Source organism: Numenius arquata, chromosome 2, assembly GCF_964106895.1.
Source record: "Numenius arquata chromosome 2, bNumArq3.hap1.1, whole genome shotgun sequence".
Classification (NCBI taxonomy): domain Eukaryota; kingdom Metazoa; phylum Chordata; class Aves; order Charadriiformes; family Scolopacidae; genus Numenius; species Numenius arquata.
Window position 1 is genome coordinate 132,843,097 of NC_133577.1, and position 141,176 is coordinate 132,984,272.

General features: G+C 49.2%; 3 protein-coding genes across 6 annotated transcripts; 1 reads left to right on the plus strand and 2 right to left on the minus strand.

The window, feature by feature from the left end:
* Positions 1-3,633: 3,633 nt before the first annotated feature.
* Positions 3,634-26,753, minus strand: LOC141476552 (hematopoietic lineage cell-specific protein-like). 3 transcript variants are annotated; one of them, XM_074165248.1, is made up of 15 exons: positions 26,599-26,753; positions 23,678-23,761; positions 21,912-21,985; positions 21,021-21,150; positions 19,689-19,799; positions 19,046-19,100; positions 15,750-15,860; positions 15,133-15,243; positions 14,458-14,513; positions 11,495-11,564; positions 11,115-11,251; positions 10,337-10,447; positions 9,540-9,849; positions 7,894-7,965; positions 3,634-7,163 (listed from the first exon to the last, which is right to left on the minus strand). In XM_074165248.1, the coding sequence occupies exons 2-15, from the start codon at positions 23,759-23,761 to the stop codon at positions 7,030-7,032; spliced, it is 1,566 nt and encodes a 521-aa protein (XP_074021349.1). In that variant the 5' UTR covers positions 26,599-26,753; the 3' UTR covers positions 3,634-7,029. The 3 variants fall into 3 exon arrangements, with proteins under 3 accessions (XP_074021349.1, XP_074021340.1, XP_074021357.1); XM_074165239.1 differs by having other exon boundaries at positions 9,540-9,852; positions 26,599-26,657; XM_074165256.1 differs by lacking the exon at positions 26,599-26,753 and having other exon boundaries at positions 9,540-9,852; positions 10,337-10,444.
* Positions 26,754-29,458: 2,705 nt separating this feature from the next.
* Positions 29,459-74,104, minus strand: GOLGB1 (golgin B1). Of its 2 annotated transcripts, XM_074165632.1 has the most exons (24): positions 74,033-74,104; positions 70,204-70,341; positions 68,268-68,364; positions 67,519-67,671; positions 66,616-66,768; positions 62,423-62,575; positions 61,018-61,140; positions 60,467-60,580; positions 59,166-59,577; positions 58,421-58,482; positions 58,019-58,118; positions 54,862-54,935; positions 52,087-52,177; positions 51,361-51,428; positions 45,477-50,503; positions 41,222-43,172; positions 39,470-39,648; positions 38,042-38,207; positions 36,766-36,897; positions 35,234-35,392; positions 35,035-35,132; positions 34,223-34,357; positions 31,933-32,038; positions 29,459-31,014 (listed from the first exon to the last, which is right to left on the minus strand). In XM_074165632.1, the coding sequence occupies exons 3-24, from the start codon at positions 68,355-68,357 to the stop codon at positions 30,880-30,882; spliced, it is 9,681 nt and encodes a 3,226-aa protein (XP_074021733.1). In that variant the 5' UTR covers positions 68,358-68,364; positions 70,204-70,341; positions 74,033-74,104; the 3' UTR covers positions 29,459-30,879. The 2 variants fall into 2 exon arrangements, with proteins under 2 accessions (XP_074021733.1, XP_074021744.1); XM_074165643.1 differs by lacking the exons at positions 58,019-58,118; positions 58,421-58,482; positions 70,204-70,341; positions 74,033-74,104 and having other exon boundaries at positions 62,423-62,582; positions 66,617-66,768; positions 67,519-67,664; positions 68,264-68,357.
* A 3,393-nt stretch (positions 74,105-77,497) lies between these two features.
* Positions 77,498-84,137, plus strand: LOC141476849 (guanylyl cyclase-activating protein 1-like). Its single transcript, XM_074165656.1, has 4 exons — positions 77,498-77,695; positions 80,390-80,539; positions 82,547-82,637; positions 84,010-84,137. The coding sequence occupies exons 1-4, from the start codon at positions 77,498-77,500 to the stop codon at positions 84,135-84,137; spliced, it is 567 nt and encodes a 188-aa protein (XP_074021757.1).
* The last annotated feature ends 57,039 nt before the right edge of the window (positions 84,138-141,176 follow it).

The following is a 141,176-nucleotide window of genomic DNA, read 5'->3' on the forward strand; positions in this document are numbered from 1 at the left end:
AAGCATTACTGCAAAATCTTCCTTCGTGATGTACATATGAATGAAATCAGGATCAGTTCCTCGAAGTTGCTGGCATTGCAATGGACCTGTAGAAATTAATCTTACAAACATCTCAAGCAAAGTAGTTACAGTTTTTGAAAATGAATGAGGAAGAAAAATCCATTCTAGTACAAATAGCTGTTGTTCCTTTTCATCCTATTGGCCAATAAGCACGTACAGTTGGAAAGAATTAGGGATTAAAAACAGACGGACAGGTAAATTTAAATCATACCTGGACACAAAGGCTGTATTAACCATGTTTGCCACAATCTGCAATGCTTGCGAAGCTTCCCCTGTAATCGACCTTCTCAGGTGCAATCTGAAGTCTGTAGTGTTCCATGACTAATTTCACCTGAGCAAACGCAGATTGTAACTGAGACTCATCAGGCTCAGCAATTAAAATGTCATCCATATAATGATAAAACAGCAGGGTAGGAAATTGTGTTTTTACTGGTTTCAAAGCAGAATAAACAACAAATTGACAAATGGACTATTTTTCATGCCTTGAGGAAGTACCACCCAATGATATCTTTCCATAGGCCCTTCATTGTTAATAGAAGGCATGGAGAAGGCAAAATGTGGACAATCATCAGGATGTAGAAAAACTGTAAAGAAACAATCCTTTAAATCAATGACAAGAAGATTCCAAGATTGCAGTATCATCATAGAATTTGTCAGTCCCGGTTTCAGTGCCCCCATTGGAGCTATAACAGCATTAACTGCCCGTAGATCCTGCAATAATTGCCATCTGCCCGATTTCTTAGGTATTACAAAAATTGGAGTATTCCATGGGCTTGTAGAATGGACAATATGTCCTAACTGCAATTGTTCTGCAACCAGCTCTCATGCTCGCTCCAACCGCACACCTCTGAGGGGCCACTGATCAACCCAAACAGGGGTAGGGGTTAACCACATAAGTTTGAGCCGTGGTTGGACATCAGGGACCCCAGTCAAAAATGTGTCATTAAAAGCAAACCCCATTGTGAAATCAAGTCACAGCCCCATAATGTACAGGGTACTGGTAGAATGTACAGTTTCAATTTAGCTATTTTCCCATCCAGTCCTTCAACCAGTAGGGATTGTAGCGATTGTTGAGGAAGCTGAGTTCCTCCCACCCCAGTAATTAAAGCAGCCGTGTCCACAACAGGCCATTCAGACAGTCAGTCAGACTTACGGATGATAGAAATGTCTGCTCCAGTATCCACCAACCCTGAGAATTCTTTACCATTAAGTCAACAAGTAAGAAAGGGTTGTTGGGTTGTGATCCGCTGAGTCCAATAAATCTGTGGGGCACCTGTATTCCTGAAACCTCCAATTCCACGGATCGGTGCCGATGCAGCAGTGTCGTCTGTTAAGGGAGACAAACTTGGGAGAGGTATTAATTGAGCAATGCGTTCACCTGTTGGTATGGTACAGGGAGGATTCGGAGTCCGTACCATGATTTTAATTTCTCCCCGATAGTCACTATCAATAATCCCAGGTAAAACAAACACACCCATCTTTGTAGTAGAAGACCATCCCAGTAACAAAGCATGTCTGTTAAAAGGCAACGGCCCTTGCAGTCCCGTCGATATCAGGTGCACAGAAGTATCATTTACGTTTGTTGTGGCGAAGTTGCCACGTCCAACCCGGCACTCCCGGGGGTGGCACGACGGGGGGTGATGCCTGCATTGCTTGTCCATTCCCCTGCTGTGGTGCTAATTGCAGCGTCTGGCCTTGGGCCCTGTTGGGATTGTGTGAGGCACCGGACCGCGTGCCCCTCCTGGCGTTTCCCGACCGTGGAGAGAGTAAGGGATTACCACTTTTATCAAATTTAGAGCGACATTGATTGTTCCAATGATAACCTTTTTGGCACTGAGGACATAATTGATTCGAGGTCTTATCCTTTTCTCCCCTTTGTTTTGGGCAATCCTTTCTCATGTGTCCGTCCTGCCCACACAAAAAACATTTAATAGCAGCACGAGCCACAGTTAGTTGTTGAGCCAATGCCGTCGCTAACATCTCAGCTTTGTGCTCTTCCATTCCTATATGTTGACATGCTCTAATAAATTCATTCAAAGTGGTGGCCTTGCCACGTGTAGGGTCTAAAGCCCTGCGGCAATCAGCATTGGCATTTTCCACTGCTAACTGCATTAATAAAAGTTCAGCAGCTGCTGGAAGTTCAATCTGCCGAGACATAGCTGTTTGCAAGCGGTCTATGAATTCTATGTAAGGCTCTTGCGCTCCCTGGTGGATACTCGCAAATGACAGTTCTGTACGTTTACCATCGGGAACTCGTTTTAGGGCGAGAGTAGCCACTTGTTGGAAAACTAATCTGTCCATTTGAATTTGAGCTGCGATAGTCGCATATTGCCCTTCCCCCATCAAGTGATCAGCCCCAACAGCATGCCCAGCTGTCAAATTTTCTATTGCTTGGGCAGCGACCAAGTCACAATATTCTGTTAACCAGATGGAATATTGTTCTGCCGTTAACATCAACTTTAACACAGATTTCCAATCTGCAGGAACCATAACATACGACTCCGATAGCGCTTCCAGAAAATTAATAGTAAAAGAGGCTTGTAAACCAATTTCCTTATCAGATTTTCGTAACTCTTTGATAAATTCATATGTCAGTGTCTCATAGTGAGGAGCCTCTCGGGGTCTATAGATGACCGGCATAGCTTGAAGCATTGAAATATCGCCCTCTTGCAAAGCCCTTTTTCTACATGCATCCACAAAATCCCTTCTTGCATTACTGTGAGAATCATTGGGAGGCATGACTAGAGAAGGAGCATAAAGCTCCTGGACGCGTAATGGAGGCACGACTAATAGTCCTTTGTCTAGTATCTTGTAAAATCCGTTCTGCGGTTGGCACAGAAGGCACCATAGCTTTAACAGGAGTTAAGGGCGGGTACAAATCAGGCTCTTGATCAGGGTCAATAGGACCTGGATCGAAGGGATCCTCAGGTATCGGTGGGCCTGAGTCATTGGCTGCTTCTACTGTAGCTTCTAACTGTAGCATCTAACGGCGATTGCAGCTGCTGAATCACAGATACGCTCAGCATCAGGGTCTGGGTCCTCTAAAGTTAATAAATCAGCCGGTGGAGGCAGAAAAGCTGAGTTAGAAACGGCTTTATCGGTAGGGAGGAATGTTCTTAACGCCGTATATATGACATGCCATGTTATGATATTATCAGGCTTAACATCATGATCAGTAATTAGTCGCGCTTGCAAACATTCTCCCACTTTCTGCCAGTCAGAAGGATCATAAGACCCGTTGGGGGGTACCACGGACAATGATCCTGAATCCATACTAAAAGCTGTACAAGCCTAAGGGGCTGTAACTTTAATCCTTGTTCCTTAACGATTCTCATTAAAAGCTCTTTATGTATCTGCTGCATTTTCGTCGCAGACTGCCCCATTATAATAACTTCCCCGGCTGCTTGCTGTGCTAACCTTATATTGTGCAGCGATGAGTATAGGAGCTCCTTGGTGATCGCCTTCCGTTTGGCTCACGGGGGACGCCACCAGTCCTTGATCACCGTTGTGCTGAGTCTTTAATCCTGTTCGGGTGCCATTTGTGGCATATGAGGAAATCACGGGCTCGCGGATCGTGCAGTAAGCGAATCTACTTTATTGCTACACAGAGAAATTTATATACGCTGAGACACAAAACCCACTCCCCTAGTAATGCCCAATCATGGACTTTTACAAATATTTTTTACATTCTACTGATCTTATCACAATAACAGGTATTCTGCTACCAAGACAAGTTTCAGTTCCCAGGCTTTGTTCTGTTTTTTGTCAGGATGAGCTTCAGGATGTGAAACTCGAGTTTCTCATTCCTCCCCTGCTCTCAAGGTCACTACTGGCACACACTGTTGCTCCAGATGCCGCGCATAGTGCACATAAATCTTAGCTGTGCGAGTGAACTTTAACTGAACCCACATGGTGTTGCTTGCAACCTCACCAGAAACGCTTGCTTTGATTTATAGCCATAAAAAAAATATGGCTATAAACGACCGCAAAAATGCGGTCGTTTTGAGTGGCATGGCTGTGGGCGATAGTGGCCGAAGGCTGGGTGGTGACGTGGCCACTGCCTCAGCTTAACCTCACAGGGGATCTGCAACTGCATCCGAGCCCAAGTGATTGCATGGGCATTGGGGCAACCCCATGGCTGGCCAAACCTGCAGGCAGGTAGACACGGGCCAGCAGTGCCTGATGCCATGGCAGAAGCCACCAGAGAAGGGTCTGTGCAGAGAAAGAAGCCACAGCGGCGTTTCGGCAGCTCTGCCACAGAGGGGCACGATGGCTGGAAGGGGCCACAACTCAGTTACCAAGAGATATCCAGCAAAATCCAGTCTGTTCCCAAAGAAACTCACTGGAGGGTAAACGGGCCCATGAGGCATAACAGCTTGTCGGGAATAGTTTGCCAGTTCTTGGTGTGTATTCTTCAGGGAAAAAAAAGTGTGTCTGTAACCCATGTGTTGGGACGGCCTGTTGCTCTTACCCAAACAGGTCGCAAACCTCTCAGCCAGCTCTACTTGCTATACACCCTTCTTGACTGTAAAAAATTACTGAGGCACACCTAGTTCAGAGTCTGACTAGGACACTTTGCCTACAATGAGGCCCGTTCTGAAGAGACCCTTGGAAAGGAACATCAGGAAATAAAGGGTGAACTGCACAAGGAAAAAAATACTGGGAAAGTTATTTCAGAGAAAAAAAAACCCACACATAAAAACACCCAAACCTAACCAATCAATCAAAAACTCAAACCAAAAACCTCCAGAAATTTTACATTAAAATTGATAATTTCAAATCTGAATCACAATGTGGCTTTCCCATGAATGACAGACCCAGACTGTGATTTTTCTCAGTACCAAACACTGAGCAGGGGTGCTGTACTACTCAAGAGGTAGAACAGTCTTGTTCAAGTGCAGGATGGTCCAGAACCCACCCATGAGCCGCACCAAACCCTAAAGGTGTCACAGAGGGACCCCCTGCACCCTGGCTGTTGGCTGCAGCACCACACTGGGGTGTGCTCATGTGTCCTCGTGCCCCCGATTTATTCCTATTGCAATGGCACCTGCACACCACAAAGGAACAACAATCAACTCCTACAGCGGCACATTGAGCATCTAGCCTGGGATATGCTGGTTCAAGGCAGGGCTTCTGTTTGCACTGGATTATTACTGAAAAATTTACATTAATTTTTTTACTGAAAAATTTACATTAATTTACATTAAAAGTAAAAAAAAAAAATTCCCTCTTGTCCTGCTTCCCACCTGCTCAGCCTTTTCCCATCTTTGATGAAGGAGGGTTAGAATCAGGGGCCCTTTTCCCTGTGCGAGGAACAGCGCCTACAACAGACACAGGGGACCTGGGCTGTCACAGAATAACCAGGATGCAGTTTTAGGCCAGAACAGAAGCAGTTTATTACTGCAGCTCTGAGGGAGAGCACAGCCCAGCAGTGACAGACATTGATGACCCGTGATAACTGGGTCATCAATAACATTGATAACATTGATAACTGTGCCCAAATGGGGCAGTTACTGCGTTTATACACCTTTAGGTCATGCAACTCATTCTTCATCAAACTGTGTCAGATAAGCAGGATGTTGTAAATAAGGATAGCATTCTTCAGATAAGGAGGTTCTAGCCAGCACACCCATTAACAAATAATTCACTCCTTTGTTAATTGAACTGGTGAGACCACTACCTGCAAATATTTCTTAACTTGTGAGTCCTGCAAAGGCCTGTGAGGTGTTAACTATTTCACTGCCACGCTGGAGAGCCCTGGCTTCAGCAGAGGGACTCAAACCCAACAGCAGAGAAGAGGCTGAGCCAAACACAGGACAGAGAACCTGCCTTTGGCACCGACTGCAAAATGGAACAGAGCCCTCTGGCCAGAGACAAGCTGGGGGACTATTCTTCTCACCCACCTGCATGTGCCTACTTATCTATACTGTCAAAGCAGTTAACAGGAAAAAGGGAGTGCTCTTAAAAACATTCTACTGCCTGTATCAAGCAGCACTTGTTCTGATTGATTTGCTGGATTGAAAGGATTTCCCAAGCAGAACATTGCTCTGATGGGCTGTCTGGATGAGGACCAAGACAGTGATTAATGTACTTGTTAAGTGAAGCCTTTTAGTATTTTTCTCTTGCTCCAAGACAGATTTTCCAGAATAATTTTTCTCAGAAAATAATGTAATTTTTACACTTCCTTTTTCATGGTTTACCCCAGAAATTACATGTCCCAACACTGTTCTTGACTCATAGTGAAAAACCAAGCAAGTAATCTCCTACCTTAGCAAGTTCATCCTACATTTGCATTGTGCCAGCACACACTTCTCTGTGCTCTGAGTGGAGCAGCTCATTACAGCCCAGCTTGTGCCTGTGCGCAGGACAAGTCAGCAGCATTCACTGTGATAGCCAATGTTCCCAGGCCCCAGCCCCGGAACCTGCCCAGATAGACCAGGTTTGTGTTCTTAGCCCCATGCTGCAAACAGGGTTCATCGTGCAAGTGGAAACCCTTCTGGGGAACAGAAGCAAGTTTGGCCTTCACTGTGCTCTTTTCATTGACCCCTGAGAAGGATGAGATTCAGGGCCATGACAACTTAAAAAGGTCCCATAGCTCATGTCCCTTCTGCCTGGACTGGATTAGAATTTGTGTTTCTTTTCTGTGAATTGCTCTGTTTGGAACAGGAATGGACACACTTCTCCTGAAAGCTTGCTGCTTGATGTGTGGGACAGCCTAGGTAGAATAGACATCTTATATCGCACTCATATGCTCTTAAACCACCCCACTTTTCCCATCTGGAAGTAGATGGGAACCAAAGTCCTCTTGGGCACAGGCCAGAATGTTCCCTCAGACACTGCCAGTTTGCTCCTTGGTATTTCTTGCATGTAGACTCACCAGGCCAAGCCAAATTAAGCTAATAAAGTAAAAGGCTGAAGCAGAGACAGGCAAAAGTTTGGAAGGAAGCATCTTGTACAACGCTGGTTTCACTACAGAAGCTTCACGTAATTTGCTGGAAAGAGGCCCACTTTGCCCCGGCACTGCCCCCGCCACCAGCCTTCATCCACCATCTCGATGTGTGTGATTGTGTCATCAGGATCAAAAGAAATCTCATCATCACCATCTGCAAAAATTGTTCAGAAGAGATAGTCACAATGCAAAGATAACCCCAGAGAGAGCTGTTTTTACACCCCTGCTCCCACCCCAGGAGGAGAATACAGAACATTCTGATAACCCTGATAATAACATTCTGATTGGGACTGTTTAGTATGAGGAAGAGGAGGCTGAGGGGAGACCTCATCACTCTCTACAACTACTTGAAAGGACACTGTAGAGAGGTTGGTGCTGGTTTCTTTGCACAGGTAACTAATGACAGAACGAGAGGGAAAGGCTTCAAGCTCCAACAGGGTAGGTTTAGACTGAACATTAGGAAAGAATTTTTCACAGAAAGAGTGGTCGGGCATTGGAATAGGCTGCCCAGGGAGGTGGTTGAGTCACCATCCCTGGATGTGTTTAAGAGACGTTTAGATGTGGTGTTGGGGGATATGGTATAGGGGAGAACTTTGTAGAGTAGGGTAGATGGTTGGACTCGATGATCCCAAGGGTCTCTTCCAACCTGGACGATTCTATGATTCTATGAACCCTCAGAGGCCATCTCATCCAACCCCCATCAAACAGCACAGAGAAAGCAGAGGAGAAGATGAAGCTTCTGTGTTCCCAAGCCAGGTCTCATTCTGCCTTCCAAGAGGAAGAAATTTAAACTACCAACTGAGGGTGTAAGCCACCCCCCTCCCTGTCACACCGCCCCAGCCAGCTCCCAGCACCTCTCCCCACCGCCTGGATGGCAGACCCACCTCCTTGGTAATCATAGAGAGCCACTGCACAGGTTCCAGTGTGCTCCACCTCATAAACATTGGCCGTTTCCCCTGCAGAAGACAAGACAGGCAGATGAGGAAGAGGCTGAAAGCAGCCATATGGATCTGGTCAGTGCCACCCTCCACCCAGGTGCCAGCCTTGGGGTGATCCACATCCAAACCCTACCAACAGGGAGAGCTGTGCCATGGCTAAAAGCAAGGTATGACTTATCTCCCCTTCTGCAAGGAGAGAGGCAAGGTTCTGGCGCTTTATGTTCCTCTCCCAAGAAAAAGGCTGGACTTAACTCCAGCCTACTGAACCTACTGAGGTTCAGTAAGGCCAAGTGCAGGTCCTGCACTTTGGTCACAACAACCCCATGCAGCGCTACAGGCTTAGGGAAGAGTGGCTGGAAAGCTGCCTGGCAGAAAAGGATCTGAGGGGGTGTTGGTCGACTGTTGGCTGAACATGAGCCAGCAGTGTGCCCAGGTGGCCAAGAAGGCCACCAGCGTCCTGGCCTGTGTCAGGAACAGTGTCGTGAGTAGGACTCGAGAGGTGATCGTCCCCCAGTACTGGGCACTGGTGAGGCCCCATCTTGAGTACTGTGTCCAGTTTTGGGCCCCTTACCACAAAAAAGATATTGAGGTGCTGGAGTGGGTCCAGAGAAGGGCAACGAAGCTGGTGAGGGGTCTGGAGCACAAGTCTTATGAGGAGAGGCTGAGGGAGCTGGGGTTGTTCAGCCTGGAGAAAAGGAGGCTGAGGGGGGACCTTATTGCTCTCTACAACTACCTGAAAGGAGGGTGTAGAGAGGCGGGGGTAGGTCTCTTCTCCCAAGTCACAGGTGACAGGACTAGAGGAAAGGGTCTCAAGTTGAGCCAGGGGAGGTTCAGGTTGGATATTAGGAAGAATTTTTACACTGAAAGGGTTATCAAGCATTGGAATAGACTGCCCAGGGAAGTGGTTGAGGCACTATCCCTGGAGCTGTTCAAAAGACAGGTTGACATGGTGCTGGGGGACACCGTTTAATGGTGGTTGGGTTTTTTTTTATCAGAGTTAGACTGATGGTTGGACTAGATGATCTTGAAGGTCCCTTCCAACCTAGATGATTCTATGATTCTATAACTCCAGCCTCTCCACTTATCATCTCCAGTATCAGCGAAGCTGTGGCAGAAACAGCAACAGCAGCCCATGCAGTTCGCTTATGTGCTTGGAGGAAGACCACCCTGCACTGCCCACCCCAGGAGACACCACCAGGTCAGGTCTCATGAGCACCAGCCATTTAAGCAACAGGCCGAATTAAGAGGGTACCTCCAGGCCTCAGTGCAGCCGCTTGCCAAGATAGAGTGCACCAAGAGCATCTGTTCAGCTCCAGCTTCTCCAGAGCCCAGGGCAGCTCTCTGGTCCTCCTGCCCAAGTCCTGCTCCAGCAGAGATATTTGCTGGTGGGCCAGCATCCCAAGCAGCTGATCTCACACCTTGGAGCCAAGCAAGGCAGTGGGAGACAACCAAGTCTCCATCATCAGGGCTGTTAGTCTGACCAGAGCAGGTTTCAGGATACAAATTCCCTCTTGAGTCCATCCTATACATCCAGTGAGGTGAGCGGACAGATACAAGCTCCCCAAGACACAGACTCTTCCACCAGTACTCACCCAAGTGGGGCTGGCTCTGGCTGGGCTCCTCAGGAAGGATGTTCTCATAGTCATCATCTCCATCTTCGCCATGGTCATAGATGGCATCTGGTTTTCCCAAGGGTGCTGGCAGCTCCTCATAGTCAGCACCTCCACTGGTACCGTCACAGTAGTCAGAGGGCTCTGGCAGCTCCTCATAGTCTCCACCGACATCCAAAGTTTCACTGTAGATGGGCTGATCCTGGCTGGGGATCTTGCACAGCTCTTCGCCCAGATCTGCTGGCCTTGGTGGCAAAGTGGGTGGTGCTTGCTCATCCTCCCTTTTTGCCACCTGCTGTGAAGTGAGGAAGTTGCAGGAAAGTCACCTGGGAAAGCTGTAGACAGCTCTCCCACGACCACACAGCACCAACCCAAGGGAGCCTGCTCCACTGCAGGTGCCTTTTGAGCTACCACAACACAAATGGAGCACCACCCTCCACACAAGGGGGAAACAGCTCAGCCACGAGGTCTGTGCTGAACTGGCACCTGGGACTGCTGTGAAGACCCTCATGGCTCACGTATTTGAACCTTTGTCACATGCTTAGCTCCATCTCGCTGCACTGACCCACTCTAAGAGTCCATCCCATGGCGTAAGGTGCTGTGTAGCCATGCCTCATCACCATCCCAATGTTTCCCCCCTCACTCCTTCCAACCCCTCTCCCATGCTGTGGCTGCACCCCACTTCTCCCTGCAGCTCTGCCTGCAAAGCACAAACCCCTCTCGGGTGCGATCCCCTCCGCCTGCGCCCCTTCCTGGCTGTTCCCAGCCCACCATGGTACCTGCACTCCTTGTGACACAGCCCACTCTCGGTCAGCGCCCCCAGGCACCCCGGCCGGCAGGGCTGCAGAGGTTGCCTCTGTCTGGTCCTTCTCCCTCTGTGGGATTTCCTGCTGGAGAAAAGTCATTAAATCCCCTCAATCCCCTTGAATGAGCAATGCCCATTCCCATTCCCAACACAGCAACTCCGAAAATTTTCCTCCAGTTGAGCTCTGTTCCAGCTCACAGAGCAACTCTCAGTTTTCCTCCGGCTGGGATCAGCTCCCATAAACCTGCCCCTGCCCTAGGGATGGGACACCAGCAGTCCTGTAACAACCATGGGGTCTGCAGAAAGTAGCCTCACAGAGGGTGTGTATCAGGGAGTGCTTTGTTGGTGAAACCTTATCTGCATGTTGAATGCAGAAACAGCACAATGTAGGAGGAGTAAACATGAGGGTTTGGGTGCAATCTCCAGCTGGAAAAGCCTGAATGTAGACTGCTGTGTTGGTGACACTGGGTAGGTGGGATGGCACTGTGTTGGCCAGGCAGTAGAGGCAAGAAGGAGCCTAGGGCAAAGCACAGGGGATCATGGCTGGCTGCAGGCACCTCCTGGTCTGTGTGCCAAAAGGGAAAATCCAGTGACAGCCGCAAAGTTCAATGGCAGCCCCCAGCAGCTGCAGGGAAGCAGTTTAGGCAAGAGATTACTGTAAAGAGATCAGGTAGACGCACAGAGCTGCATGACCCTGAGGAAAAGCCTGCTTTGCAAGCCTCGGAGGATATGGCGAGACGGCCATGGCTCACCTTCCGCCGCGCCGCCTGGCACTCCCGGGCCTGCCGCCTCACCCGCTCCTCCTCGGCCTGCCTTCTGCTCTCCTCCTCCGCTGACTTAGCCATGTTCTCAAATCGTGACCGCAGGCTGCTGGTGCCACTGGAAGCTCCTGTGGAGAAGACAGCCGACCAAGCTTGCACAATGGCTCCCTTCCATCACCTCAGGCATCCAGGAGAGACCCAGACCTCTTTCTCTCCCAGAGAAACTTCCAGTTCAGCCACCTTTTCCTGCCCCTCAACGCAGGTGAGATCCACATCCCACCACAGGACATGCCCGCCCATGTGCTGCCACAGCAGGACCACGAGGCCCACAGCTTCCCACCCAGCCCAGGGCCGGTATCCCCTTGTCTCACCTGCCTCCACTGGCCTCGTTTTCTCATAGGAGGGGGTGGGAGCTGCCATCTCACTGAAGCCAGCAGCGCTCTGCAAGAGGAAGGGAATGAGGTGCCCAGCTCATCAGGCAAGGCCAGTGCCGGGATCCCCTGCTGGGTTTGGCCACCAGTGACTTGCAAGCTTTGTTCCCAGCTGTGTCTGTCTGTCCTCATCTGTACCATCACCTGAGGCCTGTGGAGGCTGCTGGCTGTGGCCGTGCTCTCCTGACACCTCTCCGCACTGTGGCAGTGCCCACCATCCTCCAGCCAAAGGCCAGGGCTGCTCCCATCAGAGGGGTGGGCTCGGAGGGCCAAAAAGGCTGCGTGAAGCCAAGCAGAGGAGGCTGCAGAGCGGAAAGACAACTGCTGCGTGGGACAGCAAGGCTGGGCACTCAAGGCAGAAGCACTTGCTGGTAACATGGCAAAGAGCTGGGTGGATGTCTGGCATCTACCCCTTCCTGAAGGACCCAACGCATCCGTCCCCTGCGCTCCCGGCGCGGTGAGGCATGGAAGCACTTCCCTGTTGGAAGCAGAGCTGCAGCTGCCTAACCAAGAAAAAAGGCATCCCTTCAGCGGGTTGCTGCCTGCGGTACATGTACGTAGTAGCACAGGCTGGAGAACACCAAAGTGAAAACACATGTGAACATCCGAGAATCGCTAGCTTCGTGAGGTGTGAAGAGATGCCTAAAGTGGTAACAGCATCGATGGGGCGTTTGCAGCAAAAAGAAGGTGAGATAGAGAGGGTTAATCTACTTTCATGAGAAAACTATTTCACACAAAAAGGAAACTGCAGGTAGGACCCAGCTTTGAGACTAACACAGGACGATTTAGGGTTCTATCCACAGGTGTCACCAACGGGCTGGGTGACCAAGTTCCTACACAGTGGAGCTCAGAGGGCAGCTCTGCTCTCCCTAAAGAAAACACCTGAGCAGGCAAACAGCACCGCAGGCTCAGAACTGGGTCTACACAGCAGAGACCACTGGACACTACCACTACCACAGCAGAGACCTGGACATGTTTATATGGCAGCACTTAAACTTAGGAGTCTTAGTGTGAGAGCTGAATCCTACATGTAGTGTTCAAACCTTTGTCAAAGGGGAGTTAAGATTGCCTGGTGGTATACCACGCTCTGCTCTGGAGCAATGAATTCAGCACTACTCCAGTGCCCAAAAACCAGGCAATCCAGAACTTAGGTACTTGCTCAAATATCCTTATTTTTACCATCTTTGATTATGCTTCAATATTCTCAAAATGCACAAATTCATGTTCCACTTCGAGCTGATCAAGAACTGCTTATCCCTTCTGCATCCTGCTCCTCAAATGACCCACGGTGCAGACTTCTGCACAACTGCTCATCTGATTTTCCCTGGTTTTTTCCCCCACATTCATGATGCCTTGCCCTTTGACAATGCACCTCCATGTGCTGCTGTTAAATTCACAGACCACACTGATCTCTTCCGTGAGCAGGACACCATTCCCACCCTGCTACTGGCCCGGCCTACACATGCCGCATGGAAAGGAACATGCTCTGTTGTTATGTGTTTATGTCCTTCCTTGGCTCAGGGCCCTGCAGAAAGGTCCTCATCTGCCTCCTCCCGCTCCCGAGTATGGCAATGTCAGTGCTGTACCAGGCACAACAGTACCATGCCCAACAACAGAAAAAGCGTGGTTCAGGGAAGGTACCCTCCCTTCCTCTTGCAAATGCCCCAAAGCCCCATCACCATCCAGGAATCTCTTTTCAGTTATCCCCATCCACGCAGATCATCATGCACTGGCAAGAACCCTTTTCCTGAAGAAGCTTGCAGGGTGGCCTGCCGAAGCACCATGTCAATCCAAATGCCATGTTGACTGTAGACGAGCCTTCGTCTGGTTTCAGCCCAGACAGAAAACTGGAACCAGCAAACTGGATGCCCCCTTCTCTTGGGATTGCTCCCAATCCCATCACTGCTGGGTGATGTTGAGGTTTGCAGGCACATGATTAGGCCCTGCCCTGAGATTTAGCTAACTGACCAGACCACAAGAAACTCCCGGACAGGACAGAAAAACCTGCAGAAGGTAACAAATAACGGAGAAGCTGATGGGTTACAGACAGTGCCATGAGGAATGGCCAGATTCCACCATAGTTAAAGGGGAGTCACCAGGAGCTAAGGGCCAGTCACTCATACGGGGAAGTCTGCAGGATGGCTACCTGAGGGACCAAAGATTCAAGCCACCTTTGGGAAGCCTTGTTTATATGTGGGTGTGAGAGCTCCTAACAAACCTCATGCCTTAAGGAACAGCAGCTACAGCAATACCACCTTCACGCAGGAGGTAGTAAATGCAAGAAATACTCTGTACGTCTACTGCTCTCTGCACAACCATCACCCACCAGTCAGTGCAGGGGACATGACACCAGATGGGCCTTCAGTCTGATCCAGCACCTCTCCTGTGTGAGAGGCAGTTCCTGCACAGTGCAATCTCCCCTGGACTCTCAGAGTTCTCATGAGGCTGCACTCACAAAATTTCGTCTCCAAGGAGCCATCCCTGTGTTGGTACACATGAGGTCTGCAGGAGTGATGGAAACCAGCCAGACAGGACACTCCCAGTATCTCAGTGGTACTAGATACCCAGGAGGGCACACAGTCTGATGCCCTTAGAATGTTCTTCCCTGGCTGTGCTATTAAATCCCACCCCAAGAGAAAGAAGGAGTATGACTGTTCAGTCTGGGAGTGGAATGATTCAAAAGCAGCTGTGAACAGAAAAACCTTTTTCTTCCTCGCATTACGGTCTCCCCAGGCTGTGTTCCTCTGCACCTTCTGGTATTCACATTCGGCCGGTTCTCCCACCCTCGCAATAGCTGTGCACAGAGCTGTGGGACCTCGTCTCCATTGGGGACGTCTCCTCTCTTGCACCAGTGCAGAGAGCAGTGATGAGCAGGAGGCAATTGCAGCAGCATGTGGTCTTACCTTATCTACTCTGTCCTTCTGGACCCCGTAACGGCCTCCAAATCCCTTGGCATAGTCTGTATGGAAAAAATGAGGATGTTTTATATTTTATATTCTGTTCGTACCTCTGACTTCAGTATGCTGTGACCAGTAAAATGAGTTAGCTTTGTCTGCATCTTATCACATATGGAACTAGATAGAGATAACATATGGAAAATGCTCTGCACAGGAGCTTTTAAGACTAATCCTTCATTCCTTTCAGCGAAGCGCACAGGGGTTCGGTGCTGTGTTCTGGCAAATCTGCTTCCAAGGCACTGGTGCCATTTGAGTGCAAAGTGGCCTGTTTGCTGAAGTTAAACATTTAGTCGAGCGATTGCTGGAACCTGCTTTGCCTCATTCCCACATGTTCACTTCTTGAATTATGGGGAATGTACCCCACAGAGAAAGTACAGCAGAGCCTGGGAAGCCTGACTGAGGGACTTCCATTCAACGTCCCCCACGGATCCAAGCATGCACCTACTCTGGCAGAGTTTACCCTCACGCTTTGGGGGTTCACAGTGTCCCAGCTGCCCCACATCACGCTGCACACATTTGGTTTTCAGCAGCTGGATCTCTGTCAAGTACGAACCACCAGCTCTAGGTCTGTGTGTGCCCCAAAGAAACTGTGCTGCCACCTCTCTGGCAGCATTGTCCTACCTGTCTGGGATGCATGGGGCTGCACATCCTCCTGATGGTCCCAGCCAAGGGCACTCTTGTCCTGACGATCCCTCTGGACGCCAAACTTCCCACCAAAGCCCACAGAATAGTCTTCAGCCATATCACAGAAAAGAACAGACAAGGGAGGGAAAGAGCAAAGTGGCAGCACTGTGAGCTCAGGCTGTTCTCACAGGGCCAATGGTTTTCCCTGCCCAGGACTCAGAGGAAGACACATAGCAAGGCCAGATTTTCCCACTGGTGGCTGCAGCACCAGTCTCCTCCCTGAGACATGTCACCTGCTATTAGCGCCTGTCCAGGCTTCCCCTGCACCCTTCCTTTGGTGACAAACTGCTCAGGAGATCCCCATGTCCATAGAAATCTGCCGCTCCTCTTTGTTTACCCTGAACTTTTTCCAGCAGTCACGCACCGTGCAATGGCTTTTCTCATCTGTCCCATTCCCTTGCTGCAAGAGGTGGGCACCCGACCGCTCCCCGCAGCTTCTCCATCATTCATGCGGCATGTTGCAAAACCCAAGCATGGTGCCCCCCAGTCCCAGGGGACATAGTCCCAAGCTCCGGTCCCAACGCTGCCCACTGTGCTGGGCTCCCTGAGCTCACCTTTCTGAGAGTCGTGCTTCTCCGCCTGGCTCTTGTAGTCGAATCCCACTGCTGCTTTGTCCACCTTGTCCCTCTCCACGCCGTAACGGCCACCAAAGCCCTTGGAGTAATCTGAGGAGGTAACATGGAGTGAAATGCTGCCCCCAGCATGAGGCTGGTGAGGGGAGGGGGTAAGGATGGGGAGCAGTCCTGGGGGGGAGCATCAGGGACGATGGAAAACACTAGAAAACACAAGGGGTTTGGAGGGGACAGAATGGATGGCAAGGAGCACCATGAGGGCCACTGAGGATGAGGATGTGCACAGGGCAAGCGTGGGTCATGGCAGCAAGAGGGTCTGAGGGCCACAGGCAGCAGGAGTGGGCAAGGAAGAAAAGTGACGTGCCAAGGGCAGCCAGGGAGGCAGTGGGAGCTCAGCCACCCACAGGCACAAAGCCAAGACCTGGGCACCGAGGGCCTGGGCATCCACCCACTCACAGAATCACAGAATCTTAGTGGTTGGAAGGGACCTTTGAGATCATCGAGTCCAACCACATTAAAAAAAAGAAAAAAAACACACACACAAACCCACACAAAAACAAAACAAAACAAAAACCCCAACAACAACAAAAAAAAAAAACCCTACACCAGAAAGAAAAAAAAAAAAAAAAAAAAAAAGCACCCACCAACTAAACCCCACACCCATAATCTCACACACAACACCCCACCACAAACCAACAATCCTGGGCACTAGAGCATGCCCTAAAGAGCCATGTCTACACGTTTCTTAAATACCTCCAGGGATGGTGACTCCACCACCTCCCTGGGCAGGCCGTTCCAGTGCTTGACCACTCTTTCAGTAAAGTAATTCTTCCTAATATCCAATTTAAACCTCCCCTGCCGCAGCTTCATACCATTTCCTCTGGTCCTGTCATTATTCCCTTGGGAGAAGAGGCCAACCCCCGCCTCTCTACAGTTTCCTTTCAGGGAGTTGTAGAGGGCAATGAGGTCCCCCCTCAGCCTCCTCTTTTCCAAACTAAACATGCCCAGTTCCCTCAGCCTCTCCTCATAGGACTTGTTCTCCAGACCCCTCACCAGCTTGGTGGCTCTCCTCTGGACACGCTCCAGCACTTCAATGTCTTTCCTGTAGCGAGGGGCCCAAAACTGAACACAGTACTCGAGGTGAGGCCTCACCAGTGCCCAGTACAGAGGCACGATGACTTCCCTGCTCCTGCTGGCCACGCTATTCCTGACACAGGCCAGGATGCCGTTGGCCTTCTTGGCCACCTGGGCACACTGCTGGCTCATGTTTAGCCGGCTGTCCACTAACACTCCCAGGTCCTTTTCTGCCGGGCAGCTCCAGCCACTCAGCCCCAAGCCTGTAGCGTTGCTTGGGGTTGTTGTGACCAAAATGCAGGACCCGGCACTTGGCCTTATTAAACCTCATCCCATTGGCCTTGGCCCATTGATCCAACCTGTCCAGATCCCTCTGTAAAGCCTCCCGACCCTCAAGCAGATCAACACTCCCACCTAGTTTGGTGTCATCTGCAAACTTACTGAGGGTGCATTCAATCCCCTTGTCTAGATCATCAATGAAGATGATGACTCGCGCCTCCCCAGGGTAAAGATTTCAACCCATGCTCTGCCAGCCTCTGAAAAGGTCTGTGAATGAGTGTACTGAGCCCTTGAAAGTACAGAAGTTTGGCAAACTCTTGTTGTACAGCTTGAATTTTCTGTAATGGAATCTCAGAGTCTACAAGGAAACCCCTGACTCTGGAGGCTGCAGCAAAGGCTGAACCCCACGTTTCTGGAGACAGGCTCCAGCTCTGCCCCCAGACTGTCACTCAACCATTATGTGACAGAGGCACAGCACATCTTCCTTACACCTCCCCTTTTCCCATTGTCTAAACGAGTAATAACTACTATTAACTACTTCAACTGCACTCAGTTATTCTGTAGGGACTACCTGGTTATTACTGGCTGATGTACTAAGAAATTTCAGCCTTTATCCGAGCTGCTGGCTGGGTAGAGACACCTTCCTTTCAGAGACCTGCTCTGCCAGCTCTGTTTCCAAATCCTGCCCTTCAGGAGTAAATCACAGTCAGGTGTCTGTTCCCCGACCCTATTCTTACCGGTCTGCATTTCATGGGAATGAGTACGGGCTTCCCCAGCAAATTCAACCTTATCAGCCCATGAAGACTGAGATTGAGAGAAATACGCATGAAAATTTTTTGTATTCAAGAACGGCTCTGTTTCACAGAAGCTCAGTCAATTAAGGATGAATCACTAATTCCTAGAAATTTCTTAAACTTATCCCAATTAAACTATTATTTACACATTAGGCCATTATGAAATGGACCTTGTAGGATGCTGTTTTCAGCAAATATAGATTTTATGACTGTTACCCTGATGCTGGAGTTTCCCATATGGACACATTTTTATGAAAAACAATCCAAACACCTTACCTTATTTCTAACATTTTCATTTTTTCCTGGCTGATTTCTGTGGTTTTTCACAGCCCAATGAATTTCTGTATGTTCAAATCTAGTATATGATCTCTTATACAGGAATATGTTAATGTTGCACAACTGCATGTGATTTTTAACTGCACAACTGTATGCGAATTTAAGATCAACCAAGAATGCCTCAAAAACATCTTCCTTCTTTTATAGTTTCCTCTGAAATAGACATTATTCAGATCTTATTTTCCTGGTAATGCAGTATTCCTCGCATTTATCTGAAACAGTAACAGACCTTGCCCTCTCATCTTCTCTTGGTTGCAGAATGTTTAAAGTTTCTTTAGTTTCAGTTCTTGCAATGTTTTTATGAATACAGCTGTTTGTATGTACATGTGAAGGTTTGGCTGAATCATTTCCAGAATACTGCAGAAGTTTGGGTGCTGCACAGGCTTTTGTTTCCATATCCATTGCTGTGCCTTTTCCTACATGCTGGTTTTCCAGAAATCACTTCTCATGTCCCCCAGTGCCTGGACTCCCTCGGGAGCAGTTGACTGGAAGGACTTTCAGAGGAAAGGGGGCACCATCCATCAGGGGTGCATGTGGGGGTGTCCTCTCTGCTCAGCCATGACGTGGTTTCCGTCAAAGCGAGACGCAGAGACAAGTGGGATGTACAGCAGAAGGGTGGCAACAGAACAGCAGGGAGTGGAGCCATGAGGGCGCCTGACTCGGAACAGGAATGAGAAACAAGTGACAGGAGGGAGATAGCCAAGGGGACTGTGCCACAGCAGACAGCACAGGACATTGGGAGCAGAGGAGAAGCTGGGCAACATGTCAAGGGGCCACAGGTGCCCATGGACTTGCCTTTCTGGGACGAGTGTTTCTCCACCTCACCCTTGTATTCAAAGCCCAGTGCTGACTGGAACGAGAAGGGGGGGAGTGTCAGTCATCCTTAGGACCAAGCTGGGCCTCACCCTCCCTCCTCCAGGGCTGGGACCCTGCTCCCTGTCTTGTGCTGAACACCAGGCACCAGGACACTCCTCAGCTGGCGCAGGCCAACCCTGCTCGCCATGGGCTCAGGAATGGGCTCTCACAGGAGCCCCTACACTCCCGGCAAGAGGGCCACTATCCTGACCACACACCCCGTCAGCAAGAGAGGCAGCTGGGCAGCATCTGACACCGGGGTGTGCGCCCTGCTGTCCCCATCCACTCCTGCCACTGTGCATGGCACAGCTTGGGGGCTTGGAGATGCAAAACATTACGGCCCCCAAGACAAACAGGGTGCTTTCTGGATAGGAGAGTGCAAGCATGTTAATGCACACCAGAGTTAATCTTCACAAGTGCCCGGCAACTTGTCACCAGCCATTTTCCTGCACAAAGGAGGTGAGGTCCTGCTTCAGTGGAGATCTGGTGGCTGGCATGTCTAACCCTGCACTTGGAAAACGGCAACCACAATCCTCAGCGTAGCCCAGCGTTTTAAGGGCAGCGCTGAGCCTGTCCCACACACCTTGTCAGCGCGGTCCCGCTGGACTCCATACTTGCCCCCAAAGCCCTGGGCGGCGTCTGTCTGCGAGGAGTGCTTCCCGACATCAGCGACGTACTCATGGCCCACTGCGCACTGAGGAGAGAGACAGTGTGACATGAGCACCTGCCGTCAGACCGGCAGGGTGGACACGCACAGCCATCACACCACAGTTCTGCCCCGCCACTGAGGCACTGGTGGCCACCAGGTGACAGGTCCAAGCTGACCATGCTGATGGTGGCAATGGCTTCTGCACAGCCTTTGCCATACTGGCCCTGACCTGGGACCTGTGACGCAGCTCCACGGGCAACCATCCCATAAAGCCTGCCCCCACTGCCAGCTCATCACACAAACCGTGGGATGCTCAATACCCGCTGCTCCCAAACGCCAGTGGAGTGGGGGATAATCATGTGGGGAAACCGAGGAGAAAAGTGCGTTTGGGCAAGCACAACTGAAACCCCACGGCAGCAGGTCTGGCACTCGCTCCCTGTTCTCTGTGTCAGAGGGAGGGTCAGCAGAACTGGCTGATGTCACCCCTTACGGCCACCATGGGCCGGGGCAGGGGCCTGCCGCTCCCTGCAGGAGGTGGTGTGGCCAGGAACTCCTCTCACTCCTCGGGAGAAAGGCAAGAGGATGGATGCATCCTGGTGAGACTGGATGAAGGCCGAGGAGCTGCTCAACAAGAGCACCCTTGCTCTGCTCCGGCAGAAGGCTCTGAGCCCAGCTGCTCCATCTCGACCTCCTGGAAATGTCTGGTTTCCACCCTGCCATGCTGGTACCGTGCACACCCACAGTGACCCACAGACTGAATACTACTGCAACCTCATCATCTCACTTCTGAAAAAAAAAAGAAATATTAATGCTGAAAGGTACGGGAAGGAGCTTGATAATGATTATCAGAAAACATAAAACAAATTTGACATGAGAACAGAGAACATGAACTAGGGCTTCATCCTGGGGAGATCTGTCAGAAATCTGTAATGCAGACTGTGAGGAAGGAACTATTATTCATTAGTTCTCCAAGGGCAGCAGGGAGGCACCTAATTTAATTGTTATGCAGTAGGTTTGAAAGAAGCCACAGACAGCCCTTCTTCACAGCTAAGGGGAGTGTTGCAAGGAAGTTGTAGAGACAAATTATACAAATAGGTTCAAACAGATCCTGGAGACAGGATGTAGCTAAACACGTGTGAATCTGCACAGCCATGCCAGCTCTCTGTTCTCTGCCTTCAGGGTCAGGCCAGGAAACAGGGATGCTCTTCTCTTTAGGAGGAAAAGACTTTTCCACTGGGGCCCAAGGAAGCCCTCTACAACCGTTACCTTATCCATTCGGTCCCTCTCTGTTCCAAATTTCCCCCCGTAGCCATAGGAGGCTTTGGGGCCAGTCTCCAGCTCCTTCTTCTTGATGACCTCATGTTCCTCTGACACCTTGTTCCTCAGCTGGTGGATGCTGGTGAGACAGAGTCGGGGCAGGTCATTGTGTGACTGTGCAGGCCCACACAGCCCAATGGAGCATCCCCGTGCCGCCGAGAGCCCAACACAGAGCGGGACATAAACACGCTGCCAGCTGTACCCACCGCGGGCCCCTCCGGCCCACACACGTGTGACCACCACAACTGTGACAGGGAGATGCCACCCTGGGGGCTGGCGAAGGGCCCCGAGCCGTAGACATCCAGGTGCATCCAGTCCCCACCCCGCAGCCCTCATTCAGGGCTAACCCCTCTCTCCAGCAGGAGCCATTCAGGGCTACCCTTTCCCCGAGCTGCACCAGCCCCGCTGCCGGGCAGGGACGGCTCTGGGCAGGGCAACAGGGCTGCCGACGAGGACGGCCGCTGGCCGGAGGCACCTGGAAGCCCACGCCTGGCAGCACCGCAGCGAATTCCGCCCCCGGCGCAAGGGCAAAGCCTAAGACGCGGGGCCCGGTGGCCGGCGGCGGGGCCCGGACGGGCGGGGAGCGGCCCCAGGCAATCCCCCTCCGCTCCCCGGCCACCCCGCTGCCCCGGCGCCGGGGGTGCACCCGGGAGCGCTCCCCCGCGGCCCGCCCCGCCCCCGCCGCGCACAAGCCCTTATTTGGCCGGTTTCGGCCGGTGCCGCCGCTTCCTCTCGCGGGAGGCGGCCACGGCGACGGCCCGACCGCACCCCGGGCCCCGGACACCCGCAACCCCGGCGGGTCCCGGCCGCTGCACCCCGCGCCCCGCCGGCCCCACTCACTCGATGTGCTCGGCGCGGCCGGAGCCCGCGATGGTCTTGGCTCCCCAGCGCTGCTCCTTCTCGGAGATGTCGTTCTGCGGGGCGAACCGCGGCCGTCAGCCGCCGCCGGGCCCGGGCCCCCCGCCCCGCCCAGCGCGGCGCGGCACCACCGGGCTGGCCCCGGGCGACCGGGCCCGGACGGGAAGGGAGGGGGCGGCCGGGGGTCCCGGATCCCCATCCCCACCCGCCACCGACGCAGGCAGGGGCGGGAGCCCGGGGCCGGCGGGGCTGGGGCTGCGGGGAGCCCCGACCCTCTGCCTCGGGCAGGAGCCAGCGCACGAAGATGCTGTGGAAACGGATTGTTTAAGGAAAATCCCGGGAGAACACGAAGCGTTGGCTCTGTGATTACAGCACGTGCTGTCTTTTTGGAAGGCCTGAATTCAAGCATCAATAAACTCTTTCCTAATATAAGGTAAAGATAAAAATACATATATACAATATACAAATTAAAAAATTAATACAAAGTCTTGTTCTCTTCACACTTAATTTAAATGCTTCCACAAATTGAAGACATTCAGTAAAAAGAAATCATTTTGACAGTATAGATTTTTTTTTTTTTTTTTGGAAGATAATTTGGAGCTTGGAACAGGAGACTTGGCTTTTCTGTCCCAAACTAGAATTTCTTACTGGAAATAACTATGCAAATCTGAACCACAAAAACATAGGACTCTTGTGTAACAGAAAAGACCGTCCATCAAGAAACTCTCTTGGAAAGGAAAGCAAAGCAAAATCTCAGCAGACCGAGGCTGTAAATCGTGGCTGGAGCTCCTCAGCGCCAGGAGGAGCAGGGCTTCTGCTGTGCTGTGTGCTCTGAAGAGGTTTAGAAAAGGGATGAAGAAAAAGATATCAATGTCTTGAGATAGTAAAGAACTGTTTAGGTTAACCAAATACAGGAGACAAAGCAGTGCAGAAAAATCTGGTGACACCAAATCAGCGGGTGATAAAATTGTAAAGGTTAGTGTTATTAAGTACAAAAGTAAAGGATATGGAAAAAAAAAATCCTAGTTATATCTGCACAGTGATGGTTCAAAAATATTTACCATTCCAGGAGGAATACAAAATATGGAATCGTGCAATTATATAGAAGAGTAACAAATACAGAGTTGGCCAAAATGCCAAAGTGTGAGCGACATACTAGGAAAGGAACAGAGAATCAAAATTAAAATCCTGGTACTGTATGGATGCATGGGGTTCCCACAGGCTGAGCCCTTCTATTCTCTCATCATCTCACCTAGAGAATTGACTAGATAGAAAACAAGGGTATTTAGAGGCACAGAGCTGCCTCTGCACAAGGGGACCACAAATAGAGTAGGATTCTTCCATCTGGAAAAAAGACAAATTGAGTGCAATGCTGGAATCCCGTACAATTACAGTGGGAAAGAGAAATTGTAAATCTTTGCTATTTCTTGTAACATAAGTTGTGGGGAGGTCTCGGTGAAGTTACCAGGGAGCAGGTTTAAAAGAAACTAAATAGTCTATACTAAGTGATATAACTTGTAGTCAGATGTGGGGTAGACTGATGCAGGAAGTTCTGGAGACCAAACGCAGATATGGGTCAGAAATGGGTCAGAGACGTGACGTGACCTGACAGGGGCTGGTGGGGCTTGGCTGATCCTGCACAGCCGGCAGTGCTGAGCGCCAGCCCAGGGGACCAGCACATGCCCAGGGCCAGCGAGCCCTCCACACCACCATGGATAACGTTATGGATAACGACAGCAGACACTCACCACAAAATCAGGGTCCGTGTCCCAGTCATCTCCCTGAGCCTCAACCTTCACCGACACGTCGTGTCCCACGACAGCTTTCCACATCTGCACAAGGAGGACACGGCATCACCCAGAGCCCAGCACGAGGGCACCGCTGGCCCCCCGCCATGGCGTGTCAAACCACAGCGGGCATGGCTGCAGGGGACCCTGTTAGGCCACCTCCCTGCTCAGCTCTCTGCCCCTCCAAATTGGCACCCCAAAATAGCTGCTCTTGAGCCCAGCACCTCTTTCAGCAACGCACACAGGGGTTTTCAGTGTAGACCCCAGTCTTCATGCACACTGACTCCACAGGGAAAATGCTACCAGAGCACATCCCTGAAATGTTATCAGTGACTGGTGCTGAAAGGCTTTATGTGGATTCTCACCAATAGCGAGGATTCTATCCTTGAATTTATCAAGCATGAGCTAACAAAAGGAGCTCCTAATCAAGGGAGGCAAGTTTTGTATCATTCTCGAGGAAGTACATCGAGCATAAGGACCTTGAGGATGGTGCTAATCTACACGTTCTGAGAAGTTTAGCCAACCTGGCAGGAAAGTGAAAATTCTGAGTGTCCTAAGCTGAACTACCTTCATTATAACATTAACCATCACGCCCACAGGCCAAGACGACCCTTGCCCGGGTGAAGACCCTTCCCTTGAGCATGCGTGGGAGCTGGAACTTGATGCTGTAATCGTATGTAAATTACTGACCAATCAAATATAGGTGGGAGGTTCTAATATCGTAATGATGTTGTAAAATGTGTGTAAAAGTCACGCGGGGAGTTCCGATGGGTGGACACGTTGGGTGGAGAGATCCCCCATGTCCCCGAATAAAGTAATGCCTGCTCTTTAATACAGATCAAGTGTTCAGGAGTTTTATTCCTGATTTCGGTGACAAATATGCACACTTTATTTTCATGCAAATTAGTGCTCACATCCGACTTCCAGATTCTGCTTTTCCAACATACAATAATTTTCTGTGCTGTGGGAGACTGTTCACTGGTTTAACCTCCCTTCTTCAGTCACAGTCGCAGCACAGCACCAGAGCCGTGGCTTGCTCTGCCACCATGGAGAAACGCTTATTTACCCGAGGGGGGACTTCTCGAGTCTCCTGTTTCCCAACCTTTCAGCCGCTGCCCGGTGCGCTGGGGAAGGTTGAGGGAAAGGCCGTGTGCTGCTCTGGCAGTGCTGGTGCAGGGAGACGTGTGGTCTTTGTGTCTGTCACACGGCAAAATCAGGAAATGGGGCTAAAATGGCAAAGTGTGCAGGGCTGAAAAGGCGGAGGCTGCGGCTCGTTCGGGCCTGAGGAAGTGACAGGCCCAGGATGGGGAAGTTAAAGAAAAGTAATGTGAAACCTAGAACTCCCGCATTTCATTTTCAAGGTGACCGTGAAAAAAAGATGATGAAAAAGCCCCTCCCAAGCAACACAGTTTCCACAAAAGGAGAGGCAGAAGGAAGATGGCACGGTTTGCCTGCCCCTACGCCACAGAGCGATCACCCAGCAGGATCTCACATCCCACTGCCTATCGCTGCCCATGGGGGCAAGGGCTCCCAAATTGTTCTTACTGTCGCCAAAGCAGCTTTTGAGGGGAAAAAAGGGGCAGAAAGACTGAACTGAATGTGCTGCAAAGACCGGGCTGCTGAGCCCCGTTTCACATCACTTAAACATCACATAACCCTGTGGACAGACCAGCAGGAGGGACGGGAACTGCGCTCTGATGGATCCTCGTTTAACACCACGCTTTTATCGTGTCCTTCCCAACAGCACTGACCCCTCTGTCCCACAACCCACACAGTAACCCACAAACTGGTCCCAGCACCCGGGACGGCTGCTTTCTGTGCAAGCAAAGCATTCATGCTGAACAAGTAATTAACTGTACAACACAAAAAGATGTTGCGTGAGTAACCTTCCAGTTCAGTACAGTGCACCCATCAGTCCAGTTTCAAGCTGCGCTTACCAATTATCTAGAGACTCATCACCGTAAAGACAACAAAAACTAAAAGAGCACAGCAGGGATGAGACTTTCTGTTGTTAAACAAAAGCCAGATCGTTAGCTAAGGAGAGGATGTGACCCGAGGCAGATTCACTGTGAAGATCTGGCTTTAGGCCTTCCCCTGGTTGCCACAGGGAAGGGAAAAAAGATTAATAACTAATGTTTTACTCCAGAACACAGCGCACAGCAGGTCTGTGACATCCTCCGCTGTGCTTGCATGCACTGACAGTAATCTTATGAAAACCTGAATATAGCTAATTGCAAATAGAAGCTGGGGAGACAGGAAGGCTCATGTGGACAACGTGGCACAACCGAACAATACCTTTCATCTCTGTATCCCCTCCCTCATTTATTAGAAAAGAAGTTTAAAGTTTGTGGCTCATTTTTGTTAACGATGAAACAGCAGCAATAACTGGTTAGCACAGGGCTGTTCAACAGGGAGCTGGTTTGAAGCTGGCTCAAATGCAGGTGGTGCAGCGTTTTAAATCCTGCTACAAATGGCTCTTGACCACCTGCTCTCTGAAGCCACCCGCCACCCATCATGGGAACCACAACAAACCACAGACTGCAATGACACCACAAGGCTCCAGACGCCTTTTACAATGAGGGATATCAGCCAGAGGAGCAGCTCAACCCTTTAGTCTATCCCCCTTGAAAGCATCCGCTACAGCACAAATATGGGGCTGCTACAGGCAGCACAGTCACCCCGGCAGATTTGGAAACGTGGTTCCTCAGAGCCTCAAACACAAAAGCAACAGCCGTGACCAAAGGAGCACCCGGAGAAGCGAATGCTGAGCGCTATCAACCCGCACATGCCGGGTCAGGAAAGAGTCCTCTCTGCTCACCAAACCCCTACATTTTGTTGTCGTTTCTCACTTTCCACTCCCAAAGCCCACTCAGCTTTCTTACCTTAAAAGCCTCCCCAGCTCCTGCTGGCAAACCGTGCTGCTCTCGCTCAGGCACCTGATGCTGGTGACGGCTTTCGGGCCGCTGTGGGCTCCAAGTTCCTGTTTTAGCTTCAGCGATCTCCACTTCCTGCGTCCCAGCCCCCAGCTGCTCGAGTGGCGAGCACCAGAAGCCGAGCAGGGCGCTGCACTTGTTCCCATGCATGCTGCCGGTCCCTGCACACCACCTCTACTCTGGGGCGCTGACAAGGCGCACACCCAGGGCACAAATTGCTGACTCTATGCGTAGCCCTTGATGGGGCACAATTACATTTCTTAGTGCACAAACGAGATCATGATCTCCATTTCTATCTCTTCCAAAAAATCATTCTGCCATAAAAGTACAAAAAAATCAAAAGGTTGAAGCCCCTGGGCTTGACAATTCAATGAGATCCAAAGGAAGCTACTGCTTACAGAACTTATGAAATTTGGCTCAGTACTCTACAGCACAATTAAAAATATATATAAACACACACAATCACACACACACACATACATGAAAGCTCTTTCAAGACCAAAAAAAACCCCAACAACCAAGTAAACAGCTTGAACTATGAAGACGGAAAGCATGTAGTTAAAGAGTCCTAAGCAATTACAAATCAAACTCTTTGGTACATGGCTTACTGGTGGGAAGTGCACAACGTTGGAATTAGTAGCATGAATCACAATAGTTTGACACTAGATAAACGTCTCAAACCAAAATAACTTCCTTTCTGAATAAGTCAAGTGAAGCAAGAAAAGCTCCGAGAGTGGCCATTTCTATTTGACACAACGGCAAGATGCACAGGACTTGGAATAGAACAGGGTAGAACATTTCAGTTGGAAGGGCCCTACAACGATCATCCTGTCCAACAGCCTGACCAATTCAGGGCTGACCAGAACTTAAAGCATGTTATTAAGGGGATTGTCCAAACGCCTCCTAAACACTGACAGTCTTGGAGCATTGACCACCTCTCCAGGAAGCCTGTGCCAGGATTTGACCACACTCTTGGTAGAGAAAAGCTTCCTCGTGTCCAGTCTGCCCTCCCCTGGTGCAGCTTTGAGCCGTTCCCAGGTGTCCTGTCCCTGGATCCCAGGCAGAAGAGCTCAGCACCTCCCTCTCCACGTCCTTCCTCAGGAAGCTGCAGAGCCATGAGGTGGCTCCTCAGCCACCTCCTCTCCAAACCAGACCAACCCAGAGCCCCCAGCTGCTCCCCAGAGGACATCCCTTCCAGCCCTTCACCAGCCTGGTTGCCCTCCTCTGGACCATTCCAGGACCTTCACGTCCTTCTCCAATGGTGGGTCCCAGAGCTGCACATAGAGCTCCAGGTGAGGCCGCCCCCGTGCTGAGCACAGCAGGACCATCCACTCTCTGGACCGGCCGGTCACAGAATCATCATGGTTGGAAGGGACCTTTGAGATCGAGTCCAACCATACACAAAAAAAACACAAACAAAAAAAAAAAAAAACAAAAAACCACCAAAACAAAACAAAAACCCACAAACAGACACAAACCAACAATCTCGGGCACTAGAGCATGCCCTGAAGTGCCATGTCTACACGTTTCTTAAATACCTCCAGGGATGGCGACTCCACCACCTCCCTGGGCAGGCTGTTCCAGTGCCTGGTCGTGCTGTGTTTGATGCCCCCCAGGATGGTGTTTGCCCCCTTTGGTGCCAGGGAACACTGCTGAGCTCTGCCAACCCCCAGGTCCCTCTCTGCAGGGCTGCTCTCCAGCCGCTCCTCTCCCAGTCCATACTTGTGCCTGGTGTTACTGCCTCCCAGGTATTTGGACTCGTTAAACTTCATGCCACTGATGAGTGTCCAATGCTCCAATCTCTCCCACGGTTATAAAAACCAAAGTTCTGGTGGAGGTACCAGTCCTGGAGCAGGTATCGATGTCTCGGGCACACGTTTTTTCCAATGTCTCTTCCCAGTGGTGGGAGGGTTGAGAAAAACGCTGCCTGTGCTCGCGAGTCTTCTCACATTCTTCCCAGAGCCCCAAGATCTCTTTTGATCAACCTTGGACTTCCTGTTGCAACACCATTAGTACCCACGTGAAAGAGCCGGAGTGGGAAACAGCCCGAAGGCTGTACTGAGCTCGTCAGTCATCGGGCGATGTCCCACATTCGGGCCCCAGGGAGGCAGCAAATTTCCTTGAAAAGAGGGTCTAGTCTGCAAACGGGTACCTCCATCCTGCTCAGGAGGACGTGAGCTATGACCATAACTCATTGCTGTTTCTTCTCAGCGCTGGTCTTCACGCAGCTCTTGTTGCCTGGAGTCGGTTGATTTGACCTCTGTGAGAGTAGGTGCGAAGGTTCCTCCTCTTCTGTCTCATCACACACAGTGTCAGCTATACCCAGAGCCTCACACCTGCTCTGCAGAGGCAGCTGAGAGGGCAAGGAGGAGCAGTAACTGCTCCCACTGCTCCCTGCCCCTCTTAACACCCCCCTCCTGGCACAAACAGACCCTGGGTCCCAGCAGTGGCTGAGCTGGATTGGCCTGTGCACCAGAGGCGGCAGAGCACAGCTCCATCTGTCAGTCTCCTCCTCAGACTCTGCTGCAGACAGATCACAAAACCAGGCAGGGCAGGGCCGTAACATAGAAAAGAAACAAAAAGTTAAAATGTTTGAAAGAGGGAACATCAGCTAAAATGCCACATCTTTCATTAGGTCAAACCACAAAGCTGGCACCCAAATAACATGAAGAAACAGCTTCTGCAATCAACATACAAGGAAGCGTACGCAGAGACCTACAGTCCCATGGTGGTCCTGTAAAAGGTGTGATACAGCAGCACCACACACTCGAGAGATCTCCGACATCGACATGACAACATTATACAAATTCCATCTGAAAAATAATCTTTATTATATATACAGGAGCACATCCCCCAGGAAGCTATAGGCAAAGTATTTGGTCACTGCATTTTACATAGTTGAGGAGGTCCACACAGATAATCAGGGTAGTGCACAAAGGGATATATAGTGCCAACGTTCTGGACCTGCCAGAGATTCAGTTATTTTAGCTACCACAAAAAAATCCATCCATCCTCAAATGGGCTTTGGTCTCTGACAGGGAACTCCACCGGACCTATCTTCCTTCATTCAGCATTCTCCCTTTGGAAGACGGCAGTCTCAACTCCAGGACACACTCAGAGTTCTTTAGAAAACACAGCTTTCCATATGTCCTATGAGATCAAGTCCATTTGTATCAGTTTCCTTTAGATTCAAACAAGTCCAATGACCAGCACTAACGTTCTACAACAGGCTTCTCCTAAAGCAGAGATGGCAGAAGCTTTCAGGACTCTATCCCCTCCCTTGGCGTAGAGGGGACAGTTTATTTCTGGAGCTTCTGCCTTTGATTTGGGCCCACGTACCACATTATGAAGCTCTTCAACGCAGCCTGTACAGGTTTGATCTTGTCACCAGGGCTCAGTGGATGAGAACGCAGGAGCACAGCTGCTCTCATTAAGAGGTACTCAAGCACCATCCACCGTGAGAGGTGCACGAATGCTGTAAGCAGCAAAGGTTATTAACTTAAAGTTTCTTGCTTCCTATTCCTTTTTAATAGCTAAATTACTGACATTATTTTACAGCTTGTTAGGGCAGACATATGACTGGTTTTAAACGGAAGGCTCAGCAGGTCCAGACATGCTGATTTTGGCCTTTCTTCAACAGGAGATGCAACTGAGCAGGAAACACGATTCTGAAATTCAATTCATGTTCCTTAAAGTGTCTACAACTTCCTTAGCATATGCATTTCAAACAGCGCTGAGCCACTGAGCAAATCTAACGGATAGAAGAGAGGGAAGAAGCTTCTCTTTCCTGTATCTAGCTACAAGATTTCCCCAGCCCAACTCACTGATGCAGTTTAAGAGGGAGAAGATCCTGCAGATCCTAGAAGCGCTGAAGTACTGCAGGAACTCAAGAATGTTTTTCTTATTCGCACCACAGCACAATACTATGTAAAATGAGTGGTGCTTCCTTCAGGGACAGGAACAGACGCTGTCCTTGAGGCTTATATAATGAGGACCCTGGCCCAGAAAACGTAGCTCATTTAAAAACACCGAAGGGATGGCAGATGTCCGGGAAGCAGATCCCAGGCCGCTGCATACCTCAACAGCAAAAGACCTGGGTGCAGCTGCTCCATAAGGGCTGATCTGGGAAAAGAAGGCAGCTGGGTGAAGTGCTACCCTGTCAGTAGGGAAGGCAGGCCGCCCAGGGATTACAGAGAGGGCTGTGGCTCAAGAAAAGGCTGTAACTCCTGTTCATAGGTGGCCTGTGAAGCACAGGAAGAGCAGGACATGGAGAGCAAGCAGGTACATGGCCACTAGCAGAGGCAAGTGGGTCCGGGAACGGAAGAGAGAACGTAACAGGCGTCGCAGTCCAAGGATATTCCGAGTCTGGAAAAGCAAAAGAGAGACCAGTCAGTACCAGGAATGGGTATGTCCCCAGCTGCCTGCACCCAGAACTCTCCTGACCATGAAGTTTAAGCTAATGAGCATCAACCTCCCCAAACCCATCCCACTGTCAGATTCAACCTCTAGAGCCAATCCTCAGTGAAATATTCCCCTTCCCCTGCTCTCTGCAGGTTTCATGAACCAGCTCTTTCCAATTCTGCTTGAGAAAGGGCAACAGAATGCAGAACATCTCCCTCCAACATTTGATCTCTACAAATTTCCAGCCCCTCCAAGTGAAATATAAATAAATGGATCAATGGTACTTTTCTCCTGGAGCCTTGAGCTACTGGGAATCCTTATTCACTCTCTGGCCTAGAGGAAGAAATATTATCTATTTGTTGCGTTCTTTCACCCTTACAGCTGAAAGGACTTCTGAAGCTGTTGAACAAGCTGCTGTAGAGTGACCATACTCTACAGAGGCTCTTCCAGGAGCCCTCAGACAATGAAATGTCTACTAAACAAGTTCCAATAGAAAGACAAAACTGACTATTCTAGTAACAATCCCTGCCATGAGCACAGAGTAGCACCCAGTCACGGTTCTTGCTGTAATTCTGCTGATGCTGCTCTTGAGAGCACCACCCCCAAGTCCTGAAGAGACCAGAGGCCAAACCCTTCAGCAGGGCTTCACAGTCAGAAAACGGGACAGGTGACTGCCAGGCTGCAGCAGGGCCACCACCAGAACAACATGTGGCTTCTGGCATTGAAAACAGAGCGAGACCAGAGCAGAAACCTGCACGAACCCGAACAGATTTAAAAGTGACTACAGAAGGCTTGAGCTGCTATAGGTTCACAGTTTTCATTTCACAATTCCTGCATCAGCCAGGGCTCACATCAGTGATAGCTGTGAATGTACATTCTTACTTTGCTGAAACTATTATCTGTGGTGTCAATCAGCAAGGAATGCTCGGGACCTGGAGTCATATCAATGCTGGCATTTAAGGAAGATGTCCACTCACTTGACTGCAACCTGCCACCAAAAACATGAAGTTAAATTCAGTTTCTTATGATGCCCCAAACCCAACATTGTAGACAAGCTTAGGAAAGGACATATTTCTGCAAAAAGTAATGAGCCATTGCAAACAAGCCACGGCCTCACTTGACAAGAACTGGATTCATTTGTACAATGGTAGTGCCTCCTGAACTCAAGCTGAGCAGGGGGACTGGGTGATCCAGCGAGCAGTGGTCCTCCTCCTCCCACCAGGAGGCTGGCGGAACCCTAACAGAGAAGGCACATTGTGTTCTCTAGACAAGTTACACTTACTTGGTGCGGCCACTTCCTGCGCCCACAGCCACAGCAAAAAGTAAAGCTTCCCTACTGCCTGACGTGCAGACCACCATTCCTCTCCAGTAGAGGGAACAATTCAGCTGCCGGCACTGGAGTCCTTCCTTACCCAACTTATATCCCTTTACTTCAAAGCGCATGACTTTTTTGGTGCTGGTTTTTTTCCTTTTGTCTTTCAGGAATCTACAACTCTAACTTAACCAAGGTCTCTGTGTTAATGGGGGGTTTCATGTGAAATTTCATAGTGTGTAACTTGAAAGAAGCCAGGGCAGATGATTTAATTGTGTATTTTAAATTCTGTTAAGTTATTCTGGAAGCCAGCTCTGGTCCCAATAGCGCTGGTTCTTCCTAAATATTCTCTCATGGCAGATATTCCAGATTGGTAAAATACTATTAGAGGATGAAATGCAGAAGCAGTACCGTCAAGTCTCTGGGCCAGCACTAGTGAGTGAAGTGGAATCAGTTGTAGGAGGCTTCCATAGACTTTAATGTTACAGAAGGGACTGCAGCTGTCTGAATTGTGTAGCAATTTCCAGGGGACTTCACCCAGAATCCTTCCACACGGACCAGTATTTTTTGGCTGCACCAGCACGTGTCAGAAGAAAGCCTTTGTTTTCATGTAAGAGACTCCAATAGTGAGGTTTATTTTAACTACTAGGAAACACAGCATGAGTGCCTACAGTCAAGTTATGTGATAAAACCCACTTTTATAGTCAATGAGGAGAAACAGGGATTTCTAACATGCAACTCGCTGCATCCTTATCCTAACATCTAGTCTAGGTCAGCCTCCTTTTCTCTGCTGACTATCGCGGCATCTGTCAAGTAACCTGAGAGACATTGGTATTGGGTATAAATGGCAATGCTTTGGTAACAGGGAGTTGCAAGGAAGAGCCATGAAGTGCCCTGTTCCAGTCTCAACTGGCTCCAGCTGCCAGACAATGGGTGATGCCTCACTGTCTGCCAAAACTCGGAGCAGCACATGGTGCCTCTGCTCAAACGTATTTAACAGCAGGTGTAGCTGCTGGGGGAGGAGGAAATGAATAAGAAACAAGCAGAAGCAGAGAGAAATCGCTGCATACTGACCCTGACCGCCTCCACGGCCCTTTGTCCCACCAAAGGGACTGAGCGTGCTGCAAACAATCAGACTGATGCTGGCAACAGGGGAGGTGTCTGGACTGAAGCTGGGCCTGGCAAAGGCAGTGGGAAGTGTTTGCCCCAAGTGTTTAATTGTTTCTCAATACCCAAATTAAGTAAAAGTTTATGTTAATCGGCAATACATTAAAATTGAGTGACATTCTTCAAGTCAAGACTGTTTTGCCCATGACAGACAGGTGCTTATTGAGGAGACAAATCTCCTGGAAGTATGAAAACTCCTCTTCTGCTTTCACCCAACTCCCAGTCTCCAAACTATATTTTCCAGTAGTCAATTTAACTCATTGAGAAAGCTGGCATCTCATTTCTAGACAGAATTTGTCTCAATGTCTAGTCAGTTGTCTCATTCTATCTTTGTCTACAACTGAAGGATAGATAGCCTGAACATCAGGAAACTCTTTTACTGTGAGGGTGACTGAGCACTGGCACAGGCTGCCCAGGGAGGTTGTGAAGTCTTCAGCCTCGGAGATACTCAAAAGCCATCTGGACATGGTGCTGGGCAACTGGCTCTATGTAGTCCTGATTGAGCAGGAGCATTGGACCACAGGACCTCCAGAGGTCCCTTCCAACCTCAACCGTTCTGTGACAGACACGGTATAGTCATTTCTACGTCCTCAGTGACATTAGACAGAAGGACACAATGAAGTGCAGATGAACACGGAGTGAGGATCACCCCACTTTTATGCTGATACTGCCCATTCGCTCGAGCTCCCTCACCTCCTGATCTGATCCTGTGCCGCAGACAGAGCCTCCTCTACAGCAAGACGACGGTCGCGTTCTTCCTCCAGCTGCTCCTCCAAATACCTCAGATCCTGCTTTGTGCTGCTATGTAAGTGTTCTGTTTCAGACAACCTGTCAGAAAATAACCAAGCATATACCAAAAAATGGCTAATTCATGGACTGTTCCATTTCTGTTGTATTCACTGATGCAGTACATGAACAGACTCCAATTCCCTTCCACTTTACACAGAAGACTTAGTCATCTTTTATTAATATATTTTAATTATTTGGAAAGCAAGAGAGAAGATAAATCCCTTGAAGCTTCTGTGTCACATCAGGAAGGGGTTCCTTGGCTCTGTCATCCATGGCCCCAGCTTCCGAAAATTATTTTGAAAGGGTATGAGGAATCATGTGCTAGATCTTAGCTCCAGAAGGTTACAAGGAAATCGTGTGCTAGGTCTCTATTCCAGACACACTCAGGGCAACAGCCTTGGGGCTATGACCACTAATGCACTTAAGCAGTTACCGATGGACCCAGCCCATCAAATCAAAGATGCTAGGTTGACTGGTGATGGTCAACTGCAATTGCTGCTGCATGTTGTCTCTTTTTTTTTTGAAGTTCTATCCAAAGAGATAACTAATGGCAGCTGTCAAGTGCATGTATCGGTTCCTCCACTTCTGCCAGGTCCTAGCGTAGAACTGAGTTTTTCCAACACTCTTGACAAGTAACAGAAATAGGCTCATCACTAGCCTAAAAGACCTCCATCGGGACTAACATCCCCACCCCTGTTTTCTCAGGCTTTCTTTACCTCAGTTGCAACTCCTGCAGTTCTGGTGTGTAACTGCCTCTCTGAGGCTCATTCTTTTCCTGGGGTGCTCCTGGAGCAGCATCTGTTGCAAACAGCTCCTGAAAGAAAGCACGGATGTATGGCAGATACAACACTGCTCATTGGTGGAGCCACCTGCAATAGACTTTTCCCTCCCTGGCACCACGACGACCACCCTTACCATGCCCTTGTCTGCAGACTGCAGCTCCTGGAGCTGCCTCTCAAGCACCAAGCAGCGGTTCAGAACCTCGTTGTAGTGCTGGTGGCTCTCGCAGATGTTCCGACTGCTACCGCGCAGCTGGAGGGAGAGGGCATTCTTCTCCTCAAAGACCTGAGAGAGCTGAGAAGAGAATACAACTTGTATTTTTGTGAAAGCAAAATTGTTCTTTTTGTAACTGTGGGTAAGATTACTATTGAGAAGCTGCCCAGCGGAAAAGGACCTGGGGGTGTTGGTCAACTGCTGGTTGCATATGAGCCAGCAGCGTGCCCAGGGGCCAAGGAGGTAAACAGCACCCTGGCCTGTATCAGGAACAGTGTGGCCAGCAGGACGGGGACAGTGACCATCCCCTGTACTTGGCACTGGTGAGGCCACCCCTCAAGGGCTGGGTCCAGTTTTGGGCCCCTCACGACAGAAAAGACCTTGAGGGGCTGGAGCGTGTCCAGAGAAGGGCAACGGAGCTGGGGAGGGGTCTGGAGCACAAGTCTTGCTCCAAGCAGCTGAGGGAGCTGGGGGTGTTCAGCCTGGAGAAAAGGAGGCTGAGGGGAGACCTTCTCGCTCTCTACAACTCCCTGAAAGGAGGGTGTAGCCAGGGGGAATGGGTCTCTTCTCCCAGGGAACAGGCGATGGGACAAGAGGAAATGGCCTCAAGTTGCACCAGGGGAGGTTTAGGATGGATATTAGGGTCATTTTACAATAAAGTTACAATTACAGCTTACAATTAAGTTAAAGGGAGTCATAAAGCAGACAGAGCCAAACTGTTTTTGACAGTGGCAGAAAATATAATAAGGGCCCATAGCCACAGACTGTGGCTTGGAAGAGTCAGGCTAGACATTAAGAAAAGCATTTGCATCAGAAGTGTAGAGCAGCATTGGACAAAGGCTCAGAGAGGTTCTGGAATCTGTTTTTTCACCACTCAGCTGGGCAAAGTCATGGCTGACCTAGTCCGAGGCTGGTGACAGTGCTGCTTTCAGCAGCAGCAGGACGTATTAGATCACAGAATCACCTAGGTTGGAAGGGACCTTTAAGATCATCTAGTCCAACCTTAAAAAAAACCACAAAAAAACCAACAAACCACCAACACCAAACCATATTCCCAAGCACCACGTCAACTCATCTTTTGAATATCTCCAGGGATGGTGCCTCAACCACTTCCCTGGGCAGCCCATTCCAAGGCTTGATAACCCTTTCAGTGAAGAAATTTTTCCTAATATCCAACCTGAACCTCTCCCGGCTCAACTTGAGGCCATTTCCTCTTGTCCTATCGCCTGTGACTTGGGAGAAGAGACCTACCCCCGCCTCTCTACAACCTCCTTTCAGGTAGGTTCATCACCAGAAGTCTCTTCTAACTAATATTTCTGATTTTGTGTTACTTCACTAAATGCCCACAAGAACAGAAGGATTCATTCCTGCTCCCTGAGACCTATTCAAGCCTACCCTCTTCCCCACATTCCTCATCCCAGACTGCACAAGCAAATAAAAGACATAATCAGTACCTTGCTGTTTAACTGCTGAATTCTGAGCTCTTTTTGGTGCAGTTCTTTCAGGCTGTCACTTAACTGGGCCTGGAGATGTTTTGTCTCTGTTTCTAGGTTTGAAAAGTCCCCTCTCAGAACTTCTGAAGAAACCTGCCAGAGAAAGAACAATGAAAAATACACTGCACATGTGACAACCCACTCTCCTATTACTCCTCTCCGCTTAGTATTCCAAGGTCAAAGCCCAACATTATTCCTAGGCCTGGAACTTTATCTATTCAAGCAAAACAGCAAATGGGGAATAAATATAAATATGCTAAAAGCCACCTGAAAACCCAAACAATTAGGAAAGATCACTGAACTTGTACATACAATGGGCCCTCCTCAGAAGTTGTCTTAAAGCTGTCCATAATACAGGAAAGGAAAAAAGGCATATGAATGAGAACAAGAAAAACAAAAAACCAAAGCAATGTCCACACTGCTCTCAGTCAACACAGACTAAAAGGTCAGCACTGAAGCATTCTCTGGGAAGGTATCACATGCAGATTGCTCTAGGTTTTTCTTTGCATGTAAGCATGTGTGTGTCAGAGGGAAAAGGGAGATTTCCTCCCTCCTCCACTGACATAAAAGCTTCTTCCTGGAACATCACAGATGTAGGCAGGAGAGTTCTTTCCTTGCTCATAAGGTAATGGTGTTGTACATGCAGCAAGAAAGCATCCCTCCCCAGACCAAGAAAAATACTCAACATATTCCACTCTACTTTTAGGATTGTGATACAGGGAAAAAAGGCAGAAAGTGCAATTTCAATCCTCAGCCTCGTTGGGCTTGAGTCAGGATTGTAGATCCCTGTGACGGTAAAAACAGCAATAAAAATTCAATGGGAAACTTAAAAATTAGAATGTGACATTAAAAGAAAAACTAAACCAGAAAACCTTAGATTCAAACACAGTGCAAGAAGTAATTCTAAATTAGCCAGAAAGACTGACCTGAGAAGTTCTATAGAAGTTCTAAAAGTTCTGCTTAGAAGGACCTGAGGTGCCTAAGAAGCCCTGTCTCTTTTAGTCTCTTTCTTGAAACATCATGAACCATGAACTAAGGGAAGAGCACATCTGGGTATGCCAGAGTTTTCCATAGGTTTTCAATGATCCAGGTTGCATTGGTGGCAGTCCTTGGAAGCCACACAACAGAATCCGACACCACAGTCTACACAAGCTGAATACAAGCAACACACAGTACTTTGGCTGAATTTCAAGCCTCACGTTTCCATGCAATAAAGAACCTGTGCACTACCACCCACCTTCCTTTGGTACCGCTCCTCGACAATCTGAGGCTTGCTGAGGGGAGGTCTTGTTTCTTCCGCAATCCTTTGTAAATGGCTCAGTTGCTTGTCTTTTTCTGCGATGACCATCAGGTACTGCTCCTTTATGCTGCTGTTCTGCTTTTCCCAGGTAGTTTTCTCTTGTCTGCCCAGTACAACACAAAGGAAATGACCAGCATCACTTATGACATCCAGGTATCCAGCTCAGAACAAGCCGAGGATGATTCTATTTCCTATCATTACCCCATGTCAGAAATGAAGTTTGATATCTAAACCAAACCAAAACAACGCACTTAAGTAGAGGAACCTTAAAAGCAGGTTTAAAGAAGCATTCTGTATTTGGCTCAACACTGCAGATTGTTCAATGCTCACTCTTTTAGTATTCCTGCACGTTGTTTTATCTTGCTGTACAGAGAGTTTTGTCGAGCACGTCATTGACAATGCCACTTGTCATCAGAACATTATCACTGCCTCAGTCAAACACGGACCAGAACCATCGCATTGATCCCGACATGCAAACTGGAGGCCTTCGCTTCATTTGCATTGCAGAAGCCAGGCAGGAAATAAATCTCCTTTTCTTTTATCAGGAGATAAATAACATTTGTAAGCTGCTTCAAACTGTACGAGATCTGAAGTGTTAAGTTTGAGGGTCAGACTTGGGGCAGAGAGAGGGGGAAGGAGCACTACAAGTTTTTACATCCCTTTGGACAAAGATAAGCCACGCATCAAGACCCGCTGGTCAAACTTTGCTCTCCAGCAGGGGGTTGGACTAGTTGACCTTTAAAGGTCCCTTCCCACCCAAAGTGTTCTATGATCTTTCCACAAAAACCCCACCCCTTTCACTCCAGGATCAGTGATGGATCTCTGAAGTACCTAAAAGGATTTTTTCCCCATTTTAGAACAGAGCATATTCGTCTTACTAGTTTTAGTCCAGATGGAGATGACAATTTACTAGGCTTGAATTACAAACTTTTTTAAAAATAGAAGACCTAAAGCGAATGAAACAAAGGATTAGACAGTAATATAAAATTATTATTTCCTAAACAATCACATCAGTGGATAATAAAGCTTGGAATGGAGAGCTTTGTAATTATATACATAAGCTCCAATAGAAGAAACAGCCTAAGTTTCCTCTCAAACAGATGAAACTGGCCACCACTGGATGAGGGAAATAAAAATTAAAAGGTCATTGATCTATTTCACACAGGCATTTCCTTTGAGTACATTAGGCTGAAATCCCTCACCCTGAGTCCACGGCAAACGCTGAACAAGGGGAACGTGTGCCTGCTCCTGAACGGGGCAAAGTGATTTAGCGACCCTGGCACAGGTGAGACTAAGGGTCTCAACACTTTGGCTTCTGCCCACATCGCTCTCTGAATGAAAGAAACAGCACATTTGCATTCTCACCTGAGCTGCTGGAGTTCCTGCTGGTACAAAATACTTTCTTGCTTCAGGTGTTCTTGGAGACGGCGCTGCTTATCTGCGTCCTGCTGGTATTCCTGCAGTTGAGCTTTTAAGCGAGAATTTTCAGCTGATTCTACCCCCACCAGTATGTACTGCTGCTGCAGATTCTTCAGCTCTCTTACCTGGAATTAAAGGGAAATAACAGAGCGTATGATAACTGAGCAAGCAGATAGGTTTATTGCTTATACGGGTTTAAGAGCATTTCTGACTGTGGCATCTGGACGAAAATAAGTCACATTCAGATGACAGAGAAACTAGAAACAGAATCAATGACTACAGCAGCCTACTAAAAACTACTCAGAAACCCCCCCTCTGAGAATTCTATTGTTAATGGGTTTTGAGACCTTCCATGAAGATTTGACATGAATTAACAAAAAGATCCCAGACTACAATGTTCATTCCCTTATTTGGAGGAAGACAAAGTGAGACAGAAGAAGCTGGTTAAGAATAACTCCCGAAGTTCATATTTACTGTAAACCAGGGAACTGAGGAACTAAAATCTGTTTAACAGTCTACTCAGACTGGAATTAGAAATAAGTTGTCATTAAACATCCATCACTGTAATCACTTTTTGAGGACAAGATGACGTGATGGACTCTGGAGACAGGGAAGCACTTAGTAAGTCAAGAGATCCCTCTGCTGAGGATCTATCTCAGTATTAGCAGCGCTGCACAGATTTCAACAAAACAGCAGTAGAGGAGACATAAATCCACAAATAACTGAGATATAAAATGGACAAGGAGGAAGATGCATTTAAGACCGTATCACAAAGTCTGTTGTGAATTAACAGAAGGAAAAAACCAAGACAGACTAAGTGACAGCGGAAAATGATTGTAGAAGTCTGTCATCTGACCAGCAACTCTAAAACTTGCAGAGCCGCATTGTGCCAGAGACTGTACAAACACAACAAGCAAGGATGTCAAAATGAAGCTGCAACGCCTTGTATCTGTCTTGAGAATCAGCTGCCAAGAGGAGAAACAGGCCAAAGTCTTTCCTCTAGTCCCTTCTAGAAATGTAAGATAAATCAAATCCACGAGTTTCCACAGATGTGGAGTAAGCAGGTTAATAGGGAACCCACATCTTACTTCTATTGACTCCATATTTAAATCAAACTAATGAAATCACAGCTTCCATATGTCAGAGAAGATAACATAGATGGCACATACTAAATCCATGGGATCTGATGGAGCATGCCCACAAGTGCTAAGATCATTGGGAGGCAACTCGATTACCTTTAAAAGGTCATGGTGATTGGGAGCAGTTCCTGAAGACTGGACGAAAGCAAATGTCATCCCTACTGGCAAGAAGGAGGAACTGGGGAACTGCAAGCTGGTCAGCCTCATCTCCATCCCTGGGAAGGTAATGGAGCAACTAACTCTGGAAAACATTTCCAGATACATGAAAAAACAGGTTGCCCAGAGAAGTTGTGGAATATCCACCAACGGAGATATTCAAAATCTGACTGGACAGTGTCTTGGGCAACTTACATCAGCTGACCTTGTTTGAGCAGGGGGGTTGGACTAGAAGATCTCCAGAAGTCCCTTCCAACCTCAACTATTCTGTGATTCCGTGAAGACAAAGATCTATGTTTCACATTGCAAATACCAGATCTAAGCGTGCTCAATTTTAAGATCTGAAGATCCAAATCTCCTATGTGTCTTTACGTAAGAACATGAAGAGAGAACAAGGACTTACTACTCTGTCTCTGTCATTCTGCAAGGAGGACAGTGCCTTCTTAAGACTCTGCACCTCTTCAGAGCTGGTGGAAGTGCTCCCTTCTGCTTGTTGCTTCAGTTCTTCAGTCTTATGTGCTTTGCCCAATTCATTCAGCAATCGATCTCTCTCATTCTGCAGGCTTGCCATGGCCTTGGAGAAAGATTTGACTTGGTTGGAAGAGCCTTCCAGTTCCGAAGACAAATGGAGAAGCTCATCATCTTTAGCTCTGAGCTTCTGATTAAGTGTCTCAATCTGGGCCAAGAGACCTCTTTCATCAGTGACTTTCTGCAGTTCTGTCAGCTCAGATCTCACTGTATCTCGGTCCCTGGCAGTGGAATGTTGCTCCTCTTGTAGCTGAGCCATCTGTTTCTGAAGATTCTGCACTAGACTCTTTTGTTCCCCTAAGTCTGCAGAGTATTTCTGTTTCAGAACATGAAGCTCTTCATTGGCCTGGTCCCAGCTGTCCTGAAGAGAGCTCATGGACTTCCCAAAAGACTGAATTTGAGCTTTGAGATCTTTGTTTTCATCTGTGACTGCAAGAAGTTTCTGTTCCATTTCCATCAAGTCCCGTGCCAACTCTGCTACTCTCTCTTCTGCTGTTTCTGTTTCATTCCTCATTATCCCTGCATCATGGTGTAGATGCTTCAGTTCCTTTCGAAGCCTGTCCTCAGCCTCTCCCACTCTCTTGGCTGCATCCCTTTGGACACATACCAGCTCCCCCTCAAGCTCTGTTATCCTTTTCTGCGAGAGGGAAAGCTTATGACTCAATTCTTGTGCCTCTTCCTCTCGGGCTTTCAGTTGTGCTTGACACTCCACGACAGGACCCCCCTCAAGTAATGCTGTCATCTCACTCTGCACCCGCGACAGGGAGGATGTGAGGGTTTCGATCTCTTGAGACATAGTGACTTTGTCCTTTCTCAAGGCTTCCATGCACTTCCCGAGATCATCCTGAGCATGCTTGGACTCTTTCAGCTGTGCTTCCATGACTGCCTTCTCCTTTTCCAGAGTCTCGATCCGCTGAAGTTGTGTTTTGAGAAGTTGTTTCTGTTGGGAGTCCTTTATTGAAATCACTTGGTTCAGGTCTTCTCTATAGCGCACCAACTCTGCATTCAGCTTGGCATTCTCGGAGTTGAGGTCATCCATCTGGCTGTGAAAACTTCTAATTTCTTCCTTGAGCTTATTGTTTTCAGCAGCAGCCTCTTGAATTAGCTGGTCTTTTTCCAAGATAACAACAAGATGACGTTCCTCAAGTTGCTTGTAGTCTCTCAGTATCCGGTCTCTGTCATCTTGCAAAGATGACATGGACTTGGTGAAGGAGTCCAGTTGTGCCTTCTGCTGCTTACTTTCTTCTCTGCTTATCTTCATCTTTTCAGTGAGATGATCAAGTTTGTCACGAAATGTGTTCTTCTCATTTTCCAAGGCTTTTTTATCTTCTTCCTCCTTCCTTAGCCTATGCTCCTGCTCCTTCATCTCTTCTGCATGTTGCTGCTGTAATTCAGACAGAGCAGCCATAACTGCTTCTTCCTTGGCAGACAGCAAACTAATGATCTTTTGATCCTTGGCGCTAGTTTCTTCATGCAGCTTATTTGTTAGGTCCCTGGAAGCTTTCAGATCGGCCTCAAGCTGTTCACAGCTAAATTTGAAATTCTGGATACTGGTCTCTTGTTGCTTGACCAAACTCCTCAGCTCTTCCCTGTCCAACTCACATTTGGTGAAGGAATTCTGTAGGTCAGTAAGCTGGTCTCTCAGGCTGCTGATTTCCAACTCCAGTTTCTGCTGCTCATTCTGAGACTGGCTGTACAGTTTCTGAGACCCTTCAAGCTGAGTCAAAAGCTCTTTTTTTTCCTCCTGCAACATTTCACATGTCCTTTGATGATGCTCAATCTCCTTCCTGGATTCAAACTCCCAGTCTTTCTTGTTGCATTCCAGCCTGAAAACAGAATAGAAAAGCCACAAAATTAGCTTTACTTTAAGAAAGCAGGCTGGACATATCCAGATGAGTAGTTTTCCCTCAATTTAAAATTCAAGGCAGTTTTTAAAGTTCTGACTGCACTACTGTCTGAAGGGGGCGGTGCTGGAGGAATATTTTTTAAAAGTTGTCCAGCGAGATAAATCTTTATGTCAATATTGAAAAAACAGAGGAGGTTAAACACTGAATGTTATCATTCCCTTTTCACTAAAATATTTTTTTGTCCTCATCCATTGTAGCTAACATGAAAAAAAAAAAAAAATCAACAAAATTGCTGTTCTCATATGCTTCATGTTCATTTCTTAGAATCGTGGGATCATTTTGGTTGGAAGGGACCTTTAAGATCATCAAGTCCAACCAACCTCTTGCTGCCAAATACTACCACTGACCCATGTCCCTCAGCACCACGTCGGCCCGGCTTTTAAATACCTCCAGGGACAGTGACTCCACCACCGCCCTGGGCAGCCTCTTCCAATCTTTGATAACCCTTTTGGTGAAGAAATTGTTCCCAATATCCATCCTAAACCTCCCCTAGTGCAACTTGAAGCCATTTTCCGGGCAGCTCCAGCCACTCTTCCCCCAGCCTGTAGCGTTCATGGGATTGGTGTGACACAAGGGCAGGACCTCTGTACTCGGCACTGGTGAGGCCTCACCTCAAGTGCTGTGTTCAGTTCTGGGCCCGTCACTACAGGGAGGACATTGAGCTGCTGGAGCGTGTCCAGAGGAGAGCCACCAAGCTGGTGAGGGGTCTGGAGAACAAGTCATACGAGGAGAGGCTGAGGGAACTGGGCATGTTTAGTTTGGAGAAGAGAAGGCTGAGGAGGGACCTCATTGCCCTCTACAACTCCCTGAAAGGAGGGTGTAGAGAGGTGGGTGTTGGCCTCTTCTCCCAAGGGAATAATGACAGGACCAGAGGAAATGGTCTGAAGTTGCAGCAGGGGAGGTTTAGATTAGATATGAGGAAGAATTACTTTACTGAGAGGGCGGTCGGGCACTGGAACAGCCTGCCCAGGGAGGTGGTGGAGTCACCATCCCTGGAGGTATTTAAGATTAAAAATGTGTAGACATGGCAATTCAGGGCATGCTCTAGTGCCCGAGATTGTTGGGTTGGGTGTTTTGTTTTGTGTTTGGTGTTGTGTGGTGGTGGTGGGGGGGTTGTGGGGTGGTTTTTTGGGGGTTTTTTGTGTTTTTGTTTTTGGTTGGTTTTTTTTTTTGTGTATGGTTGGACTCGATGATCTCAAAGGTCCCTTCCAACCATGAAGATTCTGTGACTCTGTGACCTGGCACTTGGCCTTGTGGAACCTCACACCACTGGCCACAGCCCGTCAATCTGGCCCATCCAGATTCCTCTGTAAAGCCTTCTGACCCTCCAGCAGATCAACACTCCCACCCAACTTGATGTCCTCTGCAAACTGACTGAGGGTGCACTTTGTCCCCTCCTCCAGGTCGTTGATAAAGACATTAAACAGAACCGTCCCCGACACCAAGCCCTGGGAACACCACTGTGACTGGCCACCAACTGGATTGAACTCCATTCACCACCATTCTCTGGGCCCAGCCTTCCAACCAGTTTTTTACCCAGCACAGAGTACGCCCATCCAAGCCCCATTCCAGCATACTAAGGTCATGTCCTAGCATGCAAACATACTACATTTTGATCACAAACTTTATAGAACAATTTTAGTCATATAAGAACAGTTTGATTTTGAATTTTGGAAATTCCCAGATGTACATTTCCATAGCGCCATCTTTCCCTCAAAATCTGTTTGGGGATTAAACTGGAATTATGTATCCCAAGCAAGTTTAATCTCAATGCAAAAGAATCGATTTCAAATTTCAGATTAATAAACACTCTAGATAGTACTCAGATGGCTAGTGCTTGTCCCAGAGAATAGATTTAACACTGGTACCCTAATGATGAGAAGAAGGAATATTTTACAGTGTTAATTTCTCTGTACCCTTGTGCAGACAACAAACATATAGTAACTCCTGACAACATTAACTCCAAACCTCTTTTCTATTGAAATGCAAGTGATCCAGGAGATAAGCCTATGTTTATGGCTTTATTAGGAAGACTAATTCTGCTTTCCATCTTAGGCACTCATTAGTTTTGCCAACCATGTCACATTTAGCATATTTAGATAGTCAAAATTCTTTCTTTCTGATATACTGCAAAAGCAAAGGGGAATCCTACCTCACCTCTGGCTTCTGCCTTGTCAGAAGGAAATACAAGAATAGCAGCTACGTCATTATGACCTTTGTTACCTGGATATACGATCCTGAAGTTCTTCCACATGTATGGTCATCTGCTTCATCTGGTCCTTTAGCGCAAGACAAGTTTCCTCTTTTGAACGTATTTCTTCCTCTTTCTTTTGAATAGTTTCAGTGAATTTCTTCTCCCATGTTTTTGATTCATCTATCACTCTATCCCTGTCATCCTGAAGGGAAGACATGCTCCTGGTGAAGGCTGCAAGCTGGGCCAGCGTTTTGTTTAGGCTGCCTTCCAATTGCTTGGTTTCTTCATCCTTTGTCTTCAAGGAGTCTTGAAGATCACCAACAGTTGTTTCCATATAGTCTTTCTCCCTCTGCAGAGCTGCCAGCTTTTCTTCCATGTTTCTAATTTCCTTTGAGTGCTTGTCTTTTTCCTGTTCCAGCCTTCTCTCAAAGTCCTCATCTTTTTTCTTCATTTGAATTTTAACATTCTCTTTGTTTGCCTGCAACTCTTCCTTCACTTTGACACTCTCTGCTAGAACCCTCGCTGCCTCACTCTGGGTGTCATCCAAGACTACTCTGCAGAGAGCAAGCTCTGTTTGGGCTTTCTTGGTGTCTTCAACTGCTTTAGCTAAAGTCTCTTTGGCTGCTTCTACCTCTTTCTGAGACTCACTCTGCACAAATTCCAGAGCTTTAACAGTTCTTTCTAAACTACTGTTCTTTTCCTGGTTTTTAATACAGTCCTTCTGCAGCTGCTTAATCTCCTGCTGTTTCTGTTTCAGCAGTTCTTGAAGTTCCTTTACGTGTGAGCTGCTGTCTCCCCTCCAACTGCATTTTAGCTTTTCTACAAATTCCTTTTGCTTTTCTGAACTTGCTTTACTTTTCTCCTTTGCCATCTGACATTTCTCTTCCTCTAGTTCATGCATCATTCTCTGCAAACTCTGAAGCTCGTGTTTCAGTTGCTCATTTTTGATCTGGAAGTCTGTTGCATCTTGCTGATAGTTTCCAATACTCCCATTAAGTTCTGCCAGCTGATTCATGAGCCTTTCTTCCAAATCATCCTTCTCAGCCTCCAGCGCATCCTTCAATTCTGTCATCCTGACAAGGTCATCTTTGGTTTTTTGGACCGTTTGTTCCATCTTTGCTACTGTGTCCTGAAGAGAATTCAATTCTTGGACTTTCTCTTCCATTTGGGCCTCTAAAGCCCTTTTCTCACCTGCTAAAGTCTCAACACATGTGCGGATGTCACCCAGCTCTTGCTCTGAAGCCCTCCTGTTATCTTCCAGTTCCGTGATTCGCTCTGTGAGCTTGGCTATCTGCTGTATGTAGGTACCGAGATTTTCACAAGGGCTACCACCTTCAAATGCTTTTTGTTCCAGCTCTGCAGAAGGAGACTCTAATTCAGAACTTATGTCCACTTGATTTTCAGTCTTCTCCATTGGTTGTGGTGTAGCAACTGCCTGATTTGTTTCTTCGCCTGTTGTTTTCTGAGCAACATACTTGTCTACCAGTTCTCTGCTTTCCTTCAGCTTAGATTCTGTTAACTGCAAATGACACTTTAAGTCTGTGATCTCTTGACTGAGAGACTCCTTTTCAGCCATTACTGTATTAAGTTGAGCGGAAAGGGACTGGTAATCCCTCCTAGAGCTCTCCAGATCTTCTTTTAGACTAGTATTTGTAAAGACACCTCCAGTACTGTGCAGCTCTCCATCTGTAAAATGCATCTCTGCTCTAAGCTTCTCATTCTCCTCTTCTAGTTCCAGGATCTTTTGTTGCTTTGATTTTGCAAATTTCCTCATTTTCTCCTTCATTCCATCAATTTCCTGTCCAGCCTCCTGTAGCTGCTTATCTGTTTCCTCTTTTTTTGCTTCAACACTTTTCAGCTTAATGAAAATCTCCTGCTTTTCCTGCCTAACAGTTTCCAAAACACGCTGGATCCGCTCAACCTCGTTACTCACATTCTCATAGGACTGCAGGAGAGTTTCATATTCTTTCTGAAGCTCCCTGTATTTCTCGTGCCACTCAGAACTCTCAGCGGCTTGAAGGCATTTCAAGGATTCCATCGCCTTCTCCAGCTTCTCCTTCTCTAGAATGACTCTATCTAGAGTGGATGTCAGGTTTTTACAGCATCCATCAAGATTCTGATTTTCTGTAAGTGCTTTATCAACTTCTGCAATAAGTTTTTCTCGCTCTTCAGTGAGGCCTGCTAACTTTTCTGTTAAAGTATCTGTTTCTTTAGCATGGCCACATATTTGGCTTTCCATATTTGTCAACTTGACACGAAGATTTTCAACAGTACTTTTAGCGTTAGCCAGCTCCTCTTTTAGAGATTTGCTCTCCTTTAGCGCCTCTTTTCTAGAGATAAGTGCAGCTTGCAACTTTCTCTGCATTTGATTCTTCTGTTTAGCTGCTTCTGTGCCGTCATCTCGCTTCTCCTGAATTTCAAGCAACTCCATTTGCAGTTGCTTGCTTTGTTCCTCATGTACCTGAGCTTGAGTTTCCAGCTGACTACGTAGTCTCCTGACTGAATCCTCTTTTTCCAGCAACTGTGCCTGCATGTTATCAAGAGCTTCACTTTTCTCCCTTAACTGCAAGTTCAGGAATTCCATTTCTTCATCCTTTTGGTGCATAAGTGTTTTCAGGTCTTCCAGACTGTCCTCTCTAGAAATTTTTGCTTGATTCTCCTCCAATTCTGCCTGAAGACTTGCTGCCTTTGCTTCAGCTTGGTCAGAGGTTCTCTTCAGCGCTTCTATCTCCAGAGACAACTGTGCTACGTGCTCTTGCAAATTAAAGACTAATTCTGATTTGCAAGCGACTTCACTTTGCATATGGCTAACATTATATTCCAATTCCTCTTTCTCCATCTGCAATTTTTCAAGTTTTTCATTAAATTCTTCCCCAGAAACATCTGCAACTTGTACAAGCTTGTTATTTGTTGCATTTTCTGCTTCCATGCATGAAGAATCCAACCCATCTTGATTGTGAAGAGCACTCTCTGTTGATTCTTTCTGTTCTTGGAGTTGTCTGAGCTGAGCTTGGATGCTCTCCTTCTCTTTGCTTTGCTTATCAAACTGTTCTTGTAGGATGTTGTATTCATCTTTCTGCTGTTTCAGCTGTTCTCTGTGATGCCTGTCTTTTTCTTGAGCCTTTTTTATGGTGTCTTTGCGAGATACCAGGGCTTCCTGAAGTTTTTTTTGAAGTTGTTCTTTTTCTTGTTCAAGAATTGAAATCCTCTCTTTCAGAGCAGACTTTTGGTTTTCTTCAAGATTTGTAGCTGCCGAACCATTTTTTTCATTTTCTTCATAATTTTCTCGGTTTTTATTGGTTTCAGTTACTTTGTCAGCAATTGTCTGACTCTCCAAGACTTCATTTTTAACTGAAATGATGTTTGTTGTACCCTGCAAGCTTCTCCTCATCTCCTCAATCACTGCCTGCAATCGTGCTTCAGTAGTTTCTTTATCCAGCAGGTCCTTCCGGATGCTCTGCAACTCTGATTCCTTTTCGGAAAGCAGCTGAATCAGATACTCCTCCCTGGGCTGGCTTTCCAGATCCACATCTCTGCTTATCACACTCATCATATTTTCTTCTTGAGCCACTGAGGTTTCTGATTCATGTTCTTTTCTCAGTTGTACTAATTCATTCTCCAATTTGCTAATCTTCTTCAGAAGCTCCTTCCTGTTAACAAGTGCTGCTTGCAGCTTCCGCTTTACTTGCTCATTTTCTTTTTTCAGAAGTTCAAGTTTATTTCCTAATACCTCATCTTTACACGCTGCCTCTGTCTCACACTGCTGCTCAGGTGCCCCACACTTCAGATACATATCTTTTGCTTCTATGTTTTGGTCTTTTTCTTCCTGGGCTTTTAATAATAGACTTGTTTGCTCCTTAAGACTCTTCAGCTCATTTTCTAGAGAAAATTTCTCTTCATTCAGCAGCACTATTTTCTCAGACATGCTGACACTGATCTCTGTCATCTGCTGGTCTTTCTCCCGCAAGGTTTGTTGCAGGCTGTCTATAGATCTGGTGTGCTCAGCAACACACTGTTCTAGGCTGGCTGCTTCGTGCCCCTTTGAGGCTAAGTGTTGGGAAAGCTCTTCTATCTCGGCTGCGTTCTTCCTCAAAAGTTGTTCTAGATCAAGTACTTCGCATTCCTTCTTCTTGATCTGGCTTCTCAGGTCTTTTAGTTGCACGTCCTGGTCAGAAAGCTGAAGCTGTGCTTCATCCAAGTCTTTTTGCAAAGCTTCAATTTTTATCTCCTTGGATTTAAATTCATTTTTAAGGCTCTGGATTTGTTCTCTCAGAAGAATATTTTGACTGTCTGACAGTCTCTGCTTTTCTGAAAGAGCTAGATTTTCCTCAAGTTGCTTCACTTGCTCTTTCAGTTCTGTTATGGTAGAAAGTTCCTTCAACTGACACAGGAGCCGATCTCGTTCTTCAGACAAAACAGAAAACGCATTGTCAGAATCTTCAATTTTTTTCCTGTATTCTTCAGCCAACCGGTTTAGCCTATTTATCTCTGCACCTTTTTCTCCTAGATCTTTCTTATAGGATTCTTCTGATTTCTGAAGAGTTACCTGCAGTTCTGTAATTCGGCTTTGTAACTTTATCAGTTCCTGAGATGGAGAGGTGCCAGGCCCCGGACCTGCTGCAGAGACTTCTTGCGCTGCCTCCACCTCCGCTCTGCAGGGCATGGTGCTCCCCTGTGGCGCTTCTTGAAGACCGATTCTGTTTTCCTGAAGCACATCACTTTGCTGCATTTCTGTTTCTCTCAGGAATGAGCTACTGCCCAACTCATTTTGTGCATCTGAAGCCTTTTGCTCTTCTCTCTTAATAAACTGTACCTGGGAATTATCTTCCAGCTGCTTAGCTGCTGCTTCTCCTGTTTGGTTACTTGCAGAACTTTGGTCACTTGGGCCCTTGAGCTGCCTTTTCAGAAAAGTTATTTCTTCTTGGGCTTCTTTCAGTTCCAGCAGCAAAACGGACAGCTCTTTCTGTTTCTCTGCAGCGAGATACTCCAGAATTCCAGGCGAACAGCTTTCCTCAGTAAACCGCTTGCTTCCATTGGGACAGCCATCTGTTCTTGCCTAAAATAAAATAATAGGTTTCAATTTTCCTTTGAATCCTGTGAAAGGGTCACTTTTAGAAGAATCTGCTTTCCACACTTTGCAGTGTAGGGATACCCCTTCTTGAGCTGGCCACTGCAATAAGCAGTGGCCTCATTCATAAGAGGAGGACTCCTCAGGTCATTTCTGTTCATTTCAGTTTCTGAAGTTGCAGAATGAAAGATTCTGACTTTAGGATTAGACCATAAATGTAACTTCCTATTCCCTTATTTCCCATTCTCTCTTGATTATAAGATAGTATGATTCTGAAGCGTTTCAGTTCTCCTGTGATTCTCACAGGCCTTCCAGTGTTCTTATCCAGTCATATTTTCCCGGCATGCTCTCTGTAGGCTCTGAACGAGGAGATTTTGTTCCCTGTTCTATCTGCCCACTTGACATAGCAAAGAAACAGCACAGAGACCCATATTCCAGTCTGCATCCATCTCCACGGTGAGACCATCAGACAAAGCATCCGGACCAAAGTATTTGGCTTTTTCCAAATAACTATCTTAAGGTTTCCTCCCATCCCCAAAAACAGATTACAAGAGAAAAGCAATCACAAATCCTTCCCAGAAAGCAGGGATCAGCAGCCCACCAGTAAGTAAGCACCTTGTGCTGGAAAAGCTGTCCGTTCACCAGTTTGGAGGGCAGAAACTATTTATGGGGAGCCATTAAAGGAGAGCTCTCTATTAAAGCGTGCTGCAGTGTTGCAACAACCACTTTAAATTATGCGATGTTAAAAAAACTAACTCTTTGGGGCTTTTAAACTACAGGAAAGTTTTCATATCCACAGACGCATGCAATACTGAGAGGAAAAAAGTTCCAGGCTAAATTTGTACCTCAGGGAGCACCAAAGTGTCATCAAAAGGCTTTTGCACTTCAAAATTCACCATCTCTCCTGACACACCTAGTGATAAAAGGTACACTTGTCACCATCAGCATAACAAGTTGGATGTAAAGTCAGTAGGCAAGTGGAGAAACAATAGATGGGACTGGAGCATCTCTAGTTTCCAGGGTGAGAAAGATAAAAAAAAAAAAAAGTTTGAGCTCATGCATTGCACTCAGACATCACCTGTGCACATCAAAACCTCCTGCATCTGCTGCATCACCTAAATCTACACTACATCTAACCTCTACAGAAGAGTGAAGAGGCAAAGGGAAAAGGGAACTAGGGAAAAGTTTGTTTCTTTTTAATTATTTGGGGGCAGGGGTGGTGGTAATTCCAAACACAGAAAGAAGCTTACTAACTTGAAGAATCCAGTTCTTCACCTTATCTTAATTCTCTTCTGCATCTCACACATCAGCCTTTTCATCTACAAACACACTCTTCCTTCAAACCCTTCTCCCTTTCTCATCTTGGGAACTACTTCTTTCTTCTCTGCTGATAGGTCCCATCCAACCCACATTAGAATATTCTCTTCTAGCTTGTGTGCATCTTCCCTATCTCCTGCACATCTTTAGATTTTGACCTCAAAGCTCCTCTTTCCAAATCACCTTAGATTTGTCCCTGAAACTTGTCAAATTTCCACAATTTTCTTGTTACATGCTTTATTCCATGTCCTCACCTGTAGGAGTAGAAGAGCAGTCTATATAAGAGGCTGGAGCTTCCAGAGTCTGCAAGTCTTGCAATTTCACCTCAGGTCCAACATTCTTATTCTAATGAACAAAAAAATACTTAAGTTTTGGCCACGATCTTTGCATTAGAAGACATCTATCTTAGTTGCCAGCTGCTCCACCAAGCTTTAAGTAAAAAATACCTGTCCCAACTGTAGAGGCAACTCTGATGCCTAACGAAATTAATTTAAAAAAAAGGCAGATTGGTTTTGATGTCAAGCAAGAAACAAGACATATCTCAGCAGGTCAGGATATCAATGGATGCAACAATTCTAATAACTTCCTTCCCACCTTGAGATGTTTCCTCTTCCACCCTCACTGCTTCAAAGGGACCAACCACCAATCCATAACCTTTTCACTGAACCGCCCAAGCAGAGCAGGTGAGAAGCCAGGTGTTTGCCACCATATCCCTCACTACTCCAGCAGGTTAAGAACCTGCAGCCTTCCTGGGAATGTTACTTTAGGCTCCACCACACAGACAAACCGCCCACCCCACTGCTACACGCCTCCCACTCTGATCAGACAGGACAGAACCTGACTGCTGAAGAAGAAAGAGAGAGGATATTTTGCCATTTCACAGACACAAACTCTTTTTGCCCACACAGAGAGGCTGAATAAAGCCCAGGAAACCGGTTGGTTTGCTGTTCACATCCATACAAGAACTAAGACTCATCTACTAATCTCTTCATTCTGAAAAGTCCACTTATGAGTGAACATGCATCTAAAATGAATGGCAGTATTTCTGGCTGGTTCCCAACACGTTGTCTTTCACCAGCTCGTACTATTTCTGTGGGAAAAGGTTTGAACTACAGTACAAGGAGACTACGAGCCACAACTAAGTAAAGTGTCTCTAAAAAAAGCCACTTCCTCCCACCCCTCAAAAAAAGAAAGTAAAATACACCCCGAACTCAACCATGAAAAGACTGACAATGAAATTAAGTGTTCAGAATTAACATTTGCTATAACTACCTGGAACGTAAGTACAGGGCACTAAGAGGTCACACCATCATAAGGAAATGATCTCCACACCCACGTTCTGGAGCACGTTGCCTTTTCAAGCTCCAAGCACTGAAACGGAATTTATTGCTTGCATCCATGTAACTTGCACGCGTGACCCAAAGCCCTGAGTTTGGATCCACACGTATCTTGGCCTGTAGTCATGGATCAGACACACGAATGGCAGGATATCACTGGCCAGGTGTAAATACTTACATGCAAGCTATTTAGCTAGATTTTTTTTTTTTTATAATTAAGACATTGAAATGGACAATTCCAGGGCTGGATTCATTGACCTATTTACAACATCCACCTTGGTCCAGGTGAATCATATGCTAAAGAATCTGTTATCTCCACTGTCTACAAAGGGGCTCTAGAAAATATCTCAAAGGCTTACATATGCCCTTGAATCATAGAATGGTTAGAGTTGGAAGGGACCTTAAAGATCATCAAGTTCCAAGCCCCCTGCCATGGGCAGGGACACCTCCACTAGAACAGGTTGCTCAAAGCCCCATCCAGCCTGGCCTTAAACACTTCCAAGGATGGGGCATCCACAGCTTCCCTGGGCAACCTGTTCCAGTGCCTCACCACCCTCACGGTAAAGAATTTTCTCCTAATATCTAATCTAAATCTCCCCTCTTCCAATTTAAAACCATTACCCCTTGTCCTGTCACTACACTTCCTGACAAAGAGTCCCTCTCCGGCTCTCCTCTAGGCTCCCTTCAGATATTGGAAGGCTGCTATGAGGTCTCCCCGGAGCCTTCTCTTCTCCGGGCTGAACAACCCCAGCTCTCTCAGCCTGTCTTCATAGGGGAGGTGCAACCTGTTCCAGAGACTGTGTGTGTGTGTGCATCCATTGATCCGAGCTTACACCCTGACTACAGGCAGTTGGAACGGGAGGGCCCGAAGTCAAGCAGGATGAGCTGACTCAAAGTGCATTCTCCAGTTCCAACATGAGTCCCAAATGTCAACTTTTGTCCTAATACATCACAGTAATGTACGTACTATAAACACTCTCTGATGGAGAAGATTGTGTTAGGTAAAACACAGCATCTTCTTCCCCCTGCTGGCAGGTTGGAACAGCGTGGAGCAGTCTCCAAAGAGCCAAAACGTTGCTCCAAGCTAACAAACAATTCTATAACAAATTCTTCATATGGGTACACAGAGGCGGTCACCTCCTCCACCTTGCTGACAGAGTACACAGCAAAGAGCAAGTATCTCCACTCTTCTCAGCAACAGGCTGACTGCAGCTGGACTGGCAGTTGCACGGTGGAAGAGCACAAGGACAAAGGCTACGTGTCTCCCACTCAACAAAGAGGACATGGCTTCCCCGAGTCAGCCTGCCAGATCCCACCGGCAGAGTGGGGATGGAGAGGGCTGTTTGAAAGGCATCCTACAATGACAGCTGAGCCTTGGGAACTGCGTTTCCTGGGACTGGCCTTTGTTTAGTGTATGGTTTTGCCAAAGAACTAACTCACAAGAGGCAGAAAATAGCACAAATATGGATTGGGAGGATGAAGGACACAAGAATTCCACACAGCCAGCAAAGGGAAATGCAGTCTGATAAGAACACAGTACAAGCAGCATTTGGAAGCTATTTCTGTCTTTCATCATTAATCCAGTTAATAATAACCTTCCAAAGAGGATTGCTAAAAAAGGCTATAACAGCTTAGCTGTTTTAAGGCCAGTCCTTGACCTGTTTTAGCTTATTTCAGTTGCTTAATCATTACCTGCTTCACATCTTCTGCGACCATCACAGTTTCCTGCTGCGGCTCCTGGAGAACAAGTTGCAAGTGTGGCATTTCTGAAACATTCAAACACAAACAATGCCTTTGAAAATGAAAACTCCGACTTAGACAGTAAGATGATATTCTTGCAGGAGCTTTAGAGGACAGGGCACATGGCTATTAGTAACACTTCTGTAGTGGATATATTGTCACCGGGTAGTGTGGTTTGGGTTTTTTTTAAAGAGGCAAACCGCCAAAACAACATGCTGTTTTAAGCACCTTTTCTAAAAAGAACAATTGTTGTTATATAGACTAAAATTAAGGACAGCTAATAGAGTTTCAAGTTTTAAGAAACATTTTTATAAAGGAGGGGAAAGAAAGAACAACTGTAGCAAAACGTTTCAAATTTCATTTGGATAAAAACGAAATGAGAAATTGTTAAAATTAGAGAAGAATAAAACACTAAAGGGCCACGGTCCAAGTCACGATTGGTACAAGAACTCAGCTGCTGTTTGACTCAAAATATTTTTACATTTATATTTCTGTAAACTGGCATATAAACACCATTTATGAAGGTTATACTCTGTTTGGAGGCTAGTAACGAGTGGAACATCACAGAGGTCTATCTGTGACCTCTCCCGTTTAACATCTTTATCTGTGACTTGGAGGTGGCAGAATCCACACTCAAGTCTGGAGAACACAACATGCTATGGGGAAGCAGCCGATGCCCCGTTCTTCTAGCCCTGCCAGGTAGGGTAACAGGAACCTCAAGAAATTCAACACTGACAAATGTAAAGTCCTTTCCCTGGGAAGGCAGGCTGGGACCAGCTCCACAAGAAAGGATGAAGAGGATCTGCTGGACATTAGGCTAAACATCAGCCAGCAAGTAAGCCTGGCAGCAAACGAGGTCAACAGCATCCTGGGCTGTCTGAACAGCAGCCTAGCCACAGATCAATCAAAAACGTTTTCTTCTACTCGGCACTCATTATACTGGAGTATATAATATAATACTGGATATACTCAGTCTTAACTCAGGGTATGATATCAGATTAAAAGCTGGACTTCTGTAAGGCCTTTGATATAGTCCCCGCAACATTCTTACCACTAAATTGCAGAGACATGGGTTTGATGGATGGACTGGTAGATGGATAAGGACAGGTAGCCAAGAAGGCCAACAGCCTCCTGGCCTGTATCAGGAACAGTGTGGTCAACAGGACCGGGGCAGTGACCATCCCCCTGGACTGGGCACTGGTGAGGCCACCCCTCAAGGGCTGGGTCCAGTTTTGGGCCCCTCACGACAGGAAAGACCTTGAGGGGCTGGAGCGTGTCCAGAGAAGGGCAACGGAGCTGGGGAGGGGTCTGGAGCACGAGTCTTGTGAGGAGCGGCTGAGGGAGCTGGGGGTGTTCAGCCTGGAGAAAAGGAGGCTGAGGGGAGACCTTCTCACTCTCTACAACTCCCTGAAAGGAGGGTGTAGCCAGGGGTGTTCGGTCTCTTCTCCCAAGGAATAGGCGAAGGGACAAGACAAAACAGCCTCAAGTTGCGCCAAGGAAGGTTTAGGATGGAGACTGGGAACAATTTCTTCACCAAAAGTGCTGTGAAGCTGTCCCGGTTTGAAGTAAAACCGAACCAATTTTCTGTTCTGTAATTTTACATCCTAGCTAGGCCTCCTCTAACTCTGAAATTAATGGCATATTGTGGAGAAAACTGCTCATTCTCAGAATGATAAGACCAATGTTTGTGCTCCGTGCCAAGGAATGGTGTGCAGGGAGGCCCTTGCTTATCCTTATTGCTATAACAACCAAGGGCAGCCAATTTCGTTATTTGCCGCCTTAGAGGGTCAGAAACGGAAAAAACGTAGAGGGGTCACATCGGTGGGGAGGAATGGACAGGACAGGTGACCCAAACCTGACCAACTGGGGTATTCCATCCCATCTGCCCCATGCTCAGTATAAAAGCTGAGGGATCAAAGGGTCAGCCTCTTCCTGCGATGGCCGACATCCAGAGAGGACTCTCTTCATCTGCCTTTGATCCCGATCCATGTGTTCCTGACTCCAGAGCTGGAATCCAGTTCCCATCCGTCGCTGAGTCCAGTCTGGGACTTCCCCAGTGCCTGCTGGTGACGTGACTGTCACCCTGGGAGCTTGATACGGTTTTGTATATATTGTATCTATTTCATTACCTTCTTTATTTTTATTTTAATATTAATTCTTCATTAAAGTAGTTTAGTTCATTCTAAACTTCTGAATCTCCTTATCTCTTTCTCCTCCTCTCTCCTCTTTTTTGGGGGGGGGGGGGGGGGGAGAAGAGGGGGGAAGGGCCATCCGTCAGTCTGGTTTTGGTAAATTCGGCCAAAACCACGACAGAAGCCTTGGCAGAGGCTGCCCAGGGCAGTGGTGGAGTTGCCATCCCTGGCGGGATTTTAAAGCTGGGCAGACGTGGTGCTGAGGGACATGGGTCAGTGGTGGGTTTGGGCAGCATTGGGTTGATAGTTGGACTCGATGATCTGAAAGGTCCCTTCTAACCAAAACAATTCCATGATTCTATCAATACAAAAATTTTTTCTACCATCCTTCAGCAAAATTGACATTAATGGAACAAAAAAGCCAATAAACCAAAACCATTCATCGAAATTAATACGCCCTATCACGATGAAGCTGACCTTGGCACCCTTTTCTGGAAAAGCCTGCAATCACATAATATTACCACCCTTGCCTTCATCCTAGCTTTTCCACATCTTCCTTGTGTTCTTTTCACCTGTCACCCTAGATCCTACATGCAGAAATATGAAGCATGAGAACCATACATGTAACAAGTTCTGCTCACTCTGCCTCATGGCCAGAACACCAACCACTGCTTCATATCATAAGAGAACACCGTGCAGGTAGGGCCTATGATGCACAACCCAGTCCTTTTAGTAATTCCAGATGGTTTATGTATGTGTTTCTGTCAGTCTGTTCACTGTCCAAGATTCAAGCAGTTCCTTTTCTCCTTTATAATTAAATTCTACTTTTACCACTGGAAAGAACTATGCAGTATTTTTGAAGCTCTTGGCAACAAAAGCATAATGAACCATCATGGACACATTTATTATCTAAAAATAGGCAAAAATAATTCTCAAATATTTAAGAATATTCAAATAAGTAAGGTAATCAATCATACCACCTTCAATCTTCTGTCTTTCCAAGTTTTCTGTAGGCAGGAGTGAAGCCCCGCTCTGATCTTCCTGATTTATTATTTTTTCCTGTGGAATTGTTTCATCCTGTTTAAACATAGGACGGACAGGAGAAAGATAGATTTCAGTACAGTTTATACATATACATTAGTCTCTGATCTTTCAGTCAAGCTTTTAACAAATCAATTGGCAACTTTTAAATTACCCAAATTGACTCCTATTTCTTTCCAGGCTTCCATAATCATAACATATCTGCCCATCAGCTAAGAGAACCCATATGGGCCTTTCTCATGCAATACATCATAAAAATGGAATTCCAAACATTTCCTTCTGTTTCAATTTGTCAACATATGGGAAAATTTCAGGAGACTTGTATGAAAAGATCATACCTGTTTCTTCAACAGCTCATTCTGACAGCAGAGAAATTCTTCAGATTTCTGTACAAGTTCATCTAAGGGAGGGAATAAAAGGGAGTTAAGGTGTGCTCTTGCCTTTTTTTCTAAAATACATCCAGTTTACACATATGCACAACACTACATGTGCTAAGTCCCTTATGTCTCATTCACTGCTTCTGTTTTGGGCCATAAAGGAGCTGAAAGAAAATCAATCTGAAATAATAGCTTGACCCAAGATCAACGTTATTAGCTCTAATACAGGACTACAGAGGAAATGGGACTGTTTGCTTTCCTTGGTTGTTTTACTTATAATTTCAGTAGAAACTCAGACTCTGGAGAATGTGGCACATCTAAAAAGAACTTACAGAAGTTGATGGAAAAAAATCCCACAAGTTATTAAGATTGATTAAAAAATACATCTGTGTGAAAAAAATCCATAAGCCTCAGAAGACTACAGGCTGGGATAGTACACAAGGAAAGCACCGTACATGCTGCCCTACTCGTATGCTCCTCCTCTTGCAACCAACTTTGGTCACTGCCAAAGACAGAAAGGTGGGATCGTGCTAGAGAGACCTTTAGTTTGATACAGTGCAACCACCCCTATGTTCCTATGCAATTAGCAATTGTTATAACTAAGAGTTTCTTATAAGCTATTATCAAACCAAAGCCAAACAGAAGGCAGCCCAGTGATCCTTAGGCTCTTGAGAACCTGCTTCACCAAACTGCTGCCCTTGCTCACCCTGCAGCTTCTGTACCACAGCGCTGTTTTCAGCAGACACCACCAACAGCCTGTCAATGTCCCGTTTCAGCTGATCATTTTCGGCTACAAGGGCAGCATGACTGGAGCGCAGCTCTTGCTCAGATGCCTTGAGACAACTCATCTGCAGATTTTTCTCTTCCATCTCCAGCCTTTGGTCCTGCTCCAGTTCTTTATACTTCACCTCTAATTCAGTATGTGCTCTTCTTGTCTCTTTCAGCTGTTCTGAGAGACGCTGCACCTCCTCCTGCACGCAATGGGAGGAGAGCTTCCTCTCGGCCAGTTCCAGCTCCATCTTTTCTCTGAGATCTCGAGACTCTCGTCTCTCTGCATCTAGAACATCTCTCAGAGAGCTTAGATCTGCTTCCATCTTCTGGCACTGATCTAGGAGTGTCTGTAAAAGGGTATGGAAATGAATTTAACTCTCAATTATTTCAATGCATTGCCAAAACAAAGTACCTGAATTATATTTTAAAATTGCCATTAAATCCTTTTCAAATATCTAAGTAGCACAAAGGAGGAAATAAATGTGGCAGAAATCTCAATTTGTTAGAATGAAACTGCCCTACTATTTGCAAATTGCAAGAAAGCAATGCTGGGAGAAACAAAAACTCTCAGTTTTGGTAAAGAAAAGATAAGGCTTAATTTAGAGCAGGGGAATGTAGAGGAAAGAAACAATAGAACAGTTGCCGTGAGTTCTCTTTTAGAGGAAAGAAAGATTCCCAAAAGGGGAGGAAGGACTACAACAAAAGAGGGGGAACTCAGCAATTACAGAGCACAATTAAAAACCAGACCAAAAGTGCGGATGTGAAAAGGGGGTCAAAAATGCTGATGCAGGAACTGAAGGTAACATAGTGCTCCACACGGTGCCCGCTGCTTCAAGAAAGATCCCAGAAAGCTGGTCAACATTGACCAGAGATTTAAGCCAGCCAAGGAACAGAAACAGACCCAACACTTGCCAAAATTCCTTTTGTCAAACTTCCTCCTCCTGGAGCTGGGGACGGCCAGCACAGCCAGTTTCAGGAGGAAGGCAATGAGGAGCTCCCTTTACTTTATGGCGAGGAAGAGAAGCTTCAGCCACATGGCATCAAGTTTATATGTCTACCAAGATCTTCCTCTGACCATATAATGTGCATGAGGGGAGTCAAAGCCACAGAGGAGTAGTCAGGGGACTCCAACCACCATGCCATGAAGATATTCATAGCTTCTGAGCTACTGAAAAAGGCCCCACCCACCCACCCCTTACACATGAGTAAGGCAATAAGCAAAGCATGAAAAGATACCTGGTTTTGTTCTTCAGCGGCATGTAATTCATGCTGCAGCAGTTCTACCACCTGAGTTCGTCCCAGCAGAGCTGCCTCCTGCTCCTCCAGCTTTCTCTGAAGCGTACGCAGGTTCTGCGAGAAAGAGAGTACTACACCAGGATCTGGGGGCTAACATAAGAGGGCTAGATTTCCTGGTTTCATCCACACACCTAGTTTTCACAACACAGTTACTTCAATAGCCTGGACAACTTCATTTTTGTTGACACTCATTCTGGAGCCCTGATGCAGTAGGAAGAACTCACCATTGTTTTACAAAGAGGAAACTGGAGCACAATAATTTAATACTTCTTTTTAACTGTTCGTTCTTTCTAACTTCTTGCTGATAGCAAATCAGCAGACTGAAGCTAGGACTCAAAGTTCAAAGTAGCATCCCAAAAACAATGCAAACCAATGAAATCGTATCTCTTCTCACCCCTTCCGAGTTACTTTGATGCTCTCAGGGTGTGCTCAGACTGGTAAAATTTCTTTTTCTTTCTCCTCCCATAATAATATTATTATATCAAATATACCTGCTGCATCTCTGCTTCCAGATCTGATTGGGTTGCTATTGTGAGCAATTCAGCTTGGTGCTGGTGAACCTGCTCTTCTAGGAGAGCTTCCTTCTCCCGAATCACTTCCTGCAGGCAGCTCAGCTGAAAAAATAAGCCACAAAATAAATGAAAAAACCCAAAAGAAGGTTACGAGCTTGACAGACATGCAGGCTTACTTTCAACACGCACCACCATGTTACGTGCATGATGAGGTCTTCAGCTTGATAATCCTCTGTGTCACCTTGGTCAAATGGTATCTTTACCCTACTAATACATATATATTAACTGATAATATTTCAGATCCCAAAAAGCAAAACATGTAAAATTTAATCTAAAAATATGCAGAATACGCAGAATATGATCACAAGTTCATAAAACTTCTGGGTTTTTGTTTGTATAGGATGCAGCCCAATTCAGAGATCATAAGCTAAACCTGCAATTCAGAGTATTAATAAAAATCTTTCCATACAACAGCTGGCAGAGAAGAGCCCAAATTCTGACTTGAAGGAAGGGACACCCTGTCCAGGCCCTGCTAGGGCCTGTTGTCCCCAGCCTCAGAGAGCCATCAGTCCCACTGCCCACATGTGAAACCATGAAGATGACTTAACGGTGGAGTACTACCAAGGGTGGTTACTGCCTTGGGGCACAGGATATCTCATGGGACACAGATGAAGAACATCTTGGGATTGCAAAAGATTTATGGAATGTTTAGAGGAGGAACAAAAGGCAGGGAAATGGATGTACCTGGGTGATTTGGGGAGGAACAAAAATGAAAAAATATATGGTTAGGGAATTAAAAAAGGCCAATTGTGTAAACAGTGGCTGCTCCATGTGCTTGTCTGGCCATGCCCTGCCCTGATCAGCAGCTGTCCTTCTTACCAAACACCATTTCTAACTGTCATTGATGGGTCTGCACCAGCAGCTGGAGGGGAGCTGTGAGCCCTGGGGCTTTGCATGTCCACGTGCTGGCAAGCGGGGAGACTTGAATCCAGGGGCCAGTTACTGGGCAAACTGAGTGTCTAAGCACAGCTGATGGTGAGGTCCACAATGTACATTGCGTATATTCTCACTGTTCTCTCATCTGAGCTGCCATAGAGGGGAACCGGGTGAGGCTGCTGGCACTGCCTGTGTGACATGAGTGCTGGGTGCCTCTGCCCATGTTATCCAGTTGGTCGATGCCCCAAGACCGTCAGTGTTTAAGAGGGATTTGGACAATGCCCTTATTAGCATGGTTTAACTTTTGGTCAGCCCTGAATTGGTCAGGCAGTTGGACAGGATGATCGCTGTAGGTCCCTTCCAACTGAACTACTCTATTCTATCATGCTGGTGTAAATGGTGGGAAACACAGACACATAGACTAATGAATAGAAAAAAAATTCTATACCTGTGTTGCATACTTGATTTCAGCATCTTTCCGATACACTTCTGCCAGAGCCAGCTGTTCCTTCAGATCTTGAACAGTCTCCTCTCGCTCCCTGAGCTGCTCTCTTAGTGCTTCGGCTTCCTCTCTGTGTCCTTCACTTATATTTTGGTTATTCTGACATCGCAAGAGGAAAGAAGCAGGAAGAAAAGAAACAGGACAAAGTAAAGTGAGCAATATTACTGGTCAACAAAAAAAAAAAAAAAAAAGAAAAATAGAATGCTACTGCACCCTTGATTCCTAAGCAGATGCTTATTTCTACTACATCTCTTAATTTCTTAACTTTACATTTTCTTTGTTTCTTTAATTAAAGTTGTCCTACATTAAGTAACTATTTTCCCTATTTCTGTGTAGTACGCACAAGATGTCTTTAATTGGGAAGTGTCAAATCCCTTTGGAATGGCTAACTATCCATGGATGTTTACCATATATTTTATTTAATAACATAATTTGCCTTAGTTTAATGATAGGACCACCTTGATTTGTGAGGCTTTTTAATTTAACAGATTTCTCTAATACCAGAAATTAAACATTTTTTTAAATTAGCAATAGAAGAATATTCTCTGCATGCCAAAGGGGCAGACATTAAACATTCCGGATTACAGAAAATGCCCATGGAAATCTCTTTAGACTAAAGGGATTTATAGCAATGAACCTGTTAGGAATAAGCAAAGGGGACATGCAAACAATTGTCAGTTCTACTCCACTCTGAGGCACTAAAACCCTCTGTTTATGACCATGAAATTTAAACTCAGACAACATTTCACATAAAACATGTGCTTAGACTATGTCTACTCAGACATACTACACCTGCACTCTTTTAGCTTCTCAAAGACCATCTGTATGGCTGGCAGTTCTCTAATGCCACGGTTGTACACCTACTTAACACGGAGCTGCACAATAGGTCCAGCGTATCAACACTGTCACCAAGAAGCAGGAAAAATACTTCTATTGTTATCATCTCAGCACTCCCAACTACTTCAAGCACTTTGTACTGGGGACTTTTGACTGAATATGTAAAACATTCTCTTTCCTTTTCCTTGCACAGGTATTGGATCAAAGATCACCAATAACAAATGGAGTCTAGAGAGTATTTATGTCTGAAATTTTAAACCCATGCTGAAAAATTTATGAAGGCTTTTAGAAGGACTTATAAGTCAGTGTAATAAGAATAAGTAAGAAGCTACCATTCCTCAAAAGATGTGTCACCTCCACAGAAGGTCTTTGGAAGCAGGTAAAATAGACAAGGAAAGCTTTAATTGTTCTTCAGCTTAGAAGTAGAACAGGGAGTAAAAACAAAACAACGTAAGTGCCAGAAGGTTTAAGAAGCCAGGGATATATATCATTTATAAGGTTGGGGCAAACCAGTTGCTAGGGGGGAAAGATGAATTAGTCTGTTTACTTGGGATTAGCTTTTAGGATTGATATTTAGTGTCAGATTTCAAAAAGCTTTTGATAAAGTGCTCGCACGCTGGTGGAGAATTGCAACTAAGGATAGTAGCACAGCTACAAAGTTCCCAGAGCTCAAGCTGTCAAATACCTTGTTTTCCCAACTGTATAAACTCTTATATCTGCACATAAACTTTAAAAGTGGGTAAACACAAATTAAGAGGAGCCTCAATTGTTCTGTATACAAATACCAACTACTTAATAGAAAGATATAAATTGATATTTCACTCGCTGCGAGGGTAGTGAGAGCCTGGCCCAGGCTGCCCAGAGAAGCTGTGGCTGCCCCATCCCTGGAGGGGTTCAAGGCCAGGTTGGAGGGGGCTTGGAGCAACCTGCTCTGGTGGGAGGTGTCCCTGCCCAGGGCAGGGGGTGGTACTGAATGGGCTTTAAGGTCCCTTCCAACCCAAACCATTCTATGATTCTATGATATTTTGATTCTTCCGAAAGTGAGGCACACTGTTAAAAGCCCAGAAAGTAATAGTACCAATCAGATATTTAAAATACAGCCTTCTCATGGGGTATCATGGAGAGAAAAAAAAAACCCTTTGCTATATTTATCCCTTGTGATTTCCAAAAGGAACCACAAACATTCAATACCTCAGCACAACATGCAACCTTAATCTAAGTTTTTTGTCTTCAAATGACGGGGTATCTGTTTAGGAAATACCACCATTATTCAAGACAGCATCTACTTAGGGAAATAATTCCGAATAAATAAAGGGATGTGTAGCTTCTCAGTAAGTCTAACCTTACAAGAAAGTATCTAGAAAGTGCTTTCTGGGTCAAATACATAATATTGTAGGTAACTGCCCTTACATAATTTCTCTTAAATGAAGTTCTAACCCAAAACCAACAAGGCTCTGGTCCGCATCATTTCCACCGGAGACCGTATTAAGACCTTGTTCCTCTAGTTAGGTGGTCATTTTTCTTAATGGCTAATTTACACCCATCTATTCACCTGTCAGTACTGTCCTTGCCCTTTAACAGTTTTCCCACTTTCTCGGTGCTTACCTTCCTCACACAACTGTAGAAAGAAATGATGTTTCCTCTCTGCCTTGGTCGATGCCTAGTAAAAGCACCCAAGCTATTTTGAATGTCTAGTAAAAGTAGCTCCAAACGTGGCAGGAGAATGGAAAGTCTTTTTCTGCTCTCAGAATTTATCTTTCCTAATTCCAAGAGAACAGAATGTGACAACACTCGGCATGAAACCTTGCCATTCTCAGTACAACAGTCATAAGGATAACTGTTTGCCTTAAATAAAAAAGAACAGGCCTCGTTTTGAAATCTACACCACACTGATTAACTGATGATAAGCTTTCTCTCATTTTGCCTTCAACTGATACATTTGAATTTTGAAGAAAGAACACTCATTAGTCCATAACAGCAAGTCTACACAAAATAATATAACAGCACACAGGTCTACACATGCTACAGATGAACAAGCTAAAAAAAGTCTCAGCAGCAGGACAGCAAAGCGAAGTGACGTTGCTAAGTAGATTCTGGGGCCTTCATTGTCCTCTGTAGGACCTGCTTTGGCAGGGGGGTTGGACTAGATGATCTCTGGAGGTCCCTTCCAACCCCATGTGATTCTGTAGCTGGGAGATTTCTGTCATGGCCTTGCAGTACACAGTGACAGGATATCACAACTGCTTGACCTTGCACTCACTAAATTTTGCTTTATTTTTCTATTATGTCAATCCTCAAGATCATCCAATTCTTCCTGTATGAAAACCAAATGCTGCTTTGCATTGAGAAAGATTCTCAAGATTGTACTGTAAAGTGAATTACAGTATTATTTAGGATTACAGTATTATATTACACTATAATTCTATGATTTTATGATGCCATCAATCAAAAATAGTAAGCAGAAGTCACGGAACCAATCTCTACGCCATTAGTAGTCACCTCTCACCTCACAGCTCTCACTCACCATTTAATGCTTGCTATATTTTAATCTTTTTTTTTAATGTTTCAAATAACCCTTATCTTCTCTGGTTTAATGAGCATCATCTGATGTCCTGCAATCTGTTTGGACTGCTATCACATTTCCCTTGTTTAATATTAATAACTTTTTAAAGAAAACTATGTGGTCAGCAGAACAATTAATTTTTTAAAAATTACCAGCTCTGATGGGAGTTTCTATCTAGTAGCTAATAGCTGCTTTAATGTCTTGGTACAGCACACTTTCCCCTCGTTTTTTACCTAGCTTTACACAATTATGGTTTGTTAACCATAAAACTTTGTGTTAGCACAGGAAGCTATAACGGCTGGGTTTTTAAATTTTTTTAAAAACACATTTAAATTACTACCTTTCAATTTTAATGACCTCCTTGCCTCGTTGATCTTGTATTTCAGCCAACTTTCCCCCTCCTTTGCCATACTCACATGACCGATAACATTTTGAAACTTACAGCTCAGGCAGATGTGTGATTTCTGCAGGAAAGAACTTGGCTACAACAGCTCACTGAAAGTACACAAAGTGAAACCAGCCCATACCCTCGATGAGATCGAGGTGTGAACCCCAGGGGCAGCTGCGGTACAAAGAAACTGAACAGACCGGCTTCCTCCAGCACAGACATCCTTGCTGGGACTATGAACCTCCTGCTAACAAGAGATGGGACCTGCTAGCTCACTGGGACCTGAAACGTAGGGTGGCACCAGCCTATCAGCAGAGGCTAACATCTCTTAAGTAGCCCTGTTCTCCCCACCTTGGGATAGACTTGCTCTTCTGACAAGGTCTGCGCAGACAACAGTGATCCTTTCTCTGTCAGCTCCTCAATGCGTTTGTTCAGAGTGGCCAGCTTGGCTTTGGCCTGAAGTTTAAGCTTCATCAGTTTAGCGTCTGCAGCCTCTCGCTCTTCCTGTAAACGAAGGACACAAACTGAGTGCACTTAAAATTCTAGTGCTATCACCCGGAAAGCATCACTTGAAAAACTCACATAATTTGTCGGTCTGCTGTTTTTTGTCCAAACCTGCCTCCACAGTAACAGTGCTAATTTAAACACATCCAGGAAACAAATTTGCTCTGAAGCACTACACACAGCAAATAGTTCACTTCTGCTCTAGTACTGTCCCTTCAAGGGACAGATCACTCAAGGGACTTCTAGCAGTCAGCACAAACTCAGTTTGACTTCCTCTGCTGTATGCAGCCCCTCACTGTCTCAGGTAACTGCACTTTCTCTCATGTCATGCCTCAGGGTAAGCAGTACGTATCTTTGGTCACGTGCCATGAAACCACTGGAATGCTAGGTGACTGCAGCACAGCCTACTCTGTCTCAAACACTCTGAAGTGGGGAAAGAAAAACCTCACACAAAAGATACTAGTGTTTATCAGAGCCACCAGGAATCTGCACAAGCCTCGAGGAGCTCCGAGACAAAATGCTACATAACTTGGATGTAACTTATCTACTCTAGAAGGAATTACCCCTAAGCAAAACGAACAGAAGTTATCCTACATCTCCTGGGTTAGGATTTCAATAGTTCTCTGGCATTGATGCATTTAGTAGTGCAGGTGTCCCAGATGTTCAAAAGAAACCAGAGACTGCCCTGCATAGAAAGCTGAAACAGCGTTTCTACTCTTGCTCCCAGGTCCCCGATAAAAGAAATGATACCTTGAGTACAGTTTCTTTTTGCTGGAGCAGGGCATCCTTCTCTCGGATCAAATCCTTCAGCTGAACAACAAGTTTTTCTGTGTGGGCTAGGCGCTCCAACAGGTCCTCAGGTGCCTCCTCCATGCTTTCTGCTTCTGGCTCTAGAGCTTGTACCTGAAACAGTGAAATGAGTGCTACGGAGGAAAAAAGTCTAAGCAGACTGCAGCACAGCTTCCAAATGATATATTCAGCTCCACTCCTAAATGCTGCACTCTGTTCCCTGCAAGCATTTCATGTAGCCTACAGAACTATACACAGTTAGCTGAAACCAGGAGTAAAGCTCAGGATACACATGAGCCAATGCACAAAAAAAGAGCACCTTTGCTGAACACAACACCAGCAAATCTGAAATAAGTGGTACGGCAACGCACAGATCCAGCCTTCCACTGCTACTCAATCACACAGAGCTCCCCTGTCTGCTACACGGGATCATTAGTACTCTTAAAAAAAGTCTTTCTTCACCCTAATTCTAGTTTGTTTTGTAGGATCACCTTGAGATGTAGGAACTAAGGAGATTATGGTCTGTCCCACAAAAGCGCTGACTGAAGAGGTCAGGAACATAGGAGCAGAGTGGAACGACAGCTCAGTCTGGTGCTCAGCAATGAAGAAGGAAACAGTTCTCAGAGCAGTCAAACGATTCACGCTCTCCAAACTAACTCTCAGTAAGATCTGAAAATCTTTAGATCTAAAAACTGTAAAACCGTACTTACAGCAACAGAGGATTCAGTAACTGCATCTCCATCATCACCTGACAGCTCTTGCAAAACAGTACTCGCTAAACCTGACAAACGGCTCAGCATCTTCAGCCTAAAACAAAAGTCAGAATACAGTTACAGAGTCAAAACTGCTAAGAAGAATAAGCATCCCTTCATGCTTATCTCTAACGTTACAGAGGAGACCAGGCTTACAGGGAATACGTCTCTTCTTCCAAGAGAGAAAAGCCAAAGTAAAACCTCAGGAATAAAGAAATGATTACATTAACAATAGCAGCCAGGCTCTCTGCCTCTACAAAAGCAGGGGATGATTCTTAAATGAAGTCACTTACAGGCCAAACATGGCCTACAAATACATACAAGAAGCTTTTTGTTAATAAGTAGTGGGAATGGTCAACTCAGCCCTGATGCCTGCTGAGTAGATGTAAGTGTGTCACCTTAGAGAGATGGTGAGACCTCTGCATGTCACATATGTGACATGACAGGACCTTGACATAGGGGAATAGTCTGGAGAGGGCATGTTGCTCTGGCTGCTGCTTAGCACAGCTTCTTTCCTTTCCTTGAAATTCAGGAGCTGAAACGATCCAGGAATTGGAGGTGAAGAACAAGAAAAACGCAGCAGTACCAGCCAGAAATGCATGATTTGCCATTTTGAGGAGAATGGCAGATTAAGTTCTCCATTATTAACCCAGACAATGGGATGCAATTCACCTCAGTAAGTTCACCAAATTCTAATGAGCAGTGGATAAGCCGACGTATAGAGCTGCCACCCAGAGGGATCTCAACAGGCTAGAGAAACAGATGGACAGAAAAATCATCAAGTTCAAAAAAGGCAAATACAGAGCTCTACACCTGGGATGGAACAAACACAGGCAGTAGTACAGGCTGGGGACCGACTGGCTGTGAAACTGCGTTGCAGAAGACAACCCAGGGATGCTGGTGGACAAGCTCAACATGAGAGCAGATGTGCTCTCGCAGCAGAGGTCAACTGTATACCGAACTGCATTGATAAGACCGCAGTCAGCAGGCTGAGGGAGGCAATTATTCTTTTATTTAGCACTTGTAAGACTACGTTTGAAGTACAGTGTCCACTTTCAAGCTCCCCGATACACAAAAACGATAGGGACAAACTGAAGCAAGCACAGCAGAAAGCCCCCAAGTCATACAGAGAGGCTGAGAACGCTTAGCTTGTTCCGCCTTGAGAAAAACGGGTGGGGAGGGGGATATAATTGCTGTCTTCCCTATAATTGCCTATTAGGTAGCTAAAGACAGAGCCAGACATTTCTTACGAGATGCACAGCAGATGGACATGAAGCAGTGGACAAAAGTTGCAGCAAAAGAAATTTCAATCAGAAAAAAAAAATGCACACAGGGAAAATGATAAAAAAAATTCTGGAATAGGCCCAGAGCAGTCTGATCTAACTTTGAAGTCAGCCATGCTAAGAGCAGAGGGTCTGACCAAATGAACTCCCAAGGTCCCTTAAGACTTAAATCATTCTAGTATTCTATGAAGAAAGGTCACACGTGACACTTGACATCTCTTAACAGAGAAGCTATAGATCTGTCCCAACTCTAAGTCTGTGCCTGAAATTGGCAAAATAATTTGTACAAACATAAAAGAAGCTCCAGTAGTGCAAATTGAAACCAGGCAAACTCACGTTAGTTACTGTAATGTAAACTATCTCCATCAAATGGAATCTTTTAATATGACAAGCTGACTGTTTAGCTAGAAGCAGGCTTCTAAATCTGGCTACGATGACCCACTCACTCCTGACCTCCTTTATCCTAGTAAGGAAATTTTTCCTCATAGATTGCTACGTACTTTATTTTTCTGTAGCAGCCACACCTTCTAAACATCTGATTTTGCAGATGTAGGAAGTGCCACAATGCACATTAGAGTATCGATAGCAGAAAAGGGTATGTGAATACCAACCTCTTTTATGCACTGAGTAGCTCATAGCTCTGCTTATTCAGTAGTATAGAGGTTTCCAAGGCACAGCAGTCACACACAGGTCCTTCACGCCATTCTTTTCTGTCTTTTGGGCACTGACAGGTTGCATGAACCAAGACTCTTTAAGGAAGGGCGGGGGGGGGGGGGGGGAAGGAAAGAGGAAAATAATTTATCCAACAGTAAAGAAATAAGCCCATTTTTCATCCTACACAGTACACTTCGGGATTATTATAGTCAATCACTTGCAATAAGCATAAAAAGTTCTTCCCCATTCAGGAAACTGATTTTCTCCTGCTCTTGCAGACATGCTTTGGTTTCTTATGCTGTACGGCATGAGCTTAGTGTCTCTTCAGCCTATAGAGCAAACCGCCTCCAAAGCGGTTAGTGAAGCAAAAAGACATGAGGCAAGAAGCCAGGCCCCGAACGGTCTCTTGCAAAGAGTTCTAGAGGATGAAAGTACTCATGCAGCATACTGTCAGCCAGCCAGGACTGTCTATGTTCCCTATCAATACAACGGCCAGTGAAAAAAGTACTGCTGGTCTGCTGATTTCTCACCGGCCCCGAGTGAGACCGAGGCATGGAATTCCACAATAATATAGTTTTCCTGTTCCTACTAGAGAAATTTCTCCTGTCATCCTCAACTATTCACCAAGCTGGTAATATAAAAGACTCATTTAAAGACCTGGAACCCCTGGTTCATTATAAAAGTAATAAAGAATTTAGAGTTTTGTAAACCCCCACCCCCACAATACCCCAGTGAGGAACAGACCCTGCTGTCTTGGCAATGGTAAAAGCACATTTTAGAAAACAGTCACCCAAATGCAAAAATGCCTCTTTCTGACTGTTACCGATATTTGAAGAGGCTGCACCTGATCTTCCTATTGAGCATTAGGCCACAGCTTCCTAAAGTCACAAATGCACAATATATCATTGAGATGTGACATGAGGTAACATAAGATGACACCATTCAGGATCGATAGAACCAACAGACTAATTGTTAGAAGTGGTATTAGAAAAATGGAAAAAAGTAGAATCTAGGCATCTGCAGACATCTGTTGTAACCAGAAATACGTCTGGGCCTCAGCACATAATCTGCATGCTACAGGTATTACAATTTCAAGCAGGTGTACATGGGCCATGTTGAGAAGCGAGCGATTCCCTGGCCTTTGTCCAGGCTATGTTAACTTGCTACTGAACTCGTGCCTTGCTGGGCTTGGCTTACACTTGGCTCCTCCACATGCAAACAGAGGGACCAGGGCTTGTCTGCAACTACTGGCACAGGCATGGACTTCAATGACCCAAACTCAAGTCTTATAGATTCACATCTTTTGTGCTCACCTTTAAATTATATTCTCAGGTGAGCTGAACATGGCAAGGGATGTGAAGGGGAATGAAAAGTGATTCTACAATTATATAAACAGCAAAAGGAAGCATAGGGAAAACACAGGCCTGCTGCTAGATGTAGCAGGGGCCCTGATCACAGAAAGGGCTGAAGTCCTCACCGTCTCCTTTCCCTCAGTTTTCAGTGGCAAGACCAGGCTTCAGGAATCCAAGTCCACTGACACCGGGTGGAAAGTCTGGAGCAAAGAAGATCAAGCTAGGGAGCACCAACTGGTCACACACAAGTGCAAGGGCCTGACAGGGGGCACCCAGCAGCGCACCTGGGCTGACAGAGCTGGAAGGAGTGGCCGAGACCCCATCCAGAGCCTGGGCAGGCTGGGAAATGGGCCAACAGGAGCCTCCTGAAGTTCAACAAAGAGAAATGCCAACTCCTCCTGCACCTGCGGAAGTATTACCACATGCACCAGCAGGTGCTGAAGGCAGATCAGCCGGAAAGCAGCTCTGCAGTGAAGGACCATCATGGTGGACAACAAGCTGAGCACAAGCCAACAATACACCCTCATGGCAAAGGCCAACACCATCCTGGGCTGCATTAGGAGCAATGCCAAGAGGAAGGTGATCCTTCCTCTCTACTCAGCGCTGGTGAGACCACATCTGGAGTACCGCATCCAGTCCTAGCTCACCATAAAAGAGGTGGGAACTTGCTGGAGCAAATTCAGCATAGGAAAACAAAGAGAAGGCTCAGGGAGGATCTTATCACAGAATGGGTGAAGCTAGACCAGGTCATCTGGTCCAACCTCCCTGCTCAAACAGGACCACCAGCTGCCCAGAGACATAGAGACAGCTGCTCAGGACCACGTCCAGACAGCTTTTAAATATCTCCAGGGACAGAGGATCCACAACCACCCTGGGCAGCCTGTGCTCAGTAACCCACACAGTAAAAAAGTGCTTCTTGATGTTCAGAGGGAACCTCCTGTGTTTCAGTTTGTACTCATTGTCTCTGGTCCTGTCACTGGGCACCACTGTAAAGACCCTGCCTCAGTCTTCTTCAAACTCTCCCCAAGAGTAAACCCGGGAACAAGCATAACATAGCTTTAAATACTGTCTCAAAGCCAACAGTCTGCACGTGAGGTGGTAGCTGTCTTATGAATTACCCTGAAGGACTTGTGGCAGGAACACCCTGGTGCTTGCACTTCATGTTTACTTCTGACCTTATACCAGGAAAGCATTATATAATGTCGGCCAATTTCCTCATAAACAGAAGTAGACAAATACAAAAGGACAGAGGTTATTCCGTGTTCCACTGCCTCACCCAAATAAACTAAATAGTACTGCTTTCAGGGACGAGACTATCGCTCTTCCAGAGTCATAATGACTTTGGTATAGATTCCCATTTTTGTAATTAATAGCAGAACACAAAAGACCCCCACTGTGTACAGGATGTAAGCCAGTACAGTTTGTGTTCTGGTTGTAGCTGAAAATAATGTTTTGCTCAGCATTTCTATGACTAATAAAACTTTTGCTCATATGACTATTTTGAACACTGGGACTACCAGTGGTGTTCTAGAAGAGGCTCCTTTACTCTGAAATACACCTCCCTTACTCATCCAAGCTACCTAAACCCATCACTAGCCATAGGACAGTCTGCATACAAGCAGTAAGCAGTGCATAAATACACACATTTCTATCTCTAGGTAGCCATAAGGAAGACAGACTTGACAATGGTTTTCCCTAATTTATTCTATTATACATTTATTATACATAAAGTAAGTTTAATTCTTTGCATTTCCCTTCTTTTGAAAGCAAACAGGCATTGAAGGCATCGCTGCTGTACCCCTGCCCTGGACCAAACCTCTCCCACTGTGCAGAGGGGCTCTGAAAGGGACAAGGATGGAAGGAGAGCAGCAGATCTCGACCACCGCTGCCACCCACCATCCCAGCCCTCGGGAGCTGGCAACAACCTTCCACCAAGGGAAGGGGAAGCCAGCCCCGACCCAGCTGCAGGAGCGCTCGGTTGCCCCACTAGTCCGGCACATTTACCGACGAGAGTCTCCCCAACACAATGCCTCCGGCGGCCTCCCAGGGAAGAAACCTTCCCGGGCCGGGAACACCTGGACACCGGGTCTGACCGCCGGCGACGGGCGGCACGGCCGCAGTGCGGGCACCGGCGCGGAGGGGCCTGGCGGGACCACTGAGCCCGGGAGAGAGAAGACCGCCGCCGGCCCAGCCCGCCCCGCTGCTCCTCACCGCCCGGGACCCCGAGAAGCTGCGAACCCGTCCCGGTTCCCCAGGCCCTGCAGGGCCGCCCCCCGCATGGCTGCCCCCCGCATGGCTGGCAGCAGCGTCCCAGCGCTGCACGGCGGAGACCCAGGTCCGCGACCACCGCCCAGAGCCGGGCGACAGCCCCGGCCCCGCAGACCGCACACAGCGGAAAGACAGCACCAAGAGGCGGAGGAAGGCACCGACCTACCGCCGGCCCGCGCCCGCCGACCCCAGCACGGCTCCGCGAAGAGACACCGGTTCCACCCACAGCCACCTCAGCACCGGAACACGCCGCGGAGGCTTCCGCCGGCAGAGCGGCCCCGCCTCCCCGCAGGAGACTAGCCAGTCATCTGCGGAAATACAAAGATAGACGTGAGCATCAGCGAATTGAGGTGAAGCATCCGCCTCGGCGCCATGGTTATCCTGCAACATGGCACAAAATCACCAATCCCGCGTCGGTCTTGGGGACCCGCCCCATAACAAGGAAGCGACCAATCATCGGGGGCTCTCTGAGGCGTTGGTAGGGCCGCGGTGTGTGTCCGGTGTGACACGCCGCTCGGCAGGAGCGGGGACGCCACAGGGTCACGGGGTGTTTGGGATGAAGGAACGTCTGAGGGTCAACGAGTCCAACCCCCCGCCACGGGCAGGGACAGATTCCGCTAGGTCAGGCTGCTCAGAGCCCCATCCGGCCTGGCCTTGAACACCTCCAGGGGTGCCCAATCTAAACCTGCCCAATTTCAGTTTAAAACTGTCACCCCTTGTTGTGTCACTGCAGGCCTCAGTGAAAAGTCTTTCTCCATCTTTCCTCCTAGGCCCCTTTATTTATTGAAAGGCTGTAATAAGGCCTCCCTGGAGCCTTCTCTGTGGTAAACACCCCCAGCTTTCACAGCCTCTCTTCACAGGGGGAAGTTCCAGCCCTCCCAGCATCTCCGTGGCCTCCTCTGGCCCGGCTCCAACAGCTCACTGTGTTTTAACAGATACAGGTTTGTAAGGATAAAACGCTGGAATGATAACCATTCCTAAGTAAGCATGGTGATTGCCTCTGATTCTCTGTGCTGTCACCAGATGGGAGGTTGCCAGATCTGGTGGTCTGAGAGAGGTGAGGCTGCTACAGCTCCATCTCCCCGGGCCCAACCGGTTGCAAAGCGGATAATGTATTCTTAGTAGGCACATGCACACAAATGCATGTATACAACACATATACACATATGCACCCAGCCAGCAACACAGACAGAAGCACGCAGCTCTCACACGAACCCAAACAGCACCAATGGAGGCACCCCTGTGATTCAGAAAATGAATGGTTAAAGGTTGTTAGTGTGGATTTAGTACAGCCTGGCAAAGAACACAGCTCGGAGCCCAGCATTCCAAGATAAAGAAATGGCCTTGTGTATAAGATAGCGGGAACAGCCTGCATGCTAAGGAGGAACCCAACTGTCTGGGTAAAGTGTCCATCTGGTCGGGACCAGTTTTGCGGTTTGGGGTCCAGCCAGCCCAGCATTCTAGGACAAAGGTGAAGGTACACGGTGAAGAAGACTACGAGCCTTCCTCCAGAAGACCCCGGCCCATGACCACCAGGCGACAGTGCGCATGCGGCAAGGGGAGGAGACTTATGATAATGAGTTCTTAGAAATAATTAGAATAGTAACGCCTTTTCTTAGAATCAATTATAATAACCCAGCCCACCTTAATGAATATGTATGCTTTTCATCATAAATAGATGCTTCTTTTACAAACCGGTGTGCAAGTTTGGAGGAGCAATCCCCCTTGCACCCGGCGCCGCAATAAAGATACCTGCTTTATAACTCTCTGCGAGTTGTAAGGTTTGTTTCCGTGCATCACCTGCATCATCAGGATGCAGATCCATCAGTGGGAAACACACACGTGTGCACAATGCTGACGGCTCCAGCAGCTGGGCTCAGGCACTCCGTCTGCCCAGCAACTGGCCCTGGGTGCCTGGTCCCCCTGCTGCTGGCACCTCAACATGCCGGACCTCCAAGGCCCCAGCCCCACTGCAGCTGCTGGTACAGGTCCCCTTGCACACACCAACACACACAGGTGTGGACACAGTGCGTCCCTCCAGTAACTGTGATGAGGCTCTCGGGATCCCTGCTTTCTCCAGCCATCTGTCTCCTGCACAGAGAACACGCACAGACAAGTGGGTCTCCCTCGGCCCCACACCTTACAGTGTCTCCAGCAGTTGGGCTGATGGGTCCTCCCCATAGCCAGCTCCTCCAGCTGTCTCATTATCAGAGACATATGCACCTGGATCCCAAACCACTTAACCTGTTTGCTGGCTGGTCTGGCTTGATATTCACCAGTGACCGTACACCAATGTACATACTCTCACTCGCTCCAGTTGCTGCCACCCAAGACAGATGGGACCTGGTGACCCATGGTCTGACACCCGCTGCTGGCATTAGATCCTCCGTGACTCCAGTTGCTGGCACCAAATATGTGCAGGCTCCTGTGACCCGTGGTCCCCACTTCAGCCGTGGGCACCTAAATCCCCGTGCACACACCAGCACACAGAACAGAGCTGCGCAGCCAGAAAAAGAGTTAGAAATGTTAGAAGACAGGAAGGACTGCTGATCAGGCACAGGGCATGGCTGGCCCCTCATACTGACCTGCAACCATTTTACATTCAACCAGCCCCTTTATCCCCTTTCCCTCCAGTTTCCCATGCTTGTTCATCCCCAAACCGTCTAGACCCATCCCTTTCCCATCTTCGGTTCCTCCCCTAAACATCCCATTATAAGTCTTCTGCAGTCCCCAGGTGGTCCTTCCCTGCACCCCATGATGTTTGCCGTACCCTCGGGCAGTAATGCCACTGTCAGGTGCTCTGACAACCTCTCCTGTTGACTCGCTGTGCTAGGTGTCACCTCCAGGCCCATGGGGCTGATGGCTCCCCCATGACAGCCTTAGAAGGAGCCGGCACAGAGGCTTCATTTTTCTTACTGGGTTATTTGGGTTCCCCAGGCTGTGGCTGTCTTTTTTTGCTCCTTCCCTTTTGTGCAGATGAGCCTTTTATGGGTTGATTGCACTTCTGTGGTGGTTCTGGGATAAGCCAGGTCAGGGGATTACTTGGGTGCCCGCACCCGCCTTGGTTCCTCTGTGCCACTTCGTGTATATGGAGATGACCTTTTTCCCACACAGCCCAACACTGATGATGGGCCACTTCTGTAACACTTTCTGGTCCTGTACACTGAGTAACCCAACATTTCTATTTGAGAAAACAGACTCTCAAATCCAGTTAGAGAAGCAGATCTTTACTTCACCTCAAATCCCATGTCTTGTAGCCTTTTCCTCTTATCTTCATGTATAATTATATCAAAGTTAAAAATAGGGGAGTCTACCAAATCAGTATAGCTCCTGATGCCAGTGTCTGATTAATCTTCTCACCCTTTCTGATTTGGCTCCTGAAATAGCAGTGATTTGCTAGATTATCTTGCACCTCTTGTCCATTCTAAGAAGACTGTTTGTATCATTGAAACTTTTCGGTTTGTAAATCAGCTTCTAAGCAGATTAACATTTATAATTGGCTTGTGGAAAGTTAGAGCCCTCGCTTAACTGACAGGAATGTCAAACGTGGACAGGAGCAGACGGGCAGTGCGGTGAGAACAGCAGGAACAGGATCATTTCTGTAGCACCTTTCTTCTGACCAGACATACACATGGGGAACAACAGCAGCTCAACAGTGGATGATCTGCAGGCTGTTGAGATCCACCACTGGTACAAAAAGTTCATGACGGAGTGTCCTTCTGGGCAGCTGACGGAGCATGAATTTAAACAGTTCTTTGGGCTTCGAGGGCTGGATCCAGAGGCCAATGAGTACATCGAGCAGATGTTCCGCACGTTTGACATGAACAAGGTGAGTTCTCTGGCAAGAAAATGAACTGCCTCATACTGCTTAACAGCAAACCAACTCCTGCACTTTCAGAGGCCTTGGTTTTCTCTTACAGACATTGTTGTAGAAAGCTGCTGAGGGACAGTAACGTAAAGTAGCTAAATGCAAGGAACAAATCAATGTCCATGGGTAATGACATAGATAACATCAGTATAGGTGTCTACCTACCTTGTGCAAGTTTGTGTTTGAATTTTGAGAATTCTTTATTGTGTATTAATTGACTTGGCATTGTTTGACTAGCAAAATACTAATGAAAGGAATTTCATTATTATTCTTATTATTTTATGTTCTTATTATTTTAAAATATATCTGTATTAGATAGTAGAGACTACAGGAATCAAACACAATAGAAATCATTATAACATTTACAGAGGAAGTAATTTCCAGATATTTGGCAGCTGAAGTTGGTACTGTATGGGCAGACAATCTATGTGGCTCCCCTCAGGACCAAGAGATTGTTGTGGTTCTCCCCCCAGCTGGCAGCCAGGACGAAGTTTTCCTCCTTTCCCCCAGAAGGCTGGGGAGAAGAGGGACAAAAGGAGGGGAAAGGAAAGGGAAAAAAACATCACGGGTTGAGGTAAAGATAGCTTAATAGAACAATAACAGAAAAAGGAAAATAACAATAATAATAATGATGGTAAAATAACATACAAGATAAAGTAGTACACCACAAGTAACTCTCACCACCCAGTAAATTGGTTGTCCAGCCCGTCCCGAGCAGTGATCCCCAATTCCTACTCCCCGCCCACTCCCCATTTATATATCTGACATCTATGGTACAGAATATTTCACTGGCCATTTCATCATTCTGGATATGCTCTTTCTCAGCTTCTATGGGAAGCTGAAAAAAGTCTTTGAATAGTATAAACATCAACTAGCAACAACTAGAAAGAAAATTCACTCTATCCCCGCAGAAACCAGGACAGAGTATAGCATTCAGCAGAGCTAGGAGGTAGGTGGTATTCCTCACTGGGACAGGCAACCACTGGCTGTCTCTAAGGTAGGAAACAGTAGCCCCCACAATTCCTTTAAGCACACAATGCCCCTCACTTTTGCCTTTTTTTTTTTTTTTTAATCCATATATCCTTAAGCCTATGCTTGCAGGCCTGGAATCTCAATGACAGAGAAATCTGGGTTTATGGCAGCCTGGGGAAAAATTCGGCTTTGTGCTCTGCTCCAAGGTTCAGAAACGGCTGGAGCAGATGTCTGTGAGTCGAGGAGGAACTAGTCACAGAGATGTGTGAAACAGGTGGGAAATCACAGGGGCGGTTTTGAAGAAGGAAAGCCGAGGGACAACATGTGAGAAGGCATAAGGAGTTAAGGAATGCTAAGGAATATTACAAAATTCTTCAAGGTGAGAGAGGAGCAGCCAGGCTCCATTAAGGTAGATGAGTCTTGTGGATGCAATGACTGGAAATGAGCCCTTCTCATCCTGAAGTTCTCTGTGCCCAGAATGATGATAGTGATGAGAAGGAGTTTTATAAATTAAACTGACACATTTACAGCTCTTGCACAAGTCTTTTCCTTTACTTCTGCCATTTCTTGGGATGTTTAAGGGCTTTTAAATTTGTTCAAGGACATTACACATTCCCAAGATCTCCTCTGAGGCCCATGTTATGTGGTAAACAATGTTTTAAGAAGACTCTCAAGTTCAAATTTGGTCATACAAAAATAAAAAGCTATCTTCTAAATAAAGTGGTAAAGTGATCTCAAGGGGAATGAAGTAAGAGTGTGGCAACTAGTGGAGATGAACCCACATCAGTTAATCTTAGCCTGTTAGTAGTTAGCCACTTAATATAAGCTCCTTTTATAAGGAAGGAACAAGGGCAAGGAACAAGAGCACCCAGAGGAAGAGCCACCCTGTAATAACGCAGATATCATCTGCTCTCAGGACCTTCAGGCTGAGAACTCTGCTGAGGACACAGAGGATAAATTTTCAACAGTTATTTTCTAAATTGCGGTCATGCCCTCCTTCCCACCTCTAGAGCTGGTTGTTCTGTTTTCTGTGAAAAAATGAAGTTATGAAAAGCTCACAGAAGGAGAGCACTACAATGGTATTTTAAAATGTGCTCCTTTCTGTAAAACAGTAGTGCTCTGCTAGTCCACCTGCCTTCACCTTTTACACATATTGATTTACATCCATTCCAGAAAGGCATCCGACTCTTTGTTTAAATACCTTAATAAATGAAAGTTTCCTTTTTTTGCTCTGTAATTTGTTGAAGTAGTTATTCTGAATCTTTGACAGAGATAAACACTTTATTTGTTGTTTCTTTTTAACCGCTTCCAATTTTATTCAGTGGTAAATCTAGGGATTATGAGCCTTTACTGTCGCATTTTTCTTGCAGAGTTGCTTTTTGAGTTTCTTTGTAGATTTAGGAAATGGAATGTTTAAAAACCTAAATACAGAACAATTTTTCCAGCTATCAAATCATGTTCTATGTATTTTAAAAAATACCTTCAATCACTTTTTTTTTCAGTGGAGCATGTGTGTGTGTGTGTGTACACATACTAAAGCTTTTCCCTCAGTCCAAGTCCCTCTGCCATTTGTTTTCCTTTCTCTTTTAGCTGTGAATCTAAAGAGCAATAAGGTAAAACAGTTCCAGAGCCGTAACTCCCTCAGTTTGTTCCTGTCACAATTTGGGTTCCATTTTCCCACAGGATGGATATATTGACTTCATGGAATACGTGGCTGCCCTCAGCCTCGTTCTCCGTGGGAAGATGGAGCAGAAATTGCGGTGGTATTTCAAGCTCTATGATGTGGATGGCAACGGCTGCATTGATCGACATGAATTGCTCAACATCATTAAGGTGAGTCTCCAGGGGTCTGTGTGCTTTCCTCTTTCCTTAAAGACAAATTCCACCACACAAGTCAGACTATTCTCCCTATGACTGTTCATGGATAAGACCTTCTTTAGCAGCATTCTTTCTTTTAGCAGAATTCCCCTCAATCTCGTAGTCCAGTGAGCAGACAGACAGACTCTTCTTTACCAGCACAGCATATGTTACAGCATAAAAAATTGTTTTAGCTGCCTCAGACCTAAATTGCACTTCCCAAGATTTCAGACTCCGTGACTGTCAATTGCAGTCTCCGAAATGTGTCCTTCGTGTGTCGCTTTCCCCATGCGAATAGTAGTTGGAGAGTTACTCCAAGCTTGCTTTTTGGGACCAGCTCCTGAATATCAATGTAATGAAACATTTCTGACTCTGGCAAACAGTTTGAAGAATGACTGTCAGTGGAAAAGACTGTGTGCAGATAGCTATTGTGGCAGGCGTTGGAATTACAGGCATAAACACGACCTTATGAATATAGAATCATAGAATCATAGAATGGTTAGAGTTGGAAGGGACCTTAAAGATCATCAAGTTCCAACCCCCCTGCCATGGGCAGGGACACCTCCACTAGAGCAGGTTGCTCAAAGCCCCATCCAGCCTGGCCTTGAACACTTCCAGGGATGGGGCATCCACAACTTCCCTGGGCAACCTGTTCCAGTGCTTCACCACCCTCACGGTAAAGAATTTCCTCCTAATATCTAATCTAAATCTCCCCTCTTCCAATTTAAAACCATTACCCCTTGTCCTGTCACTACACTTCCTGACAAAGAGTCCCTCTCCGGCTCTCCTCTAGGCTCCCTTCAGATATTGGAAGGCTGCTATGAGGTCTCCCCGGAGCCTTCTCTTCTCCGGGCTGAACAACCCCAGCTCTCTCAGCCTGTCTTCATAGGGGAGGTGCTCCAGCCCCTATCTCAGAATGAATCATGCTGGAAGTTCAGGTCACTCTGTAGAGACTGTGGAAACTAGAAAGATGCAGGAAAGATTCATTGATCCTAAATAATTTACATTTCTGAATAAGAAAGGTCAGAGAATTTATTTGATAAAGATTTGAAGCCTGAGCCATCCACAAATAAAACCACTAATAACATGTTAGTAATGCATTCTCACCTGGATATGAATTAACACAGAGCTCTTGAGAAAAAAATCCTGTGGGTGATAATTGGTGGCAACCAATTTACCGCCTTTGGAATTTTGTCGGTGTAGTTCAGTGTCTTTTTGACAGCCTGAGGTGATACTTTGTTTTAGTAAAATGTCATTTGAGAAAGAATGAAGAACCTTACCAAATATCAGAAGGTACAGGAGATAAAAACTAGAAAATGAATAGTCTTAGAATCAATATGAAGGCTCTGGAATCACGTATTTCATGGACATCCTTAAACAAAGGAAACAATTAGGCATGGAAAGAAGAGAACCCTGCACTATATGGTTATGAATAAGATGAATTGTGGTAAACAGTAGTGAATAATGCCTAAGCTCTCTCAAGCGGAAAATGAATTTCCACTGAGTTTTAGGGAGAAGTGGGACACACAGGAAGCAGTATATAAATGGAAATTGGAAAAGCAAGAATAGAAATAAATGACTGCGGCATATGACAAAGGTATTTCATAATGTCACATGCAGAGGGTGTTTGATGGTGTTTATTGGGCTTGGTGGACCACAGGGTAGTATAAAGTGAATCAATTTGGTGGATCGTGATTCTGCCATTTCTGCAGCATTTAACCTCCACCCAAGCAGATTTAGGGTGATCCTCTGGGTTTTATTGCTCATTCCATGCTCCAGAACCACGCTCCATTTGCACCCTTCAGTGCCTGCTGTAAAGCCTGGTGATTTCTGCACGTTTTCCTGTGATGCTGGTTCGTTTGCGTGGGGAAGGTACCAGGCGTGACTGTCGTCTTCTGAACCTCTGCTGACAGGCTGCAGTGGGATCAGTCTGTCGTTTTGGGAGCCATCAGGCAGCTTCCTATTCTTGCTCTTTTCTTTTAGGCTATTCGAGCTATTAATGGTGGTGACCATGAAACTAGTGCGGAGGAGTTCACCAACCGGGTCTTCAACAAAATTGATGTGAATGGAGATGGTGAGATTCCTGTCTTTGTCATCCAACTCAGATGGTCTCTGTGCTATAGAGATACCCATGCCTTCCTTTCTTGATTGACTCTTACGCTTCTTCATTTTATATTTGCTTGTTATATGAATTCTCACCCAGTAATGCATTCTCCATGACTTTTACTAAGGCTTTTTTCTCCCTGCATAATCAGTATGACGGGATTTGTTCCCTGTACTAAGTCTCAGCTGTGTTCTGTCCACATGAGTTTGGTTGTGGGGTTTTGGAGTGTTTTTTTTTTTCCCCTTTTTGTATGTTGGTGTGTAGCTTATGTCAGAGTTAGAAGTGGAAATACTAACAGATGGCCTCAGCTGCTCCTAAGTATTTCAGCAGGGAAAGGAAAAACTAGAATTTAATATTGAAATTCAGAGTTTCTTCGCTGGGTCTGGTACAGGCAGTTCAGCCAGCACGTGGAGTGCCATGGACCAGTCAGTCAAAACTTGGTCAATGACCCTGGAGTCACTCTGTGTCCCTGAGAGATTTTTCTTTCCTTGCTGCTTCATGTGCTCATTACCTTCTGATGGGCTCTTTTATTGTTCCAGAAGAACTCTGCTGAGCTGGTTCCCTGCACAAGGGCTTTTTGGCCTAGCTGCCTGTCACAGCTTCCTTCTGTCACTTCTTTTAAACATAGAATCATAGAATCATAGAATGGTTAGAGTTGGAAGGGACCTTAAAGATCATCATGTTCCAACCCCCCTGCTATGGGCAGGGACACCTCCCACTAGAGCAGGTTGCTCAAAGCCCCATCCAGCCTGGCCTTAAACACTTCCAGGGATGGGGCATCCACAACTTCCCTGGGCAACCTGTTCCAGTGCCTCACCACCCTCACAGTAAAGAGTTTCTTTCCAATATCTAATCTAAATCTCCCCTCTTCCAATTTAAAACCATTACCCCTTGTCCTGTCACTACACTTCCTGACAAAGAGTCCCTCTCCGGCTCTCCTGTAGGCTCCCTTCAGGTATTGGAAGGACTGCCTTCAGATATTGGAAGGAAACATAACAACCAACAAGAGTGCGGCAGGTTAAGACTATGATGGGTTAGGCCAAAAAGGAGATGGTTAATCTAGCCTTATTTATAGGAAACTATGATCCCACTCCTTAGCTATGCACTTCCTCTATTCTTTCTTATGTACCCTTTCCCTTGTGTGGGAAAAAAAAAGGAAGCTGGAGTTGCCTGGATATCATGGAAGTTTCATATAAGCTTAAAAAGACTCTCTGATGCCTCTTGGTGCTATAGAACAGCGTACGTAGAGTAAGTGGTCTCTAAAGTTAGATTACTGTACTCCTTTTCCTTCTCAGATGTGGATCGGTGCAATTCTGATGCCTTCTGTCTGTGTCTGACACAGGTGAACTTTCTCTGGATGAATTTGTGGAGGGAGCAAGGAAAGACGAGGAGTTCATGGAGGTTATGATGAAAAGTTTGGACCTGACACACATTGTGGCCATGATCAACAACCGTCGACATAGTGTATAAATCAAGCTGGGAGAAAACGCTGTGCCAAGAGACAGAAGGGTGTATACACACCAGAAAGGAGAGACAGGATTTTTAAAACACAAAATTTCCATAAACACATGTATGGAAGTAGGAACAGAAAGACACTGCTATATTTGTGTATCTGAGTGCATGTTCCTCTACAAATATTGAAGCTCAGCCACATACATACAGGGTAGGTTCAGAAAAACTGGATCTGGGTGGCAGTATTTAACTTGACTTCTTAAAATTTAAAGGCCAAGTTTCAGGGCACAAGTTTCCTCCTTATTCTGTGTCCCAGACTGTCACTTTGCAATGGACTAAAAGTAATGCTAAGTTTGCGAAGAGCAGTAACAGAACTGGATGATGGAGTGTGGAGCATTTCTGATGTGCACAAAAGAAGAGCTTCAGACTGTTACCAATGTAGAGAATTACCAAAGGAAAGTAACTTCCACTGTTCTTGTCATGGTATTAGATCACGAACATCAGCATGTTTGTCCCTCCTAGATGCTCTTGGATTTGGTCTCTACGGAAATAGCTTTATTCATAAGATCTCAAGAGCTGAAAGAAAAAATCAGTCTTTAAGGCTGATGATAGTGACAAATCTGTTCCCAACCACACTGTCAGTAATGCTGCTGTTTGCAGCTCTCTGTGATCACAGAACTCTTTACCAAACAAGCCAACAGTTTAGGAGCAGCTTTTGTAACCAAAGAAAATATGCTACTCAGTTTCCCAAAGCAGAAGAATTACCTGAGAGATCAAATCTTTTTTACGCTCATTGTCCTACTACGCTCCTCTCATAGAACTGAATAAAGGAAGTATGTGGACATGATCCTAATATCACTGCTTCAGACATCCTTTATGGGTCTTTCTGTTTATTCTTGGGGAGAAAACCTAAGAAGCAAAAGAAACAACTCAGCAAGGTGAGTCGTGAATTCTGCTGTCCATGTGAACACTGGAGTTATACTCTAGGTCAGTGCTGCCACAAGTGACTCTGTGTCTTTGTACGCGATGGGGAGAGTGACGTAGCACGGATAGAAACAGAGCAAATATGTCTTGTTCACTAACGTTGGGTGTCCTGGTTTGCGGCCGAAACCATGGCATTAGGTAAGGGCACAAACAGAAGCTCCATTGAATCTGGGGAGAGAACCAGAAGGTAAGAATAATGCAGAGTGCCTATGCCATAGTTGGGCATTTTCTTCCTGTGCAGAAGAACTTGCAGACCTGTAACAAGAAGACTTCAGAGTGGACTAAATCTTGCTTATATTTAAGCTTCTGTGATGTACATGTGTTTATTGAACAAAGAGTCTAGGCTGCCATCTAAGACAAGGGAGATTTATTCAGTATTGTCACCAGAGCTTGAGAGAGCGAGTGACCGTGTTCAGAGCAGGCAGCAGCATTTGCCAGGCAGGCTCATACCCCAGGTCCCACTGGCACGTGAACGTCTGCAGTCTTAGGGCTTCTGAGAGGACCCACAGCCTGGCTGGTGGCAAACAGGGCTCAGTTCTCCGGAGGATTTTCACGACTGTCTGCTGTTGGACTCTGCTGTCCCTCTGGACTGAGGAAGGCAGACGTTTTCAAGACCCTGTTGAACTCATCCTGTACCTGTTACAAATCCTCAGTCTCCTGCAGTTTTGTGAGTCAGTTACAAGTAGAACTGCATTTTTATTATCATCTGACGTACAGATAAAAACATATTTTCAGTTCTTAGGAAAGTAAAGAATTTTTGTAAGTGCAGCAGATGTATTAAAGAAAACACCAAGAAATTGTAGCTGCCAGCAGTGTTGCAGCAACCTGCTATACACACTGTACAGAATCCTCTTGATGTTCCTAAAGGAGAAGGGCGGGTACACAGCACATTTTCAACAAGAATCCTGAATATTTGTAAGTGGAGTTTAATTTCTTTTTTTTTAATAGACATTACAGAAAACTGATTCTTCCTTTACTGTCGTTGCTGATGATGCTGGAACATTTCCCAGCTAAGACTGGGAAGTTATGGGATTTGTAATAGACAAAAAAGCCACATCATGCTACTGCGACCCTACGTTGCACATGTGTGTTTTGTTCTTCATGTTTCTGTTCTTCTGTTACTGGATGATTTCACTGGGTTTTGGCTCTGCAGCCAGTGTGTTCTTTGAGACCAATCTGGCAGTATATGTGCCTTTGTCAGAAGCTATGCGAAGGGAGACAGGGGAAGGGGACAGGAAATCTCTGTGAAGGGAAGATAATTGTTTTCTGACCTACTTGGCTTTCTTTGTACAGTTAAGATTAAAAAAAATGTACAATAAACATATATTGGAACTGTTCCCTTTGATAGAACTGAAGAATTAGGAGGAGGAGGACAGAATGTAGAGCTATGGTTTGGATTCAGAGTTTTCAAATATCTCCAAGGATGGGAACTCCACAACTTCTCTGTGTAAGGGTGAGGGCTTGGGGCGAGGGGTTTAGGATGAGGGAATGTGGTTAGGTTGTTAAATATTGAAGTTATCCTTTGGGATGCGCTTGTCATAGACTTGCATGGACTTTCTCTGTGGTTGAGGGTGTATGGAGTGAGGGTATGTCCCATGAGCCTTTGAAATCCTTTTACCCATGTCCCCTTCATCAGGCCACCAGTGGTGGAAGGACCCAGCATGGCGATGTCTCATCCTTCAGGATCATTTACAAACCCTGCCTAACACCTATCCCCAGGACACAGTGGGAATCAGCTTAAAAAAAAATGCCTTCAAATCAAAATCTAGACCTTCAGCTCAGATTTCTCCTCTCTAGCTCTGAGCATTGAACAGATTCCTCTCATCCTGGTCAGGAGAGTTCCTCCACTAGCAGGGATGAGTGGAAGAAGGCACCTGGGAATCTTCCTGACAAGACAGAAAGCAGGGAGGAGTGTAGCTGCCAAAACATTGGGGACCTTAATTAGCTGTCTGATCATCCTCTCTCTCTCCTACAGAGTTGGAGGGGGTCTGTCCCCGATGTTCATTATAATGTCCTGCTCTCAGAGACCAGTGGGCAACTGCCACGTCTCCCCACCGCAGAGAAAGATGCCTCTAAGGAAGCTGGACTCCACAACCTTCTTTCACAGATCCCTTGTGACATAGAGAAAAGAGAACTAACACTATGTGTTTAAGAGACCAGCCAAGCTTGTCGCCTGCCCCTTTCTCCTCCCCAGACAGAGCCCTGGCCCTGTGTGATCTTGGTGTTGATGGGCAGGTAAACAAGGGAAGATCAGGCTGAACAAGGCTGGGAAGCGCCCTCCCTCCTTACCTGGTATTCAGAGAAGGTGGCTGAGCTCACTGACCCTGCCAGTGAGTCGTGAGGCAGAGGGACCACCAGTCCCACCTGGAAGGCAAACTACTCACAAGTATTTTTTCCCATCAGGAGCAAGAGTAAGGCAAAAAGGTCACAGGTGGCCCCAAAGGCTGGTCACCTTCTCATGGCTGTGCTGACCCTTGAGCCGTGGCTGTGCAGTGGGACAGACAGACGTGCAGCAGACCAAAACCCAGAGCACAGCACTGGGCAGAGATGCCTGCCAGGACTAAAGCAGGCAGGGAGGGGAGACATGGCAATGGTGGGAGCCCAGCTTCCCCATGGACTCAGTCCTTGTGAGTGCGCAGCAGCTGTGCATAAGTCCGCAGGGTCCTCCTCCTCCCATTCTTGGGCCAAATGGAAGTATTATTTCAGGGCCTGAGGGAAAATAGACCTGTCTCACAATGGGCATATTTCTTTCCCTGACCTCCTGCTCCATTTTCACCTCATTGATGACACCTTCCCTAAGAGCCACCATGCAGATCCTGGCAGGACGGCAGACCCTGCTGAGCAGGGATGCCTGGCGCCTGCAGTGAGTCTCTCCCCCTGCAGCCACTTCTGTCCTACTGACAGAAACGATGGAGAGAGCTTTGCTCAGCAGCCACCACTTTGCTTAGGCTCCCACCGCTGGCAAAGGTCTCTGCCTGCCCACAAACATCCCAAATGTCGCCCCATCCTGTGCAATCTCCCTGAGGAGTGCAGGACTTCATCAGCTGATGGCTGTGGGCTCTCTCTTTAGATCTGATTTAGCTGCTCACAGAAAATAAAGGCACCCACCACAGACACTCCCCCAAACCCCTGGGCATTGACGCAACTGACTCCACAGCCCTGGTCTCCCCACAAACACCTCGTCCTTCATCAAGAAGATGTTTCCTCTGCAGGGATGTCCTTGCTCAAGGCTTAGCCCAAGCTGTTCTCTCAGAGCTCAGAGAAGCCTTTTGGGTTTCCTTCCTCCAGCACCAATTTCTTTGCTCGCCTCGAAGGTGGCTGTGGCCTGACACTCCCTTCCTCCAGCTCAACCCTTTACCCAGCGGGTGCAGAGTCATAACAGCCAGGATTTGCCAAAGCTTTGCCCTGGGCTCTCGAGCAGGCGCGTGCCTTGGTATGGGGCAGTCACATCAACACCCCTGCCACTCACCACATGCAGGACGAGCTTCCAAACTGCCGCCTTGCTGACAGCTGCAGCTGTGGAGAAGGCCTAGCTGATACATCAGGCTCTCAGGGATATCCTGATCTGGTTGAAATGAAGCTGCTGGTGGTGGGTGGAAGGAGAGTATTTCTCCTTTAAGGGTATCCAGTCAAGGGCAGACAGAGAAAGACGTAGACAAGAAAATACGCACCAACCCGACCACCAAACCTGATCAGTCACACTAATTGATGAGGGCATGCGGCATGTGAGAGGGTGAGAATGTTTACTGCAGCAATCTTATCTGATCAGGGACCTGGTCAGCTGGGAATCAGAAGGAAAAAGTGGGGAGAGAGACACAAAATATAGAGACATGGACCTGACAAAGAAACATGGAGACAACGGCAAGAGACAAGCCTCGCCTGGCACAGTAACTGATGAGCTATCGAGGACCTACAGGCGCTGCTGTGAGAAGCGGACCCTGCGAACCTGGAGAGATCCCGGCACCGGGCCAGCAGAAGGGTGAAACGCTTCCGGGCGGCCATGCCGGCCCGCCATGCCGGCCCGTGGGGCATGCCGGGAGCTGTAGTCTTCTGGCGCGGGGCATGCCGGGCGAGGCTCCGGCCCCGCCCTCACGCCCGGGCTCCGGCGCATGCGCAGCGCTGGGAGCGGCGCGAGCGGCCGGCGGCCTGCGCGGGTGCCACTGGTGGCGTCTGGCGCTGGTTTGTCGCGATTGTCCCCGATTTGCCTTGTTATGGTGTAAGTGTTTGTGAAAAGGGAAACGTCTGATAGTGACTCGCTTTTCGGAGTAGCTGTAGTGGCTGAAGTTGGAGAGACCAGGAAAAGATAAACCAGCTGAAGAATAAAGTGGACTGAATGGGAAGCTGGCTCTGTCGGCAGCGAGAAACCTTGTCTCTCCGGGTCTCAGCAGACTAGGTCACCAAAATATAACCCAGGGCCTGTATGTAACCAAAGGTATGATAAACCCCTGTACTTGTGTGTGTTGCACCAGGGAGCTATGGCACATTATACATTAGGAGCTCTAAGACACCCCGACAGCCCCTCGCTGGATGGCAGTGAGGTGACTGGAGCTACGGGAGAGGGTGAGCGAGAGAGAGAGATGAAAAGAGAGAAGTGTCTGAATTGTAAAATACTCCAGCTGGTGCTGAGAGAAGGAGCTGCAGTGAGTTCTGGGCCCTTGGGTGCATGTCTCTTCTTGCTCAAATTTAGTGTCGTTATCGTAAATTACCTTTAAAATTTCAGTGATAAGGTGCCCTTTTCACCTCTTCTTATAGTTGCTGCTACCATAGATTCCATCCACAGTTGAGCCCGAATACAACTGAGAGGTAGAGAGACATTATTTTGGGCTGCACCAAGTTTAGTAATCGGGGGCGGCGGGGTTGTATGGTTTTCTTTGGTTTTTTTTTATCAGACTTAGGTTGATGGTTGGTCTAGATGATCTTAAAGGTCCTTTCCAACCTAGACGATTCTATGATTCTAAAGTGCAATCACAGTCAATTAGTGGTCCCTTTCATTAATTCTTTCCCACTGAGGCAATATATTAGATAGGGAAGTTTGCAATGGATGTTCTCATTTGTGTAAATTACTAGTTGCTGAGCTTATTTTGTTTGGTAAAACTTCAGCATCTGTGCTATTTAATACCCCTAATCCTGTTCCTAGGATACCAGTCACATCTCTTCCTGAATGTTTTGGAGAGGTGAGGCTTCGTTCATGCAACCACACTAACTGTCCTGCATGAGATGTACTTGAGAATCACAGAATCTTCTTGATTGGAAGGGGCCTTTGAGATCATTGAGTCCAACCAACAAAAAAACAAAAACAAACAAACAACCCCCCCCACACACACACAACACCAAACACCAAAACAAAAACAAAACAAACACCCACAACCACGCACCACACCCACCCACAAACAGACGCAAACCAACAATCTCGGGCACTAGAGCATGCCGTGAAGTGCCACGTCTACAGGTTTCTTAAATACCTCCAGGTATTTCTTAAATACCTCCAGGGATGGCGATTCTGTGATTCTGTGAAAGTGGCTTAGCAGCCTCATCTGCCAGCTCCCTCAGGACCTGTGGATGGATTTCATCAGGTCCCATGGACTTATGCACCTTCAGGTTCCTTAGATGGTCTCGAACCTGATCTTCTTCTACAGTGGGCGGTTCTCATTCTCATAGTCCCTGTTTTTTCCTTCTGCAACTCGGGCGGTGTGGTTAGAGCCCTTGCCAGTGAAGACCGAGGCAAAATGTCATTCAGTACCTCAGGCTTCTCCGTATACTGGGTGACCAAGTCTCCTGTTGCCTTCCGGAGAGGGACCACGTCTTCCCTAGTTTCCCCTTGATGTCCCTGGCCAGATTTAATTCTATCTGGGCTTTAGTTTGCCTAGTCAGGTTCCTGGCCGGTTGGACAGTTTATCTGTCAGTATATAACTGAGTGAGCTGGTTTGGGGGCCAAGAGCAGAAGCCATTTTGGCTGCTTCTGCAGAGGGGGGGCAAGAGGATGTTGGGAGCTGCGGGAGAAAGCAGGGGGTGGGCAGGGTGTGAGGAGCTTCCCTGGAGGTGGGGGGTCTGGTCACGTCAGACCCCGAAGTTTGGCTGAACTCAGTGTCTGAGGTGGTCTGTGGGGAGAAAAGACGCTTTTCAGACCCCGCACGCCCTCTTTAAGTCCAGCTCTTCTTTGTGCACTGCTTAGGATAGTTGTTATGTAATTAGTCATACAAAGTAATCAATATTTATGCCATGTACAGCAGAGGAATGGGCTGCCGGGGTCCCCAGGAAGTGCAGCGCAGGCAAGCGCCGAGCACCGGCCTGGGGATGGGCAGGCATGGGCATCGTGAAATGAGGCCAGAGGAGGCCCCAGCTGGTCAGGAGCTGGAGCACTGGAGGACGGGCAGAGGGGCTGAGGGTGCAGGCTCTGCTCGACTGGGAGAAGAGGGAGCACAGGGGCAGAATGGAGCCCCCGTAATCCAAGGGGAAATGGCTAGCAACCTGCTGCATCACTTGGACACACACGGGTCTGTGGGGCCAGATGGGATCCACCCAAGGGTAGGTACTTCCCATCATTTATCAGTATTCCTGGCTAACCAGGGAGGTCCCAGTTGGCTGGAGGTTAACAATTGTGATGCCCATCTACAAGAAGGGTCGCAAGGAGGATCCAGGGAATTGCGGGCCTATGAGTCTGACCTTGGTGCTGCGGGAGGTTATGGAGCAGATCATCTTGAGTGCCACCACAAGGCATGTAGAGGACAACCAGGCGATCAGGCCCAGTCAGCATGGGCTTATGAAAGGCAGGTCCTGCTTCAGTAACCTGATCTTCTTCTATGACAAGATGACCCACGTAGCCTGTGGATGTTGTCTACCTGCACTTTGGCAAAGCCTTTGGCACAGTTTCCCACAGCATTCTCCTGGATAAACTGGCTGCTCATGGTTTGGGCGGGCATTTGCTTCACTGGGTGAAAAACTGCCTGGAAGGCTGGGCCCAAAGAGTGGTGGTGAATGGAGTTCAATACTGTTGGCAGCCAGTCACAGTGGTGTTCCCCAGGGCTCGGTGTCGGGGCCAGTTCTGTTTAATGTCTTTATCAACAATCTAGAGGAGGGGACGGAGTGCACCCTCAGTTTAGCAGAGGACACCAAGTTGTGCTGGAGTGTGGATCTACTGGAGGGTGGGAAGGCTCTACTGAGGGATCTGGACAGGCTGGATCAATGGGCTGAGGCCGGTGGTGTGAGGTTCAACAAGGCCAAGTGCTGGATCCTGCCCTTGGTTGACAACAACCCCATGGACACTCCAGGCTGGGGGAAGAGTGGCTGGAGCTGCCCGGCAGAAAAGGACCTGGGGGGTGTTTGTCAATAGCTGTCTTTTCTCCTGAGAGGGACCAGGCACAGATGAGCATTGAGGGAAAATCAGTATTTTATTGATTCATTGCCAAGCGGAGTCTGGTGGCATGATGTCCTCAGGGCAGCTGAAGGCCTGGGGTGCCGTCCATGCACCTGTCCCTCACGTTCCTCCCCGTGCCGCTCCCTTCTGGGCGCTGCGCAGGCTCAGGGCCAGGCGCCATCTCCAGGGATGCACCGGGCACTGGCAGCCGGGGCTACTGCTCCTCCTGTCCCCTGATGCAGGAGCAGCAGAAAGCCCTGAGCACAGCCCGCAGCGCCCACCTGAAGAAGGAGGGCTGTCGCCTTTGAGCTGGGGCGTGCGGGAGGGCAGTGATGCCTGTGGGGGGAAGGAGAGCTGTAGGTGAGAGGCTGGACAGGCAATGGGCAAGTTCCTGCCAGCCGCTGCCCACCCAGGGATTTCCCCAGGGAGAGGTGGCTGGGCCAAGCTGCCCTCGAATCGGGGACCCCCCTGGGACATCCTCGGCCATGTCCCTGCAGCCACAGGAGGGCTGTGTCTCCTCTCTGCGCTCGGAGGGGACCTGCACGGGCAGAGCAAGAGCATGGGGAGGTGAGGGAGGGGATGTGAGCAGGACGACACGGAGAGCACCCGGCATCTCCTGCCGCACACAGCCTGGGGGCTGCGCCTGCCCCCGGCACCTCAGGATGCCCGGTGCCGGCCCCTGTGCCCAGCTCACCTGGTGCGGAAGGTCCTGAGCCACGGGAGAGGCCGCTGCGTCCCCTTCATTTTCTGATGTTGGGGAGAGAGGGGCTGTGCTGGCCTCTTCAGCCAAGGCAGACTCTGTGTCCTGAGGCACTGCAGGTGGTGGTGCTGCTGTTGTGGTTTCCATGCTTTGTGCCCAGTCGTGCTGGATCACAAGCACAGCCTTGCCCACGACCTCCATCACAGTGTACAGGGATGTGTCCTGCAGAGCCTCATCAGAGGTTTTGTGATCATCTTCAGATGTGGGAGAAACCATGTTTTCTTCATGCTCACCCGCCGCTGGGACAAGAGGGGCTGTGCTGACCTCTCCCTGAGCCTCTCCAGTCAAGGGAGACTCGGTGTCCCGAGGTCCTGCGGGTGCTGTTGCTGTTGTCGCTACACTCATGCTTTGTGCCCGCTTGCACTGGGTGACAAGCACAGCGTTGATCACAGCCTCCCTCACAATGCTCAGGGCTATGTCCTGCAGATCCTCGTCCTCATAGCCTGGGGGGGTGCATGGGGCAGCTTCCTGGCTCTCTGCCTCTGGGTCCTGCTCGCCAAAGACAGGACAGGCCTCCTCTTCTGTTGCGGAAGGCAGAAGTGAGTGGCATCCAGCCAGGACAGGAGACTCTCTTTGCAGTTTGCCAGCTATGTCTCCTGCCTCCTCTGTGTCCAGGCTGCTGGGCCAGCTGGGCCTCTCCTGGGGACCAACATCGGGGTTCTGGAAGAGTTCCAAGACCGAGGGGCTGACCCAGATGTTGTGTATGTTGGTGTCTTCCCATTGGGACAGCTCTTTGTTGCTGTGGTCCTCGCACTCCTCCTCCTCAGCCAAGGCCCCTGGCTTTTCCTCTGGGCTGTCCCGCTTCCACTGCTGGATGTCATTCCTGAGCTGGGCCAGGCTGCGCCCAGTGCGGGCCAGGAAGCTCCTCTCCAGCTCATCCAGAGGCTCCATCTTGATGGACAGGATGGATGGCTATTCTGCAAAACTCCTGTGGCGCATCCACAGCAACCTCTCGTTGAGGTAGCACTCGTCACTCGTCCCCAGCATCCCTGCCTGGGGGAAGCTGGCGCAGGGGCCCTGCTGGCAGCACCGGTGCCCCAGGGTTCACAGGGCTCAGGCATGGGCCGGGCTGTGGGGGCCTTGCTCAAGTGCCTAGAGAGGTGGGTGTTGGCCTCTTCTCCCAAGGGAATAGTGACAGGACCAGAGGAAATGGTCTGAAGTTGCAGCAGGGGAGGTTTAGGTTAGATATTAGGAAGAAGTACTTTACTGAGAGAGTGGTCGGGCACTGGAACAGCCTGCCCAGGGAGGTGGTGGAGTCACCATCCCTGGAGGTATTTAAGAAACGTATAGACGTGGCACTTCAGGGCATGCTCTAGTGGCCAAGATTGTGGGGGTCATTTGTGTGTGTATGGTTGGACTCGGTGCTCTCAGAGGTCCTTTCCAACCCAAAGATTCTGTGATTCTATTGCTGTGATGGCCACAGCCCGGCTGTGTGTGAGGTTGCGCGGTGCCGCTGGCAGCTGGCTGGGTCCCCGGCTCGCTGTGAAAACCTTGCCCAGGACCTCATTGGCAATGCACCAGGCAGTGTCCCTCAGAGCTGTGGTGTCGGCTGTGGGGTTGTGGAGGTCAGGCCTCACCATCCTCACCCTCGCGCCTCTGCCCCGCTCACTGCAGATGCCACGAGCAGGTGGGACCGGCTGTTGGTGGCCGCTGGCTGCCACGCCAGGGCCATTTCCCAGCCCCTGGCAGGAGATGCTGAGGGAGCTGCCGGCAGAGGTGGCAGCTTGCAGCTGGTGCTGGTGGGTCCCTGCAGCCAAGCTGCGGGTGCTGCTGCCTCCCTGGGGGGAGTCTCCTCCTGCAGCCCCATGCTGTTGCAGGGCAGTGCCTCGCTCCACGCCACGCTGTCCATCTGCAAGAGAAGCCGAGGAGAGAGGCTGCGTGACTGTGGCCCTTGTCCCCGCATCCCGGCTGCAAGAGCTGCTGTGGCCAGGCTCCCCCGCCAGCCCCCCGGGCAGCGCTCATCTCCCAAAGAGAGGGCTGGTCCCCCCATGGCCCATGGCAACTCCTGGGCGCACCTCCAGCACACCGGGGCAGCCTGCTGGGCATGGCATGGCGGGCCCAGCTTGTGACAGGGGCCGAACCCCCTGTCCTCTCCTGCACCTCCCACCCGCCCATCGGCAGCTCCCGGGCTGGGGAAGACGTTTGGCCCCATCTCCCACAGGCTCCCTATCTGTGTGCGGTGGCTCCCAGTAACCTGTGAGGTCTCTGGCCAGGGGAGCCGTGGCAGCCTGTCCCCATGGAGGGACGAGGCCGGGCTCTGCCTGCCCTGCGGCACTGCCTCTGGCAGCCTGTGGGCCACCTGTGGGCGGGAGGAGGAGAAGGTGTGGGATGGAGGGGGCCTTGGCACAGTGGCCCCCACGGTACCAGCAAAGCTGTTCCCAGCACCAAGGCGGCTTCGTGTGGCCCCGTCCCACCACTGGCCTCTCCCTCCTGTCCCGTCCCTCTTCTGCAGGCTCGGCAGCCCTTTGTCAGGCTGGTTGTGACAACCAGGGTCATTTCTCTCCTCTTCTTTTCCCAGGGTCACCTTCTGCGGGGCGGGAAGGAAGTCCTGCAGGGCTGATTCCGCTTGCTGTTCAGGAACTGCACATGTGGGGCTGGAGGAGCAGGGAGAAATGTTTGCAAGTTCAGGGACGCTACAGATGCTCCATGTCCAACCCGCAGAAAAGGCCAATTTGCTGCCAGTGGGGAAAAGCTGATGAGGAATTGCAGTTAAGGGAGTGTACCTGCTGCCCGAATCGGGCCCTCGGTAGTTGGGACTGTCTTCCTTTGGGGTAAAAGAACAAACTTTCACCTAGGATAAATGAAGAGCTGCCCGCTACCTTCTTTAGGGTAGTGGAATCAGCCATGCAGGACTTCTTTCTGTTCCAGAGCGTGTTATGCCTGTGCAAAGCCTACTTCTCTCCATTTATTTTCTCTTCCTGAAAGCATAATCTCCTATTTCTGCATGCTATCTATTAAATGATACTGTGAAAATAGTTGTGTACTAAAAGAGGGAAAAAAACTGTTCATAAGAGTTCAGGTGTTCAGAAGAAGCAGACTTCATTTTCATGATAAAAGCTTTATGGTTTTTCAGTTGATAAATTTTAAAAATCTCTTATGGTAGTACTCAAAACCCTTACTGAGATACTGGCATCTGCGCTAAAAGCAGTTGAGGTCAAAGAAGAGGCGTGGACAAACCAGGACAAACTGGCAGCGCTTCTGCCTGTTTTCCAGGCTTTGCCACCGAAAAAGGAGCATCAGCAGCCTCGTCACTGGTGACAGCCAGTCCTGACGTGGTTTTGGTGAGTCATGGCTTCCAAAAATGTCCTTTGTCCGTAGCCTACAGTGTGTCATTTTGACTTCGGTCAGAAAGAGATTTTCCCATTTGGAAATGTTTCTCATTCAGAGCAGTTGCCTTTTATCGTTTATAACCTGACTTGCGTTGTTTAAACTGCAACGCCAAATAGCTCTAGCAGACTGTTGATTAGGTGTACTTAAGCAGTTAGGTATTTGTTGTACTTGTTTAAAAAAAGAGGTGACTGAACCTTACAGGATCTTACCCAATATTTAGAGGGAGTGCCCTGAAGTACTTGATTTCTGCCTGCCTTTCAGTGGCGCGTTTCCCCAGCAGTCCGGTGGCATCTCTCCCGGGCAGTGCCACCGGGCAGATGTCCATCCTGGTTTTATAGCGCACAAAAAATAACAGTCAAATGTAACTGTGTGTTTTGGAGATGGACAGTGTGATGGTATCAATGCACAGCTGTGCAAGCTCAATTACTGCCAAAGGGAAGTCAAACATTTTTACAGTATCAGTATTTTTACTGAATGCATATAAAGACAGGCACACCTTTTCAGCATAAAGGGAATGACCAAGCTTTATTTGTTATTGTTCCTTATACTGTTTAAGGTTTTACCCTTCCCTCTCGGCCGCATTGACTGAGCGAACGAGAGGAGCAGCAGCAGCGCGAGGGCTGTAGCGGCAGCGCTGGGTCCCTCAGCGTCATTCTGGTCACAGCACAGCCTGGTCCAGCCCCTCGCAGGGTGATCTCCCTGCACCGCGCTGGGAGGAAGGGGCCAGGCGTTTCCCTGCAGCAGCCAGAGGGTTCACTGTTACACTAAGAACATGTTCAAAATGGCATCAAGTAGTCTTTAACACTGACTTTAAGAGCTCAGCCCAGCTCCAGCTTTGGCAGGCCGTGCCGTCTTTGGAGCGGAGCTGTTTCCCCGCAATCCTCCTGTAGCTCAGCTCCTGTCCTGTCCCTCGGCCGGAGGGAATTCCTCTACTCTCTTTGGTGCTCTTTCGTTTGGTGATGCTGAACTCCGGTTGGGGTTTGTTGTTTGTTTTGCAGGTGCCTCGTTGTCCGCGTCTCGTGCTGCTCGAGAGATGCCCCGGCCCGGGTTTGCAGCCAGTGGTGGAGCCACCTGAGGGGAAGGGGCCAGCCCTGGGTCTGGTTGTTTGGTGCTGTCTTTTTGCCGTGAATAAAAAGGAGGGTTATTTGGGGAGTGATGATGTCATTTGGGGCCACCCCAGTGTCACCGAAGGGGGTGATGATGCAGCAGAGGAGCAGGTGAGTTGGGGATGTGGGGTCACACAGGGTTCCCCCCTAAAAGAGGTGGGTCACAGCCCCAAAATGTGTGAAAAGTCATAGGGGGGGGATTAAAAAATAACAAAACCTGTAAATATGAGTGTGAAGAGTTGAAATAGAGAACAATCTCTCATTTATTATAGATGGAAAAAATATTTATGTATATAAAAGGAGTTCAGAACAAAACCGTATATCTCTATGGATTCTATGATTCTGTGATTCTGTATTTTAAAAAAGATCTTATAATATAAAAATATTATAAAAATAATTATAAAAATATATTAGTGTCAAAATAGATGCCTAAGCAGATAGTTTAAATAGATATTCCACATAACAAGTGTTAAATGTGTATGTTAATGTCAACGTGTAAGTCTAAGCCTAAACAGATGTTCTATCGAAGTGTATCAAGAGCATCCGTTTTCCCTCAGTATTACCCACGGGTCGGTCAGTGCGGAGGCGTAAACGCCTGTGCTGTAGATGGTTCCAGACTGCAAAGAGAGCCTATCGCTAGAAGGGATTTCCAAACTGGCCCTCCCCTCTGCTCTCTCTTGCCGGCGTCCAAGCGCTTTCAAAAGCAGCCCCTTCCCCCGTTTCCCCTCCCGCCCTGGGGAGCTGGATCGGTGCAGCGGGACAGGAGGAAAAAAACGCAGCCCCGTTTTCCTGCAGGGACGCAAAGCTCCCCGATGTCTCTGTGGTGGATAAGGCGGCACCCCCGCCTGCCTTCCTGGACGCCGGCGGACTGGCTGCTGTCGCCCCCACGGCCCCCGGGGCCACGCGCAGAGCGCCGCGGCGTCCCTGGGGCTGGTTGCGGGGCGAACACCGGAGGTTTTTGGCGCCGAGGCGACGGCTGCGGCTGCCCGGACTGCGAGCGGGGACAGGGCAGAGAGCGGGAAGGCCTGCCCGCCGGTAAGTGGTCACGGTCCCTGGGTGGAGGGAAGCGGGCTGAGAGCGGTCACCGCTCATGGCCCCGGTGAGGTCTCAGAGGGGGACAAGGAAGGGGGCGCAGGCGCTGTCCGGCTGCCCGCTGCGGACCGGTCCGCAGCGATTTCTGCGCTGGCCGCCGTTTTCCCCCGGCTCCCTCCGCTTCCGGAGCGGCTCGGCCCGCCCATGCGGCGCGCCCATTGGTCGCGGGGCCGGAAGCGGCGTCCGTCCTCGAGGAGCCCGTCCCATTGGTCGGTCGCGCTGTGATTGGCTCGTCCTCCTGTCAATCCGCCCGGGGGCGGTTGCCATGGTGAGGAAGCCCCTCCCGGTCGCGCATGCGCAGTAGTAAGGGCGGCGCTGTGCTCGCTGCTGCCGCCTTGTGGACAAAAATCGGTACTGCAGGTGGGGGGCGGGCATGCCCAGTAGAAAGGGTGATGCTTTCGCGTTCTGGCCCAGACCTGGGACCTGCCGTTAGCGCTGCGGTAGCGTCTCACACCGTGCTCCGGGGAACCCGGAAGGACTGGTCGGTGCTCCGTTGGGAAATCTCTATGGCCTTTCAGTCATCCAGGATAACGGAAGTTTCCCCTCAGTCCTCCGGCGTACGTCTCTATGGTGCCGTGGTCCTCCCGTGACCGGAAGTTTCCCCTCAGTCCTCCGGCGTACGTCTCTATGGTGCCGTGGTCCTCCAGGGACTCCCCCTCAGTCCTCCGGTGTACGTCTCTATGGTGCCTTGGTCCTCCAGGGACCGGAAGTTCCCCCTCAGTCCTCCGGCATGCGCCTCTGTGGTGCCTTGGTCCTCCAGGATACTGTAAGTTGCCTCTCAGTACTCCGGAAATCCATGTTGATGGCATTTGAGGCACCAGAACAGCAGATGTGCTTCTCAGTTCTCTGAAAACAAATCTCTATGGCCCTGCGTCGGGCGGGGCTTGGTGTATATAGGCCAGAGCCCCTGCTGAGGGAGCTCATTCTGCTCCTGGCCTTCTGCGATGCGAGAGCTCTGCTCTGACATCATGTCACTCTCATCTGTTCACTGAGAGTTCCCTCAGAGAACTGCATCTCTGGGGTGGCACAGCTGTGGGGGCAGGGGTGTTTGGGCATTGAGAGGAGCAGAGGTGAGAAGTCTGAGGTAAGACCTTTAGGACCAGGTAAGGTTCAGCGGGATACATAGAAGAAAGTAGACTTTTATGCTGCCTTTTTTTTTTTTTTTCCAGGTTAATAATTTTTCTAATGAGTGTTCAGGTGTGGCAAGAGGGTTAATTAGTATGCTTTTACTTATTCCAGGTGCACTGTATTTTCCTGGAATTCCTGACCTTATTGAGGATGGAATTTTGTGGTTTTTTTCCCCAATTTTGCTGTATCCTGTGTAAGTTGCTGATACCATTTCTCTTAAAAAGGCTGATGGTGAGATTATCTAGCAGGGGTTGGGGTGAGCATCTTGTATGCACCGGTATATGGAGTTTTAGCATTTCTGAAGAAAGCAGCAGGGATGTAAGGCATAGTGTCTTTTAGGGTATAGGATGACTCATTGCCTTTCCCGATTGCCCACAGAGAACTATGGTTTCCCTAGAGCTTTTGCAGGTTGCGGCAGCCCCTCGTAGATAGTGTCTGGGCATCACTTGTTTTGTGGGTCTGCACCAGAGCCCAGAGTCTGTGATAAGGCAGAAGATGGGAGGTGCCCACAGAGTGCAGGACACGGCTCGGAAGAGCAGCTCCCAAGGAGCAGCTGATGCAGGAGCTTCAGGGTACAAACACAGGATTGGAAGTGTCAGGAAGAAGTGGGGTTCTTTCCTTGACAATTCAGGAGTCAAGAAGGGGTTTCTAAAGCTTTGAGACTGGGGGATGGCTAGGAAAGGGTGGCAGGTTCATTAGCCTTTCTTATGTCGGTGCTGCGTTTCAGTTTGGGTGTCGATGAGATCTGGTGTGTTCAAGTCTCTTGCCTTTGAGGTGAGCCAGGTAGTATCGAGGAGGAGCACGGGACTGGTGATTGTTCACAAGCACAATGGTAATTTAGTTTTTCTTGGTCTCTTAGGTGCCATAATTAAATGTTGGTGTGGAGCAGGTGAGCGGAATGCCACGGAGCTCTGCAATTGAGGGTGTTGTGGAAGAGGTTGGCATTTACAGTTGTGATGCTCACTGCTGGGGCTGTGGTTTCTTCTTTTTTTTGCAGATGAAGAGGAAGCCGGTGACTGCAGGAATTATGAGTTAGCTGTTTGTTGTGGTTTTTTTCAAGGATGAATTTAGACCCCCAGTTCTCCAAAAGCTAAGTTGAGGGACTGGCACTGGAGAGGGGCCAAGGTAGACAGTTTCAGGGAGGGTTTTTTAAGTTAAAGAAGGGCAGAGGGCTGTTCAGGAGCAGTCCCCTTTGGGCAGGTAAAGGAAGTGGGTTACTCTTCAGCACAATGCTAGCATGTGCCGGGCAGGGCAGTTCCAGCCTGTGTCTGTCGTGTTGTTTGTGTGGTCTGTCTTCTGTGTCTTAGACCTTTCTCAGGTCTCGGTGTCTTCTTTACGCTTGAGGACCACAGCACATACCTCGGTCACTATCCCTAGAGTCTCAAATGCCTGGACTCATTGGCATAACCCCAGTTGGATGCTGCTTTTCTTGTGTTCCAAACTTAATGTGTGGATTGGTCTCATATGACAGAAGCTTCTGGATGGTCCTCATTTGCAGCATTGTTCCAGGCTGCCTGAGCGGCTCAGCTCTCCAGCAATCCATTTCTAGGGAGTGGAACTTCTTCCCTGCATCCTTACGTTCTTAGGTCTTGAAGCCAGGCTTTCCGTGCAGACATCATCTCAGATTTGGGAGTCACTTCTTGTCCTGGGCCATTACATTGTACTCACTTTCTGGGGTTTCCCTAGAACATCCTCATGTCATACTCATGGTCCAGCAGGTCTTCTTGCCTAATGGCGTCTTCCAACCAGGTGTCATTCTTCTTGCTGAGAGTTTTCTCTCACCTTTGAGGCGTGTTCATCGTGTTGTGTGTAGTGTCGGTCTGTCCTTGTGTGTGTTTGGCTTGGAGCCTCCCTGACCAGGGGTGTAGAGTCAGGGGTCAGTGGAACAGTGGTAAGAGTCTGTGGTAAATATGTGGATCTGCCCAGACTGTTCAGGCAAAGATGGTGTGTTCATCTTGGATCGAGTAGCCGTCACTGCGTTGTGGGGACAGTTTTTTCGTTAGTGCTTGATGGGGAAGATCTGAGCTCTGTGGGAGGAGCTGTTCAGTGGTAGTGAGGCAGATTGCATCTCCAGATGTTACGGCTGCTTTGTGCGGGGCTCTGATTTTTGGGTGTTTTTTTAATGGAGGACTGTAGTTGGACTCTAGATTGATGCCGTGAAAGACGAAATCAGGACTCAATAGTCGGGATGACTATTAAGCAGGTATCCTTTATTGCAGCGCTGGACGCACAGGGGATAGCTCCTCCAAATGTGCGTGCCCGACAGAGTCAGTTTAACAACATATATGCACACCATACATACCTATTCATGCAAGGAGTTTTAACATATTCATTAGTTTCCAGTAACTCATTACCATATGCTACCTCCCTCTTGGAGCCCCCCATTTGTCAGAGATAAGATAACATTGTGCTGGCCTCACAATTGCTATCTACATAGGTACCTTCCTGTCTTGTTACTTATTGTAGCTCTGCAGGGGTGTAGGCCCCTATTTGTGGTCAGCCAAGTTATATTTGCTAACTCATACTTAGGTAAGCAAACCCTCAAGCCATACCTAGCCTTATTCTTTAATTCAATCCCCCCTTTTCTTTATGCTATTGCAAATTCTTTTGCATAATTTTGTTTACAGTCCATAATACATGTACTTGTTGAGCAACAGTTCGTACTTTCCACCACAGCCAAATGTTGAGAATAGTCAGCAGTAGGGCTGCAAAAATCAGCACTAGTACAGGATGCACTAGGAAATTGAAAACCTGTGCAGCGGTTGGAGATTTTAGTGAGGTATTTAGAAAAATGTCCCACCAATGATGTTCACCAGTTTTCTCAATGGCTGTGATGATGTTCTTTATTTCTACAGTATCATGCTGGACTTGCCATAATGTTCGTTTCGAAGCTTCCTTCACCTTCTTTAGCAACATTTTAATGTCTGGGTGGGAAAGCATTTTCTTCAGGACATTAATGTCCATTCCAATCTGTAATTTAGGTATATCATTGTATAGCATGAAACTGTCAGAGATCAACTGAGAAGTGGTTATTGGAGCAGAATAATTAAAATCACAACCTTGTATCTTGGTAAAATTCCAAACACAAAAGTTAGTTCCATTTGTTTCTTCTTCACAAGTATCAATGCTGACAACTAGTCCTTATACAGACACATCCTTTTCCTACATAATACACCTGTGATTGAGCATGTTCTGAGGGAAGCATCTCAAACGTGCATGTACTGTCCTCTGTGTCTAAGCACAAATCTTCGTTTTCAATTACTGCATTCTCACAAACATATCCTAGTTGTTCCTTTGGGATGCAGGCTTCGGTACTAATGGTCTGCCATTTTCTTATATCATCATTATATTTTGCCCAAACATTATAGTTTATTGGTCTGACTACTACATCTTGATGGATTGCCCCTAGTGCTAAAATAGGGAAAATATCCCATACCTTTGCCTTTTGAATTGTCAGCACGTAGGCTTCAATTCGTTCTTTTGTGTCATCATAGGTGAAATTAACTAATTGCCACCAAGCTTGATGTTTTAATTCGAATGGGGTGGTAGTATCGTTCTTAGCGATAATTTCTCTAATTTCCTGTGGTAGGTTTCCTGACATCCCTTCTCTGATTATATCAGAAACCACAGATTGTATCCAAAGTTGTGTTTGTATACACTGAATGGCAATAGAGACATTTCCTTGTAGTCCTTTTACAAAAGTTGCTACTGCTTGGAAATCCTCAGTAGTATGGTTAGATAATAGGGAAACGAAATCAACAGTTAATTGCTGAGTTTCAGCCAGAGTGATTAAAGATGACCTTAGTGGTACTTCTAGCCTTCCTAAATCAGAGGTGACTGTGCTCAGTTTATTAATTATTACTTCCTGATCAATCGAGTTTAAAACTCCTAGTCCAGATCCAAATCATCCTGTTAAATCTCTCTGTTTCCTTGAGTGGTGAGCTCTGGAATGTAACCATGCCTTCCATCCTTTAAGACTTTGTGAAATAAAAGGTAAGCATTCTGATTTCATCTGAGATATATCAGCTTGTACCTTTACCCGTACCTTCTTTAAAGAATATGTGGGGTCCAGAAATAATTTCTGCTCATTGGATTGTCTCACTACATAAGGGCCTGCGAACGAAAGGTTATGGTATTTCACAGCACATTTAGCTGGTTCAAACAGAGGGATGGTGGTTGGACTTGGAGTAATTATATTTCTCCGAGGCACATAGAGCACAAAGGGGAATAGGAATGTTGCTGCACGGCTTTCTAGACTCCATAGTGCGCATATCTTATAAACTGCTTCTCCTTTATTTACTATAGTAAGGCTACATTGAGGTTGCTGACATGTAGCCTTCAAAGCAGTTGTTGGTACTTCCCATATGGTAAATTTCCCTTTTTCAGTGCTATTGTATTTTATATTTATAGTGATGTTTTCAGCCTTTTCAGATGCATTACAAGTAACCCTACTCCTAAAGGTAAATGTTTGAGTGAAAGTTTTTATCTCCTTTTTGCATGCTATATTTTCCCTATATATTACATAATTTTTATATATTACTGGTGCATTATAATTGAGAATAGTATTTGAACGTTTCACTTCTGGAAAGGGGATAAGTTGGGGAGAGAGAGTATCCATACCATGTGTGGCGGTTATATCCTTTGGGACTAAAATCAAGGCCGCTTGTCGGTATGATCTTATAATTTCCCTTGCATCATGTATAATTCCTATGCACCTAATCATTGAACTAACTTTAGGTTGGACCTCTGCTCGACAGTAATCTTGGTGGAGTGTACATACTGCTGAAAATATGCATTGTTGTGGCTCTTCTAAATTATATACATAAATGCCAACCGTTATTACAGTGGTTAAGTACACTTGTGTCATATCAAATTTACATGCTTTATCAATCAAGCTGTTTTCTCTTATTTCAAAGGATGGTATCTGTTGTGAATCTCCCCAGTCTCTTTTAATCTGGCCATCAATTTTTAAAACTGTGTATACCTTAGTCTTTTTATATGTGATATTCAGACCTGCATTGCCCAAATGTCCATTCCTGGTCCAGTCTTCGGGGTCGGGGACATCATCTAGGTCTTGATGGGTGGTGCAGTTCTCTGTCCATCCAGCTGTGATGTAGAAGATCACAATAATGATCTCCGGAATCGCAGTTTTGCTGATCCGGTACATTCGGAGGTCCATTTCTGCTCAAATTGGGGATCTTCCTTATGCCTCGGAGCCGTCTTTTGTAATCTTAGTTTTAAAGGTCCTAAAGGTTCAGAAGTCCACTGCGTGTCTGGAGCTTTTTTCACTCGAGAGTAGTGAATCCAGGACGGCTGCTCCTTCACCTTGATTGCAGTGAAGGTGGTCAGTAACACTTGAAATGGTCCGGTCCACCTCTCTTCCAGTGGATTGCCTGAAAAATTTTTGATATAAACCCAATTTCCAGGACTAAAGGGATGGATAGCGTGATCCAATCCCTTAACTCTAGTTCCTAGGACACTCTTATTGATTTTCTCTAATTGTTTTCCCAAAGAAATAACATATTTTTGTAAATAAGAATTACCCAACTGGTTTAAATCTTCTCCTTTATATTTTGTCTGGTATGGTCTCCCATATAATATTTCAAAAGGGCTTAGGTTTTCTTTAGCTCTTGGCTTTACACGTAGTCTAAGCAGAGCTATGGGTAATGCTTGATACCAATACAAATTCGCTTCCTGACATATTTTGGCTATCTGCTGTTTTATCATGTGATTCATTTTTTCTACTTGCCCACTGGCCTGCGGCCTATATGGGGTGTGTAACTGCCAATCAATTCCCAATAGTTTGCTAACTTGCTGCACTATTTGTGCACAAAAGTGAGTACCTCTATCTGATGAGATGACTATAGGTACCCCAAATCGAGGTATTATCTCGTTCAATAACACTTTAGTCACTTCTCTTGCCTGGTTTGTTCTACAGGGAAAAGCCTCTGGCCATCCAGAAAAGGTGTCTGTAAGCACCAATAAGTACTTATACCCCCCTTTTCTTGGGAGTTCGGAAAAATCGATTTGCCAATGGTCTCCTGGTATGTTTGCTTTCCCAATAGTTCCTAACTGTACTCGATTACCTGTGTTGGGGTTATTTCTCAAACATGTTTCACACTGCTGAGTCACCTGTCGAACAGTGGTATATAAATTCTTCCCTATCCATCTTTGGCCTAAAAATTTATATAACGAATCTGCTCCCCAATGTGTCTTATCATGTTCTTCTTTAACAAGTCCCCACACTAGTTTGGCAGGTATAATCATTCTACCATCACTCAAATGAGCCCATCCCCGGGAAGGAACTTGTCCTCCTAATTCTCGTATGAACTCCTCATCTAATCTAGAATATTTAATGCCCTCGTGGTCATCCAGGTCTTGATTTCTATTGTCTGGAATTAAGGCTAGAATTTGTTCTTTCTGTATTCTTTCTGCTGCCTGTTTAGCCTCATAATCAGCCAATCTGTTACCTCTTTCTTGGTCAGTGTTACCCCTCAGATGTCCTCGGCAATGCATGATGGCGACGCTAGCTGGTAACCGTACTGCCTCCAGTAGACGAAGTATTTCTTCTGCATGTTTGATTTGTTTTCCTTGTGCGGTTAGCAATCCTCGTTCCTTCCAGACTGCTCCATGAGCATGAACAACTCCAAAGGCATATTTGGAGTCTGTCCATATATTTATCCTTTTCCCTTTCGCCAGTTCCAAAGCCCTAGTCAAGGCAATAATCTCAGCCTTTTGAGCTGATGTCCCGGTAGGCAATGGTTGGGATTCAATTACCTTATTTGTTGTGGTCACTGCATATCCAGCCTTACGGATACCTTGTCGGACAAAGCTACTTCCATCCGTAAACCAGGAGTCCTGTGCATCCTGCAGGGGTTCTTCTTTCAGATCTGGTCTGCTAGAATACACAGCCTCTATTGTTTCCAAACAGTCATGTGTTAGTGGTTCGGTTGTTGCTCCACTAAGGAAAGAAGCTGGGTTCACAATGTTAGTCCTGGTATTTCAGAAACCTGGATGGGGAAAGTCAGTGATTCCCTTTTTGTTCTAATACAGCGGATACAGTATGCGAAACCAACACTGTCATCTTCTGGCCCAGGGTAAATTTCCGGGCTTCCTCAATATTTAGTATTACGGCCGCTACCGCTCGTAAACATCCTGGCCATCCTTTACTTACTTCATCTAATTGTTTAGAGAAATAAGCTACAGCTCTTTTGTATGGTCCCAGCCGCTGAGCTAAAACTCCTAGAGCTATTCCTTGTTTCTCATGAGAAAAGAGCCAAAAAGGTTTGGTTACATCAGGCAAGCCCAAGGCCGGGGCTCTCATGAGTTCCTTTTTGAGTATTTCAAATGCGTTCTGAGCTTCTTTGGACCATATCAATCTAATGGGATTATTTTTCAAAAGTTCGTATAAAGGTTTCACTATTATTCCGTAGTTATAAATCCATAATCGACACCAACCTGTCATTCCCAAGAAGGTTCTGAGTTCTTTTACCGTCTGAGGAAGTGGGGTTTTACAGATGGCTTCTTTTCGTTCAGTTCCCAACTCCCGTTGTCCTCCAGATAATTCATATCCCAGGTAGGTCACTTGCTGTTGTACCATTTGAACTTTCTGTTGAGAGACTCGATATCCATTTAGTCCAAGAAAGTTTAACAAGCTCACAGTCCATTGGATACACTCAGGTTTGGTTTCAGTTGCTATTAACAGGTCATCCACGTATTGTAAAAGGGTTCCATTTTTGGAAGGAGGCTTCCATCCCTCAAGCTCACGTGCTAATTGATTTCCGAAAATTGTTGGACTGTTTTTGAAACCTTGGGGTAACACTGTCCAAGTAAGCTGGGTTTTCCTACCAGTGGTAGGGCTTTCCCATTCAAAAGCAAACAACTTCTGACTTTTTTTAGCCAAAGGCAGACAAAAGAATGCATCTTTTAGGTCTAATACTGTAAACCATACCTGACTGTTTTTCAATTTGGTAAGTAATGTATAGGGATTGGCAACTACAGGGTGTAAATCTTTAACAATTTTGTTTATTTCTCTTAGGTCCTGAACTACCCGATAAGTTCCATTTGGTTTCTTTACCGGCAGTATGGGGGTGTTATATTCTGATTCACATTCCACTAGTAGTCCATGTTGTAAAAAGTTCTTAATTGGACCTTCTATCCCTCTGCGATCTTCTAATCTCAGGGGGTATTGTTTTTGACGTATTGGGCTTGCTCCCTCCTTAAGTTGTATTACTATGGGGGTAGCGTGTTTCGCCCTTCCTGGAGTCCCTGTAGCCCAAACCCCTGGATATACCTGATTAATGATTTCTTCAAGTTCGGGTGATGACACAGTGGGCTTTTCAGAGTGCATTAGGGCTAGGCTCAAAATTTCAATCAACTGATCTTCTTTCACTTTTAATTCCATGGCTCCTTGATTAAAAACTATCACTGCTCCTAATTGCTCTAATAAATCTCGCCCTAACAGTGATTTGGGGGAATGTGGCAAGTATAAAAATCGACGTATTCCGATCTGTTTTCCTAATTTAAATCTAAGGGGTTCCGAAAAGAACGCCTTTCTCTGCTGGCCAGTGGCTCCTATTACATTTACAAAATCCTTGCTTACAGGCATTAATTCTTGATTTAAAACAGAGAAAGAGGCACCTGTATCTATTAAAAATTCAACTTCTTTCTCTTGTTCCCCTAGCTTTATTTTGACCAGTGGATCCGCTAGGGTAGATGCCCCAGGTCCCCGTCAATTAGTCTCTGTTTCAGCTATCAGGGCACGTGGGGTATGTTTAAGTTCAGGGCATTCATTTTTCCAGTGTCCTGTTTTCCGGCAATATGCACATTGATTCCTTTCCAATAAATTCTCAACATTAACCCCTCTGCCTTTTGCCAAATTCCTCAATCCTCCTCTATTCCCAAAAGGCCTCCCTCTTCCAGGTCCTCTAAATCCCCTACCATTCACTACTCCCCTCTGTTCTAATGCTGCCACAGTGGCTGTGGCCATCACTTTTGTCAGCTTTCCCCTATCTACATCTTCTCTATTTCTAAAAACTCTCCAGGCTTCTTCAAGTAATTTCTCGAGATCCCTTATATCTGGTTCTTTTAATTTCTGGAGCTTCTTTCTAATATCTGGGGATGATTGTCCTAAAAATAAGGAAACAAGCTGTTGTTTCCCTATATCTGAGGACGGATCTAAAGTGGTATATTTTCTCATTGCCTCTCTCAGTTTGTCCAAAAACTCTGTAGGGGTCTCCCTCTGTCCTTGTTTGACAGCATATAATGCTGACCAATTTATAGCTTTTGGAATGGCATTTTCCAGCCCTAATTTGATCCAATCTTGATATCGTCTTAACATTGCATAATCTTGTCCATCATTGGGATCCCAGTTCGGATCAGTCAGTGGGACGTGCTCATCCACACTCCCTTGCAGGACTCTCCCTGTAATTTGAGCCTGCACATGGGTTCGGGCAGTCTTTAATACCAACTGTTTTTCTGTCTCAGTCATCTCCCCCAAGATTAAATCTACATCTCTCCAATCTGGATCTTGATTTCTAACTATCAATTCAAATCGTTTTGCCACCTTAGAGGGATCATCTCGATACCCTCTAGCTACCTCCTTCCAGTCATTTAAATCAGTGGTAGAAAACGGAATTTTCACTCTAGCTGGTCCACTAGATCCCATTACTTCCCGTAACGGGGCTAGGAGTTGTGGAGCTCTCTGAGTTTTACTCCTGGTTCTTGCAGTAACTGGAGTAAAAGCAGTTGCCGCTTCCCCTTCTTCCTCACCGCTACCGCCACCCTCTGTCTCAGGGAATGGCGACTGGGGTGGAGAAAGCGGATCTGGCAATGGAGGGGGGGGCATTCCCAAATCCTCAAGCTGATCTTCTGTTTCCTCTTTCCTCTTACTGGATTCTGTCACTTTTAAACACCTTTGTCCAATACTACATGCCGAGTAACATCTCTTCATTTTCTGCTGCCCCTTCCTTTTATCTTTATGTTCTTTCTCGAGGGACAAAACTAAAGGGTCTTGCGGTGGTATATTAAATCCGCAGTCCTTTTGCCATTCAGGATGATTTCGCAAAGTGAAAAACATATCCGCATACATAACCTCATCCCGTTTTCCTTCTCTCCGTAAGAACAACATCAACTGCAACATAGTATTATAGTTTAGAGTTCCATTAAGAGGCCACTTTTCTCCATCATCTAATTTGTATAAGGGCCACCATTGATTACAATATTTTATCAAAGTTTTCTTATTCACGTTCCCACCTGACGGTCCTCCTATATTTTTCCAATGTTTTAAAATACATCCTATGGGGCTCTTTTTCACAATTCCGCCACTTTGCTGTTCCCCCATATTTGCTAATTTAACACAGTACAGTTAGAGGATACAATCTGTCTCCTCAGTATTCCTCCCACTGCATCCACAGCTGGCAATTAGGGCACTCAAGATCAGTACAATCTGGATTAGACCCAAACCAGTGAAAAAATCTTAAAACAATTTTAACGCTTAACGCTTATTGTTTGCTTTACACCCGTTATCTGGGTGGAAAGGACAATATCCATTTATATGACCGATCATATTCATCCAGTCAACCAAATACACTCGCTTTGTTCATCTCCGGCCGCACCCCTCGCGGGATAACGGAACCGCGGATCAGAACTCCACACTCGCTTCGCAGCTGTGCCGCGTCTCAGGTATACAAGAGCTAGCTCAATTCATTCACACACCTTTTACCAAATCCAAATCAACTTTCAATAAACAATTCCTTTAAACAGTTCCAATTTCAATACCGATAAGTTACTACCACCACAAAGTACGTTAATGCAAAGGTACTTAGCTTTACTCGCGACCGTACCTAACGTACTAAAACCAAGTGTATGAAATACAAAAGTACAAAACACAGCATGTGCTCATACCCGCATACACAAACCAAACCAAGTGTACGAAATACAAGAGTACAAAGCACAAAATGTGCCTGTACCCGCGTACACAAACCAAACCAAGTGTACGAAATACAAGAGTACAAAGCACAAAATGTGCCTGTACCCGCGTACACAAACCAAGTGTACGTAATGCAAGAGAGCGCAGCACAACCTGAGTTGCGCAGCACAACTCACGTACACAGTATGCCCTCAGGCACTAGTAGCCTGGCATATAGCACCCTGCGTAGGACGTCTCCTACGACTTATGGGAACCCCAAGTGACCGGTTCCAAAAACCAAAACTCTTTTTTTTTTTTTTTTTTTTTTTTTTTTTTTTCCCCTAATTTTTCTTAAAAGAATACCTTATTTTCTAGATGGTCCTTGTCTGCCCCCGCAGTGATCCGTATGAGGCGAGGAGTCCCTCTGGGAAGATCCCGGGGGTACCCTAGGGGGTCCTGCAGCCGAGCAGAGAGGGTCCCATCTGGGGTGCCAGAATTGATGCCGTGAAAGACGAAATCAGGACTCAATAGTCGGGATGACTATTAAGCAGGTATCCTTTATTGCAGCGCTGGACGCACAGGGGATAGCTCCTCCAAATGTGCGTGCCCGACAGAGTCAGTTTAACAACATATATGCACACCATACATACCTATTCATGCAAGGAGTTTTAACATATTCATTAGTTTCCAGTAACTCATTACCATATGCTACCTCCCTCTTGGAGCCCCCCATTTGTCAGAGATAAGATAACATTGTGCTGGCCTCACAATTGCTATCTACATATTAGTTGCTATCTACATACATAGTTACTTATCGTAGCTCTGCAGGGGTGTAGGCCCCTATTTGTGGTCAGCCAAGTTATATTTGCTAACTCATACTTAGGTAAGCAAACCCTCAAGCCATACCTAGCCTTATTCTTTAATTCAAGATGATACTTGTAAATGGGAACAAAACCTTTGGAATGATGAAGCTATTGCTCTGCATCCATGTGATTTGTTTGATATTGTTGTTTTCAGATGCAGAGGGACAAGCTGTGCAGAGCGATGTAGCAGAGCGGAGCACTGTAAGTAGGTGGGTCGGTGTGTGGCGTTAAAAGGAAGGTGTGCCTGGTGGTTCTGTGACTGCTTTAGGGGTTTTGATTTTTCAAGTTGCAGCTTTGAATCAATGTGTGACGTGGGATATGGGCACCAGGGCTGACTCGAGCAAGGTGAGCAGCGATTGCTGGGCTGAAGTATCCTTTTTTTTCCAGGTGGTCTTTTGCTGGTGGAGTTCCAAGCAACCCCTGTTATTTGGGTTTGATGGGTGGTGTGCAAGCCTGAGGCTGGCAACCCTGACTTGCACGGAGGATGGGCCCTTTAGCTGTCAAGGTAAAGGGGCAGGAGATGGGAACCGGTACGCACAGGCTGCGGTTTCGGGCAGTATCTCAGCACGTGTCATTTTGCTTGTGTTTTTGCAGGTGCCGCAGACGGGCTCGGAGGGGTGACGCCGCACGCTGACGAGCGGTTCGAGCTGGTGAGGCTGTTGTGGGCGGGGTTGGCGTCTAATAGCAAAGTATTAGGTGGCAGCTCAGTGAAGTGTTTCTCTCTGGTTTTGCAGGCGCTGTGCGGGCTGCCTTTGGAAGCGGATGAGCATCTGAGATGAGCCGGGTAGTAGAGAGGAGGCGCCTGGGGCTGGAGATTTCTTGCACGTTCAATGGTATTTTTGTGTCCCTTGGTTTCTTAGGCACCACAAGCAGTGACTGCTGATGAGCCCAACTCTGGACTCCGTGCGGAGCAGGTGAGCAGAATGTCATGGCATATCTGAGGAGGGGGATGTTGTGTGAAAGGTCCATGTTGTCCTTTGTGGTGCTCACTGACAGCACTGCTGTGTGTGCAATGGGCTTTTCCTTCTTTCCCTTTATTTTTTTTTTCCCCAGGTGATGAAGAGGAGCCTAGGGACTGCAGGATTGATCCCGTTGGCTGGCTGTGGTTTTTCTTGTGGAGGACGGCTTCAGACCCCTGAGGGTTTGGTGCTGGTGATTGTTCAGGGGAGGGAAGGGACAAGGTGGATCCAAAAAGCATGGATCGGACTTGCATCTTGGATGTTTCTGGACGGTCCTCTCTTTGTAGCATCATTCCCGGCTGCGTGAGCAGCTCTGTTCTCTAGCCATCTGTTTCCAGGGACTGGGATTTCTTCCATTGATCCTTACGTTCCCAGGTCTTGAAGCCAGGCTTCTTGCACTTACATCCTCTCCGTTTTAACAGGAGCTTCTTGTAGCGGGCCATTACATTTGATTCTCTTATGGCGTGGCCATAGAGCCTCCTGACGTCAGCACTGCAGCCCTGCAGGTCTTCTTGCCCGAGGGCATCTCTGGCCTGGAAGTCATTCTTCTTGCAGAGAATGCTGTCTGATCTTTGAGTCACACTGTCTACAGTGCTGTGTGGTGTTGGGCAGCACAGGGGTGTGTTTGGCGTGGAGCTGCCCTGCCCGGGGGTGTAGAGTCAGGGGTAGGTGGAACCAGCAGTAAGAGTCTGTGGTTAACAAGTTGATCTGCCCAGACTGTGGAGGCAAAAGCTGTAAGGTCGTTGCAGATCAAGTAGGCATGGGTAGGGCCAGTCATTTCCATCACATTTACTGGAAATGATCGGAGCCTTCTGGGAGGGGCTGTTTGGCGGTGGTGAAGCAGATTGAAGGTGTTAAGGCTTGTATGTGTGGGGCTTAATGTTTGACCCAATTTTTTTTAACAGCAGGCTGCAGCTGGAGTCTAGATGGTATTCCTGGAGGGGAAGAAGACCCCTGGAATTGTTCAACTGCTGGTAAGCATCTGGGTGACTTGGTTACTTTTTTTCTTTCAGATGCAGAGGGGCCAGATGCACACCAAAGAGCGATGCAGGAAGCAAGCAGGGCACCATTAGGTGGTGGGTCGGCACATGGTGTTGGGGGGAAGTTTCAGCTGGTGGCTCTGGGACTATATTAGAGTTTGGTGGTGGGTTTTTTAATTTTGAAGATGCAAAGTGATGAGTAAAGCAGGGTATTGGCACCAGAGGTGACTTGGACAAAGTGAGCAATGACTAGTAGCCCTTCTTTCTAGGTGTTGTGTTGGTGGTGATGTTCTAAGTGTTCTTTGGTTCTGTTCTACAGAGGGTGCGCAAGCCTCAAAGCGACAGCCAAAAATCACAGAGGGCAGGTGGGTGAGCAGCCAAGGTAAGGGAGTGGGAGACAGGACTCGCTGGGGGCTGGCTGAGGTTTGGGGCAGTATCTCAGCATGTGCTTTTTCCTTTGTATTCTTCAGATGCCTCATGCAGGCTCAGAGGAGCGAAGCCTCATGCCGATGAGCGGGCCGAGAAGGTGAGGCGGTTGTGGGCCATGTTGGTGTCTAACACTAAAGTGTGATATGGCAGCTTGGCTAAGTATTTACTTTGTGGTTTTGCAGGGTCTCTGTGAGCCGCTGTTGGAAGTTGATGAGCATTAGAGGTAAGCTGGGGCAGTAGCGAGGAGGAGTGTGGAGCCAGTGATTTCTCACGTGTGATAGTAATTTCGTTTCTTGGAATCTCAGGTGCCACAGGTGATAATGGCGACAGCGTCGGACTCTGGAATGATCAGGTGAGCAGAACGCCATCGGGCTTTTGAGGAAGGGGGAGTTGTAGGAGAGGTCAGCACTGACCTCTCTGATACTTCTTGCCTCTGCTGTTCCTTTTTTTTTTTTTTTTTTTGGTTTGTTTGGTTTTTTTGTAATTGCAGCTGATGAAGAGGAACCTGATGACTGCAGGAATGTCCCAGATATCTGATGTGTTGCTTCTTTGTCAACGGGATTTAAGACCCCACACCCTCTGAAAGCTAAGTTGAGGGTTCAGGGCTGGGAGGAGGGGACAGGGTTGGGAGTTGGAGGGAGGGGTTTTAAAGTCAGAGCGGGGCAGGGGGCTGTCCTGGAGCAGTCCCCTTTGGCTAGGTAAAGGGAATGGGCTACTCTTCAGCACGAAGCCAGCGTGTGCCGGGCAGGGCAGTTCCGGCCGGTGTCTGTTGTGTGTTTTGTGTGGTCTATCTCCTGTGTCTTAGACTTCCCTCAGGTCTTGATGTCCTCGTTGCTCTTTGTGCTCAAGGGGCACGGCAGGCGCCTCAGGCACCACCTGTAGGGTCTGGAACGCCTGCACTCATCAGCATCGTGCCCAATGGGCATTTCTTTTCTTGCATAACAATCTTAAAGCATGGATCAGACTTGCATCTTGGATGTTTCTGGACGGTCCTCTCTTTGCAGCGTTGTTCCTGGCTGCATGAGCAGCTCTGTTCTCTAGCCATCTGTTTCCAGGGACTGGGATTTCTTCCATTGATCCTTACGTTCCCAGGTCTTGAAGCCAGGCTTCTTGCACTTACATCCTCTCCGTTTTAACAGGAGCTTCTTGTAGCGGGCCATTACATTTGATTCTCTTATGGCGTGGCCACAGAGCCTCCTGATGTCAGCACTGCGGCCCTGCAGGTCTTCTTGCCCGAGGGCATCTCTGGCCTGGAAGTCATTCTTCTTGCAGAGAATGCTGTCTGATCTTTGAGTCACACTGTCTACAGTGCTGTGTGGTGTTGGGCAGCACAGGGGTGTGTTTGGCATGGAGCTGCCTTGCCCGGGGGTGTAGAGTCAGGGGTAGGTGGAACAGCAATAAGAGTTTGTGGTTAACACACTGATCTGCTCAGGTCTCTGTTCTCCAGCACAACAGTAATTTTATTTCTCTTGGCATCTTAGGCAATAAAAGCGATGACCACCGCAGCATCCTGTTTTGGAATCTGTGCAGAGCAGGTAAGCGGAGAACCCACAGTGCTTTTGAGGAGGGGGTTTTGTGGAAGAGATGGGCGTTGGCAGGTGCGATGCTGGCTGCCGACACTGTTTTGTGCACTGTGTGTTTTTATTGCAGATGGTGAAGAGGAACTACACTACTACAGGAACGTCCCGGCGAGCTGATGCGGGTCGGCGGTTTTGTGTTGAGGATGGATGCAGACCCTCTGCCCTGTGAAAGCTAAGTGTAGGGACTGGGGCTGGGGAGAGGTTGGGAGGAGGGGACAAGGTTGGCAATTGTAGGAGGGGTTTTGAAGTTGTGTGGGATTAGAAGCAAGATGGGCCTGGGGCTCTGAGTATGACATGGAAGCTCAGTGAAGCGTTTCTCTTGGGTTGGGCAGGCGCTGTGTGGGCTGCCTTTGGAATGGGTGAGGGTTTGAGGTGAGCAGGGTAGTGGAGAGCAGGGACGCTGGGCTGGTCATTTCTTGCATGTTCAATGGCATTTTGGTGTCTCTTGGTCTCTTAGGCACCACAAACAGTGACAGCAGCAGAGTTTGACTCTGGAATCCGTACAGAGATTTCTGCCTGGCTTTCAGCGGCGCGTTTCCCCGGCAGTGCGGTAGCATCTCTCTCGGGCAGTGCCGCCAGCCAGATGTCCCTCCTCCTTGGGTAGGAGAGAAAGCAGCCCCCGGTCAAATGACAGCTGCGCGTTCTGGAGACGGAGAGCGCAACGGTGGGGGTTCGGAGCTGTGCCAGTTGAATTAGCGCCGAAGAAAAAGTCCGAGGCTTTTCTAGCGTGAGTATTTTTCTTGGCCGTATCTAAACGCGCGCAGAGCTTTCCAGCGGCAGGGAAAGGGAAGGGAGGAGGTGCTTCCCCCCAGCGGGCGGAGGGTTTGTTCCGCTGTTAGGCTGAGAAGGTGTTGCAAGGGGCACGGGTCAGTCTGAATAGGGACCTGAAGCGTCGGGATGGCTCCGGCTTTGGCAGGCCGTGCCGTCTTTGGAGCGGAGCTGTTTCCCCGCAATCCTCCTGTAGCTCAGCTCCTGTCCTGTCCCTCGGCCGGAGGGAATTCCTCTTCTCTCTTCGGTGCTCTTTCGTTTGATGATGCTGATCTCCGGTTGGGGTTTGTTGTTTGTTTTGCAGGTGCCTCGTTGTCCGCGTCTCGTGCTGCTCGACAGATGCCCCGGCCCGGGTTTGCAGCCGATGGTGGAGCCGCCTGAGGGGAAGGGGCCAGCCCTGGGTCTGGTCGTTCGGTGCATTTTTTGGGGCGAATTAAAAAAAACGGGGTGTGTGGGGGGGGGTGTGTGTGTGAGATGATGTCATTTGGGGCAGCCGGATGTCAGCGGGGGAGCGACGGTGCGGCGGAGGAGCAGGTGAGTGGGGGTTAAGTGGGGTTCCCTCCAGAAGAGGGTGGGTCACGGCCCCCAAACGCCTGAAAACTTGGTGCGGGGCAGGTGGTTGGGGTTTTGGGTGGTGGTGTTTAAAAAATGTTAAAAGCTGTATATGCGGGGGTGAGGCATTGGAGTAGAGAACAATCTCTCATTTTTCTGTCTGTTGAAAAATTATATTCCCTTATGTATATAAAAGGAGTTCAGAATATCAACCCGTATCTCTAAGGATTCTGTATTATTTAATGGGAGTTTAGACGACGGAAAGATTTTTTTAAAAGATTTATTTATAAAGAGAGATTGAAGCGTCAAAGCGGATGTCTGGACAGGTCGCTAGTCCAATTGGATGTTGTCTATCGTGCGTGTTAATCTGTAAGTCTAAACAGATGTGACTCTTAGCAGACGTTCTATCGAAGTGTATCAAGAGCATCCGCTTTCCCCAAGTCTTACCCACGCGTCGGTCAGTGCGGAGGCGTAAACGCCTGTGCTGTAGATAGTTCCAGACTGCAAAGAGAGCCTATCGCTAGAAGGGATTTCCAAACTGGCCCTCCCCTCTGCTCTCTCTTGCCGGCGTCCAAGCGCTTTCAAAAGCGCTTTAAGCAGGAGTGTTGATTCCCAGGAGGATAGGGAAGCTCTACAGAGAGACTTAGGTAGATTGGATCGTTGGGCCAACATCAGTGGTATGAGTTTCAACAAGGGCGAGCGCCAGGTTCTGCGCGTGGGCCACAATAACCCCGAGCAGCGCTACAGGCTTGGGGAAATGTGGCTGGAAAACCACCTGGAAGAAAGAGACCTGGGGGTTCTAATGGACAAGCGGCTGAACGTGAGCCGGCAGTGTGCCCAGGTGGCCACGAAAGCCAACGGCATCCTGGCTTGTATTAGAAACAGCGTGAGCAGCAGAAGTAGGGAGGCGATTGTGCCCCTGTACTCGGCACTGGTGAGGCCACACCTGGAGTATTGCGTCCGGTTTTGGGCACCTCAATCCAAGAGAGATGTCGAGGTGCTGGAGCGAGTGCAGAGGAGGGCAACGAAGCTGGTGAAGGGCCTGGAAAACAAATCCTATGAAGAGCGGTTGAAGGAGCTGGGACTGTTTAGTATGAGGAAGAGGGGGCTGAGGGGAGACCTCGTCACTCTCTAAACCTACTTGAAAGGACACTGTAGAGAGGTCGGTGCTGGTCTCCTGGCACGGGTAGGTAATGACAGAACGAGAGGGAACGGCTTCAAGCTCCAACAGGGTAGGTTTAGACTGGACATTAGGAAAGAATGTTTCACAGAGGGAGTGGTCGGGCATTGGAACAGGCTACCCAGGGAGGTGGTCGAGTCACCATCCCTGGATGTGTTTAAGAACCGTTGAGATGTGGTGTTGGGGGATATGGTGTAGGGGAGAACTTTGTAGAGTAGGGTAGATGGTTGGACTCGATGATCCCAAGGGTCTCTTGCAACCTAGACGATTCTATGATTCTATGAAAAGCAGCCCCTTCCCCCGTTTCCCCTCCCGCCCTGGGGAGCTGGATCGGTGCAGCGGGACAGGAGGAAAAAAACGCAGCCCCGTTTTCCTGCAGGGACGCAAAGCTCCCCGATGTCTCTGTGGTGGATAAGGCGGCACCCCCGCCTGCCTTCCTGGACGCCGGCGGACTGGCTGCTGTCGCCCCCACGGCCCCCGGGGCCACGCGCAGAGCGCCGCGGCGTCCCTGGGGCTGGTTGCGGGGCGAACACCGGAGGTTTTTGGCGCCGAGGCGACGGCTGCGGCTGCCCGGACTGCGAGCGGGGACAGGGCAGAGAGCGGGAAGGCCTGCCCGCCGGTAAGTGGTCACGGTCCCTGGGTGGAGGGAAGCGGGCTGAGAGCGGTCACCGCTCATGGCCCCGGTGAGGTCTCAGAGGGGGACAAGGAAGGGGGCGTGGGCGCTGCCCGGTGCTTTCCGCCCGCTGCGGACCGGTCCGCAGCGATTTCTGGGCTGGCCGCCGTTTTCCCCCGGCCCCCTCCGGTTCCGGAGCGGCTCGGCCCGCCCATACCGCGCGCCCATTGGTCGCGGTGCCGTAAGCGGCGTCCGTCCTCTAGGAGCCCCCGTCCCATTGGTCGATCGCGCCGTCAATCTCCAGCGCCTCCCAGTCCGGCCAATCGGAGCGCGGCAGGCGATCCGACCAATCGGAGCGGGGCGGTCGCGTTGTGATTGGCTCGTCCTCCTGTCAATCCGCCCGGGGGCGGTTGCCATGGTGAGGAAGCCCCGCCCGGTCGCGCATGCGCAGTAGTAAGGACGGCGCCGCCCTCACTACTGCGCATGCGCCACCGGGCGGGGCGTCCTCACCATGGCAACCGCCATTGACGTCCCACTCCGGCCAATCGGAGCGCGGCAGGCGATCCGACCAATCGGAGCGCGGCGGTCGCGTTGTGATTGGCTCGTCCTCCTGTCAATCCGCCCGGGGGCGGTTGCCATGGTGAGGAAGCCCCGCCTGGTCGCGCATGCGCTGTAGTAAGGGCGGCGCCGTGCTCGCTACTGCCGCCTTGTGGACAAAAATCGGTACTGCAGGTGGGGGGGGCGCGCATGCGCAGTGGAAAGAGTGGCGCCGCCCTCGCTGCTGCCGCCGCTTGTGGACAAAAAGCGGTACTGCAGGTACGGGGGTAGGGGGGTCCGGCCGCATGCGCAGTGGACGGGGGGGGGGGGGGGGCGCTGCGCTCGCCGCTGCCGCCCGTGCCAGCAGAAAGCGGCGCTGCAGCTCGGCGGATGCGGGGGGGGAAGGCGGAGCCCTGGGAGGTTCCATTTTCCCCAAATTGGGGAAAATTATTCAATTTGGGGTTTTTTTCGGTGCTTTTCCGCAACGGAAAAGACTTCAGGGTTTTGTTAGGGTTTTTCTTGCCCTTCCCCGCCGCCGGGGACGGCGCCCATGCGGGGGCTGACGCTGCAGAACCGTAAATTGAACCCCCAAATTGAACCCCGAACATGAATAACATTTTCCCCAATTTGGGGAAAAGGGAACCTTCCCCGGTCCCGCCTCCCCCCGCTCCCCGAGCCGCACCGCCGGTTTCTGCTGGCACGGGCGGCAGCGGCGGCGAGCGCAGCGCCCCCCTTTCTACTGGGCATGCGCGTCCCCCCCCCCCCCCCCCCCCCGCCCTGTACCTGCGTACCTGCAGTACCGCTTTTTGTCCACGAGGGGGCAGTAGCGAGCACGGCGCCGCCCTCACTACTGCGCATGCGCCACCGGGCGGGGCGTCCTCACCATGGCAACCGCCATTGACGTCCCACTCCGGCCAATCGGAGCGCGGCAGGCGATCCGACCAATCGGAGCGCGGCGGTCGCGTTGTGATTGGCTCGTCCTCCTGTCAATCCGCCCGGGGGGCGGTTGCCATGGTGAGGAAGCCCCGCCCGGTCGCGCATGCGCAGTAGTAAGGACGGCGCCGCCCTCACTACTGCGCATGCGCCACCGGGCGGGGCGTCCTCACCATGGCAACCGCCCCCTGGCGGATTGACAGGAGGACGAGCCAATCACAGCGCGACCGCCGCGCTCCGATTGGTCGGATCGCCTGCCGCGCTCCGATTGGCCGGGGTGGGAGGCGCTGAAGATTGACGGCGCGACCGACCAATGGGACGGGCTCCCCGAGGACGGAAGCCGCTTCCGGCGCCGTGACCAATGGGCGCGCCGCATGGGCGGGCCGAGCCGCTCCGGAAGCGGAGGGGGCCGGGGGAAAATGGCGGCGCGCGCAGAAGCGGCTGCGGCGCGGCGCGGCGCGGACCGCACCGCGCCGCACCGGACCGGCGCGGGCGGAAAGCACCGGGCAGCCGGACAGCGTCGCGGTGCCGCTGGACAGCGTCGCGGTGCCGCTGGACAGCGTCGCGGTGCCGCTGGACAGCGTCGCGGTGCCGCTGGACAGCGTCGAGGCCAGCGGGGGGGCGCGGGGAAGGCGGCCGGGGTCCCGAGGCGGCTCCGAGGGGGGGCGGGCTGAGGCGTCTGGGGAGGTGCTCGCGGCTCCTGGGGCTGGCAAACGGGCTCGCGTGGCTGGTGTTGGGGCTTCAGCCGGAGAGGGAGTCGTGTGGCTTTGGGCTGAGGGGCGGGGGTGGAGTCCGGCGTTTTGGGGACTTGAGCAGAGGCTCAGCGGCTGGGTTTTGGGGCTCGGAAGGGGGCAGTAAGTGATGCGGTTTGGGGGCGGAGAGCAGAAGCCGTTTTGGCTGGTTCTGCACGGGGGGTGGGCAGGAGGGCGTTGGGGGCTGCGGGGGAAAGCAGGGGCTGGGCGGGCTGCGGGGTGCTCAAACAGCAGGTGAGGTTTTCAAATCTGCAACTTGTAACTGTTGCAGCTTTGTTCTGGCTTCCTCCATTTTTGCAAAAGCTTCTGTTGCTAGACAGAGCATTCCTCTGTGTATCAGCTACTTGAGCTAGTTTATTTCAATGCGTCTGATCAGGTTTGTCTGTTCAGCAAAGTGGCATTTAAAGGTGACGTTTCACCGGATGCCAGCGGCTGTGCCTTATTTCCAGTATAAAGATGTATTCCCCAAATATCAGAGTGGGATATAACAACTGCAGCTGGTCAAAAGTAACACTGAAATGCAAAATTTAGAATTTCTTTTTTCCCATTGGCTCCTCCTCAGTATGAACACAAAGTTAATTTCTATTCTTAATTCCTATTTATGCTACATATATGAAGGATGAACGCGAGGAAAGGAGACCATAAAATACTGGCCTATTGCTATTTGTATGCTGTGCTTTGAACAGAAGAGACAAAACTGTCCTTTTTGTGAAATAATACTGGCTGTATCAGTGCCGTCCTCGTGTTTTTATTCAAAAATGTGAGATTTGTTGCCCCGAATGGTGAGAGTAGTTTTTGTTAATGGAAGTCGCAAGAGGTTCTGCCACCTTAAAAACCATAGAATCGTAGAATGGTTAGAGTTGGAAGGGACCTTCAAGATCATCGTGTTGCAGCCCCCCTGCCTTGGGCAGGGACGCCTCCACTAGAGCGGGTTGCTCAAAGCCCCGTCCAGCCTGGCCTTAAACACTTCCAGGGATGGGGCATCCACAGCTTCCCCGGGCAACCTGTTCCAGTGCCTCACCACCCTCACGGTAAAGAATTTCCTCCTAACATCTAGTCTGAATCTCCCCTCTTCCGATTTAAAACCGTTACCCCTTGTCCTGTCGCTACCTTTCCCGACAGAGAGTCCCTCTCCGGCTCTCCCGTAGGCTCCCTTCAGATATTGGAAGGCTGCTCTGAGGTCTCCCCGGAGCCTTCTCTTCTCCAGGCTGAACAACCCCAGCTCTCTCAGTCTCTCTTCACAGGGGAGGTGCTCCGTCCCTCCGATGGTTTTCGTGGCCCTCCGCTGGGCCCCTTCCAACAGGTCCACGTCCTTCCCGTGTCGAGGACTCCAAAGCTGGACACCGTACTCCAGGTGGGGTCTCGCGTGCGCAGAGTAGAGGGGGGTAGAATCGCCTCCCGTGACCCGCTGGCCACGCTTCTCTTGATGCAGCCCAGGGTGGGGTTGGCTTTCTGGGCTGCCAGCGCGCGTTGCCGGCTCGTACTGACATGTAATAATGCTACTGACGTACCCTTACCAGCCTCGTGTTAAAAGAAGCGAGAAGCTGTAATATCCTTAATTTAGACAGTTTTTACGTGAAATGGTGCATCCTCACTGTTTCGTCACTTTCAGGAGCGAGCAATTGACCGAGAGCAGGAGAGAGACCTTTTCCAGCAAGAGATAGGGAAGCCGGAACAACAGCTTAAGGTTCCACAAAGGATTCGGCCTGTCAGCGAGCATCAAACCGGAGAGGTAACGCGCGCTATTGCTTGTACTCAAGGGATCTAAATGGTACGCTGACAGCCGTTCGGATACCCTAGGGAAGCTGTTTTATGGTGTCCCTAACCTGCATCCGTTCGCAAGGCAGGAAAGGAAATCCCCCGAGATGAAAGGCTACGGTGTCGGGGGAACGTGGGGAAAGTGTGTTCTGGGTGTTTTTTGAGTCGGTCGGTTGGATGTTTTTAGTAGCAGACACACAGAAGCCTCGTAACTTTCAAAAAGACTCCCTCGCGTAACTTAATTTAGAAAATGGGGTTTTCAAAAGCCCGTGGAAACATTCAGGACTCCTGTAGCGATTCCCCCTGCTCTTGCGTCCTTTTGTGACATCCTGTTGGTAGCACGGGTACGGGCACCGCAGGAACGCAGTGACCAAGGGGTCACAGCCGAGACGTAGCGGCGCTCTCTGCGTGCGCCTCCCCGGGAGACGTCTGTCTCCCCTGAAACAATCTGGTGACCGCAGAAGGGCAGCTCGAGGAAGTCACAGCAACCTCTTAGGCCCAGCAAAAGCCAGAAAAGCGACAGCGGTGCAAACGCTGTGTGTTGTGAAGCTTTTTGCCTGTCTTGTTTGGTGACCTTTGGGTCAATTGAACTGCATTTTATTTTTTGGTGGGTTTTCTCCTGTCTTGCTTTTAGAGCAAGGCTGATATTTTTGCGTGATTCTCTCGCCCGATTTTCAGTCTTCAGCTTCTTCTCAGGTGGCACTGCGATTTTCAAAGAAAAGCTCTTCCTTTCGGTTCAGTTCAGTTGCTGTCGTTCGGTTCTTAAATGGTAGCAACGTTTAGTATTCTATATTAGATAGTTTATGACCACAGACAGTAATGGGACATACATGGATAGACGTGAAATGTAAGTTGTCAAAATATTTATTGCCTTACAATTCTCGGAGGTAGGGGTGTGTTTCCTGGGGTTTCAAAATCTATTTCACTAAAAAGGTTTGTAACAAATCCTGCAAAGTGTTCAGCCCGTACCGGGCGACCTGGCTGTCGTCAGCCTCTGCGTACAAGGAGTGGTGGGCCATTAGCCGAATGTGTGTTAACCGACACGCGTGGAGCAATTCCGCATCCGTCTGCTTCTGTGGCAAAGCGGGTGCCCGCTCCTGTCCTACGGACACGTTCCACAGAGGGGGGAGGCACAATTAGTTTTCCTGAATCCGGGATGTTCGTTTTGAGTTCGTTTTGTGATGCGTCTCCTCATAATTTGAGGCATGGGTAGCGTGTGAATTCCTAGTTAAAATTCTCACAGTTAAAAAGGCAAAACTTCTCCCGAGAAAAAAAATTTCAAATTTGATTGCATAATGAAACGAGGCCTGTTTTTCTGCACAGAAACGATTTGTGGGAATCGTCCTGAATTACAAGCGTGTATACCCAGATGTGTACACTCCAAGTTGGCAGATAGGCTGCAGCAGCAATGTAAAGCATGCTTTAAGGTGAAAGATGGCTGTAACTGTGATGAAAACTTTAAGGTTCGTACTAGATGCTTTTAAAGTAGGATTTTTAACAGGCAGGCGCAGCGGCAATTTTAGAGCCGAGTGGTGCCGAATATTACCCATTTACAGACAGAATTCTCGGTACTGTCTTAGATTTACATCGAATTTCTATCAAATGAGCCACCTAGCCTTCCTATATAGTATATTTTGGTGCCCCGATATTACTTGGCGTATTTCATAAGTATACCTTTTATGGCCGTTTCTCGTGCTTTTCCGAGAGAGCTGCTTTACTTTTTCATAGTTGCACGGTTTTTGAATGCCTCTTCTGCCTTTCAGATCTTCTCTTTCTCCTACGCCTTAAATACTCGTACAAGAACGTGCAGAAAATGTTATGTGCAGCTGTAACGTGCTTTGGGGTTTTTTTTGGTAGGATGAAATGGAAATACTGGGACTGGCGATCCAGAAGTCTGAAGAAGCCACCGTAAAGGACCGTCCCAGTGACTACCGTCGAGTTAGGATTATTAAAAGCACCAAAGCGACACGCTCGTAGAGATGGGGACTACCTCTGGACACGTGTTAATCCCGGTCAGGTGTCCTCGGGATACAGATGGTCTGCGCTTCCTGCTCTGACAAGACAGAAGCGATGAGCTTCAGGATGAGCTCCTGAAGACAAGAAAGAGGCCAGGTGCCGGGGTTCTTGTCTCTTTGTTTGTTTGTTTGTTTGTTTGTTTGTTTTGGGCGGGGGGTGGCGGGCGGGCGGGCGTGTGGCTTCCAAAACAGGGTGCGCGGTTGACTGCAGGTGGCAGCCTGCAGAGCTCTTTTGCTGCCTGACCTCGCCTTTTCTTTGTCACTCCTCTTTCATGGCATCTGCGCTGAAAGCCGGGGCGGTCAACGAAGAGACGTGGACAAAACGGGACGAACCGGCGCCGCTTCTGCCTGTTTTCCAGGCTTTGCCACGAACCAAGGAGCATCATCAGCCTCGTCACTGGTGGCGGCGAGTCCTGAGGTGGCTTAGGTGAGTCGAGCCTTCCAGGAACGTCCGTTGTCCGTAGCCTACGGCGTGTCATTTGGACGTCAGTCGGAAGGAGGTTTCCCTTTCTGAAAGGGCACCGGTTTCTCGTGCCAAGCGGTTGCCTCTCCTGAAGTTCCCACGAGAGGGGATCCTCGGAGACGATGCGCTGGGCAGCAGAAGTCATCAGCGAGGAGACGTCGCGCGCTCTATTAAATAGGGACAAAAAGAAAGACGATGTCCTTCCAAAGGCCCGAGCGCGGCACCTCTTCCGACGGCCGATGGCATGGCCGGCCTTTGGGCTCTGGGTCCCCCGTAACAGCGGGGACACGGCCAAACCCTGTTCCTCTGCGTGTTCGGCACAGCCAAAAGCCTTGGCCGGTCCGCCGGTCGTTTTCGGTAGCCTGGTGGATCGCGGCACCGGGGATTGGATTTCCCCCCGCCAAAAGTACAGCCGTTTGGGGAATCTCTTACCTTCCTGGTTTTTTCTATCGTAAAGGAGACTTTAAAAAAAGGGTTAAAGTCGTATAACGTGCAAACTGACTTGCAGGCTTTAAACGGCAACCGTCCACCGGCTGTAGCCTACAGCGTCTTAGGCGTCCCTAAGCGGCGAGGTATTTGTTCCAAATCTTTGAAAAGAGAGGCGACTGAAGGTAACGGGTTGGGTTTTTGGTTGGGTTTTTTTTCTAGTTTTTTTGTTTTTTGTTTTTCCCCCCCCTTTTCTTTAGGCGGAGCGCTCTGAAGAACCTGATTTCTGCCTGGCTTTCAGCGTCGCGTTTCCCCGGCAGTGCGGTAGCATCTCTCTCGGGCAGTGCCGCCGGCCAGATGTCCCTCCTCCTTGGGTAGGAGAGAAAGCAGCCCCCGGTCAAATGACAACTGCGCGTTCTGGAGACGGAGAGCGCAACGGTGGGGGTTCGGAGCTGTGCCAGTTGAATTAGCGCCGAAGAAAAAACCCGAGGCTTTTCTAGCGTGAGTATTTTTCTTGGCCGTATCTAAACGCGCGCAGAGCTTTCCAGCGGCAGGGAAAGGGAAGGGAGGAGGCGCTTCCCCCCAGCGGGCGGAGGGTTTGTTACGCTGTTAGGCTGAGAAGGTGTTGCAAGTGGCACGGGTCAGTCTGAATAGGGACCTGAAGCGTCGGGATGGCTCCGGCTTTGGCAGGCCGTGCCGTCTTTGGAGCGGAGCTGTTTCCCCGCAATCCTCCTGTAGCTCAGCTCCTGTCCTGTCCCTCGGCCGGAGGGAATTCCTCTACTCTCTTCGGTGCTCTTTCGTTTGATGATGCTGATCTCCGGTTGGGGTTTGCTGTTTGTTTTGCAGGTGCCTCGTTGTCCGCGTCTCGTGCTGCTCGACAGATGCCCCGGCCCGGGTTTGCAGCCGGTGGTGGAGCCGCCTGAGGGGAAGGGGCCAGCCCTGGGTCTGGTCGTTCGGTGCATTTTTTGGGGCGAATTAAAAAAACCGGTGCGTGTGTGTGGGGGGGGGGTGGTGTGATGATGTCATTTGGGGCAGCCGGATGTCAGCGGGGGAGCGACGGTGCGGCGGAGGAGCAGGTGAGTGGGGGTTAAGTGGGGTTCCCCCCACAAGAGGGTGGGTCACGGCCCCCAAACGCCTGAAAACTTGGTGCGGGGCAGGTGGTTGGGGTTTTGGGCGGTGGTGTTTAAAAAATGTTAAAAGCTGTATATGCGGGGGTGAGGCATTGGAGTAGAGAACAATCTCTCATTTTTCTGTGTGTTGAAAAATAATATTCCCTTACGTATATAAAAGGAGTTCCAAATACCAACCCGTATCTCTAAGGATTCTGTATTATTTAATGGGAGTTTAGACGACGGAAAGATTTTTTAAAAGATTTATTTATAAAGAGAGATTGAAGCGTCAAAGCGGATGTCTGGACAGGTCGCTAGTCCAATTGGATGTTGTCTATCTATCGTGCGTGTTAATCTGTAAGTCTAAACAGATGTGACTCTTAGCAGAGGTTCTGTCGAAGTGTATCAAGAGCATCCGTTTTCCCTAAGTCTTACCCACGGGTCGGTCAGTGCGGAGGCGTAAACGCCTGTGCTGTAGATGGTTCCAGACTGCAAAGAGAGCCTATCGCTAGAAGGGATTTCCAAACTGGCCCTCCCCTCTGCTCTCTCTTGCCGGCGTCCAAGCGCTTTCAAAAGCGCTTTAAGCAGGAGTGTTGATTCCCAGGAGGATAGGGAAGCTCTACAGAGAGACTTAGGTAGATTGGATCGTTGGGCCAACATCAGTGGTATGAGTTTCAACAAGGGCGAGCGCCAGGTTCTGCGCGTGGGCCACAATAACCCCGAGCAGCGCTACAGGCTTGGGGAAACGTGGCTGGAAAACCACCTGGAAGAAAGAGACCTGGGGGTTCTAATGGACAAGCGGCTGAACGTGAGCCGGCAGTGTGCCCAGGTGGCCACGAAAGCCAACGGCATCCTGGCTTGTATTAGAAACAGCGTGAGCAGCAGAAGTAGGGAGGCGATTGTGCCCCTGTACTCGGCACTGGTGAGGCCACACCTGGAGTATTGTGTCCGGTTTTGGGCACCTCAATCCAAGAGAGATGTCGAGGTGCTGGAGCGAGTGCAGAGGAGGGCAACGAAGCTGGTGAAGGGCCTGGAAAACAAATCCTATGAAGAGCGGTTGAAGGAGCTGGGACTGTTTAGTATGAGGAAGAGGGGGCTGAGGGGAGACCTCGTCACTCTCTAAACCTACTTGAAAGGACACTGTAGAGAGGTCGGTGCTGGTCTCCTGGCACGGGTAGGTAATGACAGAACGAGAGGGAACGGCTTCAAGCTCCAACAGGGTAGGTTTAGACTGGACATTAGGAAAGAATGTTTCACAGAGGGAGTGGTCGGGCATTGGAACAGGCTACCCAGGGAGGTGGTCGAGTCACCATCCCTGGATGTGTTTAAGAACCGTTGAGATGTGGTGTTGGGGGATATGGTGTAGGGGAGAACTTTGTAGAGTAGGGTAGATGGTTGGACTCGATGATCCCAAGGGTCTCTTGCAACCTAGACGATTCTATGATTCTATGAAAAGCAGCCCCTTCCCCCGTTTCCCCTCCCGCCCTGGGGAGCTGGATCGGTGCAGCGGGACAGGAGGAAAAAAACGCAGCCCCGTTTTCCTGCAGGGACGCAAAGCTCCCCGATGTCTCTGTGGTGGATAAGGCGGCACCCCCGCCTGCCTTCCTGGACGCCGGCGGACTGGCTGCTGTCGCCCCCACGGCCCCCGGGGCCACGCGCAGAGCGCCGCGGCGTCCCTGGGGCTGGTTGCGGGGCGAACACCGGAGGTTTTTGGCGCCGAGGCGACGGCTGCGGCTGCCCGGACTGCGAGCGGGGACAGGGCAGAGAGCGGGAAGGCCTGCCCGCCGGTAAGTGGTCACGGTCCCTGGGTGGAGGGAAGCGGGCTGAGAGCGGTCACCGCTCATGGCCCCGGTGAGGTCTCAGAGGGGGACAAGGAAGGGGGCGTGGGCGCTGCCCGGTGCTTTCCGCCCGCTGCGGACCGGTCCGCAGCGATTTCTGGGCTGGCCGCCGTTTTCCCCCGGCCCCCTCCGGTTCCGGAGCGGCTCGGCCCGCCCATACCGCGCGCCCATTGGTCGCGGTGCCGTAAGCGGCGTCCGTCCTCTAGGAGCCCCCGTCCCATTGGTCGATCGCGCCGTCAATCTCCAGCGCCTCCCAGTCCGGCCAATCGGAGCGCGGCAGGCGATCCGACCAATCGGAGCGGGGCGGTCGCGTTGTGATTGGCTCGTCCTCCTGTCAATCCGCCCGGGGGCGGTTGCCATGGTGAGGAAGCCCCGCCCGGTCGCGCATGCGCAGTAGTAAGGACGGCGCCGCCCTCACTACTGCGCATGCGCCACCGGGCGGGGCGTCCTCACCATGGCAACCGCCATTGACGTCCCACTCCGGCCAATCGGAGCGCGGCAGGCGATCCGACCAATCGGAGCGCGGCGGTCGCGTTGTGATTGGCTCGTCCTCCTGTCAATCCGCCCGGGGGCGGTTGCCATGGTGAGGAAGCCCCGCCTGGTCGCGCATGCGCAGTAGTAAGGGCGGAGCCGTGCTCGCTACTGCCGCCTTGTGGACAAAAATCGGTACTGCAGGTGGGGGGGGCGCGCATGCGCAGTGGAAAGAGTGGCGCCGCCCTCGCTGCTGCCGCCGCTTGTGGACAAAAAGCGGTACTGCAGGTACGGGGGTAGGGGGGTCCGGCCGCATGCGCAGTGGACGGGGGGGGGGGGGGGCGCTGCGCTCGCCGCTGCCGCCCGTGCCAGCAGAAAGCGGCGCTGCAGCTCGGCGGATGCGGGGGGGGAAGGCGGAGCCCTGGGAGGTTCCATTTTCCCCAAATTGGGGAAAATTATTCAATTTGGGGTTTTTTTCGGTGCTTTTCCGCAACGGAAAAGACTTCAGGGTTTTGTTAGGGTTTTTCTTGCCCTTCCCCGCCGCCGGGGACGGCGCCCATGCGGGGGCTGACGCTGCAGAACCGTAAATTGAACCCCCAAATTGAACCCCGAACATGAATAACATTTTCCCCAATTTGGGGAAAAGGGAACCTTCCCCGGTCCCGCCTCCCCCCGCTCCCCGAGCCGCACCGCCGGTTTCTGCTGGCACGGGCGGCAGCGGCGGCGAGCGCAGCGCCCCCCTTTCTACTGGGCATGCGCGTCCCCCCCCCCCCCCCCGCCCTGTACCTGCGTACCTGCAGTACCGCTTTTTGTCCACGAGGGGGCAGTAGCGAGCACGGCGCCGCCCTCACTACTGCGCATGCGCCACCGGGCGGGGCGTCCTCACCATGGCAACCGCCATTGACGTCCCACTCCGGCCAATCGGAACGCGGCAGGCGATCCGACCAATCGGAGCGCGGCGGTCGCGTTGTGATTGGCTCGTCCTCCTGTCAATCCGCCCGGGGGGCGGTTGCCATGGTGAGGAAGCCCCGCCCGGTCGCGCATGCGCAGTAGTAAGGACGGCGCCGCCCTCACTACTGCGCATGCGCCACCGGGCGGGGCGTCCTCACCATGGCAACCGCCCCCTGGCGGATTGACAGGAGGACGAGCCAATCACAGCGCGACCGCCGCGCTCCGATTGGTCGGATCGCCTGCCGCGCTCCGATTGGCCGGGGTGGGAGGCGCTGAAGATTGACGGCGCGACCGACCAATGGGACGGGCTCCCCGAGGACGGAAGCCGCTTCCGGCGCCGTGACCAATGGGCGCGCCGCATGGGCGGGCCGAGCCGCTCCGGAAGCGGAGGGGGCCGGGGGAAAATGGCGGCGCGCGCAGAAGCGGCTGCGGCGCGGCGCGGCGCGGACCGCACCGCGCCGCACCGGACCGGCGCGGGCGGAAAGCACCGGGCAGCCGGACAGCGTCGCGGTGCCGCTGGACAGCGTCGCGGTGCCGCTGGACAGCGTCGCGGTGCCGCTGGACAGCGTCGCGAGGCAGCTGGACAGCGTCGAGGCCAGCGGGGGGGCGCGGGGAAGGCGGCCGGGGTCCCGAGGCGGCTCCGAGGGGGGGCGGGCTGAGGCGTCTGGGGAGGTGCTCGCGGCTCCTGGGGCTGGCAAACGGGCTCGCGTGGCTGGTGTTGGGGCTTCAGCCGGAGAGGGAGTCGTGTGGCTTTGGGCTGAGGGGCGGGGGTGGAGTCCGGCGTTTTGGGGACTTGAGCAGAGGCTCAGCGGCTGGGTTTTGGGGCTCGGAAGGGGGCAGTAAGTGATGCGGTTTGGGGGCGGAGAGCAGAAGCCGTTTTGGCTGGTTCTGCACGGGGGGTGGGCAGGAGGGCGTTGGGGGCTGCGGGGGAAAGCAGGGGCTGGGCGGGCTGCGGGGTGCTCAAACAGCAGGTGAGGTTTTCAAATCTGCAACTTGTAACTGTTGCAGCTTTGTTCTGGCTTCCTCCATTTTTGCAAAAGCTTCTGTTGCTAGACAGAGCATTCCTCTGTGTATCAGCTACTTGAGCTAGTTTATTTCAATGCGTCTGATCAGGTTTGTCTGTTCAGCAAAGTGGCATTTAAAGGTGACGTTTCACCGGATGCCAGCGGCTGTGCCTTATTTCCAGTATAAAGATGTATTCCCCAAATATCAGAGTGGGATATAACAACTGCAGCTGGTCAAAAGTAACACTGAAATGCAAAATTTAGAATTTCTTTTTTCCCATTGGCTCCTCCTCAGTATGAACACAAAGTTAATTTCTATTCTTAATTCCTATTTATGCTACATATATGAAGGATGAACGCGAGGAAAGGAGACCATAAAATACTGGCCTATTGCTATTTGTATGCTGTGCTTTGAACAGAAGAGACAAAACTGTCCTTTTTGTGAAATAATACTGGCTGTATCAGTGCCGTCCTCGTGTTTTTATTCAAAAATGTGAGATTTGTTGCCCCGAATGGTGAGAGTAGTTTTTGTTAATGGAAGTCGCAAGAGGTTCTGCCACCTTAAAAACCATAGAATCGTAGAATGGTTAGAGTTGGAAGGGACCTTCAAGATCATCGTGTTGCAGCCCCCCTGCCTTGGGCAGGGACGCCTCCACTAGAGCGGGTTGCTCAAAGCCCCGTCCAGCCTGGCCTTAAACACTTCCAGGGATGGGGCATCCACAGCTTCCCCGGGCAACCTGTTCCAGTGCCTCACCACCCTCACGGTAAAGAATTTCCTCCTAACATCTAGTCTGAATCTCCCCTCTTCCGATTTAAAACCGTTACCCCTTGTCCTGTCGCTACCTTTCCCGACAGAGAGTCCCTCTCCGGCTCTCCCGTAGGCTCCCTTCAGATATTGGAAGGCTGCTCTGAGGTCTCCCCGGAGCCTTCTCTTCTCCAGGCTGAACAACCCCAGCTCTCTCAGTCTCTCTTCACAGGGGAGGTGCTCCGTCCCTCCGATGGTTTTCGTGGCCCTCCGCTGGGCCCCTTCCAACAGGTCCACGTCCTTCCCGTGTCGAGGACTCCAAAGCTGGACACCGTACTCCAGGTGGGGTCTCGCGTGCGCAGAGTAGAGGGGGGTAGAATCGCCTCCCGTGACCCGCTGGCCACGCTTCTCTTGATGCAGCCCAGGGTGGGGTTGGCTTTCTGGGCTGCCAGCGCGCGTTGCCGGCTCGTACTGACATGTAATAATGCTACTGACGTACCCTTACCAGCCTCGTGTTAAAAGAAGCGAGAAGCTGTAATATCCTTAATTTAGACAGTTTTTACGTGAAATGGTGCATCCTCACTGTTTCGTCACTTTCAGGAGCGAGCAATTGACCGAGAGCAGGAGAGAGACCTTTTCCAGCAAGAGATAGGGAAGCCGGAACAACAGCTTAAGGTTCCACAAAGGATTCGGCCTGTCAGCGAGCATCAAACCGGAGAGGTAACGCGCGCTATTGCTTGTACTCAAGGGATCTAAATGGTACGCTGACAGCCGTTCGGATACCCTAGGGAAGCTGTCTTATGGTGTCCCTAACCTGCATCCGTTCGCAAGGCAGGAAAGGAAATCCCCCGAGATGAAAGGCTACGGTGTCGGGGGAACGTGGGGAAAGTGTGTTCTGGGTGTTTTTTGAGTCGGTCGGTTGGATGTTTTTAGTAGCAGACACACAGAAGCCTCGTAACTTTCAAAAAGACTCCCTCGCGTAACTTAATTTAGAAAATGGGGTTTTCAAAAGCCCGTGGAAACATTCAGGACTCCTGTAGCGATTCCCCCTGCTCTTGCGTCCTTTTGTGACATCCTGTTGGTAGCACGGGTACGGGCACCGCAGGAACGCAGTGACCAAGGGGTCACAGCCGAGACGTAGCGGCGCTCTCTGCGTGCGCCTCCCCGGGAGACGTCTGTCTCCCCTGAAACAATCTGGTGACCGCAGAAGGGCAGCTCGAGGAAGTCACAGCAACCTCTTAGGCCCAGCAAAAGCCAGAAAAGCGACAGCGGTGCAAACGCTGTGTGTTGTGAAGCTTTTTGCCTGTCTTGTTTGGTGACCTTTGGGTCAATTGAACTGCATTTTATTTTTTGGTGGGTTTTCTCCTGTCTTGCTTTTAGAGCAAGGCTGATATTTTTGCGTGATTCTCTCGCCCGATTTTCAGTCTTCAGCTTCTTCTCAGGTGGCACTGCGATTTTCAAAGAAAAGCTCTTCCTTTCGGTTCAGTTCAGTTGCTGTCGTTCGGTTCTTAAATGGTAGCAACGTTTAGTATTCTATATTAGATAGTTTATGACCACAGACAGTAATGGGACATACATGGATAGACGTGAAATGTAAGTTGTCAAAATATTTATTGCCTTACAATTCTCGGAGGTAGGGGTGTGTTTCCTGGGGTTTCAAAATCTATTTCACTAAAAAGGTTTGTAACAAATCCTGCAAAGTGTTCAGCCCGTACCGGGCGACCTGGCTGTCGTCAGCCTCTGCGTACAAGGAGTGGTGGGCCATTAGCCGAATGTGTGTTAACCGACACGCGTGGAGCAATTCCGCATCCGTCTGCTTCTGTGGCAAAGCGGGTGCCCGCTCCTGTCCTACGGACACGTTCCACAGAGGGGGGAGGCACAATTAGTTTTCCTGAATCCGGGATGTTCGTTTTGAGTTCGTTTTGTGATGCGTCTCCTCATAATTTGAGGCATGGGTAGCGTGTGAATTCCTAGTTAAAATTCTCACAGTTAAAAAGGCAAAACTTCTCCCGAGAAAAAAAATTTCAAATTTGATTGCATAATGAAACGAGGCCTGTTTTTCTGCACAGAAACGATTTGTGGGAATCGTCCTGAATTACAAGCGTGTATACCCAGATGTGTACACTCCAAGTTGGCAGATAGGCTGCAGCAGCAATGTAAAGCATGCTTTAAGGTGAAAGATGGCTGTAACTGTGATGAAAACTTTAAGGTTCGTACTAGATGCTTTTAAAGTAGGATTTTTAACAGGCAGGCGCAGCGGCAATTTTAGAGCCGAGTGGTGCCGAATATTACCCATTTACAGACAGAATTCTCGGTACTGTCTTAGATTTACATCGAATTTCTATCAAATGAGCCACCTAGCCTTCCTATATAGTATATTTTGGTGCCCCGATATTACTTGGCGTATTTCATAAGTATACCTTTTATGGCCGTTTCTCGTGCTTTTCCGAGAGAGCTGCTTTACTTTTTCATAGTTGCACGGTTTTTGAATGCCTCTTCTGCCTTTCAGATCTTCTCTTTCTCCTACGCCTTAAATACTCGTACAAGAACGTGCAGAAAATGTTATGTGCAGCTGTAACGTGCTTTGGGGTTTTTTTTGGTAGGATGAAATGGAAATACTGGGACTGGCGATCCAGAAGTCTGAAGAAGCCACCGTAAAGGACCGTCCCAGTGACTACCGTCGAGTTAGGATTATTAAAAGCACCAAAGCGACACGCTCGTAGAGATGGGGACTACCTCTGGACACGTGTTAATCCCGGTCAGGTGTCCTCGGGATACAGATGGTCTGCGCTTCCTGCTCTGACAAGACAGAAGCGATGAGCTTCAGGATGAGCTCCTGAAGACAAGAAAGAGGCCAGGTGCCGGGGTTCTTGTCTCTTTGTTTGTTTGTTTGTTTGTTTGTTTGTTTGTTTTGGGCGGGGGGTGGCGGGCGGGCGGGCGGGCGTGTGGCTTCCAAAACAGGGTGCGCGGTTGACTGCAGGTGGCAGCCTGCAGAGCTCTTTTGCTGCCTGACCTCGCCTTTTCTTTGTCACTCCTCTTTCATGGCATCTGCGCTGAAAGCCGGGGCGGTCAACGAAGAGACGTGGACAAAACGGGACGAACCGGCGCCGCTTCTGCCTGTTTTCCAGGCTTTGCCACGAACCAAGGAGCATCATCAGCCTCGTCACTGGTGGCGGCGAGTCCTGAGGTGGCTTAGGTGAGTCGAGCCTTCCAGGAACGTCCGTTGTCCGTAGCCTACGGCGTGTCATTTGGACGTCAGTCGGAAGGAGGTTTCCCTTTCTGAAAGGGCACCGGTTTCTCGTGCCAAGCGGTTGCCTCTCCTGAAGTTCCCACGAGAGGGGATCCTCGGAGACGATGCGCTGGGCAGCAGAAGTCATCAGCGAGGAGACGTCGCGCGCTCTATTAAATAGGGACAAAAAGAAAGACGATGTCCTTCCAAAGGCCCGAGCGCGGCACCTCTTCCGACGGCCGATGGCATGGCCGGCCTTTGGGCTCTGGGTCCCCCGTAACAGCGGGGACACGGCCAAACCCTGTTCCTCTGCGTGTTCGGCACAGCCAAAAGCCTTGGCCGGTCCGCCGGTCGTTTTCGGTAGCCTGGTGGATCGCGGCACCGGGGATTGGATTTCCCCCCGCCAAAAGTACAGCCGTTTGGGGAATCTCTTACCTTCCTGGTTTTTTCTATCGTAAAGGAGACTTTAAAAAAAGGGTTAAAGTCGTATAACGTGCAAACTGACTTGCAGGCTTTAAACGGCAACCGTCCACCGGCTGTAGCCTACAGCGTCTTAGGCGTCCCTAAGCGGCGAGGTATTTGTTCCAAATCTTTGAAAAGAGAGGCGACTGAAGGTAACGGGTTGGGTTTTTGGTTGGGTTTTTTTTCTAGTTTTTTTGTTTTTTGTTTTTCCCCCCCCTTTTCTTTAGGCGGAGCGCTCTGAAGAACCTGATTTCTGCCTGGCTTTCAGCGTCGCGTTTCCCCGGCAGTGCGGTAGCATCTCTCTCGGGCAGTGCCGCCGGCCAGATGTCCCTCCTCCTTGGGTAGGAGAGAAAGCAGCCCCCGGTCAAATGACAACTGCGCGTTCTGGAGACGGAGAGCGCAACGGTGGGGGTTCGGAGCTGTGCCAGTTGAATTAGCGCCGAAGAAAAAACCCGAGGCTTTTCTAGCGTGAGTATTTTTCTTGGCCGTATCTAAACGCGCGCAGAGCTTTCCAGCGGCAGGGAAAGGGAAGGGAGGAGGCGCTTCCCCCCAGCGGGCGGAGGGTTTGTTACGCTGTTAGGCTGAGAAGGTGTTGCAAGTGGCACGGGTCAGTCTGAATAGGGACCTGAAGCGTTGGGATGGCTCCGGCTTTGGCAGGCCGTGCCGTCTTTGGAGCGGAGCTGTTTCCCCGCAATCCTCCTGTAGCTCAGCTCCTGTCCTGTCCCTCGGCCGGAGGGAATTCCTCTACTCTCTTCGGTGCTCTTTCGTTTGATGATGCTGATCTCCGGTTGGGGTTTGCTGTTTGTTTTGCAGGTGCCTCGTTGTCCGCGTCTCGTGCTGCTCGACAGATGCCCCGGCCCGGGTTTGCAGCCGGTGGTGGAGCCGCCTGAGGGGAAGGGGCCAGCCCTGGGTCTGGTCGTTCGGTGCATTTTTTGGGGCGAATTAAAAAAACCGGTGTGGGGGGGGGGTGGTGGTGGTGGTGTGATGATGTCATTTGGGGCAGCCGGATGTCAGCGGGGGAGCGACGGTGCGGCGGAGGAGCAGGTGAGTGGGGGTTAAGTGGGGTTCCCCCCACAAGAGGGTGGGTCACGGCCCCCAAACGCCTGAAAACTTGGTGCGGGGCAGGTGGTTGGGGTTTTGGGCGGTGGTGTTTAAAAAATGTTAAAAGCTGTATATGCGGGGGTGAGGCATTGGAGTAGAGAACAATCTCTCATTTTTCTGTGTGTTGAAAAATAATATTCCCTTACGTATATAAAAGGAGTTCAAAATACCAACCCGTATCTCTAAGGATTCTGTATTATTTAATGGGAGTTTAGACGACGGAAAGATTTTTTAAAAGATTTATTTATAAAGAGAGATTGAAGCGTCAAAGCGGATGTCTGGACAGGTCGCTAGTCCAATTGGATGTTGTCTATCGTGCGTGTTAATCTGTAAGTCTAAACAGATGTGACTCTTAGCAGACGTTCTGTCGAAGTGTATCAAGAGCATCCGTTTTCCCTAAGTCTTACCCACGGGTCGGTCAGTGCGGAGGCGTAAACGCCTGTGCTGTAGATGGTTCCAGACTGCAAAGAGAGCCTATCGCTAGAAGGGATTTCCAAACTGGCCCTCCCCTCTGCTCTCTCTTGCCGGCGTCCAAGCGCTTTCAAAAGCGCTTTAAGCAGGAGTGTTGATTCCCAGGAGGATAGGGAAGCTCTACAGAGAGACTTAGGTAGATTGGATCGTTGGGCCAACATCAGTGGTATGAGTTTCAACAAGGGCGAGCGCCAGGTTCTGCGCGTGGGCCACAATAACCCCGAGCAGCGCTACAGGCTTGGGGAAACGTGGCTGGAAAACCACCTGGAAGAAAGAGACCTGGGGGTTCTAATGGACAAGCGGCTGAACGTGAGCCGGCAGTGTGCCCAGGTGGCCACGAAAGCCAACGGCATCCTGGCTTGTATTAGAAACAGCGTGAGCAGCAGAAGTAGGGAGGCGATTGTGCCCCTGTACTCGGCACTGGTGAGGCCACACCTGGAGTATTGCGTCCGGTTTTGGGCACCTCAATCCAAGAGAGATGTCGAGGTGCTGGAGCGAGTGCAGAGGAGGGCAACGAAGCTGGTGAAGGGCCTGGAAAACAAATCCTATGAAGAGCGGTTGAAGGAGCTGGGACTGTTTAGTATGAGGAAGAGGGGGCTGAGGGGAGACCTCGTCACTCTCTAAACCTACTTGAAAGGACACTGTAGAGAGGTCGGTGCTGGTCTCCTGGCACGGGTAGGTAATGACAGAACGAGAGGGAACGGCTTCAAGCTCCAACAGGGTAGGTTTAGACTGGACATTAGGAAAGAATGTTTCACAGAGGGAGTGGTCGGGCATTGGAACAGGCTACCCAGGGAGGTGGTCGAGTCACCATCCCTGGATGTGTTTAAGAACCGTTGAGATGTGGTGTTGGGGGATATGGTGTAGGGGAGAACTTTGTAGAGTAGGGTAGATGGTTGGACTCGATGATCCCAAGGGTCTCTTGCAACCTAGACGATTCTATGATTCTATGAAAAGCAGCCCCTTCCCCCGTTTCCCCTCCCGCCCTGGGGAGCTGGATCGGTGCAGCGGGACAGGAGGAAAAAAACGCAGCCCCGTTTTCCTGCAGGGACGCAAAGCTCCCCGATGTCTCTGTGGTGGATAAGGCGGCACCCCCGCCTGCCTTCCTGGACGCCGGCGGACTGGCTGCTGTCGCCCCCACGGCCCCCGGGGCCACGCGCAGAGCGCCGCGGCGTCCCTGGGGCTGGTTGCGGGGCGAACACCGGAGGTTTTTGGCGCCGAGGCGACGGCTGCGGCTGCCCGGACTGCGAGCGGGGACAGGGCAGAGAGCGGGAAGGCCTGCCCGCCGGTAAGTGGTCACGGTCCCTGGGTGGAGGGAAGCGGGCTGAGAGCGGTCACCGCTCATGGCCCCGGTGAGGTCTCAGAGGGGGACAAGGAAGGGGGCGTGGGCGCTGCCCGGTGCTTTCCGCCCGCTGCGGACCGGTCCGCAGCGATTTCTGGGCTGGCCGCCGTTTTCCCCCGGCCCCCTCCGGTTCCGGAGCGGCTCGGCCCGCCCATACCGCGCGCCCATTGGTCGCGGTGCCGTAAGCGGCGTCCGTCCTCTAGGAGCCCCCGTCCCATTGGTCGATCGCGCCGTCAATCTCCAGCGCCTCCCAGTCCGGCCAATCGGAGCGCGGCAGGCGATCCGACCAATCGGAGCGGGGCGGTCGCGTTGTGATTGGCTCGTCCTCCTGTCAATCCGCCCGGGGGCGGTTGCCATGGTGAGGAAGCCCCGCCCGGTCGCGCATGCGCAGTAGTAAGGACGGCGCCGCCCTCACTACTGCGCATGCGCCACCGGGCGGGGCGTCCTCACCATGGCAACCGCCATTGACGTCCCACTCCGGCCAATCGGAGCGCGGCAGGCGATCCGACCAATCGGAGCGCGGCGGTCGCGTTGTGATTGGCTCGTCCTCCTGTCAATCCGCCCGGGGGCGGTTGCCATGGTGAGGAAGCCCCGCCTGGTCGCGCATGCGCTGTAGTAAGGGCGGCGCCGTGCTCGCTACTGCCGCCTTGTGGACAAAAATCGGTACTGCAGGTGGGGGGGGCGCGCATGCGCAGTGGAAAGAGTGGCGCCGCCCTCGCTGCTGCCGCCGCTTGTGGACAAAAAGCGGTACTGCAGGTACGGGGGTAGGGGGGGTCCGGCCGCATGCGCAGTGGACGGGGGGGGGGGGGGGGCGCTGCGCTCGCCGCTGCCGCCCGTGCCAGCAGAAACCGGCGCTGCAGCTCGGCGGATGCGGGGGGGGAAGGCGGAGCCCTGGGAGGTTCCATTTTCCCCAAATTGGGGAAAATTATTCAATTTGGGGTTTTTTTCGGTGCTTTTCCGCAACGGAAAAGACTTCAGGGTTTTGTTAGGGTTTTTCTTGCCCTTCCCCGCCGCCGGGGACGGCGCCCATGCGGGGGCTGACGCTGCAGAACCGTAAATTGAACCCCCAAATTGAACCCCGAACATGAATAACATTTTCCCCAATTTGGGGAAAAGGGAACCTTCCCCGGTCCCGCCTCCCCCCGCTCCCCGAGCCGCACCGCCGGTTTCTGCTGGCACGGGCGGCAGCGGCGGCGAGCGCAGCGCCCCCCTTTCTACTGGGCATGCGCGTCCCCCCCCCCCCCCCCCCCCCCGCCCTGTACCTGCGTACCTGCAGTACCGCTTTTTGTCCACGAGGGGGCAGTAGCGAGCACGGCGCCGCCCTCACTACTGCGCATGCGCCACCGGGCGGGGCGTCCTCACCATGGCAACCGCCATTGACGTCCCACTCCGGCCAATCGGAGCGCGGCAGGCGATCCGACCAATCGGAGCGCGGCGGTCGCGTTGTGATTGGCTCGTCCTCCTGTCAATCCGCCCGGGGGGCGGTTGCCATGGTGAGGAAGCCCCGCCCGGTCGCGCATGCGCAGTAGTAAGGACGGCGCCGCCCTCACTACTGCGCATGCGCCACCGGGCGGGGCGTCCTCACCATGGCAACCGCCCCCTGGCGGATTGACAGGAGGACGAGCCAATCACAGCGCGACCGCCGCGCTCCGATTGGTCGGATCGCCTGCCGCGCTCCGATTGGCCGGGGTGGGAGGCGCTGAAGATTGACGGCGCGACCGACCAATGGGACGGGCTCCCCGAGGACGGAAGCCGCTTCCGGCGCCGTGACCAATGGGCGCGCCGCATGGGCGGGCCGAGCCGCTCCGGAAGCGGAGGGGGCCGGGGGAAAATGGCGGCGCGCGCAGAAGCGGCTGCGGCGCGGCGCGGCGCGGACCGCACCGCGCCGCACCGGACCGGCGCGGGCGGAAAGCACCGGGCAGCCGGACAGCGTCGCGGTGCCGCTGGACAGCGTCGCGGTGCCGCTGGACAGCGTCGCGAGGCAGCTGGACAGCGTCGAGGCCAGCGGGGGGGCGCGGGGAAGGCGGCCGGGGTCCCGAGGCGGCTCCGAGGGGGGGCGGGCTGAGGCGTCTGGGGAGGTGCTCGCGGCTCCTGGGGCTGGCAAACGGGCTCGCGTGGCTGGTGTTGGGGCTTCAGCCGGAGAGGGAGTCGTGTGGCTTTGGGCTGAGGGGCGGGGGTGGAGTCCGGCGTTTTGGGGACTTGAGCAGAGGCTCAGCGGCTGGGTTTTGGGGCTCGGAAGGGGGCAGTAAGTGATGCGGTTTGGGGGCGGAGAGCAGAAGCCGTTTTGGCTGGTTCTGCACGGGGGGTGGGCAGGAGGGCGTTGGGGGCTGCGGGGGAAAGCAGGGGCTGGGCGGGCTGCGGGGTGCTCAAACAGCAGGTGAGGTTTTCAAATCTGCAACTTGTAACTGTTGCAGCTTTGTTCTGGCTTCCTCCATTTTTGCAAAAGCTTCTGTTGCTAGACAGAGCATTCCTCTGTGTATCAGCTACTTGAGCTAGTTTATTTCAATGCGTCTGATCAGGTTTGTCTGTTCAGCAAAGTGGCATTTAAAGGTGACGTTTCACCGGATGCCAGCGGCTGTGCCTTATTTCCAGTATAAAGATGTATTCCCCAAATATCAGAGTGGGATATAACAACTGCAGCTGGTCAAAAGTAACACTGAAATGCAAAATTTAGAATTTCTTTTTTCCCATTGGCTCCTCCTCAGTATGAACACAAAGTTAATTTCTATTCTTAATTCCTATTTATGCTACATATATGAAGGATGAACGCGAGGAAAGGAGACCATAAAATACTGGCCTATTGCTATTTGTATGCTGTGCTTTGAACAGAAGAGACAAAACTGTCCTTTTTGTGAAATAATAC

What these genes read in the sequence shown, in the direction of transcription:
- LOC141476552 (XM_074165239.1), bottom strand. Translation starts at nt 23,761, where the DNA reads ATGTGGAAAGCTGTCGTGGGACACGACGTGTCGGTGAAGGTTGAGGCT. An exon ending in GAAACACTCGTCCCAGAAAG is followed by an intron (nt 15,861 to 19,045) that starts GCAAGTCCATGG and finishes TTACCTCCTCAG; the next exon opens with ATTACTCCAAGGGCTTTGGT. An exon ending in AGAAGGACAGAGTAGATAAG is followed by an intron (nt 11,565 to 14,457) that starts GTAAGACCACAT and finishes TTCCTCTTGCAG; the next exon opens with AGCGCTGCTGGCTTCAGTGA.
- GOLGB1 (XM_074165632.1), bottom strand. Translation starts at nt 68,357, where the DNA reads ATGCTGAGCCGTTTGTCAGGTTTAGCGAGTACTGTTTTGCAAGAGCTG. An exon ending in ACACTTTGGTGCTCCCTGAG is followed by an intron (nt 50,504 to 51,360) that starts GTACAAATTTAG and finishes ATTTTATTTTAG; the next exon opens with GCAAGAACAGATGGCTGTCC. An exon ending in TTCAGCAGTTAAACAGCAAG is followed by an intron (nt 35,393 to 36,765) that starts GTACTGATTATG and finishes TTCTCTTCTCAG; the next exon opens with CTCTCTCAGGTCTTTGAGGA.
- LOC141476849 (XM_074165656.1), top strand. Translation starts at nt 77,498, where the DNA reads ATGGGGAACAACAGCAGCTCAACAGTGGATGATCTGCAGGCTGTTGAG. An exon ending in GCACGTTTGACATGAACAAG is followed by an intron (nt 77,696 to 80,389) that starts GTGAGTTCTCTG and finishes ATTTTCCCACAG; the next exon opens with GATGGATATATTGACTTCAT. An exon ending in AATTGATGTGAATGGAGATG is followed by an intron (nt 82,638 to 84,009) that starts GTGAGATTCCTG and finishes TGTCTGACACAG; the next exon opens with GTGAACTTTCTCTGGATGAA.